Genomic DNA, 144179 nt, shown 5'->3' with positions numbered 1-144179 from the left:
GTTCAAAACATAGACAGTAAGAAGAGTCAGTCTTCTTGTACTTAAGTAGGCATTGTGCCTTTTGTAATTAATTCTGTTGCAATGTCATTGTTTCGTCGTCAATAATAACGTCCAAGGAATACAGTAAATCTGAAGTGAAGCATCGGAATCTAAAACCGGTCTCACAGAAAAGAGTTATTACATAGACAGTAAGAAGAGCCAGTCATCTTGTATTTGAGTCAGCATTGTGCTTTTTGTATTTATTTCCGATGCAATTTCTATGTTTAATCTTCAATAAGAAGGTCAGAGGGATTCAGTAATCCTGAAGGGAAGCATCGGAATCTATAACTAGTGTCACAGGAGTGGTTGAAATCATAGACAGTAAGAAGAGTCAGTTTTCTTGTAGTAAAGTTGGCATTGTGCCTTTCGTATTTAATTCCGATGCAAATTCTGTGTTTCATCGTCAAGAAGAAGGTCCACGGGATACAGTAAACCTGAAGTGAAGCATCGGGATCCATAACTAGTGTCACAGGAATGGTTCAAAACATATACAGTAAGAAGTGTCAGTCTTCTTGTACTTAAGTCGGCATTGTGCCTTTTGTATTAAATTCCGATGCAATTTCTATGTTTCATCTTAAATAAGAAGGTCAGAGGTATACAGTAAGCTTGAAGTGAAGTATCGGAACCTATAACTAGTGTCACTGGAATTGTTCAAGACAAAGACAGTAAGAAAAGTAAGTTTTCTTATACTTAAGTCGGCATTGTGCCCATTGTATTTAATTCCGATGCAATTCAGTGTTTCATCGTCAATAAGAAGGTCAGAGGATTACAGTAAGCCAGAAGTGAAGCATCGGAATCTATAACTAGTGTACACAGGAATTGTTCAAAACATAGACAGTAAGAAGAGTCAGTTTTCTTGTACTTAAGTCGGCATTGTGCCTTTTGTATTTAATTCCAATGCAATTTCTGTGTTTCGTCGTCAATAATAAGGTCCAAGGGATACAGTTAACCTGAAGTGAAGCATCGGAATCTAAAACCGGTCTCACAGGAAAGGTTCATAACATAGACAGTAAGAAGAGCCAGTCTTCTTGTATTTGAGTCGGCATTGTGCGTTTTGTATTTAATTCCGATGCAATTTCTGTGTTTCATCGTCAATAAGAAGGTCAGAGGGATACAGTAAACCTGAAGTGAAGCTTCGGAATCTATAACTAGTGTGCCTTTTGTATTTAATTCCAATGCAATTTCTGTGTTTCGTCGTCAATAATAAGGTCCAAGGGATACAGTTAACCTGAAGTGAAGCATCGGAATCTAAAACCGGTCTCACAGGAAAGGTTCATAACATAGACAGTAAGAAGAGCCAGTCTTCTTGTATTTGAGTCGGCATTGTGCGTTTTGTATTTAATTCCGATGCAATTTCTGTGTTTCATCGTCAATAAGAAGGTCAGAGGGATACAGTAAACCTGAAGTGAAGCTTCGGAATCTATAACTAGTGTCAGAGGAATGGTTCAAAACATAGATAGTAAGAAGAGTCAGTTTTCTTGTACTTAAGACGGCATTGTGCCTTTTGTATTTAATTCCGTTGCAATATCTGTGTTTCATCGTCAATAAGAAGGTCAGAGGGATGCAGTAAACCTGAAGTGAAGCATCGGAATCTATAACTAGTGTCACAGGAATGGTTCAAAACATAGACAGTAAGAACAGTCAGTTATCTTGTACTTAAGTAGGCATTGTGCCTTTTGTAATTAATTCCGATTCAATTTCTGTGTTTCTTCGTCAATAAGAAGGTCAGAGGGATACAGCAAACCTGAAGTGAAGGATCAGGATCCATAACTAGTGTCACAGGAATGGTTCAAAACATAGACAGTAAGAAGAGTCAGTCTTCTTGTACTTAAGTCGGCATTGTGCGTTTTGTATTAAATTCCGATGCAATTTCTGAGTTTCATCGTCAATAAGGAGGTCGGAGGGTTACAATAAACCTGAACTGAAGCATCGGAATCTATAACTAGTGTCACAGGAATGGTTCAACACATAGACAGTAAGAAGAGCCAGTCATCTTGTACTTGATCGGCATTGTACCTTTTGTATTTAATTCCGATGCAATTTCTGTGGTTCATCGTCAATAAGAATGTCAGAGGGATACAGTAAACCTAAAGTGAAGCATCGGGATCCATAACTAGTGTCACAGGAATGGTTCAAAACATAGACAGTAAGAAGAGTCAGTCTTCTTGTACTTAAGTAGGCATTGTGCCTTTTGTAATTAATTCCGATGCAATTTCTGTGTTTCTTCGTCAATAAGAACGTCAGAGGGATACAGCATACCTGAAGTAAAGCATCGGGATCCATAACTTGTGTCACAGGAATGGTTCAAAACATAGACAGTAAGAAAGGTCAGTCATCTTGTACATAAGTCCTCATTGTGCATTTTGTATTAAATTCCGATGCAATTTCTGTGTTTCATCGTCAATAAGAAGGTCAGAGGGATACACTAAACCTGAAGTGAAGCATCGGAATCTATAACTAGTGTAACGTGAATGGTTCAAAACATAGACAGTAAGAAGAGTCAGTTTTCTTGTACTTATGTCGGCATTGTCCCTTTTGTATTTAATTCCGATGCAATTTCTGTGGTTCATCGTCAATATAAGGTCAGAGGGATACAGTAACCCTGAAGTGAAGCATCGGAATCTATAACTAGTGTCACAGGAATGGTTCAAAGCAAAGACAGTAAGAAATGTAAGTTTTCTTATACTTAAGTCGGCATTGTGCCTCTTGTATTTAATTCATGTGCAATTTCTGTGTTTCATCGTCAATAAGAAGGTCAGAGGGATAAAGTAAACCTGAAGTGGAGCATCGGAATCTATAACTAGTGTTAAAAGAATAATTCAAAACATAGACAGTAAGATGATTCAGTTTCACTGTACTTAAGACGGCAATTGTGCCTTTTGTATTTAATTTCGATGCAATTTCTGTGTTTCATCGTCAATAAGAAGGTCAGAGGGATACACTAAACCTGAAGTGAAGCATCGGAATCTATAACTAGTGTAACGTGAATGGTTCAAAACATAGACAGTAAGAAGAGTCAGTTTTCTTGTACTTATGTCGGCATTGTCCCTTTTGTATTTAATTCCGATGCAATTTCTGTGGTTCATCGTCAATATAAGGTCAGAGGGATACAGTAACCCTGAAGTGAAGCATCGGAATCTATAACTAGTGTCACAGGAATGGTTCAAAACTTAGACAGTAAGAAGAGTCAGTGTTCTTGTACTTAAGTCGGCATTGTGCCTTTTGTATTTAATTCCGATGCAATTTCTGTGTTTCATCGTCCATAGGGAGGTCAGAGGGATATAGTAAACCTGAAGTGAAGCATCAGAATCTATAACTAGTGTCACAGGAATGGTTCAAAACATAGAAAGTAAGAAGAGTCAGTTTTATTTTACGTAAGTCGGCATTGTGCCTTTTGTATTTACTTCCGATGCAATTTCTGTGTTTCATCGTCAATAAGAAGGTCCACGGGATACAGTAAACCTGAAGTGACGCATCGGGATCCATAACTAGTGTCACAGGAATGGTTCAAAACATAGACAGTAAGAAGAGTCAGTCTTCTTGTACTTAAGGCGGCATTGTGCGTTTTGTATTAAATTCCGATGCAATTTCTGAGTTTCATCGTCAATAAGGAGGTCGGAGGGTTACAATAACCCTGAAGTGAAGCATCGGAATCTATAACTAGTGTCACAGGAATGGTTCAACACATAGACAGTAAGAAGAGCCAGTCATCTTGTACTTGATCGGCATTGTACCTTTTGTATTTAATTCCGATGCAATTTCTGTGGTTCATCGTCAATAAGAATGTCAGAGGGATACAGTAAACCTAAAGTGAAGCATCGGGATCCATAACTAGTGTCACAGGAATGGTTCAAAACATAGACAGTAAGAAGAGTCAGTCTTCTTGTACTTAAGTCGGCATTGTGCCTTTTGTATTAAAATCCGATGCAATTTCTATGCTTCATCTTAAATAAGAAGGTCAGAGGTATTCAGTAAGCTTGAAGTGAAGCATCGGAATCAATAACTAGTGTCACTGGAATGGTTCAAGGCAAAGACAGTAAGAAAAGTACGTTTTCTTATACTTAAGTCGCCATTGTGCCCTTTGTATTTAATTCCGATGCAATTTCAGTGTTTCATCGTCAATAAGAAGGTCAGAGGAATACAGTAAACCACAAGTGAAACATCGGAATCCATAACTAGTGACACAGGAAATGTTCAAAACATAGACAGTAAGAAGAGTCAGTTTTCTTGTACTTAAGTCGGCATTGTGCCTTTTGTATTTAATTCCAATGCAATATCTGTGATTCGTCGTCAATAATAAGGTTCAAGGGATACAGTAAACCTGAAGTAAAGCATCGGAATCTAAAACCGGTCTCACAGGAAACGTTCATAACATAGACAGTAAGAAGAGCCAGTCTTCTTGTACTTAAGTCGGCATTGCGCATTTTGTATTAAATTCCGATGCAATTTCTATGTTTCATCGTCAATACGAAGGTCAGAGGGATACAGTAATTCTGAAATGAAGCATCGGTATCTATAACTAGTGTCACAGGAATGGTGCAAAACATAGACAGTAAGAAGAGTCAGTTTTCTTGTACTTAAGTCGACATTGTGCCTTTTGTATTTAATTCCGATGCAATTTCTGAGTTACATCGTCAATCAGGAGGTCGGAGGGATACAGTAAACCTGATGTGAAGCATCGGAATCTATAACTAGTGTCACAGGAATGGTTCAACACATAGACAGTAAGAAGAGCCATTCATCTTGTACTTAGGTCGGCATAGTACCGTTTGTATTTAATTCCGATGCAATTTCTGTGTTTCATCGTCAATAAGAATGTCAGAGGGATACAGTAAACCTGAAGTAAAGCATAGGGATACATAACTAAGGTCACAGGAATGGTTCAAAACATAGACAGTAAGAAGAGTCAGTCTTCTTGTACTTAAGTCGGCATTGTGCTTTTTGTTTAAAATTCCGATGCAATTTCCATGTTTCATCTTCAATAAGAAGGTCAGAGGGATACAGTAAACCTGAAGTGAACCATCGGAAACTATAAGTAGTGTCACAGGAGTGGTTGAAATCAGAGACAGTAAGAAGAGTCAGTTTTCTTGTAGTTAAGTCGGCATTGTGCCTTTTGTATTTAATTCCGATGCAATTTCTGTGTTTCATCGTCAATAAGAAGGTCAGAGGGATACAGTAAAGCTGAAGTGAAGCATCGGAATCTATAACTAGTGTCACAGGAATGGTTCAAAACATAGAGAGTACGATGAGACAGTCTTCCTGTATTTAAGTCGGCATTGAGCCTTTTGTATTTAATTCCGATGCAATTTCTGTGTTTCATCGTCAATATAAGGCAGAGGGATACAATAAACCTGAAGTGAAGCATCGGAATCTATAACTAGTGTCACAGGAATGGTTCAAAGCATAGACAGTAAGAAGAGTCAGTTTTCCTGTCCATAAGTCGGCATTGTGCTTTTTGTATTTTATTCTGATACAATTTCTGTGTTTCAACGTCAATAAGGAGGTCGGAGGGATACAATAAATCTGAAGCGAAGCAACGGAATCTATAACTAGTGTCAAAGGAATGGTTCAACACATAGACAGTAAGAAGAGCCAGTCATCTTGTACTTGAGTCGGCATTGTGCTTTTTGTATTTAATTCCGATGCAATCTCTGTGTTTCATCGTCAATGAGAAGGTCAGAGGGATACAGTAAACCTGAAGTGAAGCATTGGGATCCATAACTAGTGTCACAGGAATGGTTCAAAACATAGACAGTAAGAAGAGTCAGTCTTCTTGTACTTAAGTCGGCATTGTGCCTTTTGTATTAAATTCCGATGCAATTTCTATGTTTCATCTTAAATAAGAAGGTCAGAGGGATACAGTAAACCTGAAGTGAAGTATCGGAAACTATAACTAGTGTCACAAGATGGTTGAAATCATAGACAAGTAGAAGAGACTGTTTTCTTGTACTTAAGTCGGCATTGTGCCTTTTGTTTTTAATTCGGGTGCAATTTCTATGTTTCATCTTAAATAAGAAGGTCAGAGGGATACAGTTAACCTGAAGTGATGCATCGGAATCTATAACTAGTGTCACAGGAATTGTTCGAAACATAGACAGTAAGAAGAGTCAGTTTTCTTGTACTTGAGTCGGCATTGTGCCTTTTGTATTTAATTCCGATGCAATTTCTGTGGTTTATCGTCAATATAAGGTCAGAGGGATACAGTAACCCTGAAGTGAAGCATCGGAATCTATAACTAGTGTCACAGGAATGGTTCAAAGCAAAGTCGGTAAGAAATGTAAGTTTTCTTGAACTTAAGTCGGCATTGTGCCTTTTGTATTTAATTCCGATGCAATTTTTGTGTTTCATCGTCAATAAGAAGGTCAGAGGGATACAGTAAACCTGAATTGAAGAATCGGAATCTATAACTAGTGTCACAGGAATGGTTTAAGGCATAGACAATAAGAAGAGCCAGTCTTCTTGTACTTGAGTCGGCATTGTGCCTTTTGTATTTAATTCCGATGCAATTTTTGTGTTTCATCTTAAAGTAAGAAGGTCAGAGGGATACAGCAAACCTGAATTGAAGAATCGGAATCTATAACTAGGGTCACAGGAATGGTTTAAGGCATAGACAATAAGAAGAGCCAGTCTTCTTGTACTTGAGTCGGCATTGTGCCTTTTGTATTTAATTCCGATGCAATGTCTGTGTTTCATCGTCCATAGGGAGGTCAGAGGGATACAGTAAATCTGAAGTGAAGCATCAGAATCTATAACTAGTGTCACAGGAATGGTTCAAAACATAGAAAGTAAGAAGAGTCAGTTTTCTTGTACGTAAGTCAGTATTGTGCCTTTTGTATTTAATTCCGATGTAATTTCTGTGTTTCGTCGTCAACAATAAGGTCCAAGGGATACAGTAAATCTGAAGGGAAGCATCGGAATCTAAATCCGGTTTAACAGGAAAGGGTTATAACATAGACAGTAAGAAGAGCCAGTCATCTTGTATTTGAGTCGGCATTGTGCTTTTTGTATTTAATTCCGATGCAATTTCTATGTTTCATCTTCAATAAGAAGGTCAGAGGGATACAGTAAACCTGAAGTGAAGCATCGGAATCTAAAACCGGTCTCACAGGAAAGGTTCATAACAAAGACAGTAAGAAGAGCCAGTCTTCTTGTATTTGAGTCGGCGTTGTGCCTTTTGTATTTACTTCCCATGCAATTTCTGTGTTTCATCGTCAATAAGAAGGTCAGCGGGATTCAGTAAACCTGAAGTGATGAATAGGAATCTATAACTAGTGTCACAGGAATGGTTCAAAACATAGACAGTAAGAAGGGTCAGTCTCCTTGTACTTAAGTCGGGTTTGTTTCTTTTGTATTTAATTCCGATGCAATTTCTGTGTTTAATCGTCAATAAGAAGGTCAGAGGGATACAGTAAGATTGAAGTGAAGCATCGGAATCTATAACTAGTGTCACGGGAATGGTTCAAAACAAAGACAGTAAGAAAAGTAAGTTTTCTTATACTTAAGTCGGCATTGTGCCCTTTCTATTTAATTCCGATGCAATTTCTGTGTTTCATCGTCCATAACAAGGTCAGAGGGATATAGTAAACCTGAAATGAAGCATCGGAATCTATAACTAGTGACACAGGAATGGTTCAAAACATAGACAGTAAGAGGAGTCAGTTTTCTTGTACTTAAGTAGGCATTGTACATTTTGTATTTAATTCCGATGCAATTTTTGTGATTCATCGTCAATAAGAAGGTCAGAGGGATACAGTAAACCTGAAGTGAAGCATCGGAATCTATAACTAGTGTCACAGGAATGGTTCAAAACATAGACAGTAAGAAGAGCCAGTCTTCTTGTACTTGAGTCGGAATTGTGCCATTTGTATTTAATTCCGATGCAATATCTGTGTTTCATCGTCAATAAGAAGTTCAGAGGGATACAGTGAAGCTGAAGTGAAGCATCGGAATCCATAACTAGTGTCACAGGAATGGTTCAAAACATAAAGAGTACGATGAGACAGTCTTCTTGTATTTAAGTCGGCACTGAGCTTTTTGTATTTAATTCCGATGCAATTTCTGTGTTTCATCGTCAATATAAGGTCAGAGGGATACAATAAACCTGAAGTGAAGCATCGGAATCTATAACTAGTGTCACAGGAATGGTTCAAAGCATAGACAGTAAGAAAAGTCAGTTTTCTTGTACATAAGTCGGCATTGTGCCTTTTGTATTTTATTCCGATACAATATCTGTGTTTCATCGTCAATAAGGAGGTCGGAGGGATACAATAAATCTGAAGCGAAGCAACGGAATCTATAACTAGAGTCACAGGAATGGTTCAACACATATACAGTAAGAAGAGCCAGTCATCTTGTACTTGAGTCGGCATTGTGCTTTTTGTATTTAATTCCGATGCAATTTCTGTGTTTCATCGTCAATAAGAAGGTCAGAGGGATACAGTAAACCTGAAGTGAAGCATTGGGATCCATAACTAGTGTCACAGGAATGGTTCAAAACATAGACAGTAAGAAGAGTCAGTCTTCTTGTACTTAAGTCGGCATTGTGCCTTTTGTATTAAATTCCGATGCAATTCTTTTGTTTCATCGTCAATAAGAGGGTCAGAGGGATACAGTAAACCTGAAGTGAAGCATCGGAAACTATAACTAGTGTCACAAGAGTGGTTGAAATCATAGACAGGTAGAAGAGACTGTTTTCTTGTACTTAAGTCGGCATTGTGCCTTTTGTATTTAATTGCGATGCAATTTCTATGTTTCATCTTAAATAAGAAGGTCAGAGGGATACAGTAAACCTGAAGTGATGCATCGGAATCTGTAACTAGTGTCACAGGAATTGTTCGAAACATAGACAGTGAGAAGAGTCAGTTTTCTTGTACTTGAGTCGGCATTGTGCCTTTTCTATTTAATTCCGATGCAATTACTGTGTTTCATCGTCAATAATGAGGTCAGAGGGATACAGTAAACCTGATGTCGAGCATCCGAATCCTTAACTAGTGTCACAGGAATGGTTCTAAACATAGACAGTAAGAAGAGTCAGTTTTCTTGTACATAAGTCGGCATTGTGCCTTTTGTATTTAATTCCGATGCAATTTCTATGCATCATCGTCAATAAGAAGGTCAGAGGGAGACACTAAACCTGAAGTGAAGCATCGGAATCTATAACTAGTGTCACGGGAATGGTTCAAAACATAGACAGTAGGAAGAGTCAGTTTACTTGTACTTAAGTTGGCAATGTGCCTTTTGTATTTAATTCCGATGCAATTTCTGTGGTTCATCGTCAATATAAGGTCAGAGGGATACAGTAACCCTGAAGTGAAGCATCGGAATCTATAACTAGTGTCACAGGAATGGTTCAAAGCAAAGTCAGTAAGAAATGTAAGTTTTCTTGTACTTAAGTCGGCATTGTGCCTTTTGTATTTAATTCCGATGCAATTTCTGTGTTTCATCGTCCATAGGGAGGTCAGAGGGACACAGTAAACCTGAAGTGAAGCTTCAGAATCTATAACTAGTGTCACAGGAATGGTTCAAAACATAGAAAGTAAGAAGAGTCCGTTTTCTTGTACGTAAGTCAGTATTGTGCCTTTTGTATTTAATTCCGATGCAATTTCTGTGTTTCGTCGTCAATAATAAGGTCCAAGGGATACAGTAAATCTGAAGGGAAGCATCGGAATCTAAAACCGGTCTCACAGGAAAGGTTCATAACATAGACAGTAAGATGAGCCAGTCTTCTTGTATTTGAGTCGGCATTGTGCCTTTTGTATTTAATTCCGATGCAATTTCTGTGTTTCATCGTCAATAAGAAGGTCAGAGGGATACAGTAAACCTGAAGTGAAGCTTCGGAATCTATAACTAGTGTCAGAGGAATGGTTCAAAACATAGATAGTAAGAAGAGTCAGTTTTCTTGTACTTAAGACGGCATTGTGCCTTTTGTATTTAATTCCGTTGCAATATCTGTGTTTCATCGTCAATAAGAAGGTCAGAGGGATGCAGTAAACCTGAAGTGAAGCATCGGAATCTATAACTAGTGTCACAGGAATGGTTCAAAACATAGACAGTAAGAACAGTCAGTTATCTTGTACTTAAGTAGGCATTGTGCCTTTTGTAATTAATTCCGATGCAATTTCTGTGTTTCTTCGTCAATAAGAAGGTCCGAGGGATACAGCAAACCTGAAGTGAAGCATCAGGATCCATAACTAGTGTCACAGGAATGGTTCAAAACATAGACAGTAAGAAGAGTCAGTCTTCTTGTACTTAAGTCGGCATTGTGCGTTTTGTATTAAATTCCGATGCAATTTCTGAGTTTCATCGTCAATAAGGAGGTCGGAGGGTTACAATAAACCTGAAGTGAAGCTTCGGAATCTATAACTAGTGTCACAGGAATGGTTCAACACATAGACAGTAAGAAGAGACAGTCATCTTGTACTTGATCGGCATTGTACCTTTTGTATTTAATTTCGATGCCATTTCTGTGGTTCATCGTCAATAAGAATGTCAGAGGGATACAGTAAACCTAAAGTGAAGCATCGGGATCCATAACTAGTGTCACAGGAATGGTTCAAAACATAGACAGTAAGAAGAGTCAGTCTTCTTGTACTTAAGTCGGCATTGTGCCTTTTGTATTAAAATCCGATGCAATTTCTATGTTTCATCTTAAATAAGAAGGTCAGAGGTATTCAGTAAGCTTGAAGTGAAGCATCGGAATCAATAACTAGTGTCACTGGAATGGTTCAAGGCAAAGACAGTAAGAAAAGTACGTTTTCTTATACTTAAGTCGGCATTGTGCCCTTTGTATTTAATTCCGATGCAATTTCTGTGTTTCATCGTCAATATAAGGTCAGAAGGATACAATAAACCTGAAGTGAAGCATCGGAATCTATAACTAGTGTCACAGGAATGGTTCAAAGCATAGACAGTAAGAAGAGTCAGTTTTCCTGTACATAAGTCGGCATTGTGCCTTTTGTATTTTATTCCGATACAATTTCTGTGTTTCAACGTCAATAAGGAGGTCGGAGGGATACAATAAATCTGAAGCGAAGCAACGGAATCTATAACTAGTGTCACAGGAATGGATCAACACATAGACAGTAAGAAGAGCCAGTCATCTTGTACTTGAGTCGGCATTGTGCTTTTTGTATTTAATTCCGATGCAATTTCTGTGTTTCATCGTCAATGAGAAGGTCAGAGGGATACAGTAAACCTGAAGTGAAGCATTCGGATCCATAACTAGTGTCACAGGAATGGTTCAAAACATAGACAGTAAGAAGAGTCAGTCTTCTTGTACTTAAGTCGGCATTGTGCCTTTTGTATTAAATTCCGATGCAATTTCTATGTTTCATCTTAAATATAAAGGTCAGAGGGATACAGTAAACCTGAAGTGAAGTATCGGAAACTATAACTAGTGTCACAAGAGTGGTTGAAATCATAGACAAGTAGAAGAGACTGTTTTCTTGTACTTAAGTCGGTATTGTGCCTTTTGTATTTAATTCGGATGCAATATCTATGTTTCATCTTAAATAAGAAGGTCAGAGGGATACAGTAAACCTGAAGTGATGCATCGGAATCTATAACTAGTGTCACAGGAATTGTTCGAAACATAGACAGTAAGAAGAGTCAGTTTTCTTGTACTTGAGTCGGCATTGTGCCTTTTGTATTTAATTCCGATGCAATTACTGTGTTTCATCGTCAATAATGAGGTCAGTGGGATACAGTAAACCTGAAGTCGAGCATCCGAATCCATAACTAGTGTCACAGGAATGGTTCTAAACATAGACAGTAAGAAGAGTCAGTTTTCTTGTACATAAGTCGGCACTGTGCCTTTTGTATTTAATTCCGATGCAATTTCTATGTTTCATCGTCAATAAGAAGGTCAGAGGGATACACTAAACCAGAAGTGAAGCATCGGAATCTATAACTAGTGTCACGGGAATGGTTCAAAACATAGACAGTAAGAAGAGTCCGTTTTCTTGTACTTAAGTCGGCAATGTGCCTTTTGTATTTAATTCCGATGCAATTTCTGTGGTTTATCGTCAATATAAGGTCAGAGGTATACAGTAACCCTGAAGTGAAGCATCGGAATCTATAACTAGTGTCACAGGAATGGTTCAAAGCAAAGTCGGTAAGAAATGTAAGTTTTCTTGTACTTAAGTCGGCATTGTGCCTTTTGTATTTAATTCCGATGCAATTTTTGTGTTTCATCGTCAATAAGAAGGTCAGAGGGATACAGTAAACCTGAATTGAAGAATCGGAATCTATAACTAGTGTCACAGGAATGGTTTAAGGCATAGACAATAAGAAGAGCCAGTCTTCTTGTACTTTTGTCGGCATTGTGCCTTTTGTATTTAATTCCGATGCAATTTCTGTGTTTCATCGTCTGTAGGGAGGTCAGAGGGATACAGTAAATCTGAAGTGAAGCATCAGAATCTATAACTAGTGTCACAGGAATGGTTCAAAACATAGAAAGTAAGAAGAGTCAGTTTTCTTGTACGTAAGTCAGTATTGTGCCTTTTGTATTTAACTCCGATGCAATTTCTGTGTTTCGTCGTCAACAATAAGGTCCAAGGGATACAGTAAATCTGAAGGGAAGCATCGGAATCTAAATCCGGTTTAACAGGAAAGGGTTATAACATAGACAGTAAGAAGAGCCAGTCATCTTGTATTTGAGTCGGCATTGTGCTTTTTGTATTTAATTCCGATGCAATTTCTATGTTTCATCTTCAATAAGAAGGTCAGAGGGATACAGTAAACCTGAAGTGAAGCATCGGAATCTAAAACCGGTCTCACAGGAAAGGTTCATAACAAAGACAGTAAGAAGAGCCAGTCTTCTTGTATTTGAGTCGGCGTTGTGCCTTTTGTATTTACTTCCCATGCAATTTCTGTGTTTCATCGTCAATAAGAAGGTCAGCGGGATTCAGTAAACCTGAAGTGATGAATAGGAATCTATAACTAGTGTCACAGGAATGGTTCAAAACATAGACAGTAAGAAGGGTCAGTCTTCTTGTACTTAAGTCGGGTTTGTTTCTTTTGTATTTAATTCCGATGCAATTTCTGTGTTTAATCGTCAATAAGAAGGTCAGAGGGATACAGTAAGAATGAAGTGAAGCATCGGAATCTATAACTAGTGTCACGGGAATGGTTCAAAACAAAGACAGTAAGAAAAGTAAGTTTTCTTATACTTGAGTCGGCATTGTGCCCTTTCTATTTAATTCCGATGCAATTTCTGTGTTTCATCGTCCATAACAAGGTCAGAGGGATATAGTAAACCTGAAATGAAGCATCGGAATCTATAACTAGTGACACAGGAATTGTTCAAAACATAGACAGTAAGAGGAGTCAGTTTTCTTGTACTTAAGTAGGCATTGTGCCTTTTGTATTTAATTCCGATGCATCGGAATCTATAACTAGTGTCACAGGAATGGTTCAAAACATAGACAGTAAGAAGAGCCAGTCTTCTTGTACTTGAGTCGGAATTGTGCCATTTGTATTTAATTCCGATGCAATTTCTGTGTTTCATCGTCAATAAGAAGGTCAGAGGGATACAGTGAAGCTGAAGTGAAGCATCGGAATCCATAACTAGTGTCACAGGAATGGTTCAAAACATAAAGAGTACGATGAGACAGTCTTCTTGTATTTAAGTCGGCATTGAGCTTTTTGTATTTAATTCCGATGCAATTTCTGTGTTTCATCGTCAATATAAGGTCAGAGGGATACAATAAACCTGAAGGCATCTATAACTAATGTCACAGGAATGGTTCAAAGCATAGACAGTAAGAAAAGTCAGTTTTCTTGTACATAAGTCGGAATTGTGCCTTTTGTATTTTATTCCGATACAATTTCTGTGTTTCATGGTTTAAGGCATAGACAATAAGAAGAGCCAGTCTTCTTGTACTTGAGTCGGCATTGTGCCTTTTCTATTTAATTCCGATGCAATTACTGTGTTTCATCGTCAATAATGAGGTCAGAGGGAGACAGTAAACCTGATGTCGAGCAAATCCTTAACTAGTGTCACAGGAATGGTTCTAAACATAGACAGTAAGAAGAGTCAGTTTTCTTGTACATAAGTCGGCATTGTGCCTTTTGTATTTAATTCCGATGCAATTTCTATGCATCATCGTCAATAAGAAGGTCAGAGGGAGACACTAAACCTGAAGTGAAGCATCGGAATCTATAACTAGTGTCACGGGAATGGTTCAAAACATAGACAGTAGGAAGAGTCAGTATTCTTGTACTTAAGTCGGCAATGTGCCTTTTGTATTTAATTCCGATGCAATTTCTGTGGTTCATCGACAATATAAGGTCAGAGGGATACAGTAACCCTGAAGTGAAGCATCGGAATCTATAACTAGTGTCACAGGAATGGTTCAAAGCAAAGTCAGTAAGAAATGTAAGTTTTCTTGCACTTAAGTCGGCATTGTGCCTTTTGTATTTAATTCCGATGCAATTTTTTGTTTCATCGTCAATAAGAAGGTCAGAGTGATACAGTAAACCATAATTGAGGAATCGGAATCTATAACTAGTGTCACAGGAATGGTTTAAGGCATAGACAATAAGAAGAGCCAGTCTTCTTGTACTTGAGTCGGCATTGTGCCTTTTGTATTTAATTCCGATGCAATTTTTGTGTTTCGTCGTCAGTAAGAAGGTCAGAGGGATACAGTAAACCTGAATTGAAGAATCGGAATCTATAACTAGTGTCACAGGAATGGTTTAAGGCATAGACAATAAGAAGAGCCAGTCTTCTTGTACTTGAGTGGGCATTGTGCCTTTTGTATTTAATTCCGATGCAATTTCTGTGTTTCATCGTCCATAGGGAGGTCAGAGGGATACAGTAAACCTGAAGTGAAGCATCAGAATCTATAACTAGTGTCACAGGAATGGTTCAAAACATAGAAAGTAAGAAGAGTCCGTTTTTCTTGTACGTAAGTCAGTATTGTGCCTTTTGTATTTAATTCCGATGCAATTTCTGTGTTTCGTCGTCAATAATAAGGTCCAAGGGATACAGTAAATCTGAAGGGAAGCATCAGAATCTAAAACCGGTCTCACAGGAAAGGGTTATAACATAGACAGTAAGAAGAGCCAGTCATCTTGTATTTGAGTAGGCATTGTGCATTTTGTATTTAATTCCGATGCAATTTCTATGTTTCTTCTTCAATAAGAAGGTCAGAGGGATACAGTAAACCTGAAGGGAAGCATCGGAATCTATAACTAGTGTCACAGGAGTGGTTGAAATCATAGACAGTAAGAAGAGTCAGTTTTCTTGTAGATAAGTCGGCATTGTGCCTTTTGTATTTAATTCCGATGCAATTTCTGTGTTTCATCGTCAATAAGAAGGTCCACGGGATACAGTAAACCTGAAGTGAAGCATCGGAATCTAAAACCGGTCTCACATTAAAGGTTCATAACATAGACAGTAAGTAGAGCCAGTCTTCTTGTATTTGAGTTGGCGTTGTGCCTTTTGTATTTACTTCCGATGCAATTTCTGTGTTTCATCGTCAATAAGAGGGTCAGCGGGATTCAGTAAACCTGAAGTGATGAATAGGAATCTATAACTAGTGTCACAGGAATGGTTCAAAACATAGACAGTAAGAAGAGTCAGTCTTCTTGTACTTATGTCGGCATTGAGTTTTTTGTATTTAATTCTGATGCAATTTCTGTGTTTCATCGTCAATAAGAAGGTCTGAGGGATACAGTAAACCTGTAGTGAAGCATCGGACTCTATAACTAGTGTCACAGGAATGGTTCAAAACATAGACAGTAAGAACAGTATGTTAACTTGTACTTAACTAGGCATTGTGCCTTTTGTAATTAATTCCAATGCAATTTCTGTGTTTCATCGTCAATAAGAAGGTTAGAGGGATACAGTAAACCTGAAAAGAAGCATCGGAATCTATAACTAGTGTCACAGGAATGGTTCAAAGCATAGTAAGAAGAGTCAGTTTTTTTGTACTTAAGTCGGCATAGTGCCTTTTGTATATAATTCCGATGCAATTTCTGTGTTTCATCGTCAATAAGAAGGTCAGAGGGATACAGTAAACCTGAAGTGAAGCATCGGAAACTATAACTAGTGTCACAAGAGTGGTTCAACACATAGAAAGTAAGAAGAGCCAGTCTTCTTGTACTTTTGTCGGCATTGTGCCTTTTGTATTTAATTCTGATGCAATTTCTGTGTTTCATCGTCAATAAGACGGTCAGAGGGATACAGTAAACCTGAAGTGAAGCATCGGGATCCATAACTAGTGTCACAGGAATGGTTCAAAACATAGACAGTAAGATGAGTCAGTCTTCTTGTACTTAAGTCGGCATTGTGCCTTTTGTATTAAATTGCGATGCAATTTCTATGTTTAATCGCCAATAAGAAGGTCAGAGGGATACAGTAAACCTGAAGTGAAGCATCGGAAACTATAACTAGTGTCACAGGAGAGGTTCAAATCATAGACAGTAAGAAGAGTCAGTTTTCTTGTACTTAAGTCGGCATTATGCCTTTTGTATTTATTTCCGATGCATTTTCTGTGTTTCATCGTCAATAAGAAGGTCAGAGGGACACAGTAAATCTGAAGTGAAGCATCGGAATCCATAACTAGTGTCACAGCAATGGTTCAAAGCATAGAGAGTAAGATGAGACAGTCTTCTTGTACTTAAGTCGGCACTGAGCCTTTTGTATTTGATTCCGATGCAATTTCTGTGTTTCATCGTTAATATAAGGTCAGAGGGATACAGTAGACCTGAAGGGATGCATCAGAATCTATAACTAGTGTCACAGGAATGGTTCAAAACATAGACAGTAAGAAGAGTCAGTTTTCTTGTACAAAAGTCGGCATTGTGCCTTTTGTATTTAATTCCGATGCAATTTCTGTGTTTCATCGTCAATAAGAAGGTCAGAGGGATACAGCTAACCTGAAGTGAAGCATAGGAATCTATAACTAGAGTCACAGGTACGGTTCAAAACATATACTGTAAGAAGAGTCAGTTTTCATGTACTTAAGTCTTCATTGTGCCTTTGTACTTAACTCCGATGCAATTTCTGTGTGTCATCGTCAATAAGAAGGTCAGAGGGAAACAGTAAACGTGAAGTGAAGCATCGGAATCTATAACTAGTGTCACAAAAATGGTTCAAAACATATACAGTAAGAAAAGTCAGTTTTCTTGTACTTTAGTCGGCATTGTGCATTTTCTATTTAATTCCGATGCAAATTCTGTGTATCGTCGTCAATAAGAAGGTCCGCGGGATACAGTAAACCAGAAGTGAATCATCGGAATCTAAAACCGGTCTCACAGGAAAGATTCATAACATAGACAGTAAGAGGAGCCAGTCATCTTGAATTTGAGTCGGCGTTGTGCCCTTTGTATTTGATTCCGATGCAATTTCTGTGTTTCATCGTCAATAAGAAGGTCAGCGGGATTCAGTAAACCTGAAGAGAAGAATAGGAATCTATAACTAGTGTCACAGGAATGGTTCAAAACATAGACAGTAAGAAGAGTCAGTCTTCTTGTACTTAAGTCTGTATTGTGCCTTTTGTATTTAATTACGATGCAATTTCTGTGTTTCATCGTCAATAAGAAGGTCAGAGGTATACAGTAAACCTGAAGTGAAGCATCTGAATCCATAACTAGTGTCACAGGAATGGTTGAAAACATAGACAGTAAGAAGAGCCAGTCTTCTTGTACTTGAGTCGGCATTGTGCCTTTTGTATTTAATTACGATGCAATATCTGTGTTACAACGTCAATAAGCAGGTCAGAGGGATACAGTAATACTGAAGTGAAGCATCGGAATCTATAACTAGTGTCACAGGAGTGGTTCAAATCATAGACAGTAAGAAGAGCCAGTCTTCTTGTACTTTTGTCGGCATTGTGCCTTTTGTATTTAATTCCGATGCAATTTCTGTGTTTCATCGTCAATAAGACGGTCAGAGGGATACAGTAAACCTGAAGTGAAGCATCGGGATCCATAACTAGTGTCACAGGAATGGTTCAAAACATAGACAGTAAGATGAGTCAGTCTTCTTGTACTTAAGTCGGCATTGTGCCTTTTGTATTAAATTCCGATGCAATTTCTATGTTTAATCGCCAATAAGAAGGTCAGAGGGATACAGTAAACCTGAAGTGAAGCATCGGAAACTATAACTAGTGTCACAGGAGAGGTTCAAATCATAGACAGTAAGAAGAGTCAGTTTTCTTGTACTTGAGTCGTCATTGTGCTTTTGAATTTAATTCCGATGCAATTTCTGTGTTTCATCGTCAATAAAGAGGTCAGAGGGATACAACAAACCTGAAGTCGAGCATCCGAATCCATAACTAGTGTCACAGGAATGGTTTAAAACATAGACAGTAAGAAGAGCCAGTCTTCTTGTACTTGAGTCGGCATTGTGCCTTTTGTATTTAAATCCGATGCAATTTCGGTGTTTCATCGACAATAAGGAGGTCAGAGGGATACAGTAAACCTGAAGTGAAGCATCGGAATCTATAACTAGTGTCACAGAAATGGTTCAAAACATAGACAGTAAGAAGAGGCAGCCTTCTTGTACTTGAGTCGGAATTGTGCCTTTTGTATTTAATTCCGATGCAATTTTTGTGTTTCATCGTCAATAAGAAGGTCAGAGCGATACAGTTAATCTGAAGTGAAGCATCGGAATCTATAACTAGTGTCACAGCAATGGTTCAAAGCATAGAGAGTAAGATGAGACAGTCTTCTTGTACTTAAGTCGGCACTGAGCCTTTTGTATTTGATTCCGATGCAATTTCTGTGTTTCATCGTCAATATAAGGTCAGAGGGATACAGTAGACCTGAAGGGATGCATCAGAATCTATAACTAGTGTCACAGGAATGGTTCAAAACATAGACAGTAAGAAGAGTCAGTTTTCTTGTACAAAAGTCGGCATTGTGCCTTTTGTATTTAATTCCGATGCAATTTCTGTGTTTCATCGTCAATAAGAAGGTCAGAGGGATACAGCTAACCTGAAGTGAAACATAGGAATCTATAACCAGAGTCACAGGTACGGTTCAAAACATATACTGTAAGAAGAGTCAGTTTTCATGTACTTAAGTCTTCATTGTGCCTTTGTACTTAACTCCGATGCAATTTCTGTGTTTCATCGTCAATAAGAAGGTCAGAGGGATACAGTAAACGTGAAGTGAAGCATCGGAATCTATAACTAGTGTCACAAAAATGGTTCAATACATATACAGTAAGAAAAGTCAGTTTTCTTGTACTTTAGTCGGCATTGTGCATTTTCTATTTAATTCCGATGCAAATTCTGTGTATCGTCGTCAATAAGAAGGTCCGCGGGATACAGTAAACCAGAAGTGAAGCATCGGAATCTAAAACCGGTCTCACAGGAGAGATTCATAACATAGACAGTAAGAGGAGCAAGTCATCTTGAATTTGAGTCGGCGTTGTGCCCTTTGTATTTGATTCCGATGCAATTTCTGTGTTTCATCGTCAATAAGAAGGTCAGAGGTATACAGTAAACCTGAAGTGAAGCATCGGAATCCATAACTAGTGTCACAGGAATGGTTGAAAACATAGACAGTAAGAAGAGCCAGTCTTCTTGTACTTGAGTCGGCATTGTGCCTTTTGTATTTAATTACGGAGCAATATCTGTGTTACAACGTCAATAAGCAGGTCAGAGGGATACAGTAATACTGAAGTGAAGCATCGGAATCTATAACTAGTGTCACAGGAGTGGTTCAAATCATAGACAGTAAGAAGAGTAAGTTTTCTTGTACTTAAGTCGGCATAGTGCCTTTTGTATATAATTCCCATGCAATTTCTGTGTTTCATCGTCAATAAGAAGGTCAGAGGGATACAGTAAACCTGAAGTGAAGCATCAGAATCTATAACTAGCGTCACAGGAATGGTTCAGAACATAGACAGTAAGAAGAGTCAGTTTTCTTGTACTTGAGTCGGCATTGTGCCTTTTGGATTTAATTCCGATGCAATTTCTGTGTTTCATCGTCAATAAGAAGGTCAAGGGATACAGTAAACCTGAAGTGAAGCATCGAAATCTATAACTAGTGTCACAGGAAATGTGAAAAGCATAGTCAGTAAGAAGACTCAGTTTTTTTGTACTTAAATCGGCATTGTGCCTTTGTATTCAATTCCGATGCAATTTCTGTGTTACATCGTCAATAAGAAGGTCAGAGGGATACAGTAAACCTGAAGTCGAGCATCCGAATCCATAACTAGTGTCACAGGAATGGTTCAAAACATAGACAGTAAGAAGAGCCAGTCTTCTTGTACTTGAGTCGGCATTGTGCCTTTTGTATTTAATTCCCATGCAATTTCTGTGTTTCATCGACAATAAGGTGGTCAGAGGGATACAGTACACCTGAAGTGAAGCATCGGAATCTATAACTAGTGTCACAGGAATGATTCAAAACATAGACAGTAAGAAGAGCCAGTCTTCTTGTACTTGAGTCGGAATTGTACCTTTTGTATTTAATTATGATGCAATTTCTGTGTTTCATCGTCAATAAGAGGGTCAGAGGGATACAGTAAACCCGAAGTGAAGCATCGGAATCTATAACTAGTGTCATAGGAATGGTTCAAAACATTGTGAGTAAAATGAGACACTCTTCTTGTACTTATGTCGGAATTGAGCCTTTTGTATTTAATTCCGATGGAATTTCTTGATTTTATCGTCAATAAGAAGGTCAGAGGGATACAGTAAACCTGAAGTGAAGCATCGGAATCTATAACTAGTGTCACAGGAATGGTTCAAAACATAGACAGTAAGAAGAGTCAGTTTTCTTGTTCATAAGTCGGCATTGTGCCTTTTGTAGTTAATTCCGAAGCAGTTTCTGTGTTTCAACGTCAATAAGAAGGTCGGAGGGATACAGTAAACCGGAAGTGAAGCATCGGAATCTATATCTAGTGTCACAGGAATGGTTCAAAACATAGACAGTAAGTAGAGTCAGTTTTCTTGTACTTAAGTTGGCATTGTGCCTTTTCTATTTAATTCCGATGCAATTTCTGTGTTTAGTCGTCAATAAGAAAGTCCATGGGATACAGTAAACCTGAAGTGAAGCATCGGAATCTAAAACCGGTCACACAGGAAATGTTCAAAACATAGACAGTATGAAGAGCCAGCCTTCTTGTACTTGAGTCGGCATTGTGCCTTTTGTATTTAATTCCGAAGCAATTTCTGTGTTTCATCGTCAATAAGAAGGTCAGAGGGATACAGTAAACCTGAAGTGAAGCATCGGAATCCATATCTAGTATAACAGGAATGGTTCAAAACATAGACAGTAAGTAGAGTCAGTTTTCTTGTACTTAAGTTGGCATTGTGCCTTTTGTATTTAATTCCGATGCAAATTCTGTGTTTCGTCGTCAATAAGAAGGTCCAAGGGATTCAGTAAACCTGAAGTGAAGCATCGGAATCTATAACTAGTGTCACATGAATGGTTCAAAACATAGACAGTAAGAAGAGTCAGTTTTCTTGTACTTAAGTTGGCATTGTCCCTTTTGTATTTAATTCCGATGCAATTTCTGTGTTTCATTGTCAATTAGAAGGTCAGAGGGTACAGTAAACCTGAAGTGAAGCATCGGAATCTATAACTAGTGTCACAGGAATGGTACAAATCATAGACAGTAATAAGAGTGAGATTTCTTGTACTTAAGTCGGCATTGTGCCTTCTGTATATAATTCCGATGCAATTTCTGTGTTTCGTCGTCAATAAGAAGGTCCATGGGATACAGTAAACCTGAAGTGAGGCATCGGAATCTATAACCGGTCTCACAGGAAAGGTTCAAAACATAGAAAGTATGAAGAGCCAGCCTTCTGGTACTTGAGTCGGCATTTTGCCTCTTGTATTTAATTCCGGTGCAATTTCTGTGTTTCATCGTCAATAAGAAGGTCAGAGGGATACAGTAAACCTGAAGTGAAGCAACGGAATCTATAACTAGTGTCAAAGATATGGTTCAAAACATAGTCAGTAAGAAGAGACAGTTTTATTGTACTTAATTCAGCATTGTGCATTTTGTATTTCATTCCGAAGTTATTTCTGTGTTTCATCGTCAATAAGGAGGTCAGAGGGATACAGTAAACCTGAAGTGAAGCATCGGAATCTATAGCTAGTGTCACAGGAATGGTTCAAAATATAGACAGTAAGAAGAGTCAGTGTTCTTGTACTTAAGTCGGAATTGTGCCCTTAGTATTTAATTCCGATGCAATTTCTGTGTTTCATCGTCAATAAGAAGGTCAGAGGGATACAGTAAACCTGAAGTGAAGCATCGGAATCTATAACTAGAGTGTCACATGAATGGTTCAAAACTTAGACAGTAAGAAGGGTCAGTTATCTTTTACTTAAGTCGGCATTGTGCCTTTTCTATTTAATTCCGATGCAATTTCTGTGTTTCATCGTAAATAAGAAGGTCAGAGTGATACAGTAAGCCTGAAGTGAAGCATCGGAATCTATAACTAGTGTTACAGGAATGGTCCAAAACATAGACAGTAAGAAGAGTCAGTTTTCTTGTACTTAAGTCGGCATTGTGCCTTTTGTATTTAATTCCGATGCAATATCTGTGTTTCATCGTCAATAAGAAGGTCAGAGGGATACAGTAAATCTCAAGTGAAGCATCGGAATCTATAACTAGTGTCACAGGAATGGGTCAAAACTTAGACAGTAAGAAGAGTCAGTTTTCTTGTACTTAAGTCGGCATTGTGTCTTTTGTATTTAATTCCGATGCAGGTTCTGTGTTTCATCGTCAATAAGAAGGTCAGAGGGATACAGTAAACTTGAGGTGAAGCATCGGAATCTATAACTAGTGTCACAGGAATGGTTCAAAACATAGACAGTAAGAAGTGTGAGGTTTCTTGTACTGAAGTCGGCATTGTGCCTTCTGTATATAATTCCGATGCAATTTCTGTGTTTCGTCGTCAATAAGAAGGTCCATGGGATACAGTAAACCTGAAGTGAGGCATCGGAATCTATAACCGGTCTCACAGGAAAGGTTCAAAAAAAAAAAGTATGAAGAGCCAGCCTTCTTGTACTTGAGTCGGCATTTTGCCTCTTGTATTTAATTCCGGTGCAATTTCTGTGTTTCATCGTCAATAAGAAGGTCAGAGGGATACAGTAAACCAGAAGTGAAGCAACAGAATCTATAACTAGTGTCAAAGAAATGGTTCAAAAATAGTCAGTAAGAAGAGACAGTTTTATTGTACTTAATTCAGCATTGTGCATTTTGTATTTAATTCCGATGTTATTTCTGTGTTTCATCGTCAATAAGGAGGTCAGAGGGATACAGTAAACCTGAAGTGAAGCATCGGAATCTATAGCTAGTGTCACAGGAATGGTTCAAAATATTGACAGTAAGAAGAGTCAGTGTTCTTGTACTTAAGTCGGAATTGTGCCCTTAGTATTTCATTCCGATGCAATTTCTGTGTTTCATCGTCAATAAGAAGCTCAGAGGGATGCAGTAAACCTGAAGTGAAGCACCGGGATCTATAAGTAGAGTGTCACATGAATGGTTCAAAACATAGACAGTAAGAAGAGTCAGTTATCTTTTACTTAAGTCGGCATTGTGCCTTTTCTATTTAATTCCGATGCAGTTTCTGTGTTTCATCGTAAATAAAAAAGTCAGAGGGATACAGTAAGATAGAAGTGAAGTATCGGAATCTATAACTAGTGTTACAGGAATGGTCCAAAACATAGACAGTAAGAAGAGTCAGTTTTCTTGTACTTAAGTCGGCATTGTGCCTTCTGTATTTAATTCTGAAGCAATATCTGTGTTTCATCGTCAATAAGAAGGTCAGAGGGATACAGTAAATCTCAAGTGAAGCATCGGAATCTATAACTAGTGTCACAGGAATGGTTCAAAACTTAGACAGTAAGAAGAGTCAGTTTTCTTGTACTTAAGTTGGCATTGTCCCTTTTGTATTTAATTCCGATGCAATTTCTGTGTTTCATTGTCAACAAGAAGGTCATAGGGTACAGTAAACCTGAGGTGAAGCATCGGAACCTATAACTAGTGTCACAGGAATGGTTCAAAACATAGACAGTAAGAAGAGTCAGGTTTCTTGTACTTAAGTCAGCATTGTGCCTTCTGTATATAATTCCGATGCAATTTCTGTGTTTCATCGTCAATAAGGAGGTCAGAGGGATTCAGTAAACCTGAAGTGAAGCATCGGAATCTATAGCTAGTGTCACAAGAATGGTTCAAAATATAGACAGTAAGAAGAGTCAGTGTTCTTGTACTTAAGTCGGAATTGTGCCTTTAGTATTTAATTCCGATGCTATTTCTGTGTTTCATCGTCAATAAGAGGGTCAGAGGGATACAGTAAACTTCAGGTGAAGCATCGGAATCTATAACTAGTGTCACAGGAATGGTTCAAAACATAGACAGTAAGAAGAGTGAGGTTTCTTGTACTTAAGTCGGCATTGTGCCTTCTGTATATAATTACGATGCAATTTCTGTGTTTCGTCGTCAATAAGAAGGTCCATGTGATACAGTAAACCTGAAGTGAGGCATCGGAATCTATAACCGGTCTCACAGGAAAGGTTCAAACATAGAAAGTATGAAGAGCCAGCCTTCTTGTACTTGAGTCGGCATTGTGCCTCTTGTATTTAATTCCGGTGCAATTTCTGTGTTTCGTTGTCAATAAGAAGGACAGAGGGATACAGTAAACCTGAAGTGAAGCATCGGAATCTATAACTAGTGTCAAAGAAATGGTTCAAAACATAGACAGTAAGAAGAGCCAGCCTTCTTGTACTTGAGTCGGCATTGTGCCTTTTGTATTTAATTCCGAAGCAATTTCTGTGTTTCATCGTCAATAAGAAGGTCAGAGGGATACAGTAAACCTGAAGTGAAGCATCGGAATCTATATCTAGTATAACAGGAATGGTTCAAAACATAGACAATAAGTAGAGTCAGTTTTCTTGTACTTAAGTTGGCATTGTGCCTTTTGTATTTAATTCCGATGCAAATTCTGTGTTTCGTCGTCAATAAGAAGGTCCAAGGGATTCAGTAAACCTGAAGTGAAGCATCGGAATCTATAACTAGTGTCACATGAATGGTTCAAAACATAGACAGTAAGAAGAGTCAGTTTTCTTGTACTTAAGTTGGCATTGTCCCTTTTGTATTTAATTCCGATGCAATTTCTGTGTTTCATTGTCAATTAGAAGGTCAGAGGGTACAGTAAACCTGAAGTGAAGCATCGGAATCTATAACTAGTGTCACAGGAATGGTACAAATCATAGACAGTAATAAGAGTGAGATTTCTTGTAGTTAAGTCGGCATTGTGCCTTCTGTATATAATTCCGATGCAATTTCTGTGTTTCGTCGTCAATAAGAAGGTCCATGGGATACAGTAAACCTGAAGTGAGGCATCGGAATCTATAACCGGTCTCACAGGAAAGGTTCAAAACATAGAAAGTATGAAGAGCCAGCCTTCTTGTACTTGAGTCGGCATTTTGCCTCTTGTATTTAATTCCGGTGCAATTTCTGTGTTTCATCGTCAGTAAGAAGGTCAGAGGGATACAGTAAACCTGAAGTGAAGCAACGGAATCTATAACTAGTGTCAAAGATATGGTTCAAAACATAGTCAGTAAGAAGAGACAGTTTTATTGTACTTAATTCAGCATTGTGCATTTTGTATTTCATTCCGAAGTTATTTCTGTGTTTCATCGTCAATAAGGAGGTCAGAGGGATACAGTAAACCTGAAGTGAAGCATCGGAATCTATAGCTAGTGTCACAGGAATGGTTCAAAATATAGACAGTAAGAAGAGTCAGTGTTCTTGTACTTAAGTCGGAATTGTGCCCTTAGTATTTAATTCCGATGCAATTTCTGTGTTTCATCGTCAATAAGAAGGTCAGAGGGATACAGTAAACCTGAAGTGAAGCATCGGAATCTATAACTAGAGTGTCACATGAATGGTTCAAAACTTAGACAGTAAGAAGGGTCAGTTATCTTTTACTTATGTCGGCATTGTGCCTTTTCTATTTAATTCCGATGCAATTTCTGTGTTTCATCGTAAATAAGAAGGTCAGAGTGATACAGTAAGCCTGAAGTGAAGCATCGGAATCTATAACTAGTGTTACAGGAATGGTCCAAAACATAGACAGTAAGAAGAGTCAGTTTTCTTGTACTTAAGTCGGCATTGTGCCTTTTGTATTTAATTCCGATGCAATATCTGTGTTTCATCGTCAATAAGAAGGTCAGAGGGATACAGTAAATCTCAAGTGAAGCATCGGAATCTATAACTAGTGTCACAGGAATGGTTCAAAACTTAGACAGTAAGAAGAGTCAGTTTTCTTGTACTTAAGTCGGCATTGTGTCTTTTGTATTTAATTCCGATGCAGGTTCTGTGTTTCATCGTCAATAAGAAGGTCAGAGGGATACAGTAAACTTGAGGTGAAGCATCGGAATCTATTACTAGTGTCACAGGAATGGTTCAAAACATAGACAGTAAGAAGTGTGAGGTTTCTTGTACTGAAGTCGGCATTGTGCCTTCTGTATATAATTCCGATGCAATTTCTGTGTTTCGTCGTCAATAAGAAGGTCCATGGGATACAGTAAACCTGAAGTGAGGCATCGGAATCTATAACCGGTCTCACAGGAAAGGTTCAAAACATAGAAAGTATGAAGAGCCAGCCTTCTTGTACTTGAGTCGGCATTTTGCCTCTTGTATTTAATTCCGGTGCAATTTCTGTGTTTCATCGTCAATAAGAAGGTCAGAGGGATACAGTAAACCTGAAGTGAAGCAACGGAATCTATAACTAGTGTCAAAGAAATGGTTCAAAACATAGTCAGTAAGAAGAGACAGTTTTATTGTACTTAATTCAGCATTGTGCATTTTGTATTTAATTCCGATGTTATTTCTGTGTTTCATCGTCAATAAGGAGGTCAGAGGGATACAGTAAACCTGAAGTGAAGCATCGGAATCTATAGCTAGTGTCACAGGAATGGTTCAAAATATTGACAGTAAGAAGAGTCAGTGTTCTTGTACTTAAGTCGGAATTGTGCCCTTAGTATTTAATTCCGATGCAATTTCTGTGTTTCATCGTCAATAAGAAGCTCAGAGGGATGCAGTAAACCTGAAGTGAAGCATCGGGATCTATAAGTAGAGTGTCACATGAATGGTTCAAAACATAGACAGTAAGAAGAGTCAGTTATCTTTTACTTAAGTCGGCATTGTGCCTTTTCTATTTAATTCCGATGCAGTTTCTGTGTTTCATCGTAAATAAAAAAGTCAGAGGGATACAGTAAGATAGAAGTGAAGCATCGGAATCTATAACTAGTGTTACAGGAATGGTCCAAAACATAGACAGTAAGAAGAGTCAGTTTTCTTGTACTTAAGTCGGCATAGTGCCTTCTGTATTTAATTCTGAAGCAATATCTGTGTTTCATCGTCAATAAGAAGGTCAGAGGGATACAGTAAATCTCAAGTGAAGCATCGGAATCTATAACTAGTGTCACAGGAATGGTTCAAAACTTAGACAGTAAGAAGAGTCAGTTTTCTTGTACTTAAGTTGGCATTGTCCCTTTTGTATTTAATTCCGATGCAATTTCTGTGTTTCATTGTCAACAAGAAGGTCATAGGGTACAGTAAACCTGAAGTGAAGCATCGGAACCTATAACTAGTGTCACAGGAATGGTTCAAAACATAGACAGTAAGAAGAGTCAGGTTTCTTGTACTTAAGTCGGCATTGTGCCTTCTGTATATAATTCCGATGCAATTTCTGTGTTTCATCGTCAATAAGGAGGTCAGAGGGATTCAGTAAACCTGAAGTGAAGCATCGGAATCTATAGCTAGTGTCACAAGAATGGTTCAAAATATAGACAGTAAGAAGAGTCAGTGTTCTTGTACTTAAGTCGGAATTGTGCCTTTAGTATTTAATTCCGATGCTATTTCTGTGTTTCATCGTCAATAAGAAGTTCAGAGGGATACAGTAAACTTCAGGTGAAGCATCGGAATCTATAACTAGTGTCACAGGAATGGTTCAAAACATAGACAGTAAGAAGAGTGAGGTTTCTTGTACTTAAGTCGGAATTGTGCCTTCTGTATATAATTACGATGCAATTTCTGTGTTTCGTCGTCAATAAGAAGGTCCATGTGATACAGTAAACCTGAAGTGAGGCATCGGAATCTATAACCGGTCTCACAGGAAAGGTTCAAACATAGAAAGTATGAAGAGCCAGCCTTCTTGTACTTGAGTCGGCATTGTGCCTCTTGTATTTAATTCCGGTGCAATTTCTGTGTTTCGTTGTCAATAAGAAGGACTGAGGGATACAGTAAACCTGAAGTGAAGCATCGGAATCTATAACTAGTGTCAAAGAAATGGTTCAAAACATAGACAGTAAGAAGAGTCAGTGTTCTTGTACTTAAGTCGGAATTGTGCCTTTAGTATTTAATTCCGATGCAATTTCTGTGTTTCATCGTCAATAAGAAGGTCAGAGGGATACAGTAAACCTGAAGTGAAGCATTGGAATCTATAACTAGAGTGTCACATGAATGGTTCAAAATATAGACAGTAAGAAGAGTCAGTTATCTTTTACTTAAGTCGGCATTGTGCCTTTTCTATTTAATTCCGATGCAATTTCTGTGTTTCATCGTAAATAAGCAGGTCAGAGGGATACAGTAAGCCTGAAGTGTAACATCGGAATCTATAACTAGTGTTACAGGAATGGTCCAAAACATAGACAGTTTGAAGAGTCAGTTTTCTTGTACTTAAGTCGGCATTGTGCCTTTTATATTTAATTACGATGCAATAACTGTGTTTCATCGTCAATAAGAAGGTCAGAGGGATACAGTAAACCTCAAGTGAAGCATCGGAATCTATAACTAGTGTCACAGGAATGGTTCAAATCTTAGACAGTAAGAAGAGTCAGTTTTCTTGTACTTAAGTCGGCATTGTGCCTTTTGTATTTAATTCCGATGCAATTTCTGTGTTTCAACGTCAATAAGAAGGTCAGAGGGATACACTAAACCTGAAGTGAAGCATCGAAATCTATAACTAGTGTTACAGGAATGGTTCAAAACATAGACAGTAAGAAGAGTCAGTTTTCTTGTACTTAAGTTGGCATTGTACCTTTTCTATTTAATTCCGATTCAATTTCTGTGTTTCGTCTTCAATAAGAAGGTCCATGAAATACAGTAAAATTGAAGTGAAGCATCGGAATCTATAACTAGTGTCACAGGTATGGTTCAAGACATAGACAGTGAGAAGAGTCAGGTTTCTTGTACTTAAGTCGGCATTGTGCCTTTTGTATATAATTCCGATGCAATATCTGTGTTTTGTCGTCAATAAGAAGGTCAATGGGATACAGTAAACCTGAAGTGAAGCATCGTAATCTAAAACCGGTCTCACAATAAAGGTTCAAATCATAGACTGTATGAAGAGCCAGCCTTCTTGTACTTGAGTCGGTATTGTGCCTCTTGTATTTAATTCCGGTGCAATTTCTGTGTTTCATCGTCAATAAGAAGGTCAGAGGTATACAGTAAACCTGAAGTGAAGCATCGGAATCTATAACTAGTGTTACAGGAATGGTTCAAAACATAGACAGTAAGAAGAGTAAGTTTACTTGTACTCAAGTCGGCATTTCGCCTTTTGTATTTCATTCCGTTGGAATTTCTGTGTTTCATCGTCAATAGGAAGGTCAGAGGGATACAGAAAACCTAAAGTGAAGCATCGGAATCTATAACTAGTGTCACAGGAATGGTTCAAAACATGGACAGTAAGAAGAGTCAGTTTTCTTGTACTTAAGTCGGTATTGTGCCTTTTGTATTTAATTCCTATGCAACTTCTGTGTTTCATCGTCAATAACAAGGTCAGAGGGATACAGTAAACCTGAAGTGAAGCATCGGAATCTATAACTAGTGTCACAGGAATGGTTCAAAACATAGACAGTAAGAAGAGTAGTTTTCTTGTACTTAAGTCGGCATTGTGACTTTTGTATTTAATTCCGATGCAATTTCTGTGTTTCATCAACAATAACAAGGTCAGAGGGATGCAGTAAACTTGTAGGGAAGCATCGGAATATATCACTCGTGTCACAGGAATGGTTCAAAACATAGACAGTAAGAAGGGTCAGTTTTCTTGTACTTAAGTCGGCATTGTGTATTTTGTATTTAATTCCGAAGCAATTTCTGTGTTTCCTCGTCAATAAGAAGGTCAGAGGGATACAGTAAAGCTGAAGTGAAGCATCGGAAACTATATTTAGTGTCACAGGAATGGTTCAAAACATAGACAGTAAGAAGAGTCAGTTTTCTTGTACTTAACTCAGCATTGTGCTTTTTGTATTTAATTCCGATGCAAATTCTGTGTTTCGTCGTCAATAAGAAGGTCCAAGGGATTCAGTAAACCTGAAGTGAAGCATCGGAATATATAACTAGTGTCACATGAATGGTTCAAAACATAGACAGTAAGAAGAGTCAGTTTTCTTGTACTTAAGTTGGCATTGTACCTTTTCAATTTAATTCCGATTCAATTTCTGTGTTTCATCGTCAATAAGAAGGTCAGAGGGTACAGTAACCCTGAAGTGAAGCATCGGAATCTGTAACTAGTGTCACAGGTATGGTTCAAAACAAAGACAGTAAGAAGAGTCAGGTTTCTTGTACTTAAGACTGCATTGTGCCTTTTGTATATAATTCCGATGCAATTTCTGTGTTTCGTCGTCAATAAGAAGGTCCATGGGATACAGTAAACCTGAAGTGAAGCATCGCAATCTAAAACCGGTCTCACAAAAAAGGTTCAAATCATAGACAGTATGAAGAGCCTGCCTTCTTGTACTTGAGTCGGCATTCTGCCACTTGTATTTAAATCCGGTGCAATTTCTGTGTTTCATCGTCAATAAGAAGGTCAGAGGGATACAGTAAACCTGAACTGAAGCATCGGAATCTATTACTAGTGTCAAAGGAATGGTTCAAAACATAGACAGTAAGAAGAGTCAGTTTTCTTGTACTTAAGTCGGCATTGTGCCCTTTGTATTTAATTCCGATGCAATTTCTGTGCTTCATCGTCAATACGAAGGTCAGAGGGATACAGTAAACCTGAAGTGAAGCATCGGAATCTACAGCTAGTGCAACAGGATTGGTTCAAAACATAGACAGTAACAAGAGTCAGTTTTTTTGTACTTAAGTCGGCATTGTGCCTTTAGTATTTAATTCCGATGCAATTTCTGTGTTTCATCGTCAATAAGAAGGTCTGAGGGATACAGTAAACCTGAAGTGAAGCATCGGAATCCATAACTAGTGTCACATGAATGGTTCAAAACATAGACAGTAAGAAGAATCAGTTATCTTTTACTTAAGTCGGAATTGTGACTTTTCTATTTAATTGCGATGTAATTTCTGTGTTTCATCGTCAATAAGAAGGTCAGAGGGATACAGTAAGCCGGAAGTGAAGCATCAGAATCTATAACTAGTGTCACAGGAATGGTTCAAAACATAGACAGTAAGAAGTGTCAGTTTACTTGGACTTAAGTCGGCATTGTGCCTTTTGTATTTAATTCCGATGCAATTTCTGTGTTTCAACGTCAATAAGAAGGTCAGAGGGATACACTAAACCTGAAGTGAAGCATCGAAATCTATAACTAGTGTTACAGGAATGGTTCAAAACATAGACAGTAAGAAGAGTCAGTTTTCTTGTACTTAAGTCGGCATTGAGCCTTTTGTATTTAATTCCGATGCAATTTCTGTGTTTCAACGTCAATAAGAAGGTCAGAGGGATACAGTAAACCTGAAGTGAAGCATCGGTATCTATAACAAGTGTCACAGGACTGGTTCAAAACTTAGACAGTAAGAAGAGTCAGTTTTCTTGTACTTAAGTCGGCATTGTGCCTTTTGTATTTAATTCCGATGCAATTTCTATGTTTCGTCGTCAATAAGAAGGTCCATGGGATACAGTAAACCTGAAGTGAGGGATCGGAATCTAAAACCGGTCTCACAGGAAAGGTTCAACACATAGACAGTATGAAGGGCCAGCCTTCTTGTACTTGAGTCGGCATTTTGCCTCTTGTATTTAATTCCGGTGCAATTTCTGTGTTTCATCGTCAATAAGAAGGTCAGAGGGATACAGTAAACCGTAAGTGAAGCATCGGAATCTATAACTAGTGTCAAAGAAATGGTTCAAAACATAGACAGTAAGAAGAGTCAGTTTTCTTGTACTTAAGTCGGCATTTTGCATTTTGTATTTAATTCCTATGTAATTTCTGTGTTTCATCGTCAATAAGGAGGTCAGAGGGATACAGTAAACCTGAAGTGAAGCATCGGAATCTATAACTAGAGTGTCACATGAATGGTTCAAGATATAGACAGTAAGAAGTGTCAGTTATCTTTTACTTAAGTCGGCATTGTGCCTTTTCTATTTAATTCCAATGCAATTTCTGTGTTTCATCGTAAATAAGAAGGTCAGAGGGATACAGTAAGCCTGAAGTGAAGAATCGGAATCTATTACTAGTGTTACAGGAATGGTCCAAAACATAGACAGTAAGATGAGTCAGTTTTCTTGTACTTAAGTCGGCATTGTGCCTTTTGTATTTAATTCCGATGCAATATCTGTGTTTTATCGTCAATAAGAAGGTCAGAGAGATACAGTAAACCTCAAGTGAAGCATCGGAATCTATAACTAGTGTCACAGGAATGGTTCAATACATGGACAGTAAGAAGAGTCAGTTTTCTTGTACTTAAGTCTGCGTTGTACCTTTTGAATTTTAATGAGATGCAATTTCTGTGTTTCATCGTCAATAAGAAGGTCAGAGGGATATAGTAAACCTGAAGTGAGGCATCGGAATCTATAACTAGTGTCACAGGAATGGTTCAAAACATAGACAGTAAGAAGAGTCAGTTTTCTTGTACTTATGTCGGCATTGTGCAGTTTGTATTTAATTCCGAAGCAATTTCTGTGTTTCATCGTCAATAAGAAGGTCAGAGGGATACAGTAAACCTGAAGTGAAGCATCGGAATCTATATCAAGTGTCACAGGAATGGTTCAAATCATAGACAGTAAGAAGAGTCAGTTTTCTTGTACTTAAGTCAGCATTGTGCCTTTTGTATTTAATTCCGATGCAAATTCTGTGTTTCGTCGTCAATAAGAAGGTCCAAGGGATTCAGTAAACATGAAGTGAAGCATCGGAATATATAACAAGTGTTACATGAATGGTTCAAACATAGACAGTAAGAAGAGTCAGTTTTCTTGTACTTAAGTTGGCATTGTACCTTTTCTATTTAATTCCGATTCAATTTCTGTGTTTCGTCTTCAATAAGAAGGTCCATGAAATACAGTAAAATTGAAGTGAAACATCGGAATCTATAACTAGTGTCACAGGTATGGTTCAAAACATAGACAGTAAGAAGAGTCAGGTTTCTTGTACTTAAGTCACCATTGTGCCTTTTGTATATAATTCCGATGCAATTTCTGTGTTTCGTCGTCAATAAGAAGGTTCATGGGATACAGTAAACCTGAAGTGAAACATCGCAATCTAAAACCGGTCTCACAATAAAGGTTCAAATCATAGACAGTATGAAGAGCCAGCCGTCTTGTACTTGAGTCCGTATTGTGCTTCTTGTATATAATTCCGGTGCAATTTCTGTGTTTCATCGTCAATAAGAAGGTGAGAGGGACACAGTAAACCTGAAGTGAAGCATCGGAATCCATAACTAGTGTCACATGAATGGTTCAAAACATAGACAGTAAGAAGAGTCAGTTATCTTTTACATAAGTCGGCATTGTGCCTTTTCTATTTAAGTCCAATGCAATGTCTGTGTTTCATCGTCAATAAGAAGGTCAGAGGTATACAGTAAACCTGAAGTGAAGCATCGGAATCTATAACTAGTGTTACAGGAATGGTTCAAAACATAGACAGTAAGAAGAGTAAGTTTTCTTGTACTTAAGTCGGCATTTCGCCTTTTGTATTTCATTCCGTTGCAATTTCTGTGTTCCATCGTCAACAGGAAGGTCAGAGGGATACAGAAAACCTAAAGTGAAGCATCGGAGTCAATAACTAGTGTCACAGGAATGGTTCAAAACATAGACAGTAAGAAGAGTCAGTTTTCTAGTACTTAAGTCGGTATTGTGCCTTTTGTATTTAATTCCTATGCAACTTCTGTGTTTCATCGTCAATAACAAGGTCAGAGGGATACAGAAAACCTGAAGTGAAGCATCGGAATCTATAACTAGTGTCACAGGAATGGTTCAAAACATAGACAGTAAGAAGAGTCAGTTTTCTTGTACTTAAGTCGGCATTGTGCCTTTTGTATTTAATTCCGATGCAATTTCTGTGTTTCATCAACAATAAGAAGGTCAGAGGGATACAGTAAACCTGAAGGGAAGCATCGGAATCTATAACTAGTGTCACAGGAATGGTTCAAAACATAGACAGTAAGAAGAGTCAGTTTTCTTGTACTTAAGTCGGCATTGTGTATTTTGTATTTAATTCCGAAGCAATTTCTGTGTTTCATCGTCAATAAGAAGGTCAGAGGGATACAGTAAAGCTGAAGTGAAGCATCGGAAACTATATCTTGTGTCACAGGAATGGTTCAAAACATAGACAGTAAGAAGAGTCAGTTTTCTTGTACTTAAGTCGGCATTGTGCCTTTTGTATTTAATTCCGATGCAATTTCTGTGTTTCATCAACAATAAGAAGGTCAGAGGGTTACAGTAAACCTGAAGGGAAGCATCGGAATCTATAACTAGTGTCACAGGAATGGTTCAAAACATAGACAGTAAGAAGAGTCAGTTTTCTTGTACTTAAGTCGGTATTGTGCCTTTTGTATTTAATTCCGATGCAAATTCTGTGTTTCGTCGTCAATAAGAAGGTCCAAGGGATTCAGTAAACCTGAAGTGAAGCATCGGAATATATAACTAGTGTCACATGAATGGTTCAAAACATAGACAGTAAGAAGAGTCAGTTTTCTTGTACTTAAGTTGGCATTGTACCTTTTCAATTTAATTCCGATTCAATTTTGTGTGTTTCATCGTCAATAAGAAGGTCAGAGGGTACAGTAAACCTGAAGTGAAGCATCGGAATCTATAACTAGTGTCACAGGTATGGTTCAAAACAAAGACAGTAAGAAGAGTCAGGTTTCTTGTACTTAAGACTGCATTGTGCCTTTTGTATATAATTCCGATGCAATTTCTGTGTTTCGTCGTCAATAAGAATGTCCATGGGATACAGTAACCTTGAAGTGAAGCATCGCAATCTAAAACCGGTCTCACAAAAAAGGTTCAAATCATAGACAGTATGAAGAGCCAGCCTTCTTGTATTTGAGTCGGCATTCTGCCACTTGTATTTAATTCCAGTGCAATTTCTGTGTTTCATCGTCAATAAGAAGGTCAGAGGGATACAGTAACCCTGAACTGAAGCATCGGAATCTATAACTAGTGTCAAAGGAATGGTTCAAAACATAGACAGTAAGAAGAGTCAGTTTTCTTGTACTTAAGTCGGCATTGTGCCCTTTGTATTTAATTCCGATGCAATTTCTGTGCTTCATCGTCAATAAGAAGGTCAGAGGGATACAGTAAACCTGAAGTGAAGCATCGGAATCTACAGCTAGTGCAACAGGATTGGTTCAAAACATAGACAGTAACAAGAGTCAGTTTTTCTGTACTTAAGTCGGCATTGTGCCTTTAGTATTTAATTCCGATGCAATTTCTGTGTTTCATCGTCAATAAGAAGGTCTGAGGGATACAGTAAACCTGAAGTGAAGCATCGGAATCCATAACTAGTGTCACATGAATGGTTCAAAACATAGACAGTAAGAAGAATCAGTTATCTTTTACTTAAGTCGGAATTGTGCCTTTTCTATTTAATTCCCATGTAATTTCTGTGTTTCATCGTCAATAAGAAGGTCAGAGGGATACAGTAAGCCGGAAGTGAAGCATCAGAATCTATAACTAGTGTCACAGGAATGGTTCAAAACATAGACAGTAAGAAGTGTCAGTTTACTTGAACTTAAGTCGGCATTGTGCCTTTTGTATATAATTCCGATGCAATTTCTGTGTTTCATCGTCAATAAGAAGGTCATAGGGATACAGTAAACCTCAAGTGAAGCATCGGAATCTATAACTAGCGTCACAGGAATGGTTCAAAACTTAGACAGTAAGAAGAGTCAGTTTTCTTGTACTTAAGTCGGCATTGTGCCTTTTGTATTTAATTCCGATGCAACTTCTCTGTTTCATCGTCAATAACAAGGTCAGAGGGATGCAGTAAACCTGAAGTGAAGCATCGGAATCTATGACTAGTGTCACAGGAACGGTTCAAAACATAGACAGTAAGAAGAGTCAGTTTTCTTTTACTTAAGTCGACATTGTGCATTTTGTATGTAATTCCGAAGCAATTTCTGTGTTTCATCGTCAATAAGAAGGTCAGAGGGATACAGTAGACCTGAAGTGAATCATCGGAACCTATAACTAGTGTCACATGATTGGTTCAAAACATAGACACTAAGAAGAGTCAGTTTTCTTGTACTTAAGTCGGCATTGTGCCTTTTGTATTTAATTCCGATGCAATTTCAGTGTTTCATCAACATTAAGTAGGTCAGAGGGATACACTAAACCTGAAGAGAAGCATCGGAATTTATAACTAGTGTCTCAGGAATGGTTCAAATCATAGACGGTAAGAAGAGTCAGTTTTCTTGTACTTATGTCGGCATTGTGACTTTTGTATTTAATTCCGATGCAATTTCTGTGTTTCATCAACAATAAAAAGGTCAGAGGGATACAGTAAACCTGAAGTGATGCATCGGAATCTATAACTAGTGTCACAGGAATGGTTCAGAACTTAGACAGTAAGAAGATCAGTTTTCTTGTACTTAGGTCGGCATTGTGCGTTTTGTATTGAATTCCGAAGCAATTTCTGTGTTTCATCGTCAATAAGAAGGTCAGAGGGATACAGTAAGCCTGAAGTGAAGCAATGGAAACAATAACAAGTGTCACATGAATGGTTCAAAACATAGACAGTTAGAGGAGTCAGTTTTCTTGTACTTAAGTCGGCATTGTGCTTTTTGTATTTAATTCCGATGCAATTTCTGTTTCATCGTCGATAAGAAGGTCAGAGGAATACAGTAAACCTGAAGTGAAGCATCGGAATCTATATTTAGTGTCACAGGAGTGGTTCAAATATAGGCAGTAAGAAAAGTCATTTTACTTGTACTTAAGTCGGCATTGTGCCTTTTCTATTTAATTCCGATGCAATTTCTGTGTTTCGTCGTCAATAAGAAGGTCCATGGGATACAGTAAACGTGAAGTGAAGCATCGGAATCCAAAACCGGTCTCACAGGAAAGGTTCAAAACATAGACAGTATGAAGAGCCAGCCTTCTAGTACTTGAGTCGGCATTGTGCCTTTTGTATTTAATTCCGAAGCAATTTCTGTGTTTCGTCGTCAATAAGAAGGTCCATGAAATACAGTAAACCTGAAGTGAAGCATCGGAATCTAAAACCGGTCTCACAGGAAAGGTTCAAATCATGGACAGTATGAAGAGCCAGCCTTCTTGTACTTGAGTCGTCATTGTGCCTCTTGTATTTAATTCTACATCTACATCTACATCTATACTCCGCGAGCCACCTTACGGTGTGTGGCGGAGGGTACTTATTGTACCACTATCTGATCCCCCCTTCCCTGTTCCATTCACGAATTGTGCGTGGAAAGAACGACTGCTTGTAAGTCTCAGTATTTGCTCTAATTTCTCGGATCTTTTCGTTGTGATCATTACGCGAGATATATGTGGGCGGTAGTAATATGTTGCCCATCTCTTCCCGGAATGTGCTCTCTCGTAATTTCGATAATAAACCTCTCCGTATTGCGTAACGCCTTTCTTGAAGTGTCCGCCACTGGAGCTTGTTCAGCATCTCCGTAACGCTCTCGCGCTGAATAAATGTCCCCATGACGAATCGCGCTGCTTTTCGCTGGATCATGTCTATCTCTTCTATTAATCCAACCTGGTAAGGGTCCCATACTGATGAGCAATACTCAAGAATCGGACGAACAAGCGTTTTGTAAGCTACTTCTTTCGTCGATGAGTCACATTTTCTTAGAATTCTTCCTATGAATCTCAACCTGGCGACTGCTTTTCCCACTATTTGTTTTATGTGATCATTCCACTTCAGATCGCTCCGGATAGTAACTCCTAAGTATTTTACGGTCGTTACCACTTCCAATGATTTACCACCTATGGCATAATCGTACTGGAATGGATTTCTGCCCCTATGTATGCGCATTATATTACATTTATCTACGTTTAGGGAAAGCTGCCAGCTGTCGCACCATGCATTAATCCTCTGCAGGTCCTCCTGGAGTACGTACGAGTCTTCTGATGTTGCTACTTTCTTGTAGACAACCGTGTCATCTGCAAATAGCCTCACGGAGCTACCGATGTTGTCAACTAAGTCATTTATGTATATTGTAAACAATAAAGGTCCTATCACGCTTCCCTGCGGTACTCCCGAAATTACCTCTACATCTGCAGATTTTGAACCGTTAAGAATGACATGTTGTGTTCTTTCTTCTAGGAAATCCTGAATCTAATCACAAACCTGGTCCGATATTCCGCAAGCACGTATTTTTTTCACTAAACGTAAGTGCGGAACCGTATCAAATGCCTTCCTGAAGTCCAGGAATACGGCATCAATCTGCTCGCCAGTGTCTACGGCACTGTGAATTTCTTGGGCAAATAGGGCGAGCTGAGTTTCACATGATCTCTGTTTGCGGAATCCATGTTGGTTATGATGAAGGAGATTTGTATTATCTAAGAACGTGCAATTTCTCTGTTTCATCGTCAATAAGAAGGTCGGAGGGATACAGTAAACCTGAAGTGAAGCATCGGAATCTATAACTAGTGTCACATGAATGGTTCACAACATAGACAGTAAGAAGAGTCAGTTTTCTTGTACTTAAGTTGGCATTGTGCCCTTTGTATTTAATTCCGATGCAATTACTGTGTTTCATCGTCAATAAGAAGGTCAGAGGGATACAGTAAACCTGAAGTGAAGCATCGGAATCTATAGCTAGTGTCACAGGAATGGTTCAAAACATAGACAGTAAGAAGAGTCAGTTTTCTTGTACTAAAGTCGGCATTGTGCCTTTAGGATTTAATTCCGATGCAATTTCTGTGTTTCATCGTCAATAAGAAGGTCAGAGGGATACAGAAAACCTGAAGTGAAGCATCGGAATCTATAACTACTGTCACAGGAATGGTTCACAACTTAGACAGTAAGAAGAGTCAGTTATCTTGTACTTAAGTCGGCATTCTGCCTTTTGTATTTAATTCCGATGCAATTTCTGTGTTTCATCGTATATAAGAAGGTCAGAGGGATACAGTAAACCTGAAGTGAAGCATCGGAATCTATAACTAGTGTCACAGGAATGGTTCAAAACATAGACAGTAAGAAGTGTCAGTTTTCATGTACTTAAGTCGGCATTTCGCCTTTTGTATTTAATTCCGTTGCAATTTCTGTGTTTCATCGTCAATAAGAAGGTCAGAGGGATACAGTTAACCTGAGGTGAAACATCGGAATCTATAACTAGTGTCACAGGAATGGTTCAAAACATAGACAGTAAGAAGAGTCAGTTTTCGTGTACTTAAGTCGGCATTGTGCCTTTTCTATTTAATTCCGATGCAATTTCTGGGTTTCATCGTCAATAAGAAGGTCAGAGGCATACAGTAAACCTGAAGTGAAGCATCGGAATCTATAACTAGTGTCACAGGAATGGTTCAAAACATAGACAGTAAGAAGAGTCAGTTTTCTTGTACTTAAGTCGGCGTTGTACCAATTGTATTTAATTCCGACGCAATTTCTGTGTTTCATCGTCAATAAGAAGGTCAGAGGGATACAGTAAACCTGAAGTGAAGCATCAGATACTATAACTAGTGTCACAGGAATGGTTCAAAACATAGACAGTAAGAAGAGTCAGTTATCTAGTACTTAAGTCGGCATTGTACATTTTGTATTTAATTCCGAAGCAATTTCTGTGTTTCATCGTCAATAACAAGGTCAGAGGGATACAATAAACCTGAAGTGAATCATCGGAATCTATAAGTAGTGTCACATGATTGGTTCAAAACATAGACAGTAAGAAGAGTCAGTTTTCTTCTACTTAAGTCGGCATTCTGCCTTTTGTATTTAATTCCGATGCAATTTCAGTGTTTCATCGTCAATAAGAAGGTCATAGGGTACAGTAAACCTGAAGTGAAGCATAGGAATCTATAACTAGTGTCACAGGAAGGGTTCTAAACATAGACAGTAAGAAGAGTCAGGTTTCTTGTACTTAAGTCGGCATTGTGACTTTTGTATATAATTCCGATGCAATTTCTGTGTTTCGTCGTCAATAAGAAGGTCCATGAAATACAGTAAAATTGAAGTGAAGCATCGGAATCTAAAACCGGTCTCACAGGAAAGGTTCAAATCATAGACAGTATGAAGAGCCAGCCTTCTTGTACTTGAGTCGGCATTGTGCCTCTTGTATTTAATTCCGGTGGAATTTCTCTGTTTCATCGTCAATAAGAAGGTCAGAGCGATACAGTAAACCTGAAGTGAAGCATCGGAATCTATAACTAGTGTCAAAGGAATGGTTCAAATCATAGACAGTAAGAAGAGTGAGTTTTCTTGTACTTAAGTCGACGTTGTACCTTTTGTATTTAATTCCGATGCAATTTCTGTGTTTCATCGTCAATAAGAAGGTCAGAGGGATACAGTAAACCTGAAGTGAAGCATCGGAATCTAAACCCGGTCTCACAGGAAAGGTTCAAAACATAGACAGTAAGAAGAGTCAGTTTTCTTGTACTTAAGTCGGCATTGTGCCTGTTATATTTAATTCCGAAGCAATTTCTGTGTTTCATCGTCAATAAGAAGGTCAGAGGGATACAGTAAACCTGAAGTGAAGCATCGGAATCTATATCTAGTGTCACAGGAATGGTTCAAAACATAGACAGTAAGAAGAGTGAGTTTTCTTGTACTTAAGTCGACGTTGTACCTTTTGTATTTAATTCCGATGCAATTTCTGTGTTTCATCGTCAATAAGAAGGTCAGAGGGTACAGTAAACATGAAGTGAAGCATCGGAATTTATAACTAGTGTCACTGGAAGGGTTCTAAACATAGACAGTAAGAAGAGTCAGGTTTCTTGTACTTAAGTCGGCATTGTGCCTTTTGTATATAATTCCGATGCAATTTCTGTGTTTCGTCGTCAATAAGAAGGTCCATGATATACAGTAAACCTGAAGTGAAGCATCGGAATCTAAAACCGGTCTCACAGGAAAGGTTCAAAACATAGACAGTATGAAGAGCCAGCCTTCTAGTACTTGAGTCGGCATTGTGCCTTTTGTATTTAATTCCGATGCAAATTCTGTGTTTCGTCGTCAATAAGAAGGTCCAAGGGATTCAGTAAACCTGAAGTGAAGCATCGAAATCTATAACTAGTGTCACATGAAAGGTTCAAAACATAGACAGTGAGAAGTGTCAGTTTTCTTGTACTTAAGTCGGCATTTCGCCTTTTGTATTTAATTCCGTTGCAATTTATGTGTTTCATCGTCAACAAGAAGGTCAGAGGGATACAGTAAACCTGAGGTGAAGCATCGGAATCTATAACTAGTGTCACAGGAATGGTTCAAAACATAGACCGTAAGAAGAGTCAGTTTTTGTGTACTTAAATCGGCATTGTGCCTTTTCTATTTAATTCCGATGGAATTTCTGGGTTTCATCGTCAATAAGAAGGTCAGAGGGATACAGTAAACCTGAAGTGAAGCCTCGGAATCTATAACTAGTGTCACAGGAATGGTTCAGATCTTAGACAGTAAGAAGATCAGTTTTCTTGTACTTAGGTCGGCATTGTGCATTTTGTATTTAATTCCGAAGCAATTTCTGTGTTTCATCGTCAATAAGAAGGTCAGAGGGATACAGTAAGCCTGAAGTGAAGCATCGGAAACTAAAACCGGTCTCTCAGGAAAGGTTCAAAACATAGACAGTATGAAGAGCCAGCCTTCTAGTACTTGAGTCGGCATTGTGCCTTTTGTATTTAATTCCGAAGCAATTTCTGTGTTTCATCGTCAATAAGAAGGTCAGAGGGATACTGTAAACCTGAAGTGAAGCATCGGAATCTATATCTAGTGTCACAGGAATGATTCAAACCATAGACAGTAAGAAGAGTCAGTTTTCCTGTACTTAAGTCGGCATTGTGCCTTTTGTATTTAATTCCGATGCAAATTCTGTGTTTCGTCGTCAATAAGAAGGTCCAAGGGATTCAGTAAACCTGAAGTGAAGCATCGAAATCTATAACAAGTGTCACGTGAATGGTTCAAAACATAGACAGTAACAAGAGTCAGTTTTCCTGTACTTAAGTTGGCATTGTCCCTTTTGTATTTAATTCCGATGCAATTTCTGTGTTTCATCGTCAATAAGAAGGTTAGAGGGTACAGTAAACCTGAAGTGAAGCATCGGAATCTATAACTAGTGACACAGGAAGGGTTCTAAACATAGACAGTAAGAAGAGTCAGGTTTATTGTACTTAAGTCGGCATTGTGCCTTTTGTATATAATTCCGATGCAATTTCTGTGTTTCGTCGTCAATAAGAAGGTCCACGAAATACAGTAAACCTGAAGTGAAGCATCGGAATCTAAAACCGGTCTCACAGGAAAGGTTCAAAACATAGACAGTATGAAGAGCCAGCCTTCTTGTACTTGAGTCGGCATTGTGCCTTTTGTATTTAATTCCGGTGCAATTACTGTGTATCATCGTCAATAAGAAGGTCAGAGGGATACAGTAAACCTGAAGTATCGGAATCTATAACTAGTGTCACATGAATGGTTCAAAACATAGACAGTAAGAAGAGTCAGTTATCTTTTACTTATGTCGGCACTGTGCCTCTTCTATTTAATTCCGATTCAATTTCTGTGTTTCATCGTCAATAAGAAGGTCAGAGGGATACAGTAAACTTGAAGTGAAGCATCAGATACTATAACTAGTGTCACAGGAATGGTTCAAAACATAGACAGTAAGAAGAGTCAGTTATCTAGTACTTAAGTCGGCATTGTACATTTTGTATTTAATTCCGAAGCAATTTCTGTGTTTCATCGTCAATAACAAGGTCAGAGGGATACAATAAACCTGAAGTGAATCATCGGAATCTATAAGTAGTGTCACATGATTGGTTCAAAACATAGACAGTAAGAAGAGTCAGTTTTCTTCTACTTAAGTCGGCATTCTGCCTTTTGTATTTAATTCCGATACAATTTCAGTGTTTCATCGTCAATAAGAAGGTCAGAGGGTACAGTAAACCTGAAGTGAAGCATAGGAATCTATAACTAGTGTCACAGGAAGGGTTCTAAACATAGACAGTAAGAAGAGTCAGGTTTCTTGTACTTAAGTCGGCATTGTGACTTTTGTATATAATTCCGATGCAATTTCTGTGTTTCGTCGTCAATAAGAAGGTCCATGAAATACAGTAAAATTGAAGTGAAGCATCGGAATCTAAAACCGGTCTCACAGGAAAGGTTCAAATCATAGACAGTATGAAGAGCCAGCCTTCTTGTACTTGAGTCGGCATTGTGCCTCTTGTATTTAATTCCGGTGGAATTTCTCTGTTTCATCGTCAATAAGAAGGTCAGAGCGATACAGTAAACCAGAAGTGAAGCATCGGAATCTATAACTAGTGTCAAAGGAATGGTTCAAATCATAGACAGTAAGAAGAGTGAGTTTTCTTGTACTTAAGTCGACGTTGTACCTTTTGTATTTAATTCCGATGCAATTTCTGTGTTTCATCGTCAATAAGAAGGTCAGAGGGATACAGTAAACCTGAAGTGAAGCATCGGAATCTAAACCCGGTCTCACAGGAAAGGTTCAAAACATAGACAGTAAGAAGAGTCAGTTTTCTTGTACTTAAGTCGGCATTGTGCCTGTTATATTTAATTCCGAAGCAATTTCTGTGTTTCATCGTCAATAAGAAGGTCAGAGGGATACAGTAAACCTGAAGTGAAGCATCGGAATCTATATCTAGTGTCACAGGAATGGTTCAAAACATAGACAGTAGGAAGAGTCAGTTTTCTTGTACTTAAGTCGGCATTGTGCCTTTTGTATTTAATTCCGATGCAAATTCTGTGTTTCGTGCTCAATAAGAAGGTCCAAGGGATTCAGTAAACCTGAAGTGAATCATCGAAATCTATAACTAGTGTCACATGAATGGTTCAAAACATAGACAGTAAGAAGAGTCAGTTTTCTTGTACATAAGTTGGCATTGTCCCTTTTGTATTTAATTCCGATGCAATTTCTGTGTTTCATCGTCAATAAGAAGGTCAGAGGGTACAGTAAACATGAAGTGAAGCATCGGAATTTATAACTAGTGTCACTGGAAGGGTTCTAAACATAGACAGTAAGAAGAGTCAGGTTTCTTGTACTTAAGTCGGCATTGTGCCTTTTGTATATAATTCCGATGCAATTTCTGTGTTTCGTCGTCAATAAGAAGGTCCATGATATACAGTAAACCTGAAGTGAAGCATCGGAATCTAAAACCGGTCTCACAGGAAAGGTTCAAAACATAGACAGTATGAAGAGCCAGCCTTCTAGTACTTGAGTCGGCATTGTGCCTTTTGTATTTAATTCCGATGCAAATTCTGTGTTTCGTCGTCAATAAGAAGGTCCAAGGGATTCAGTAAACCTGAAGTGAAGCATCGGAATCTATAACTAGTGTCACATGAAAGGTTCGAAACATAGACAGTGAGAAGTGTCAGTTTTCTTGTACTTAAGTCGGCATTTCGCCTTTTGTATTTAATTCCGTTGCAATTTATGTGTTTCATCGTCAACAAGAAGGTCAGAGGGATACAGTAAACCTGAGGTGAAGCATCGGAATCTATAACTAGTGTCACAGGAATGGTTCAAAACATAGACAGTAAGAAGAGTCAGTTTTAGTGTACTTAAATCGGCATTGTGCCTTTTCTATTTAATTCCGATGGAATTTCTGGGTTTCATCGTCAATAAGAAGGTCAGAGGGATACAGTAAACCTGAAGTGAAGCCTCGGAATCTATAACTAGTGTCACAGGAATGGTTCAGATCTTAGACAGTAAGAAGATCAGTTTTCTTGTACTTAGGTCGGCATTGTGCATTTTGTATTTAATTCCGAAGCAATTTCTGTGTTTCATCGTCAATAAGAAGGTCAGAGGGATACAGTAAGCCTGAAGTGAAGCATCGGAAACTAAAACCGGTCTCTCAGGAAAGGTTCAAAACATAGACAGTATGAAGAGCCAGCCTTCTAGTACTTGAGTCGGCATTGTGCCTTTTGTATTTAATTCCGAAGCAATTTCTGTGTTTCATCGTCAATAAGAAGGTCAGAGGGATACTGTAAACCTGAAGTGAAGCATCGGAATCTATATCTAGTGTCACAGGAATGATTCAAAACATAGACAGTAAGAAGAGTCAGTTTTCCTGTACTTAAGTCGGCATTGTGCCTTTTGTATTTAATTCCGATGCAAATTATGTGTTTCGTCGTCAATAAGAAGGTCCAAGGGATTCAGTAAACCTGAAGTGAAGCATCGAAATCTATAACTAGTGTCACATGAATGGTTCAAAACATAGACAGTAACAAGAGTCAGTTTTCCTGTACTTAAGTTGGCATTGTCCCTTTTGTATTTAATTCCGATGCAATTTCTGTGTTTCATCGTCAATAAGAAGGTTAGAGGGTACAGTAAACCTGAAGTGAAGCATCGGAATCTATAACTAGTGACACAGGAAGGGTTCTAAACATAGACAGTAAGAAGAGTCAGGTTTATTGTACTTAAGTCGGCATTGTGCCTTTTGTATATAATTCCGATGCAATTTCTGTGTTTCGTCGTCAATAAGAAGGTCCACGAAATACAGTAAACCTGAAGTGAAGCATCGGAATCTAAAACCGGTCTCACAGGAAAGGTTCAAAACATAGACAGTATGAAGAGCCAGCCTTCTTCTACTTGAGTCGGCATTGTGCCTTTTGTATTTAATTCCGGTGCAATTACTGTGTTTCATAGTCAATAAGAAGGTCAGAGGGATACAGTAAACCTGAAGTAAAGCATCGGAATCTATAGCTAGTGTCACAGGGATGGTTCAAACATAGACAGTAAGAAGAGTTAGTTTTCTTGTACTTAAGTCGGCATTGTGCCTTTAGTATTTAATACCGATGCAATTTCTGTGTATCATCGTCAATAAGAAGGTCAGAGGGATACAGTAAACCTGAAGTATCGGAATCTATAACTAGTGTCACATGAATGGTTCAAAACATAGACAGTAAGAAGAGTCAGTTATCTTTTACTTATGTCGGCACTGTGCCTCTTCTATTTAATTCCGATTCAATTTCTGTGTTTCATCGTCAATAAGAAGGTCAGAGGGATACAGTAAGCCTGAAGTGAAGCATCGAAATCTATATCTAGTGTCACAGGAATGGTTCTAAACATAGACAGTAAGAAGAGTCAGTTTTCTTGTACTTAAGTCGGCATTGTGCTTTTTGTATTTAATTCCGAAACAATATCTGTGTTTCATCGTCAATAAGAAGGTCAGAGGGATACAGTAAACCTGAAGTGAATCATCGGAATCTATAAGTAGTGTCACATGATTGGTTCAAAACATAGACAGTAAGAAGAGTCAGTTTTCTTCTACTTAAGTCGGCATTGTGCCTTTTGTATTTAATTCCGATGCAATTTCAGTGTATCATCGTCAATAAGAAGGTCAGAGGGTACAGTAAATCTGAAGTGAAGCATCGGAATCTATAACTAGTGTCACAGGAAGGGTTCTAAACATAGACAGAAAGAAGAGTCAGGTTTCTTGTACTTAAGTAGGCATTGTGCCTTTTGTATATAATTCCGATGCAATATCTGTGTTTCGTCGTCAATAAGAAGGTCCATGAAATACAGTAAACCTGAAGTGAAGCATCGGAATCTAAAACCGGTCTCACAGGAAAGGTTCAAAACATAGACAGTATGAAGAGCCAGCCTTCTTGTACTTGAGTCGGTATTTTGCCTCTTGTATTTAATTCCGGTGCAATTTCTCTGTTTCATCGTCAATAAGAAGGTCAGAGGGATACAGTAAACCTGAACTGAAGCATCGCAATCTATAACTAGTGTCACAGGAAGGGTTCTAAACATAGACAGTAAGAAGAGTTAGGTTTCTTGTACTTAAGTCGGCATTGTGCCTTTTGTATATAATTCCGATGCAATTACTGTGTTTCATCGTCAATAAGAAGGTCAGAGGGATACAGTAACCCTGAAGTGAAGCATCGGAATCTATAACTAGTGTCACAGGAATGGTTCAAAACATAGACAGTAAGAATAGTCAGTTTTCTTGTACTTAAGTTTCGTGTACTTAAGTTTCGTCGTCAATAAGAAGGTCCATGAAATACAGTAAACCTGAAGTGAAGCATCGGAATCTAAAACCGGTCTCACAGGAAAGGTTCAAAACATAGACAGTATGAAGAGCCAGCCTTCTTGTACTTGAGTCGGCATTGTGCCTCTTGTATTTAATTCCGGTGCAATTTCTCTGTTTCATCGTCAATACGAAGGTCAGAGGGATACAGTAAACAAACGTCTCAAAAATGAGATTGACAGGAAGTGCAAAATGGCTAAGCAGGGATGGCTAGAGGTCAAATGTAAGGATGTAGAGGCCTATCTCACTAGGGGTAAGATAGATACCGCCTACAGGAAAATTAAAGAGACCTTTGGAGATAAGAGAATGACTTGTATGAATATCAAGAGCTCATATGGAAACCCAGTTCTAAGGAAAGAAGGGAAAGCAGAAAGGTGAAAGGAGTATATAGAGGGTCTATACAAGGGCGATGTACTTGAGGACAATATTATGGAAATGGAAGACTTTGTAGATGAAGATGAAATGGGAGATATGATACTGCGTGAAGAGTTTGACAGAGCACTGAGAGACCTGAGTCGAAACAAAGCCCCCGGAGTAGACAATATTCCATTGGAACTACTGACGGCCTTGGGAGAGCCAGTCCTGACAAAACTCTACCATCTGGTGAGCAAGATGTATGAAACAGGCGAAATACCCTCAGACTTCAAGAAGAATATAATAATTCCAATCCCAAAGAAAGCAGGTGTTGACAGATGTGAAAATTACTGAACTATCAGCTTAATAAGTCACAGCTGCAAAATACTAACACGAATTCTTTACAGACGAATGGAAAAACTAGTAGAAGCCAACCTCGGGGAAGATCAGTTTGGATTCCGTAGAAACACTGGAACACGTGAGGCAATACTGACCTTACGACTTATCTTAGAAGAAAGATTAAGGAAAGGCAAACCTACGTTTCTAGCATTTGTAGACTTAGAGAAAGCTTTTGACAATGGTGACTGGAATAGTCTCTTTCAAATTCTAAAGGTGGCAGGGGTAAAATACAGGGAGCGAAAGGCTATTTACAATTTGTACAGAAACCAGATGGCAGTTATAAGAGTCGAGGGACATGAAAGGGAAGCAGTGGTTGGGAAGGGAGTAAGACAGGGTTGTAGCCTCTCCCTGATGTTGTTCAATCTGTATATTGAGCAAGCAGTAAAGGAAACAAAAGAAAAACTAGGAGTAGGTATTAAAACTCATGGAGAAGAAATAAAAACTTTGAGGTTCGCCGATGACATTGTAATTCTGTCAGAGACAGCAAAGGACTTGGAAGAGCAGTTGAATGGAATGGACAGTGTCTTGAAAGGAGGATATAAGATGAACATCAACAAAAGCAAGACAAGGATAATGGAGTGTAATCTAATTAAGTCGGTTGATGCTGAGGGAATTAGATTAGGAAATGAGGCACTTGAAGTAGTAAAGGAGTTTTGCTATTTGGGGAGCAAAATAACTGATGATGGTCGAAGTAGAGAGGATATAAAATGTAGGCTGGCAATGGCAAGGAAAGCGTTTCTGAAGAAGAGAAATTTGTTAACATCCAGTATTGATTTAAGTGTCAGGAAGTCATTTCTGAAAGTATTCGTATGGAGTGTAGCCATGTATGGAAGTGAAACATGGACGATAAATAGTTTGGACAAGAAGAGAATAGAAGCTTTTGAAATGTGGTGCTACAGAAGAATGCTGAAGATTAGATGGGTAGATCACATAACTAATGAGGAAGTATTGAATAGGATTGGGGAGAAGAGAAGTTGGTGGCACAACTTGACCAGAAGAAGGGATCGGTTGGTAGGACATGTTCTGAGGCATCAAGGTATCACCAATTTAGTATTGGAGGGCAGCGTGGAGGGTAAAAATCGTAGAGGGAGACCAAGAGATGAATACACTAAGCAGATTCAGAAGGATGTAGGTTGCAGTAGGTACTGGGAGATGAAAAAGCTTGCACAGGATAGAGTAGCATGGAGAGCTGCATCAAACCAGTCTCGGGACTGAGGACGACAACAACAACAAGTCGGCGTTGTACCTTTTGTATTTAATTCCGATGCAATTTCTGTGTTTCATCGTCAATAAGAAGGTCGGAGGGATACAGTAAACCTGAAGAGAAGGATCGGAATCTAAAACCGGTCTCACAGGAAAGGTTAAAACATAGACAGTATGAAGAGCCAGCCTTCTAGTACTTGAGTCGGCATTGTGCCTTTTGTATTTAATTTTGAAGCAATTTCTGTGTTTCATCGTCAATAAGAAGGTCAGAGGGATACAGTAAACCTGAAGTGAAGCATCGGAATCTATATCTAGTGTCACAGGAATGGTTCAAAACATAAACAGTAAGAAGAGTCAGTTTTCTTGTACTTAAGTCGGCATTGTGCCTTTTGTATTTAATTCCGATGCAAATTCTGTGTTTCCTCGTCAATAAGAAGGTCCTAGGGATTCAGTAAACCTGAAGTGGAGCATCGAAATCTATAACTAGTGTCACATGAATGGTTCAAAACATAGACAGTAAGAAGAGTCAGTTTTCTTGTACTTAAGTTGTCATTGTCCCTTTTGTATTTAATTCCGATGCAATTTCTGTGTTTCATCGTCAATAAGAAGGTCAGAGGGTACAGTAAACCTGATGTGAAGCATCGGAATCTATAACTAGTGTCACAGGAAGGGTTCTAAACATAGACAGTAAGAAGAGTCAGGTTTCTTGTACTTAAGTCGGCATTGTGCCTTTTGTATATAATTCCGATGCAATTTCTGTGTTTCGTCGTCAATAAGAAGGTCCATGAAATACAGTAAACCTGAAGTGAAGCATCGGAATCTAAAACCGGTCTCACAGGAAAGGTTCAAAACATAGACAGTATGAAGAGCCAGCCTTCTTGTACTTGAGTCGGCATTGTGCCTCTTGTATTTAATTCCGGTGCAATTTCTCTGTTTCATCGTCAATAAGAAGGTCAGGGGGATACAGTAAACCTGAAGTGAAGCATCGGAATCTATAACTAGTGTCACAGGAATGGTTCAAAACATAGACAGTAAGAAGAGTCAGTTTTCTTGTACTTAAGTCGGCATTGTGCCTTTGGTATTTAATTCCGATGCAATTTTTGTGTTTCATCGTCAATAAGAAGGTCAGAGGGATACAGTAAACCTGAAGTGAAGCATCGGAATCTATAACTAGTGTCACATGAATGGTTCAAAACATAGACAGTAAGAAGAGTCAGTTATCTTTTACTTAAGTCCGCATTGTGCCTTTTCTATTTAATTCCGATGCAATTTCTGTGTTTCATCGTCAATAAGAAGGTTAGAGGGATACAGTAAGCCTGAAGTGAAGTATCGGAATCTATAACTAGTGTCACAGGAATGGTTCAAAACATAGACAGTAAGAAGAGTCAGTTTTCTTGTACTTAAGTCGGCATTGTGCCTTTTGTATTTAATTCCGATGCAAATTCTGTGTTTCGTCGTCAATAAGAAGGTCCAAGGGATTCAGTAAACCTGAAGTGAAGCATCGAAATCTATAACAAGTGTCACGTGAATGGTTCAAAACATAGACAGTAACAAGAGTCAGTTTTCCTGTACTTAAGTTGGCATTGTCCCTTTTGTATTTAATTCCGATGCAATTTCTGTGTTTCATCGTCAATAAGAAGGTTAGAGGGTACAGTAAACCTGAAGTGAAGCATCGGAATCTATAACTAGTGACACAGGAAGGGTTCTAAACATAGACAGTAAGAAGAGTCAGGTTTATTGTACTTAAGTCGGCATTGTGCCTTTTGTATATAATTCCGATGCAATTTCTGTGTTTCGTCGTCAATAAGAAGGTCCACGAAATACAGTAAACCTGAAGTGAAGCATCGGAATCTAAAACCGGTCTCACAGGAAAGGTTCAAAACATAGACAGTATGAAGAGCCAGCCTTCTTGTACTTGAGTCGGCATTGTGCCTTTTGTATTTAATTCCGGTGCAATTACTGTGTATCATCGTCAATAAGAAGGTCAGAGGGATACAGTAAACCTGAAGTATCGGAATCTATAACTAGTGTCACATGAATGGTTCAAAACATAGACAGTAAGAAGAGTCAGTTATCTTTTACTTATGTCGGCACTGTGCCTCTTCTATTTAATTCCGATTCAATTTCTGTGTTTCATCGTCAATAAGAAGGTCAGAGGGATACAGTAAACTTGAAGTGAAGCATCAGATACTATAACTAGTGTCACAGGAATGGTTCAAAACATAGACAGTAAGAAGAGTCAGTTATCTAGTACTTAAGTCGGCATTGTACATTTTGTATTTAATTCCGAAGCAATTTCTGTGTTTCATCGTCAATAACAAGGTCAGAGGGATACAATAAACCTGAAGTGAATCATCGGAATCTATAAGTAGTGTCACATGATTGGTTCAAAACATAGACAGTAAGAAGAGTCAGTTTTCTTCTACTTAAGTCGGCATTCTGCCTTTTGTATTTAATTCCGATACAATTTCAGTGTTTCATCGTCAATAAGAAGGTCAGAGGGTACAGTGAACCTGAAGTGAAGCATAGGAATCTATAACTAGTGTCACAGGAAGGGTTCTAAACATAGACAGTAAGAAGAGTCAGGTTTCTTGTACTTAAGTCGGCATTGTGACTTTTGTATATAATTCCGATGCAATTTCTGTGTTTCGTCGTCAATAAGAAGGTCCATGAAATACAGTAAAATTGAAGTGAAGCATCGGAATCTAAAACCGGTCTCACAGGAAAGGTTCAAATCATAGACAGTATGAAGAGCCAGCCTTCTTGTACTTGAGTCGGCATTGTGCCTCTTGTATTTAATTCCGGTGGAATTTCTCTGTTTCATCGTCAATAAGAAGGTCAGAGCGATACAGTAAACCAGAAGTGAAGCATCGGAATCTATAACTAGTGTCAAAGGAATGGTTCAAATCATAGACAGTAAGAAGAGTGAGTTTTCTTGTACTTAAGTCGACGTTGTACCTTTTGTATTTAATTCCGATGCAATTTCTGTGTTTCATCGTCAATAAGAAGGTCAGAGGGATACAGTAAACCTGAAGTGAAGCATCGGAATCTAAACCCGGTCTCACAGGAAAGGTTCAAAACATAGACAGTAAGAAGAGTCAGTTTTCTTGTACTTAAGTCGGCATTGTGCCTGTTATATTTAATTCCGAAGCAATTTCTGTGTTTCATCGTCAATAAGAAGGTCAGAGGGATACAGTAAACCTGAAGTGAAGCATCGGAATCTATATCTAGTGTCACAGGAATGGTTCAAAACATAGACAGTAGGAAGAGTCAGTTTTCTTGTACTTAAGTCGGCATTGTGCCTTTTGTATTTAATTCCGATGCAAATTCTGTGTTTCGTGCTCAATAAGAAGGTCCAAGGGATTCAGTAAACCTGAAGTGAATCATCGAAATCTATAACTAGTGTCACATGAATGGTTCAAAACATAGACAGTAAGAAGAGTCAGTTTTCTTGTACATAAGTTGGCATTGTCCCTTTTGTATTTAATTCCGATGCAATTTCTGTGTTTCATCGTCAATAAGAAGGTCAGAGGGTACAGTAAACATGAAGTGAAGCATCGGAATTTATAACTAGTGTCACTGGAAGGGTTCTAAACATAGACAGTAAGAAGAGTCAGGTTTCTTGTACTTAAGTCGGCATTGTGCCTTTTGTATATAATTCCGATGCAATTTCTGTGTTTCGTCGTCAATAAGAAGGTCCATGATATACAGTAAACCTGAAGTGAAGCATCGGAATCTAAAACCGGTCTCACAGGAAAGGTTCAAAACATAGACAGTATGAAGAGCCAGCCTTCTAGTACTTGAGTCGGCATTGTGCCTTTTGTATTTAATTCCGATGCAAATTCTGTGTTTCGTCGTCAATAAGAAGGTCCAAGGGATTCAGTAAACCTGAAGTGAAGCATCGGAATCTATAACTAGTGTCACATGAAAGGTTCGAAACATAGACAGTGAGAAGTGTCAGTTTTCTTGTACTTAAGTCGGCATTTCGCCTTTTGTATTTAATTCCGTTGCAATTTATGTGTTTCATCGTCAACAAGAAGGTCAGAGGGATACAGTAAACCTGAGGTGAAGCATCGGAATCTATAACTAGTGTCACAGGAATGGTTCAAAACATAGACAGTAAGAAGAGTCAGTTTTAGTGTACTTAAATCGGCATTGTGCCTTTTCTATTTAATTCCGATGGAATTTCTGGGTTTCATCGTCAATAAGAAGGTCAGAGGGATACAGTAAACCTGAAGTGAAGCCTCGGAATCTATAACTAGTGTCACAGGAATGGTTCAGATCTTAGACAGTAAGAAGATCAGTTTTCTTGTACTTAGGTCGGCATTGTGCATTTTGTATTTAATTCCGAAGCAATTTCTGTGTTTCATCGTCAATAAGAAGGTCAGAGGGATACAGTAAGCCTGAAGTGAAGCATCGGAAACTCAAACCGGTCTCTCAGGAAAGGTTCAAAACATAGACAGTATGAAGAGCCAGCCTTCTAGTACTTGAGTCGGCATTGTGCCTTTTGTATTTAATTCCGAAGCAATTTCTGTGTTTCATCGTCAATAAGAAGGTCAGAGGGATACTGTAAACCTGAAGTGAAGCATCGGAATCTATATCTAGTGTCACAGGAATGATTCAAAACATAGACAGTAAGAAGAGTCAGTTTTCCTGTACTTAAGTCGGCATTGTGCCTTTTGTATTTAATTCCGATGCAAATTATGTGTTTCGTCGTCAATAAGAAGGTCCAAGGGATTCAGTAAACCTGAAGTGAAGCATCGAAATCTATAACTAGTGTCACATGAATGGTTCAAAACATAGACAGTAACAAGAGTCAGTTTTCCTGTACTTAAGTTGGCATTGTCCCTTTTGTATTTAATTCCGATGCAATTTCTGTGTTTCATCGTCAATAAGAAGGTTAGAGGGTACAGTAAACCTGAAGTGAAGCATCGGAATCTATAACTAGTGACACAGGAAGGGTTCTAAACATAGACAGTAAGAAGAGTCAGGTTTATTGTACTTAAGTCGGCATTGTGCCTTTTGTATATAATTCCGATGCAATTTCTGTGTTTCGTCGTCAATAAGAAGGTCCACGAAATACAGTAAACCTGAAGTGAAGCATCGGAATCTAAAACCGGTCTCACAGGAAAGGTTCAAAACATAGACAGTATGAAGAGCCAGCCTTCTTCTACTTGAGTCGGCATTGTGCCTTTTGTATTTAATTCCGGTGCAATTACTGTGTTTCATAGTCAATAAGAAGGTCAGAGGGATACAGTAAACCTGAAGTAAAGCATCGGAATCTATAGCTAGTGTCACAGGGATGGTTCAAACATAGACAGTAAGAAGAGTTAGTTTTCTTGTACTTAAGTCGGCATTGTGCCTTTAGTATTTAATACCGATGCAATTTCTGTGTATCATCGTCAATAAGAAGGTCAGAGGGATACAGTAAACCTGAAGTATCGGAATCTATAACTAGTGTCACATGAATGGTTCAAAACATAGACAGTAAGAAGAGTCAGTTATCTTTTACTTATGTCGGCACTGTGCCTCTTCTATTTAATTCCGATTCAATTTCTGTGTTTCATCGTCAATAAGAAGGTCAGAGGGATACAGTAAGCCTGAAGTGAAGCATCGAAATCTATAACTAGTGTCACAGGAATGGTTCTAAACATAGACAGTAAGAAGAGTCAGTTTTCTTGTACTTAAGTCGGCATTGTGCTTTTTGTATTTAATTCCGAAACAATATCTGTGTTTCATCGTCAATAAGAAGGTCAGAGGGATACAGTAAACCTGAAGTGAATCATCGGAATCTATAAGTAGTGTCACATGATTGGTTCAAAACATAGACAGTAAGAAGAGTCAGTTTTCTTCTACTTAAGTCGGCATTGTGCCTTTTGTATTTAATTCCGATGCAATTTCAGTGTATCATCGTCAATAAGAAGGTCAGAGGGTACAGTAAATCTGAAGTGAAGCATCGGAATCTATAACTAGTGTCACAGGAAGGGTTCTAAACATAGACAGAAAGAAGAGTCAGGTTTCTTGTACTTAAGTAGGCATTGTGCCTTTTGTATATAATTCCGATGCAATATCTGTGTTTCGTCGTCAATAAGAAGGTCCATGAAATACAGTAAACCTGAAGTGAAGCATCGGAATCTAAAACCGGTCTCACAGGAAAGGTTCAAAACATAGACAGTATGAAGAGCCAGCCTTCTTGTACTTGAGTCGGTATTTTGCCTCTTGTATTTAATTCCGGTGCAATTTCTCTGTTTCATCGTCAATAAGAAGGTCAGAGGGATACAGTAAACCTGAACTGAAGCATCGCAATCTATAACTAGTGTCACAGGAAGGGTTCTAAACATAGACAGTAAGAAGAGTTAGGTTTCTTGTACTTAAGTCGGCATTGTGCCTTTTGTATATAATTCCGATGCAATTACTGTGTTTCATCGTCAATAAGAAGGTCAGAGGGATACAGTAACCCTGAAGTGAAGCATCGGAATCTATAACTAGTGTCACAGGAATGGTTCAAAACATAGACAGTAAGAATAGTCAGTTTTCTTGTACTTAAGTTTCGTGTACTTAAGTTTCGTCGTCAATAAGAAGGTCCATGAAATACAGTAAACCTGAAGTGAAGCATCGGAATCTAAAACCGGTCTCACAGGAAAGGTTCAAAACATAGACAGTATGAAGAGCCAGCCTTCTTGTACTTGAGTCGGCATTGTGCCTCTTGTATTTAATTCCGGTGCAATTTCTCTGTTTCATCGTCAATACGAAGGTCAGAGGGATACAGTAAACAAACGTCTCAAAAATGAGATTGACAGGAAGTGCAAAATGGCTAAGCAGGGATGGCTAGAGGTCAAATGTAAGGATGTAGAGGCCTATCTCACTAGGGGTAAGATAGATACCGCCTACAGGAAAATTAAAGAGACCTTTGGAGATAAGAGAATGACTTGTATGAATATCAAGAGCTCATATGGAAACCCAGTTCTAAGGAAAGAAGGGAAAGCAGAAAGGTGAAAGGAGTATATAGAGGGTCTATACAAGGGCGATGTACTTGAGGACAATATTATGGAAATGGAAGACTTTGTAGATGAAGATGAAATGGGAGATATGATACTGCGTGAAGAGTTTGACAGAGCACTGAGAGACCTGAGTCGAAACAAAGCCCCCGGAGTAGACAATATTCCATTGGAACTACTGACGGCCTTGGGAGAGCCAGTCCTGACAAAACTCTACCATCTGGTGAGCAAGATGTATGAAACAGGCGAAATACCCTCAGACTTCAAGAAGAATATAATAATTCCAATCCCAAAGAAAGCAGGTGTTGACAGATGTGAAAATTACTGAACTATCAGCTTAATAAGTCACAGCTGCAAAATACTAACACGAATTCTTTACAGACGAATGGAAAAACTAGTAGAAGCCAACCTCGGGGAAGATCAGTTTGGATTCCGTAGAAACACTGGAACACGTGAGGCAATACTGACCTTACGACTTATCTTAGAAGAAAGATTAAGGAAAGGCAAACCTACGTTTCTAGCATTTGTAGACTTAGAGAAAGCTTTTGACAATGGTGACTGGAATAGTCTCTTTCAAATTCTAAAGGTGGCAGGGGTAAAATACAGGGAGCGAAAGGCTATTTACAATTTGTACAGAAACCAGATGGCAGTTATAAGAGTCGAGGGACATGAAAGGGAAGCAGTGGTTGGGAAGGGAGTAAGACAGGGTTGTAGCCTCTCCCTGATGTTGTTCAATCTGTATATTGAGCAAGCAGTAAAGGAAACAAAAGAAAAACTAGGAGTAGGTATTAAAACTCATGGAGAAGAAATAAAAACTTTGAGGTTCGCCGATGACATTGTAATTCTGTCAGAGACAGCAAAGGACTTGGAAGAGCAGTTGAATGGAATGGACAGTGTCTTGAAAGGAGGATATAAGATGAACATCAACAAAAGCAAGACAAGGATAATGGAGTGTAATCTAATTAAGTCGGTTGATGCTGAGGGAATTAGATTAGGAAATGAGGCACTTGAAGTAGTAAAGGAGTTTTGCTATTTGGGGAGCAAAATAACTGATGATGGTCGAAGTAGAGAGGATATAAAATGTAGGCTGGCAATGGCAAGGAAAGCGTTTCTGAAGAAGAGAAATTTGTTAACATCCAGTATTGATTTAAGTGTCAGGAAGTCATTTCTGAAAGTATTCGTATGGAGTGTAGCCATGTATGGAAGTGAAACATGGACGATAAATAGTTTGGACAAGAAGAGAATAGAAGCTTTTGAAATGTGGTGCTACAGAAGAATGCTGAAGATTAGATGGGTAGATCACATAACTAATGAGGAAGTATTGAATAGGATTGGGGAGAAGAGAAGTTGGTGGCACAACTTGACCAGAAGAAGGGATCGGTTGGTAGGACATGTTCTGAGGCATCAAGGTATCACCAATTTAGTATTGGAGGGCAGCGTGGAGGGTAAAAATCGTAGAGGGAGACCAAGAGATGAATACACTAAGCAGATTCAGAAGGATGTAGGTTGCAGTAGGTACTGGGAGATGAAAAAGCTTGCACAGGATAGAGTAGCATGGAGAGCTGCATCAAACCAGTCTCGGGACTGAGGACGACAACAACAACAAGTCGGCGTTGTACCTTTTGTATTTAATTCCGATGCAATTTCTGTGTTTCATCGTCAATAAGAAGGTCGGAGGGATACAGTAAACCTGAAGAGAAGGATCGGAATCTAAAACCGGTCTCACAGGAAAGGTTAAAACATAGACAGTATGAAGAGCCAGCCTTCTAGTACTTGAGTCGGCATTGTGCCTTTTGTATTTAATTTTGAAGCAATTTCTGTGTTTCATCGTCAATAAGAAGGTCAGAGGGATACAGTAAACCTGAAGTGAAGCATCGGAATCTATATCTAGTGTCACAGGAATGGTTCAAAACATAAACAGTAAGAAGAGTCAGTTTTCTTGTACTTAAGTCGGCATTGTGCCTTTTGTATTTAATTCCGATGCAAATTCTGTGTTTCGTCGTCAATAAGAAGGTCCTAGGGATTCAGTAAACCTGAAGTGGAGCATCGAAATCTATAACTAGTGTCACATGAATGGTTCAAAACATAGACAGTAAGAAGAGTCAGTTTTCTTGTACTTAAGTTGTCATTGTCCCTTTTGTATTTAATTCCGATGCAATTTCTGTGTTTCATCGTCAATAAGAAGGTCAGAGGGTACAGTAAACCTGATGTGAAGCATCGGAATCTATAACTAGTGTCACAGGAAGGGTTCTAAACATAGACAGTAAGAAGAGTCAGGTTTCTTGTACTTAAGTCGGCATTGTGCCTTTTGTATATAATTCCGATGCAATTTCTGTGTTTCGTCGTCAATAAGAAGGTCCATGAAATACAGTAAACCTGAAGTGAAGCATCGGAATCTAAAACCGGTCTCACAGGAAAGGTTCAAAACATAGACAGTATGAAGAGCCAGCCTTCTTGTACTTGAGTCGGCATTGTGCCTCTTGTATTTAATTCCGGTGCAATTTCTCTGTTTCATCGTCAATAAGAAGGTCAGGGGGATACAGTAAACCTGAAGTGAAGCATCGGAATCTATAACTAGTGTCACAGGAATGGTTCAAAACATAGACAGTAAGAAGAGTCAGTTTTCTTGTACTTAAGTCGGCATTGTGCCTTTGGTATTTAATTCCGATGCAATTTTTGTGTTTCATCGTCAATAAGAAGGTCAGAGGGATACAGTAAACCTGAAGTGAAGCATCGGAATCTATAACTAGTGTCACATGAATGGTTCAAAACATAGACAGTAAGAAGAGTCAGTTATCTTTTACTTAAGTCCGCATTGTGCCTTTTCTATTTAATTCCGATGCAATTTCTGTGTTTCATCGTCAATAAGAAGGTTAGAGGGATACAGTAAGCCTGAAGTGAAGTATCGGAATCTATAACTAGTGTCACAGGAATGGTTCAAAACATAGACAGTAAGAAGAGTCAGTTTTCTTGTACTTAAGTCGGCATTGTGCCTTTTGTATTTAATTTCGATGCAATTTCGGTTTTTCATCGTCAATAAGAAGGTCAGAGGGATACAGTAAACCTCAAGTGAAGCATCGGAATCTATAACTAGTGTCACAGGAATGGTTCAAAACTTAGACAGCAAGAAGAGACAGTTTTCTTATACTTAAGTCGGCATTGTGCCGTTTGTAATTAATTCCGATGAAAATTCTGTGTTTCCTCATCAATAAGAAGGTCCTAGGGATTCAGTAAACCTGAAGTGGAGCATCGAAATCTATAACTAGTGTCACATGAATGGTTCAAAACATAGACAGTAAGAAGAGTCAGTTTTCTTGTACTTAAGTTGTCATTGTCCCTTTTGTATTTAATTCCGATGCAATTTCTGTGTTTCATCGTCAATAAGAAGTTCAGAGGGTACAGTAAACCTGATGTGAAGCATCGGAATCTATAACTAGTGTCACAGGAAGGGTTCTAAACATAGACAGTAAGAAGAGTCAGGTTTCTTGTACTTAAGTCGGCATTGTGCCTTTTGTATATAATTCCGATGCAATTTCTGTGTTTCGTCGTCAATAAGAAGGTCCATGAAATACAGTAAACCTGAAGTGAAGCATCGGAATCTAAAACCGGTCTCACAGGAAAGGTTCAAAACATAGACAGTATGAAGAGCCAGCCTTCTTGTACTTGAGTCGGCATTGTGCCTCTTGTATTTAATTCCGGTGCAATTTCTCTGTTTCATCGTCAATAAGAAGGTCAGGGGGATACAGTAAACCTGAAGTGAAGCATCGGAATCTATAACTAGTGTCACATGAATGGTTCAAACATAGACAGTAAGAAGAGTCAGTTTTCTTTTACTTAAGTCGGCATTGTGCCTTTTCTATTTAATTCCGATGCAATTTCTGTGTTTCATCGTCAATAAGAAGGTCAGAGGGATACAGTAAGCCTGAAGTGAGAAATCGGAATCTATAACTAGTGTCACAGGAATGGTTCAAAACATAGACAGTACGAAGAGTCAGTTTTCTTGTACTTAAGTCGGCATTGTGCCTTTTGTATTTAATTCCGATGAAATTTCTGTTTTTCATCGTCAATAAGAAGGTCAGAGGGATACATTAAACCTCAAGTGAAGCATCGGAATCTATAACTAGTGTCACAGGAATGGTTCAAAACTTAGACAGCAAGAAGAGTCAGTTTTCTTGTACTTAAGTCGGCATTGTGACTTTTGTATTTAATTCCGATGCAGTTTCTGGGTTTCATCGACAATAAGAAGGTCAGAGGGATACAGTAAACCTGAAGTGAAGCATCGGAATCCATAACTAGTGTCACAGGAATGGTTCAAAACATAGACAGTAAGAAGAGTCAGTTTTCTTGTACTTAAGTCGGCGTTGTACCTTTTGTATTTAATTCCGATGCAATTTCTGTGTTTCATCGTCACTAAGAAGGTCAGAGGGATACAGTAAACCTGAAGTGAAGCATCGGAATCTATAACTAGTGTCACAGGAATGGTTCAAAACATAGACAGTAAGAAGAGTCAGTTTTCTTGTACTTAAGTCGGTATTGTGCCTTTTGTATTTAATTCCGATGCAACTTCTGTGTTTAATCGTCAATAACAAGGTCAGAGAGATACAGTAAACCTGAAGTGAAGCATCGGAATCTATAACTAGTGTCACAGGAATGGTTCAAAACATAGGCAGTAAGAAGAGTCAGTTTTCTTGTACTTAAGTCGGCATTGTGCATTTTATATTTAATTCCGAAGCAATTTCTGTCTTTCATCGTCAATAAGAAGGTCAGAGGGATACAGTAAACCTGAAGTGAATCATCGGAATCTATAAGTAGTGTCACATGATTGGTTCTAAACATAGACAGTAAGAAAAGTCAGTATCCTTCTACTTAAGTCGGCATTGTGCCTTTTGTATTTAATTCCGATGCAATTTCAGTGTTTCATCGTCAATAAGAAGGTCAGAGGGATACAGTACACCTGAAGTGAAGCATCGGAATCTATAACTAGTGTCACAGGAATGGTTCAAAACATCGACAGTAAGAAGAGTCAGTTTCTAGTACTTAAGCCGGCATTGTGACTTTTGTATTTAATTCCGATGCAATTTCTGTGCTTCATCAACATTAAGTAGGTCAGAGGGATACAGTAAACCTGAAGTGAAGAATCGGAACCTATAACTAGAGTCTCAGGAATGGTTCAAAACATAGAAAGTAAGAAGAGTCATTTTTCTTGTACTTAAGTCGGCGTTGTTCCTTTTCTATTTAATTCCGAAGCAATTTCTATGTTTCATCGTCAATAAGACGGTCAGAGGGATACAGTAATCCTAAAGTGAAGCATCGGAATCTATAACTAGTGACACAGGAACGGTTCAAAACATAGACAGTAAGAAGAGTCAGTTTTCTTGTACTTAAGTCGGCATTGTGCCTTTTGTATTTAATTCCGATGCAATTTCTGTTTTTCATCGTCAATAAGAAGCTCAGAGGGATACAGTAAACCTCAAGTGAAGCATCGGAATCTATAACTAGTGTCACGGGAATGGTTCAAAACTTAGACAGTAAGAAGAGTCAGTTTTCTTGTACTTAAGTCGGCATTGTGCCTTTTATATTTAATTCCGATGCAATTTCTGTGTTTCATCGTCAATAAGAAGGTCAGTGGGATACAGGAAACCTGAAGTGAAGCATCGGAATCTATAACTAGTGTTACACGAATGGTTCAAAACATAGACAGTAAGAAGAGTCATTTTTCTTGTACTTAAGTCGGCGTTGTTCCTTTTCTATTTAATTCCGAAGCAATTTCTATGGTTCATCGTCAATAAGAAGGTCAGAGGGATACAGTAAACCTGAAGTGAAGCATCGGAATCTATAGCTAGTGTCACAGGAATGGTTCAAAACATAGACAGTAAGAAGAGTCAGATTTCTTGTACTAAAGTCGGCATTGTGCCTTTAGGATTTAATTCCGATGCAATTTCTGTGTTTCATCGTCAATAAGAAGGTCAGAGGGATACAGGAAACCTGAAGTGAAGCATCGGAATCTATAACTAGTGTCACAGGAATGGTTCACAACTTAGACAGTAAGAAGAGTCAGTTATCTTGTACTTAAGTCGGCATTGTGCCTTTTGTATTTAATTCCGATGCAATTTCTGTGTTTCATCGTCAATAAGAAGGTCAGAGGGATACAGTTAACCTGAGGTGAAACATCGGAATCTATAACTAGTGTCACAGGAATGGTTCAAAACATAGACAGTAAGAAGAGTCAGTTTTCGTGTACTTAAGTCGGCATTGTGCCTTATCTATTTAATTCCGATGCAATTTCTGGGTTTCATCGTCAATAAGAAGGTCAGAGGGATACAGTAAACCTGAAGTGAATCATCGGAATCTATAAGTAGTGTCACATGATTGGTTCAAAACATAGACAGTAAGAAGAGTCAGTTTTCTTCTACTTAAGTCGGCATTCTGCCTTTTGTATTTAATTCCGATGCAATTTCAGTGTTTCATCGTCAATAAGAAGGTCAGAGGGTACAGTAAACCTGAAGTGAAGCATAGGAATCTATAACTAGTGTCACAGGAAGGGTTCTAAACATAGACAGTAAGAAGAGTCAGGTTTCTTGTACTTAAGTCGGCATTGTGACTTTTGTATATAATTCCGATGCAATTTCTGTGTTTCGTCGTCAATAAGAAGGTCCATGAAATACAGTAAAATTGAAGTGAAGCATCGGAATCTAAAACCGGTCTCACAGGAAAGGTTCAAATCATAGACAGTATGAAGAGCCAGCCTTCTTGTACTTGAGTCGGCATTGTGCCTCTTGTATTTAATTCCGGTGGAATTTCTCTGTTCCATCGTCAATAAGAAGGTCAGAGCGATACAGTAAACCTGAAGTGAAGCATCGGAATCTATAACTAGTGTCAAAGGAATGGTTCAAATCATAGACAGTAAGAAGAGTGAGTTTTCTTGTACTTAAGTCGACATTGTACCTTTTGTATTTAATTCCGATGCAATTTCTGTGTTTCATCGTCAATAAGAAGCTCAGAGGGATACAGTAAACCTCAAGTGAAGCATCGGAATCTATAACTAGTGTCACGGGAATGGTTCAAAACTTAGACAGTAAGAAGAGTCAGTTTTCTTGTACTTAAGTCGGCATTGTGCCTTTTATATTTAATTCCGATGCAATTTCTGTGTTTCATCGTCAATAAGAAGGTCAGTGGGATACAGGAAACCTGAAGTGAAGCATCGGAATCTATAACTAGTGTTACACGAATGGTTCAAAACATAGACAGTAAGAAGAGTCATTTTTCTTGTACTTAAGTCGGCGTTGTTCCTTTTCTATTTAATTCCGAAGCAATTTCTATGGTTCATCGTCAATAAGAAGGTCAGAGGGATACAGTAAACCTGAAGTGAAGCATCGGAATCTATAGCTAGTGTCACAGGAATGGTTCAAAACATAGACAGTAAGAAGAGTCAGTTTTCTTGTACTAAAGTCGGCATTGTGCCTTTACGATTTAATTCCGATGCAATTTCTGTGTTTCATCGTCAATAAGAAGGTCAGAGGGATACAGGAAACCTGAAGTGAAGCAACGGAATCTATAACTAGTGTCACAGGAATGGTTCACAACTTAGACAGTAAGAAGAGTCAGTTATCTTGTACTTAAGTCGGCATTGTGCCTTTTGTATTTAATTCCGATGCAATTTCTGTGTTTCATCGTCAATAAGAAGGTCAGAGGGATACAGTTAACCTGAGGTGAAACATCGGAATCTATAACTAGTGTCACAGGAATGGTTCAAAACATAGACAGTAAGAAGAGTCAGTTTTCGTGTACTTAAGTCGGCATTGTGCCTTTTCTATTTAAATCCGATGCAATTTCTGGGTTTCATCGTCAATAAGAAGGTCAGAGGGATACAGTAAACCTGAAGTGAATCATCGGAATCTATAAGTAGTGTCACATGATTGGTTCAAAACATAGACAGTAAGAAGAGTCAGTTTTCTGCTACTTAAGTCGGCATTCTGCCTTTTGTATTTAATTCCCATGCAATTTCAGTGTTTCATCGTCAATAAGAAGGTCAGAGGGTACAGTAAACCTGAAGTGAAGCATAGGAATCTATAACTAGTGTCACAGGAAGGGTTCTAAACATAGACAGTAAGAAGAGTCAGGTTTCTTGTACTTAAGTCGGCATTGTGACTTTTGTATATAATTCCGATGCAATTTCTGTGTTTCGTCGTCAATAAGAAGGTCCATGAAATACAGTAAAATTGAAGTGAAGCATCGGAATCTAAAACCGGTCTCACAGGAAAGGTTCAAATCATAGACAGTATGAAGAGCCAGCCTTCTTGTACTTGAGTCGGCATTGTGCCTCTTGTATTTAATTCCGGTGGAATTTCTCTGTTCCATCGTCAATAAGAAGGTCAGAGCGATACAGTAAACCTGAAGTGAAGCATCGGAATCTATAACTAGTGTCAAAGGAATGGTTCAAATCATAGACAGTAAGAAGAGTGAGTTTTCTTGTACTTAAGTCGACATTGTACCTTTTGTATTTAATTCCGATGCAATTTCTGTGTTTCATCGTCAATAAGAAGGTCAGAGGGATACAGTAAACCTGAAGTGAAGCATCGGAATCTAAAACCGGTCTCACAGGAAAGGTTCAAAACATAGACAGTAAGAAGAGATAGTTTTCTTGTACTTAAGTCGGCATTGTGCCTTTTATATTTAATTCCGAAGCAATTTCTGTGTTTCATCGTCAATAAGAAGGTCAGAGGGATACACTAAACCTGAAGTGAATCATCGAAATCTATAACTAGTGTCACATGAATGGTTCAAAACATAGACAGTAAGAAGAGTCAGTTTTCTTGTACATAAGTTGGCATTGTCCCTTTTGTATTTAATTCCGATGCAATTTCTGTGTTTCATCGTCAATAAGAAGGTCAGAGGGTACAGTAAACCTGAAGTGAAGCATCGGAATTTATAACTAGTGTCACTGGAAGGGATCTAAACATAGACAGTAAGAAGAGTCAGGTTTCTTGTACTTAAGTCGGCATTGTGCCTTTTGTATATAATTCCGATGCAATTTCTGTGTTTCGTCGTCAATAAGAAGGTCCATGATATACAGTAAACCTGAAGTGAAGCATCGGAATCTAAAACCGGTCTCACAGGAAAGGTTCAAAACATAGACAGTATGAAGAGCCAGCCTTCTAGTACTTGAGTCGGCATTGTGCCTTTTGTATTTAATTCCGATGCAAATTCTGTGTTTCGTCGTCAATAAGAAGGTCCAAGGGATTCAGGAAACCTGAAGTGAAGCATCCAAATCTATAACTAGTGTCACATGAATGGTTCAAAACATAGACAGTGAGAAGTGTCAGTTTTCTTGTACTTAAGTCGGCATTTCGCCTTTTGTATTTAATTCCGTTGCAATTTATGTGTTTCATCGTCAACAAGAAGGTCAGAGGGATACAGTAAACCTGAGGTGAAGCATCGAAATCTATAACTAGTGTCACGGGAATGGTTCAAAACATAGACAGTAAGAAGAGTCAGTTTTTGTGTACTTAAATCGGCATTGTGCCTTTTCTATTTAATTCCGATGGAATTTCTGGGTTTCATCGTCAATAAGAAGGTCAGAGGGATACAGTAAACCTGAAGTGAAGCATCGGAATCTATAACTAGTGTCACAGGAATGGTTCAGATCTTAGACAGTAAGAAGATCAGTTTTCTTGTACTTAGGTCGGCATTGTGCATTTTGTATTTAATTCCGAAGCAATTTCTGTGTTTCATCGTCAATAAGAAGGTCAGAGGGATACAGTAAGGCTGAAGTGAAGCATCGGAAACTAAAACCGGTCTCTCAGGAAAGGTTCAAAACATAGACAGTATGAAGAGCCAGCCTTCTAGTACTTGAGTCGGCATTGTGCCTTTTGTATTTAATTCCGAAGCAATTTCTGTGTTTCATCGTCAATAAGAAGGTCAGAGGGATACTGTAAACCTGAAGTGAAGCATCGGAATCTATATCTAGTGTCACAGGAATGATTCAAAACATAGACAGTAAGAAGAGTCAGTTTTCCTGTACTTAAGTCGGCATTGTGCCTTTTGTATTTAATTCCGATGCAAATTCTGTGTTTCGTCGTCAATAAGAAGGTCCAAGGGATTCAGTAAACCTGAAGTGAAGCATCGAAATCTATAACTAGTGTCACATGAATGGTTCAAAACATAGACAGTAACAAGAGTCAGTTTTCTTGTACTTAAGTTGGCATTGTCCCTTTTGTATTTAATTCCGATGCAATTTCTGTGTTTCATCGTCAATAAGAAGGTTAGAGGGTACAGTAAACCTGAAGTGAAGCATCGGAATCTATGACTAGTGACACAGGAAGGGTTCTAAACATAGACAGTAAGAAGAGTCAGGTTTCTTGTACTTAAGTCGGCATTGTGCCTTTTGTATATAATTGCGATGCAATTTCTGTGTTTCGTCGTCAATAAGAAGGTCCACGAAATACAGTAAACCTGAAGTGAAGCATCGGAATCTAAAACCGGTCTCACAGGAAAGGTTCAAAACATAGACAGTATGAAGAGCCAGCCTTCTTGTACTTGAGTCGGCATTGTGCCTTTTGTATTTAATTCCGGTGCAATTTCTCTGTTTAATGGTTCAAATGGCTCTGAGCACTATGGGACTTAACATCTGTGGTCATCAGTCCCCTAGAACTTAGAACTACTTAAACCTAACTAACCTAAGGACATCACACACATCCATGCCCGAGGCAGGATTCGAACCTGCGACCGTAGCGGTCACGCGGTTCCAGACTGAAGCGCCTTTAACCGCACGGCCACACCATCCGGCTCTCTGTTTCATCGTCAATAAGAAAGTCAGAGGGATACCGTAAACCTGAAGTGAAGCATCGGAATCTATAACTAGTGTCAAAGGAGTGGTTCAAAACATAGACAGTAAGAAGAGTGAGTTTTCTTGTACATAAGTCGGCATTGTGCCCTTTGTATTTAATTCCGATGCAATTACTGTGTTTCATCGTCAATAAGAAGGTCAGAGGGATACAGTAAACCTGAAGTAAAGCATCGGAATCTATAGCTAGTGTCACAGGGATGGTTCAAACATAGACAGTAAGAAGAGGTAGTTTTCTTGTACTTAAGTCGGCATTGTGCCTTTAGTATTTAATTCCGATGCAATTTCTGTGTTTCATCGTCAATAAGAAGGTCAGAGGGATACAGTAAACCTGAAGTATCGGAATCTATAACTAGTGTCACATGAATGGTTCAAAACATAGACAGTAAGAAGAGTCAGTTATCTTTTACTTATGTCGGCACTGTGCCTCTTCTATTTAATTCCGATTCAATTTCTGTGTTTCATCGTCAATAAGAAGGTCAGAGGGATACAGTAAGCCTGAAGTGAAGCATCGCAATCTATAACTAGTGTCACAGGAATTTTTCAAAACATAGACAGTAAGAAGAGTCAGTTTTCTTGTACTTAAGTCGGCATTGTGCATTTTGTATTTAATTCCGAAACAATATCTGTGTTTCATCGTCAATAAGAAGGTCAGAGGGATACAGTAAACCTGAAGTGTATCATCGGAATCTATAAGTAGTGTCACATGATTGGTTCAAAACATAGACAGTAAGAAGAGTCAGTTTTCTTCTACTTAAGTCGGCATTGTGCCTTTTGTATTTAATTCCGATGCAATTTCAGTGTATCATCGTCAATAAGAAGGTCAGAGGGTACAGTAAATCTGAAGTGAAGCATCGGAATCTATAACTAGTGTCACAGGAAGGGTTCTAAACATAGACAGAAAGAAGAGTCAGGTTTCTTGTACTTAAGTAGGCATTGTGCCATTTGTATATAATTCCGATGCAATATCTGTGTTTCGTCGTCAATAAGAAGGTCCATGAAATACAGTAAACCTGAAGTGAAGCATCGGAATCTAAAACCGGTCTCACAGGAAAGGTTCAAAACATAGACAGTATGAAGAGCCAGCCTTCTTGTACTTGAGTCGGTATTTTGCCTCTTGTATTTAATTCCGGTGCAATTTCTCTGTTTCATCGTCAATAAGAAGGTCAGAGGGATACAGTAAACCTGAACTGAAGCATCGCAATCTATAACTAGTGTCACAGGAAGGGTTCTAAACATAGACAGTAAGAAGAGTCAGGTTTCTTGTACTTAAGTCGGCATTGTGCCTTTTGTATATAATTCCGATGCAATTACTGTGTTTCATCGTCAATAAGAAGGTCAGAGGGATACAGTAACCCTGAAGTGAAGCATCGGAATCTATAACTAGTGTCACAGGAAGGGTTCAAAACATAGACAGTAAGAATAGTCGGCTTTCTTGTACTTAAGTTTCGTGTACTTAAGTTTCGTCGTCAATAAGAAGGTCCATGAAATACAGTAAACCTGAAGTGAAGCATCGGAATCTAAAACCGGTCTCACAGGAAAGGTTCAAAACATAGACAGTATGAAGAGCCAGCCTTCTTGTACTTGAGTCGGCATTGTGCCTCTTGAATTTAATTCCGGTGCAATTTCTCTGTTTCATCGTCAATACGAAGGTCAGAGGGATACAGTAAACAAACGTCTCAAAAATGAGATTGACAGAAAGTGCAAAATGGATAAGCAGGGATGGCTAGAGGTCAAATGTAAGGATGTAGAGGCCTATCTCACTAGGGGTAAGATAGATACCGCCTACAGGAAAATTAAAGAGACCTTTGGAGATAAGAGAATGACTTGTATGAATATCAAGAGCTCATATGGAAACCCAGTTCTAAGGAAAGAAGGGAAAGCAGAAAGGTGGAAGGAGTATATAGAGGGTCTATACAAGGGCGATGTACTTGAGGACAATATTATGGAAATGGAAGACTTTGTAGATGAAGATGAAATGGGAGATATGATACTGCGTGAAGAGTTTGACAGAGCACTGAGAGACCTGAGTCGAAACAAAGCCCCCGGAGTAGACAATATTCCATTGGAACTACTGACGGCCTTGGGAGAGCCAGTCCTGACAAAACTCTACCATCTGGTGAGCAAGATGTATGAAACAGGCGAAATACCCTCAGACTTCAAGAAGAATATAATAATTCCAATCCCAAAGAAAGCAGGTGTTGACAGATGTGAAAATTACTGAACTATCAGCTTAATAAGTCACAGCTGCAAAATACTAACACGAATTCTTTACAGACGAATGGAAAAACTAGTAGAAGCCAACCTCGGGGAAGATCAGTTTGGATTCCGTAGAAACACTGGAACACGTGAGGCAATACTGACCTTACGACTTATCTTAGAAGAAAGATTAAGGAAAGGCAAACCTACGTTTCTAGCATTTGTAGACTTAGAGAAAGCTTTTGACAATGGTGACTGGAATAGTCTCTTTCAAATTCTAAAGGTGGCAGGGGTAAAATACAGGGAGCGAAAGGCTATTTACAATTTGTACAGAAACCAGATGGCAGTTATAAGAGTCGAGGGACATGAAAGGGAAGCAGTGGTTGGGAAGGGAGTAAGACAGGGTTGTAGCCTCTCCCTGATGTTGTTCAATCTGTATATTGAGCAAGCAGTAAAGGAAACAAAAGAAAAACTAGGAGTAGGTATTAAAACTCATGGAGAAGAAATAAAAACTTTGAGGTTCGCCGATGACATTGTAATTCTGTCAGAGACAGCAAAGGACTTGGAAGAGCAGTTGAATGGAATGGACAGTGTCTTGAAAGGAGGATATAAGATGAACATCAACAAAAGCAAGACAAGGATAATGGAGTGTAATCTAATTAAGTCGGTTGATGCTGAGGGAATTAGATTAGGAAATGAGGCACTTGAAGTAGTAAAGGAGTTTTGCTATTTGGGGAGCAAAATAACTGATGATGGTCGAAGTAGAGAGGATATAAAATGTAGGCTGGCAATGGCAAGGAAAGCGTTTCTGAAGAAGAGAAATTTGTTAACATCCAGTATTGATTTAAGTGTCAGGAAGTCATTTCTGAAAGTATTCGTATGGAGTGTAGCCATGTATGGAAGTGAAACATGGACGATAAATAGTTTGGACAAGAAGAGAATAGAAGCTTTCGAAATGTGGTGCTACAGAAGAATGCTGAAGATTAGATGGGTAGATCACATAACTAATGAGGAAGTATTGAATAGGATTGGGGAGAAGAGAAGTTGGTGGCACAACTTGACCAGAAGACGGGATCGGTTGGTAGGACATGTTCTGAGGCATCAAGGTATCACCAATTTAGTATTGGAGGGCAGCGTGGAGGGTAAAAATCGTAGAGGGAGACCATGAGATGAATACACTAAGCAGATTCAGAAGGATGTAGGTTGCAGTAGGTACTGGGAGATGAAAAAGCTTGCACAGGATAGAGTAGCATGGAGAGCTGCATCAAACCAGTCTCGGGACTGAGGACGACAACAACAACAAGTCGGCGTTGTACCTTTTGTATTTAATTCCGATGCAATTTCTGTGTTTCATCGTCAATAAGAAGGTCGGAGGGATACAGTAAACCTGAAGAGAAGGATCGGAATCTAAAACCGGTCTCACAGGAAAGGTTAAAACATAGACAGTATGAAGAGCCAGCCTTCTAGTACTTGAGTCGGCATTGTGCCTTTTGTATTTAATTTTGAAGCAATTTCTGTGTTTCATCGTCAATAAGAAGGTCAGAGGGATACAGTAAACCTGAAGTGAAGCATCGGAATCTATATCTAGTGTCACAGGAATGGTTCAAAACATAGACAGTAAGAAGAGTCATTTTTCTTGTACTTAAGTCGGCATTGTGCCTTTTGTATTTAATTCCGATGCAAATTCTGTGTTTCCTCGTCAATAAGAAGGTCCTAGGGATTCAGTAGACCTGAAGAGAAGCATCGAAATCTATAACTAGTGTCACATGAATGGTTCAAAACATAGACAGTAAGAAGAGTCAGTTTTCTTGTACTTAAGTTGGCATTGTCCCTTTTGTATTTAATTCCGATGCAATTTCTGTGTTTCATCGTCAATAAGACGTTCAGAGGGTACAGTAAACCTGAAGTGAAGCATCGGAATCTAAAACCGGTCTCACAGGAAAGGTTGAAAACATAGACAGTATGAAGAGCCAGCCTTCTTGTACTTGAGTCGGCATTGTGCCTCTTGTATTTAATTCCGGTGCAATTTCTCTGTTTCATCGTCAATAAGAAGGTCAGGGGGATACAGTAAACCTGAAGTGAAGCATCGGAATCTATAACTAGTGTCAAAGGAATGGTTCAAAACATAGACAGTAAGAAGAGTGAGTTTTCTTGTACTTAAGTCGGCATTGTGCCCTTTGTATTTAATTCCGATGCAATTACTGTGTTTCATCGTCAATAAGAAGGTCAGAGGGATACTGTAAACCTGAAGTGAAGCATCGGAATCTATAGCTAGTGTCACAGGAATGGTTCAAAACATAGACAGTAAGAAGAGTCAGTTTTCTTGTACTTAAGTCGGCATTGTGCCTTTGGTATTTAATTCCGATGCAATTTTTGTGTTTCATCGTCAATAAGAAGGTCAGAGGGATACAGTAAACCTGAAGTGAAGCATCGGAATCTATAACTAGTGTCACATGAATGGTTCAAAACATAGACAGTAAGAAGAGTCAGTTATCTTTTACTTAAGTCCGCATTGTGCCTTTTCTATTTAATTCCGATGCAATTTCTGTGTTTCATCGTCAATAAGAAGGTTAGAGGGATACAGTAAGCCTGAAGTGAAGTATCGGAATCTATAACTAGTGTCACAGAAATGGTTCAAAACATAGACAGTAAGAAGAGTCAGTTTTCTTGTACTTAAGTCGGCATTGTGCCTTTTGTATTTAATTCCGATGCAATTTCGGTTTTTCATCGTCAATAAGAAGGTCAGAGGGATACAGTAAACCTCAAGTGAAGCATCGGAATCTATAACTAGTGTCACAGGAATGGTTCAAAACTTAGACAGCAAGAAGAGACAGTTTTCTTATACTTAAGTCGGCATTGTGCCGTTTGTATTTAATTCCGATGCAAATTCTGTGTTTCCTCGTCAATAAGAAGGTCCTAGGGATTCAGTAAACCTGAAGTGAAGCATCGATATCTATAACTAGTGTCACATGAATGGTTCAAAACATAGACAGTAAGAAGAGTCAGTTTTCTTGTACTTAAGTTGTCATTGTCCCTTTTGTATTTAATTCCGATGCAATTTCTGTGTTTCATCGTCAATAAGAAGTTCAGAGGGTACAGTAAACCTGAAGTGAAGCATCGGAATCTATAACTAGTGTCACAGGAAGGGTTCTAAACATAGACAGTAAGAAGAGTCAGGTTTCTTGTACTTAAGTCGGCATTGTGCCTTTTGTATATAATTCCGATGCAATTTCTGTGTTTCGTCGTCAATATGAAGGTCCATGAAATACAGTAAACCTGAAGTGAAGCATCGGAATCTAAAACCGGTCTCACAGGAAAGGTTCAAAACATAGGCAGTATGAAGAGCCAGCCTTCTTGTACTTGAGTCGGCATTGTGCCTCTTGTATTTAATTCCGGTGCAATTTCTCTGTTTCATCGTCAATAAGAAGGTCAGGGGGATACAGTAAACCTGAAGTGAAGCATCGGAATCTATAACTAGTGTCACATGAATGGTTCAAACATAGACAGTAAGAAGAGTCAGTTTTCTTGTACTTAAGTTGTCATTGTCCCTTTTGTATTTAATTCCGATGCAATTTCTGTGTTTCATCGTCAATAAGAAGTTCAGAGGGTACAGTAAACCTGAAGTGAAGCATCGGAATCTATAACTAGTGTCACAGGAAGGGTTCTAAACATAGACAGTACGAAGAGTCAGTTTTCTTGTACTTAAGTCGGCATTGTGCCTTTTGTATTTAATTCCGATGAAATTTCTGTTTTTCATCGTCAATAAGAAGGTCAGAGGGACACAGTAAACCTCAAGTGAAGCATCGGAATCTATAACTAGTGTCACAAGAATGGTTCAAAACTTAGACAGCAAGAAGAGTCAGTTTTCTTGTACTTAAGTCGGCATTGTGACTTTTGTATTTAATTCCGATGCAGTTTCTGGGTTTCATCGACAATAAGAAGGTCAGAGGGATACAGTAAACCTGAAGTGAAGCATCGGAATCTATAACTAGTGTCACAGGAATGGTTCAAAACATAGACAGTAAGAAGAGTCAGTTTTCTTGTACTTAAGTAGGCGTTGTACCTTTTGTATTTAATTCCGATGCAATTTCTGTGTTTCATCGTCACTAAGAAGGTCAGAGGGATACAGTAAACCTGAAGTGAAGCATCGGAATCTATAACTAGTGTCACAGGAATGGTTCAAAACATAGACAGTAAGTAGAGTCAGTTTTCTTGTACTTAAGTCGGTATTGTGCCTTTTGTATTTAATTCCGATGCAACTTCTGTGTTTAATCGTCAATAACAAGGTCAGAGAGATACAGTAAACCTGAAGTGAAGCATCGGAATCTATAACTAGTGTCACAGGAATGGTTCAAAACATAGGCAGTAAGAAGAGTCAGTTTTCTTGTACTTAAGTCGGCATTGTGCATTTTATATTTAATTCCGAAGCAATTTCTGTGTTTCATCGTCAATATGAAGGTCAGAGGGATACAGTAAACCTGAAGTGAATCATCGGAATCTATAAGTAGTGTCACATGATTGGTTCTAAACATAGACAGTAAGAAAAGTCAGTATCCTTCTACTTAAGTCGGCATTGTGCCTTTTGTATTTAATTCCGATGCAATTTCAGTGTTTCTTCGTCAATAAGAAGGTCAGAGGGATACAGTAGACCTGAAGTGAAGCATCGGAATCTATAACTAGTGTCACAGGAATGGTTCAAAACATCGACAGTAAGAAGAGTCAGTTTCTTGTACTTAAGCCGGCATTGTGACTTTTGTATTTAATTCCGATGCAATTTCTTTGCTTCATCAACATTAAGTAGGTCACAGGGATACAGTAAACCTGAAGTGAAGCATCGGAACCTATAACTAGAGTCTCAGGAATGGTTCAAAACATAGACAGTAAGAAGAGTCATTTTACTTGTACTTAAGTCGGCGTTGTTCCTTTTCTATTTAATTACGAAGCAATTTCTATGTTTTATCGTCAATAAGACGATCAGAGGGATACAGTAATCCTAAAGTGAAGCATCGGAATCTATAACTAGTGTCACAGGAATGGTTCAAAACATAGACAGTAAGAAGAGTCAGTTTTCTTGTACTTAAGTCGGCATTGTGCCTTTTGTATTTAATTCCGATGCAATTTCTGTTTTTCATCGTCAACAAGAAGCTCAGAGGGATACAGTAAACCTCAAGTGAAGCATCGGAATCTATAACTAGTGTCACGGGAATGGTTCAAAACTTAGACAGTAAGAAGAGTCAGTTTTCTTGTACTTAAGTCGGCATTGTGCCTTTTATATTTAATTACGATGCAATTTCTGTGTTTCATCGTCAATAAGAAGGTCAGTGGGATACAGTAAACCTGAAGTGAAGCATCGGAATCTATAACTAGTGTTACACGAATGGTTCAAAACATAGACAGTAAGAAGAGTCATTTTTCTTGTACTGAAGTCGGCGTTGTTCCTTTTCTATTTAATTCCGAAGCAATTTCTATGGTTCATCGTCAATAAGAAGGTCAGAGGGATACAGACAACCTGAAGTGAAGCATCGGAATCTATAACTAGTGTCAAAGGAATGGTTCAAAACATAGACAGTAAGAAGAGTGAGTTTTCTTGTACTTATGTCGGCATTGTGCCTTTAGTATTTAATTCCGATGCAATTTCTGTGTTTAATCGTCAATAAGAAGGTCAGAGGGATACAGTATTCCTGAAGTGAAGCATCGGAATCTATAACTAGTGTCACATGAATGGTTCAAAACATAGACAGTAAGAAGAGTCAGTTATCTTTTACTTAAGTCGGCATTGTGCCTTTTCTATTTAATTCCGATGCAATTTCTGTGTTTCATCGTCAATAAGAAGGTCAGAGGGATACAGTGAGCCTGAAGTGAAGCATCGGAATCTATAACTAGTGTCACAGGAATGTTTCAAAGCATAGACAGTAAGAAGAGTCAGTTTTCTTGTACTTAAGTCGGCATTGTGCCTTTTGCATTTAATTCCGATGCAATTTCTGTGTTTCATCGTCAATAAGAAGGTCAGAGGGATACAGAAAAACCACAAGTAAAGCATCGGAATCTATAACTAGTGTCACAGGAATGGTTCAAAACTTAGACAGTAAGAAGAGTCAGTGTTCTTGTACTTAAGTTGGCATTGTTCCTTTTGTATTTAATTCCGATGCAATTTCTGTGTTTCATCGTCAATAAGAAGGTCAGAAAGATACAGTAAACCTGAAGTGTAGCATCGGAATCTATAACTGGTGTTACAGGAATGGTTCAAAACATAGACAGTAAGAAGTGTCAGTTTTCTTGTACTTAAGTCGGCATTTCGCCTTTTGTATTTAATTCCGTTGCAATTTCTGTGTTTCATCGTCAATAAGAAGGTCAGAGAGATACAGTAAACCTGAGGTGAAGCATCGGAATCTATAACTAGTGTCACAGGAATGGTTCAAAACATAGACAGTAAGAAGAGTCAGTTTTCGTGTACTTAAGACGGCATTGTGCCTTTTCAATTTAATTCCGATGCAGTTTCTGGGTTTCATCGCCAATAAGAAGGTCAGAGGGATACAGTAAACCTGAAGTGAAGCATCGGAATCTATAACTAGTGTCACAGGAATGGATCAAAACATAGACAGTAAGAAGAGTCAGTTTTCTTGTACTTAAGTCGGCGTTGTACATTTTGTATTTAATTCCGAAGCAATTTCTATGTTTCATCGTCAATAAGAAGGTCAGAGGGATACAGACAACCTGAAGTGAAGCATCGGAATCTATAACTAGTGTCAAAGGAATGGTTCAAAACATAGACAGTAAGAAGAGTGAGTTTTCTTGTACTTAAGTCGGCATTGTGCCCTTTGTATTTAATTCCGATGCAATTACTGTGTTTGATCGTCAATAAGAAGGTCAGAGGGATACAGTAAACCTGAAGTGAAGCATCGGAATCTATAGCTAGTGTCACAGGAATGGTTCATAACATAGACAGTACGAAGAGTCAGTTTTCTTGTACTTAAGTCGGCAATGTGCCTTTAGTATTTAATTCCGATGCAATTTCTGTGTTTAATCGTCAATAGGAAGGTCAGAGGGATACAGTATACCTGAAGTGAAGCATCGGAATCTATAACTAGTGTCACATGAATGGTTCAAAACAGAGACAGTAAGAAGAGTCAGTTATCTTTTACTTAAGTCGGCATTGTGCCTTTTCTATTTAATTCCGATGCAATTTTTGTGTTTCATCGTCAATAAGAAGGTCAGAGGGATACAGTAAGCCTGAAGTGAAGCATCGGAATCTATAACTAGTGTCACAGGAATGTTTCAAAGCATAGACAGTAAGAAGAGTCAGTTTTCTTGTACTTAAGTCGGCATTGTGCCTTTTGTATTTAATTCCGATGCAATTTCTGTGTTTCATCGTCAATAAGAAGGTCAGAGGAATACAGATAAACCACAAGTGAAGCATCGGAACCTATAACTAGTGTCACAGGAATGGTTCAAAACTTAGACAGTAAGAAGAGTCAGTGTTCTTGTACTTAAGTTGGCATTGTGCCTTTTGTATTTAATTCCGATGCAATTTCTGTGTTTCATCGTCAATAAGAAGGTCAGAAAGATACAGTAAACCTGAAGTGTAGCATCGGAATCTATAACTGCTGTTACAGGAATGGTTCAAAACATAGACAGTAAGAAGTGTCAGTTTTCTTGTACTTAAGTCGGCATTTCGCCTTTTGTATTTAATTCCGTTGCAATTTCTGTGTTTCATCGTCAATAAGAAGGTCAGAGAGATACAGTAAACCTGAGGTGAAGCATCGGAATCTATAACTAGTGTCACAGGAATGGTTCAAAACATAGACAGTTAGAAGAGTCAGTTTTCGTGTACTTAAGACGGCATTGTGCCTTTTCAATTTAATTCCGATGCAGTTTCTGGGTTTCATCGCCAATAAGAAGGTCAGAGGGATACAGTTAACCTGAAGTGAAGCATCGGAATCTATAACTAGTGTCACAGGAATGGATCAAAACATAGACAGTAAGAAGAGTCAGTTTTCTTGTACTTAAGTCTGCGTTGTACATTTTGTATTTAATTCCGAAGCAATTTCTATGTTTCATCGTCAATAAGAAGGTCAGAGGGATACAGACAACCTGAAGTGAAGCATCGGAATCTATAACTAGTGTCAAAGGAATGGTTCAAAACATAGACAGTAAGAAGAGTCAGTTTTCTTGTACTTAAGTCGGCATTGTGCCCTTTGTATTTAATTCCGATGCAATTACTGTGTTTGATCGTCAATAAGAAGGTCAGAGGGATACAGTAAACCTGAAGTGAAGCATCGGAATCTATAGCTAGTGTCACAGGAATGGTTCATAACATAGACAGTAAGAAGAGTCAGTTTTCTTGCACTTACGTCGGCAATGTGCCTTTAGTATTTAATTCCGATGCAATTTCTGTGTTTAATCGTCAATAGGAAGGTCAGAGGGATACAGTATACCTGAAGTGAAGCATCGGAATCTATAACTAGTGTCACATGAATGGTTCAAAACATAGACAGTAAGAAGAGTCAGTTATCTTTTACTTAAGTCGGCATTGTGCCTTTTCTATTTAATTCCGATGCAATTTCTGTTATTCATCGTCAATAAGAAAGTCAGAGGGATACAGTAAGCCTGAAGTGAAGCATCAGAATCTATAACTAGTGTCACAGGAATGTTTCAAAGCATAGACAGTAAGAAGAGTCAGTTTTCTTGTACTTAAGTCGGCATTGTGCCTTTTGTATTTAATTCCGATGCAATTTCTGTGTTTCATCGTCAATTAGAAGGTCAGAGGGATACAGAAAAACCACAAGTGAAGCATCAGAATCTATAACTAGTGTCACAGGAATGGTTCAAAACTTAGACAGTAAGAAGAGTCAGTGTTCTTGTACTTAAGTTGGCATTGTGCCTTTTGTATTTAATTCCGATGCAATTTCTGTGTTTCATCGTCAATAAGAAGGTCAGAAAGATACAGTAAACCTGAAGTGTAGCATCGGAATCTATAACTGGTGTTACAGGAATGGTTCAAAACATAGACAGTAAGAAGTGTCAGTTTTCTTGTACTTAAGTCGGCATTTCGCCTTTTGTATTTAATTCCGTTGCAATTTCTGTGTTTCATCGTCAATAAGAAGATCAGAGAGATACAGTAAACCTGAGGTGAAGCATCGGAATCTATAACTAGTGTCACAGGAATGGTTCAAAACATAGACAGTAAGAAGAGTCAGTTTTCGTGTACTTAAGACGGCATTGAGCCTTTTCAATTTAATTCCGATGCAGTTTCTGGGTTTCATCGCCAATAAGAAGGTCAGAGGGATACAGGAAACCTGAAGTGAAGCATCGGAATCTATAACTAGTGTCACAGGAATGGATCAAAACATAGACAGTAAGAAGAGTCAGTTTTCTTGTACTTAAGTCTGCGTTGTACATTTTGTATTTAATTCCGAAGCAATTTCTATGTTTCATCGTCAATAAGAAGGTCAGAGGGATACAGACAACCTGAAGTGAAGCATCGGAATCTATAACTAGTGTCAAAGGAATGGTTCAAAACATAGACAGTAAGAAGAGTGAGTTTTCTTGTACTTAAGTCGGCATTGTGCCCTTTGTATTTAATTCCGATGCAATTACTGTGTTTGATCGTCAATAAGAAGGTCAGAGGGATACAGTAAACCTGAAGTGAAGCATCGGAATCTATAGCTAGTGTCACAGGAATGGTTCATAACATAGACAGTAAGAAGAGTCAGTTTTCTTGCACTTAAGTCGGCAATGTGCCTTTAGTATTTAATTCCGATGCAATTTCTGTGTTTAATCGTCAATAGGAAGGTCAGAGGGATACAGTATACCTGAAGTGAAGCATCGGAATCTATAACTAGTGTCACATGAATGGTTCAAAACATAGACAGTAAGAAGAGTCAGTTACCTTTTACTTAAGTCGGCATTGTGCCTTTTCTATTTAATTCCGATGCAATTTCTGTGTTTCATCGTCAATAACAAGGTCAGAGGGATACAGTAAGCCTGAAGTGAAGCATCGGAATCTATAACTAGTGTCACAGGAATGTTTCAAAGCATAGACAGTAAGAAGAGTCAGTTTTCTTGTACCTAAGTCGGCATTGTGCCTTTTGTATTTAATTCCGATGCAATTTCTGTGTTTCATCGTCAATAAGAAGGTCAGAGGGATACAGAAAAACCACAAGTGAAGCATCAGAATCTATAACTAGTGTCACAGGAATGGTTCAAAACTTAGACAGTAAGAAGAGTCAGAGTTCTTGTACTTAAGTTGGCATTGTGCCTTTTGTATTTAATTCCGATGCAATTTCTGTGTTTCATCGTCAATAAGAAGGTCAGAAAGATACAGTAAACCTGAAGTGTAGCATCGGAATCTATAACTGGTGTTACTGGAATGGTTCAAAACATAGACAGTAAGAAGTGTCAGTTTTCTTATACTTAAGTCGGCATTTCGCGTTTTGTATTTAATTCCGTTGCAATTTCTGTGTTTCATCGTCAATAAGAAGGTCAGAGAGATACAGTAAACCTGAGGTGAAGCATCGGAATCTATAACTAGTGTCACAGGAATGGTTCAAAACATAGACAGTAAGAAGAGTCAGTTTTCGTGTACTTAAGACGGCATTGTGCCTTTTCAATTTAATTCCGATGCAGTTTCTGGGTTTCATCGCCAATAAGATGGTCAGAGGGATACAGGAAACCTGAAGTGAAGCATCGGAATCTATAACTAGTGTCACAGGAATGGATCAAAACATAGACAGTAAGAAGAGTCAGTTTTCTTGTACTTAAGTCGGCGTTGTACATTTTGTATTTAATTCCGAAGCAATTTCTATGTTTCATCGTCAATAAGAAGGTCAGAGGGAGACAGACAACCTGAAGTGAAGCATCGGAATCTATAACTAGTGTCAAAGGAATGGTTCAAAACATAGACAGTAAGAAGCGTGAGTTTTCTTGTACTTAAGTCGGCATTGTGCCCTTTGTATTTAATTCCGATGCAATTACTGTGTTTGATCGTCAATAAGAAGGTCAGAGGGATACAGTAAACCTGAAGTGAAGCATCGGAATCTATAGCTAGTGTCACAGGAATGGTTCATAACATAGACAGTAAGAAGAGTCAGTTTTCTTGTACATAAGTCGGTATTGTGCCTTTTGTATTTAATTCCGATGCAACTTCTGTGTTTCATCGTCAATAACAAGGTCAGAGGGATACAGTAAACCTGAAGTGAAGCATCGGAATCTACAACTAGTGTCACAGGAACGGTTCAAAACATAGACAGTAAAAAGAGTCAGCTTTCTTGTACTTAAGTCGGCGTTGTACCTTTTGTATTTAATTCCGATGCAATTTCTGTGTTTCATCGTCACTAAGAAGGTCAGAGGGATACAGTAAACCTGAAGTGAAGCATCGGAATCTATAACTAGTGTCACAGGAATGGTTCAAAACATAGACAGTAAGAAGAGTCAGTTTTCTTGTACTTAAGTCGATATTGTGCCTTTTGTATTTAATTCCGATGCCACTTCTGTGTTTCATCGTCAATAACAAGGTCAGAGGGATACAGTAAACATGAAGTGAAGCTTCGGAATCTATAACTTGTGTCACAGGAATGGTTCAAAACATAGACAGTAAGAAGAGTCAGTTTTCTTGTACTTAAGTCGGCATTGTGCATTTTGTATTTAATTCCGAAGCAATATCTGTGTTTCATCGTCAATAAGAAGGTCAGAGGGATACAGTAAACCTGAAGTGAATCATCGGAATCTATAAGTAGTGTCACATGATTGGTTCAAAACATAGACAGTAAGAAGAGTCAGTTTTCTTGTACTTAAGTCGGCATTGTGCCTTTTGTATTTAATTCCGATGCAAATTCTGTGTTTCCTCGTCAATAAGAAGGTCCTAGGGATTCAGTAAACCTGAAGTGAAGCATCGAAATCTATAACTAGTGTCACATGAATGGTTCAAAACATAGACAGTAAGAAGAGTCAGTTTTCTTGTACTTAAGTTGGCATTGTCCCTTTTGTATTTAATTCCGATGCAATTTCTGTGTTTCATCGTCAATAAGAAGTTCAGAGGGTACAGTAAACCTGAAGTGAAGCATCGGAATCTATAACTAGTGTCACAGGAAGGGTTCTAAACATAGACAGTAAGAAGAGTCAGGTTTCTTGTACTTAAATCGGCATTGTGCCTTTTGTATATAATTCCGATGCAATTTCTGTGTTTCGTCGTCAATAAGAAGGTCAATGAAATACAGTAAACCTGAAGTGAAGCATCGGACTCTCAAACCGGTCTCACAGGAAAGGTTCAAAACATAGACAGTATGAAGAGCCAGCCTTCTTGTACTTGAGTCGGCATTGTGCCTCTTGTATTTAATTCCGGTGCAATTTCTCTGTTTCATCGTCAATAAGAAGGTCAGGGGGATACAGTAAACCTGAAGTGAAGCATCGGAATCTATAACTAGTGTCAAAGGAATGGTTCAAAACATAGACAGTAAGAAGAGTGAGTTTTCTTCTACTTAAGTCGGCATTGTGCCCTTTGTATTTAATTCCGATGCAATTACTGTGTTTCATCGTCAATAAGAAGGTCAGAGGGATACTGTAAACCTGAAGTGAAGCATCGGAATCTATAGCTAGTGTCACAGGAATGGTTCAAAACATAGACAGTAAGAAGAGTCAGTTTTCATGTACTTAAGTCGGCATTGTGCCTTTGGTATTTAATTCCGATGCAATTTTTGTGTTTCATCGTCAATAAGAAGGTCAGAGGGATACAGTAAATCTGAAGTGAAGCATCGGAATCTATAACTAGTGTCACATGAATGGTTCAAAACATAGACAGTAAGAAGAGTCAGTTATCTTTTACTTAAGTCCGCATTGTGACTTTTCTATTTAATTCCGATGCAATTTCTGTGTTTCATCGTCAATAAGAAGGTTAGAGGGATACAGTAAGCCTGAAGTGAAGTATCGGAATCTATAACTAGTGTCACAGGAATGGTTCAAAACATAGACAGTAAGAAGAGTCAGTTTTCTTGTACTTAAGTCGGCATTGTGCCTTTTTGTATTTAATTCCGATGCAATTTCGGTTTTTCATCGTCAATAAGAAGGTCAGAGGGATACAGTAAACATCAAGTGAAGCATCGGAATCTATAACTAGTGTCACAGGAATGGTTCAAAACTTAGACAGCAAGAAGAGACAGTTTTCTTATACTTAAGTCGGCATTGTGCCGTTTGTATTTAATTCCGATGCAAATTCTGTGTTTCCTCGTCAATAAGAAGGTCCTAGGGATTCAGTAAACCTGAAGTGAAGCATCGAAATCTATAACTAGTGTCACATGAATGGTTCAAAACATAGACAGTAAGAGGAGTCAGTTTAATTGTACTTGTCATTGTCCCTTTTGTATTTAATTCCGATGCAATTTCTGTGTTTCATCGTCAATAAGAAGTTCACAGGGTACAGTAAACCTGAAGTGAAGCATCGGAATCTATAACTAGTGTCACAGGAAGGGTTCTAAACATAGACAGTAAGAAGAGTCAGGTTTCTTGTACTTAAGTCGGCATTGTGCCTTTTGTATATAATTCCGATGCAATTTCTGTGTTTCGTCGTCAATAAGAAGGTCCATGAAATACAGTAAACCTGAAGTGAAGCATCGGAATCTATAACTAGTGTCACAGGAATGGTTCAAAACTTACACAGCAAGAAGAGTCAGTTTTCTTGTACTTAAGTCGGCATTGTGACTTTTGTATTTAATTCCGATGCAGTTTCTGGGTTTCATCGTCAATAAGAAGGTCAGAGGGATACAGTAAACCTGAAGTGAAGCATCGGAATCTATAACTAGTGTCACAGGAATGGTTCAAAACATAGACAGTAAGAAGAGTCAGTTTTCTTGTACTTAAGTCGGCGTTGTACCTATTGTATTGAATTCCGATGCAATTTCTGTGTTTCATCGTCACTAAGAAGGTCAGAGGGATACAGTAAACCTGAAGTGAAGCATCGGAATCTATAACTAGTGTCACAGGAATGGTTCAAAACATAGACAGTAAGAAGAGTCAGTTTTCTTGTACTTAAGTCGGTATTGTGCCTTTTGTATTTAATTCCGATGCAACTTCTGTGTTTAATCGTCAATAACAAGGTCAGAGAGATACAGTAAACCTGAAGTGAAGCATCGGAATCTATAACTAGTGTCACAGGAATGGTTCAAAACATAGGCAGTAAGAAGAGTCAGTTTTCTTGTACTTAAGTCGGCATTGTGCATTTTATATTTAATTCCGAAGCAATTTCTGTGTTTCATCGTCAACAAGAAGGTCAGAGGGATACAGTAAACCTGAAGTGAATCATCGGAATCTATAAGTAGAGTCACATGATTGGTTCTAAACATAGACAGTAAGAAAAGTCAGTATCCTTCTACTTAAGTCGGCATTGTGCCTTTTGTATTTAATTCCGATGCAATTTCAGTGTTTCATCGTCAATAAGAAGGTCAGAGGGATACAGTAGACCTGAAGTGAAGCATCGGAATCTATAACTAGTGTCACAGGAATGGTTCAAAACATCGACAGTAAGAAGAGTCAGTTTCTTGTACTTAAGCCGGCATTGTGACTTTTGTATTTAATTCCGATTCAATTTCTGTGCTTCATCAACATTAAGTAGGTCAGAGGGATACAGTAAACCTGAAGTGAAGCATCGGAACCTATAACTAGAGTCTCAGGAATGGTTCAAAACATAGACAGTAAGAAGAGTCATTTTTCTTGTACTTAAGTCGGCGTTGTTCCTTTTCTATTTAATTCCGAAGCAATTTCTATGTTTCATCGTCAATAAGACGGTCAGAGGGATACAGTAATCCTAAAGTGAAGCATCGGAATCCATAACTAGTGACACAGGAATGGTTCAAAACATAGACAGTAAGAAGAGTCAGTTTTCTTGTACTTAAGTCGGCATTGTGCCTTTTGTATTTAATTCCGATGCAATTTCTGTTTTTCATCGTCAATAAGAAGCTCAGGGGGATACAGTAAACCTCAAGTGAAGCATCGGAATCTATAACTAGTGTCACGGGAATGGTTCAAAACTTAGACAGAAAGAAGAGTCAGTTTTCTTGTACTTAAGTCGGCATTGTGCCTTTTATATTTAATTCCGATGCAATTTCTGTGTTTCATCGTCAATAAGAAGGTCAGTGGGATACAGTAAACCTGAAGTGAAGCATCGGAATCTATAACTAGTGTTACACGAATGGTTCAAAACATAGACAGTAAGAAGAGTCATTTTTCTTGTACTTAAGTCGGCGTTGTTCCTTTTCTATTTAATTCCGAAGCAATTTCTATGGTTCATCGTCAATAAGAAGGTCAGAGGGATACAGACAACCTGAAGTGAAGCATCGGAATCTATAACTAGTGTCAAAGGAATGGTTCAAAACATAGACAGTAAGAAGAGTGAGTTTTCTTGTACTTAAGTCGGCATTGTGCCCTATGTATTTAATTCCGATGCAATTACTGTGTTTCATCGTCAATAAGAAGGTCAGAGGGATACCGTATACCTGAAGTGAAGCATCGGAATCTATAGCTAGTGTCACAGGAATGGTTCATAACATAGACAGTAAGAAGAGTCAGTTTTCTTGTACTTAAGTCGGCATTGTGCCTTTAGTATTTAATTCCGATGCAATTTCTGTGTTTAATCGTCAATAAGAAGGTCAGAGGGATACAGTATACCTGAAGTGAAGCATCGGAATCTATAACTAGTGTCACATGAATGGTTCAAAACATAGACAGTAAGAAGAGTCAGTTATCTTTTACTTAAGTCGGCATTGTGCTTTTCTATTTAATTCCGATGCAATTTCTGTGTTTCATCGTCAATAAGAAGGTCAGAGGTATACAGTAAGCCTGAAGTGAAGCATCGGAATCTATAACTAGTGTCACAGGAATGTTTCAAAGCATAGACAGTAAGAAGAGTCAGTTTTCTTGTACTTAAGTCGGCATTGTGCCTTTTGTATTTAATTCCGATGCAATTTCTGTGTTTCATCGTCAATAAGAAGGTCAGAGGGATACAGAAAAACCACAAGTGAAGCATCGGAATCTATAACTAGTGTCACAGGAATGGTTCAAAACTTAGACAGTAAGAAGAGTCAGTGTTCTTGTACTTAAGTTGGCATTGTGCCTTTTGTATTTAATTCCGATGCAATTTCTGTGTTTCATCGTCAATAAGAAGGTCAGAAAGATACAGTAAACCTTAAGTGTAGCATCGGAATCTATAACTGGTGTTACAGGAATGGTTCAAAACATAGACAGTAAGAAGTGTCAGTTTTCTTGTACTTAAGTCGGCATTTCGCCTTTTGTATTTAATTCCGTTGCAATTTCTGTGTTTCATCGTCAATAAGAAGGTCAGAGAGATACAGTAAACCTGAGGTGAAGCATCGGAATCTATAACTAGTGTCACAGGAATGGTTCAAGACGTAGACAGTAAGAAGAGTCAGTTTTCGTGTACTTAAGACGGCATTGTGCCTTTTCAATTTAATTCCGATGCAGTTTCTGGGTTTCATCGCCAATAAGAAGGTCAGAGGGATACAGTAAACATGAAGTGAAGCATCGGAATCTATAACTAGTGTCACAGGAATGGATCAAAACATAGACAGTAAGAAGAGTCAGTTTTCTTGTACTTAAGTCGGCGTTGTACACTTTGTATTTAATTCCGAAGCAATTTCTATGTTTCATCGTCAATAAGAAGGTCAGAGGGATACAGACAACCTGAAGTGAAGCATCGGAATCTATAACTAGTGTCAAAGGAATGGTTCAAAACATAGACAGTAAGAAGAGTGAGTTTTCTTGTACTTAAGTCGGCATTGTGCCCTTTGTATTTAATTCCGATGCAATTACTGTGTTTGATCGTCAATAAGAAGGTCAGAGGGATACAGTAAACCTGAAGTGAAGCATCGGAATCTATAGCTAGTGTCACAGGAATGGTTCATAACATAGACAGTAAGAAGAGTCAGTTTTCTTGTACTTAAGTCGGCAATGTGCCTTTAGTATTTAATTCCGATGCAATTTCTGTGTTTAATCGTCAATAGGAAGGTCAGAGGGATACAGTATACCTGAAGTGAAGCATCGGAATCTATAACTAGTGTCACATGAATGGTTCAAAACATAGACAGTAAGAAGAGTCAGTTATCTTTTACTTAAGTCGGCATTGTGCCTTTTCTATTTAATTCCGATGCAATTTCTGTGTTTCATCGTCAATAAGAAGGTCAGAGGGATACAGTAAGCCTGAAGTGAAGCATCGGAATCTATAACTAGTGTCACAGGAATGTTTCAAAGCATAGACAGTAAGAAGAGTCAGTTTTCTTGTACTTAAGTCGGCATTGTGCCTTTTGTATTTAATTCCGATGCAATTTCTGTGTTTCATCGTCAATAAGAAGGTCAGAGGGATACAGAAAAACCACAAGTGAAGCATCGGAATCTATAACTAGTGTCACAGGAATGGTTCAAAACTTAGACAGTAAGAAGAGTCAGTGTTCTTGTACTTATGTTGGCATTGTGCCTTTTGTATTTAATTCCGATGCAATTTCTGTGTTTCATCGTCAATAAGAAGGTCAGAAAGATACAGTAAACCTGAAGTGTAGCATCGGAATCTATAACTGGTGTTACAGGAATGGTTCAAAACATAGACAGTAAGAAGTGTCAGTTTTCTTGTACTTAAGTCGGCATTTCGCCTTTTGTATTTAATTCCGTTGCAATTTCTGTGTTTCATCGTCAATAAGAAGGTCAGAGAGATACAGTAAACCTGAGGTGAAGCATCGGAATCTATAACTAGTGTCACAGGACTGTTTCAAAACATAGACAGTAAGAAGAGTCAGTTTTCGTGTACTTAAGACGGCATTGTGCCTTTTCAATTTAATTCCGATGCAGTTTCTGGGTTTCATCGCCAATAAGAAGGTCAGAGGGATACAGTAAACCTGAAGTGAAGCATCGGAATCTATAACTAGTGTCACAGGAATGGATCAAAACATAGACAGTAAGAAGAGTCAGTTTTCTTGTACTTAAGTCGGCGTTGTACATTTTGTATTTAGTTCCGAAGCAATTTCTATGTTTCATCGTCAATAAGAAGGTCAGAGGGATACAGACAACCTGAAGTGAAACATCGGAATCTATAACTAGTGTCAAAGGAATGGTTCAAAACATAGACAGTAAGAAGAGTGAGTTTTCTTGTACTTAAGTCGGCCTTGTGCCCTTTGTTTTTAATTCCGATGCAATTACTGTGTTTGATCGTCAATAAGAAGGTCAGAGGGATACAGTAAACCTGAAGTGAAGCATCGGAATCTATAGCTAGTGTCACAGGAATGGTTAATAACATAGACAGTAAGAAGAGTCAGTTTTCTTGTACTTAAGTCGGCAATGTGCCTTTAGTATTTAATTCCGATGCAATTTCTGTGTTTAATCGTCAATAGGAAGGTCAGAGGGATACAGTATACCTGAAGTGAAGCTTCGGAATCTATAACTAGTGTCACATAAATGGTTCAAAACATAGACAGTAAGAAGAGTCAGTTATCTTTTACTTAAGTCGGCATTGTGCCTTTTCTATTTAATTCCGATGCAATTTCTGTGTTTCATCGTCAATAAGAAGGTCAGAGGGATACAGTAAGCCTGAAGTGAAGCATCGGAATCTATAACTAGTGTCACAGGAATGTTTCAAAGCATAGACAGTAAGAAGAGTCAGTTCTCTTGTACTTAAGTCGGCATTGTGCCTTTTGTATTTAATTCCGATGCAATTTCTGTGTTTCATCGTCAATAAGAAGGTCAGAGGGATACAGAAAAACCACAAGTGAAGCATCGGAATCTATAACTAGTGCCACAGGAATGGTTCAAAACTTAGACAGTAAGAAGAGTCAGTGTTCTTGTACTTAAGTTGGCATTGTGCCTTTATATTTAATTCCGTTTCAATTTCTGTGTTTCATTGTCAATAAGAAGGTCAGAAAGATACAGTAAACCTGAAGTGTAGCATCGGAAACTATAACTGGTGTTACAGGAATGGTTCAAAACATAGACAGTAAGAAGTGTCAGTTTTCTTGTACTTAAGTCGGCATTTCGCCTTTTGTATTTAATTCCGTTGCAATTTCTGTGTTTCATCGTCAATAAGAAGGTCAGAGAGATACAGTAAACCTGAGGTGAAGCATCGGAATCTATAACTAGTGTCACAGGAATGGTTCAAAACATAGACAGTAAGAAGAGTCAGTTTTCGTGTACTTAAGACGGCATTGTGCCCTTTCAATTTAATTCCGATGCAGTTTCTGGGTTTCATCGCCAATAAGAAGGTCAGAGGGATACAGTAAACCTGAAGTGAAGCATCGGAATCTATAACTAGTGTCACAGGAATGGATCAAAACATAGACAGTAAGAAGAGTCAGTTTTCTTGTACTTAAGTCGGCGTTGTACATTTTGTATTTAATTCCGAAGCAATTTCTATGTTTCATCGTCAATAAGAAGGTCAGAGGGATACAGACAACCTGAAGTGAAACATCGGAATCTATAACTAGTGTCAAAGGAATGGTTCAAAACATAGACAGTAAGAAGAGTGAGTTTTCTTGTACTTAAGTCGGCATTGTGCCCTTTGTATTTAATTCCGATGCAATTACTGTGTTTGATCGTCAATAAGAAGGTCAGAGGGATACAGTAAACCTGAAGTGAAGCATCGGAATCTATAGCTAGTGTCACAGGAATGGTTAATAACATAGACAGTAAGAAGAGTCAGTTTTCTTGTACTTAAGTCGGCAATGTGCCTTTAGTATTTAATTCCGATGCAATTTCTGTGTTTAATCGTCAATAGGAAGGTCAGAGGGATACAGTATACCTGAAGTGAAGCTTCGGAATCTATAACTAGTGTCACATGAATGGTTCAAAACATAGACAGTAAGAAGAGTCAGTTATCTTTTACTTAAGTCGGCATTGTGCCTTTTCTATTTAATTCCGATGCAATTTCTGTGTTTCATCGTCAATAAGAAGGTCAGAGGGATACAGTAAGCCTGAAGTGAAGCATCGGAATCTATAACTAGTGTCACAGGAATGTTTCAAAGCATAGACAGTAAGAAGAGTCAGTTTTCTTGTACTTAAGTCGGCATTGTGCCTTTTGTATTTAATTCCGATGCAATTTCTGTGTTTCATCGTCAATAAGAAGGTCAGAGGGATACAGAAAAACCACAAGTGAAGCATCGGAATCTATAACTAGTGTCACAGGAATGGTTCAAAACTTAGACAGTAAGAAGAGTCAGTGTTCTTGTACTTAAGTTGGCATTGTGCCTTTTGTATTTAATTCCGATGCAATTTCTGTGTTTCATCGTCAATAAGAAGGTCAGAATGATACAGTAAACCTGAAGTGTAGCATCGGAATCTATAACTGGTGTTACAGGAATGGTTCAAAACATAGACAGTAAGAAGTGTCAGTTTTCTTGTACTTAAGTCGGCATTTCGCCTTTTGTATTTAATTCCGTTGCAATTTCTGTGTTTCATCGTCAATAAGATGGTCAGAGGGATACAGTAAACCTGAGGTGAAGCATCGTAATCTATAACTAGTGTCACAGGAATGGTTCAAAACATAGACAGTAAGAAGAGTCAGTTTTCGTGTACTTAAGACGGCATTGTGCCTTTTCTATTTAATTCCGATGCAGTTTCTGGGTTTCATCGCCAATAAGAAGGTCAGAGGGATACAGTAAACCTGAAGTGAAGCATCGGAATCTATAACTAGTGTCACAGGAATGGATCAAAACATAGACAGTAAGAAGAGTCAGTTTTCTTGTACTTAAGTCGGCGTTGTACCTTTTGTATTTAATTCCGATGCAATTTCTGTGTTTCATCGTCACTAAGAAGGTCAGAGGGATACAGTAAACCTGAAGTGAAGCATCGGAATCTATAACTAGTGTCACAGGAATGGTTCAAAACATAGACAATAAGAAGAGTCAGTTTTCTTGTACTTAAGTCGTTATTGTGCCTTTTGTATTTAATTCCGATCCCACTTCTGTGTTTCATCGTCAATAACAAGGTCAGAGGGATACAGTAAACATGAAGTGAAGCTTCGGAATCTATAACTTGTGTCACAGGAATGGTTCAAAACATAGACAGTAAGAAGAGTCAGTTTTCTTGTACTTAAGTCGGCATTGTGCATTTTGTATTTAATTCCGAAGCAATTTCTGTGTTTCATCGTCAATAAGAAGGTCAGAGCGATACAGTAAACCTGAAGTGAATCATCGGAATCTATAAGTAGTGTCACATGATTGGTTCAAAACATAGACAGTAAGAAGAGTTAGTTTTCTTCTACTTAAGTCGGCATTGTGCCTTTTGTATTTAATTCCGATGCAATTTCTGTGTTTCATCAACATTAAGTAGGTCAGAGGGATACAGTAAACCTGAAGGGAAGCATCGGAATCTATAACTAGTGTCTCAGGAATGGTTCAAAACATAGACAGTAAGAAGAGTCAGTTTTCTTGTACTTAAGTCGGCATTGTTCCTTTTCTATTTAATTCCGAAGCAATTTGTATGTTTCATCGTCAATAAGGCGGTCAGAGGGAAACAGTAGACCTGAAGTGAAGCATCGGAATCTATAACTAGTGTCACAGGAATGGTTCAAAATATAGACAGTAAGAAGAGTCAGTTTTCTTGTACTTAAGTCGGCATTGTGCATTTTGTATTTAATTCCGAAGCAATTTCAGTGATTCATCGTCAATAAGAAGGTCAGAGGGATACAGTAGGCCTGAAGTGAAGCATCGGAATCTATAACTAGTGTCACAGGAATGGTTCAAAGCAATGACAGTAAGAAGAGTCAGTTTCCTTGTACTTAAGTCGGCATTGTGACTTTTGTATTTAATTCCGATGCAATTTCTGTGTTTCATCAACATTAAGTAGATCAGAGGGATACAGTAAACCTGAAGTGAAGCATCGGAATCTATAACTAGTGTCTCAGGAATGGTTCAAAACATAGACAGTAAGAAGAGTCAGTTTTCTTGTACTTAAGTCGGCATTGTTCCTTTTTTATTTAATTCCGAAGCAATTTCTATGTTTCATCGTCAATAAGGCGGTCAGGGGGAAACAGTAGACCTGAAGTGAAGCATCGGAATCTATAACTAGTGTCACAGGAATGGTTCATAACAATGACAGTAAGAAGAGTCAGTTTTCTTGTACTTATGTCGGCATTGTGACTTTTGTATTTAATTTTGATGCAATTTCTGTGTTTCATCAACAATACGAAGGTCAGATGGATAAAGTAAACCTGACGTGAAGCATCTGAATCTATAACTAGTGTCACAGGAATGGTTCAGAACTTAGACAGTAATAAGAGTCAGTTTTCTTGTACTTAAGTCTGCATTGTGCATTTTGTATTTAATTCCGACGCAATTTCTGTGTTTCATCGTCAATAAGAAGGTCAGAGGGATACAGTAAGCCTGAAGTGAAGCATCGGAATCAATAACTAGTGTCACATGAATGGATCAAAACATAGACACTAAGAGGAGTCAGTTTTCTTGTACTTAAGTCGGCATTGTGCTTTTTGTATTTAATTCCGATGCAATTTCTGTTTCATCGTCAATAAGAAGGTGAGAGGGATACAGTAAACCTGAAGTGAAGCATCGGAATCTATATTTAGTGTCACAGGAATGGTTCAAAACATAGGCAGTAAGAAGAGTCAGTTTACATGTACTTAAGACGGCATTGTGCTTTTTCTATTTAATTCCGATGCAATTTCTGTGTTTCGTCGTCAATAAGAAGGTCCATGGGATACAGTTAACCTGAAGTGAAGTATCGGAATCTAAAACCGGTCTCACAGGAAAGGTTCAAAACATAGGCAGTATGAAGAGCCAGCCTTCTAGTACTTGAGTCTGCATTGTGCCTTTTGTATTTAATTCCGAAGCAATTTCTGTGTTTCATCGTCAATACGAAGGTCAGAGGGATACAGTAAACCTGAAGTGAAGCCTCGGAATCTATAACTAGTGTTACAGGAATGGTTCAAAACATAGACAGTAAGAAGAGTCAGTTCTCTGGTACTTAAGTCGGCATTTCGCCTTTTGTAGTTAATTCCGATGCAATTTCTGTGTTTCAACGTCAATAAGAAGGTCAGAGGGATACAGTAAACCACAAGTGAAGAATCGGAATCTATAACTAGTGTCACAGGAATGGTTCAAAACATAGACATTAAGAAGATTCAGTTTTCGTGTACTTAAGTCGGCATTGTGCCTTTTCTATTTAATTCCGATGCAATTTCTGGGTTTCATCGCCAATAAGAAGGTCAGAGGGATACAGTAAACCTGAAGTGAAGCATCGGAATCTATAACTAGTGTCACAGGAATGGTTCAAAACATAGACAGTAAGAGGGGTCAGTTTACTTGTACTTAAGTCGGCGTTGTACCTTTTGTATTTAATTCCGATGCAATTTCTGTGTTTCATCGTCAATAAGAAGGTCAGAGGGATACAGTAAACCTGAGGTGAAGCATCGGAATCTACAACTAGTGTCACAGGAACGGTTCAAAACATAGACACTAAGAAGAGTCAGTTTTCTTGTACTTAAGTCGGCATTGTGCATTTTGTATTTAATTCCGAAGCAATTTCTGTGTTTCATCGTCAATAAGAAGGTCAGATGGATACAGTAAACCTGAAGTGAATCATCGGAATCTATAACTAGTGTCATATGATTGGTTCAAAACATAGACACTAAAGAAGAGTCAGTTTCCTTGTACTTAAGTCGGCATTGTGACTCTTGTATTTAATTGCGATGCAATTTCTGTGTTTCATCAACATTATGTAGGTCAGAGGGATACAGTAAACCTGAAGTGAAGCATCGGAATCTATAACTAGTGTATCAGGAATGGTTCAAAACATAGACAGTAAGAAGAGTCAGCTTTCTTGTACTTAAGTCGGCATTGTTCCTTTTATATTTAATTCCGAAGCAATTTCTATGTTTCATAGTCAATAAGACGGTCAGAGGGATACAGCAAACCTGAAGTAGAGCATCGGAATCTATAACTAGTGTCACAGGAATGGTTTGTAACATAGACAGTAAGAAGAGTCAGTTTTATAGTACTTATGTCGGCATTGGGACTTTTGTATTTAATTCCGATGCAATTTCTGTGTTTCATCAACAATAAGAAGGTCAGAGGGATACAGTAAACCTGAAGTGAAGCATCGGAATCTATAACTAGTGTCACAGGAATGGTTCAGAACTTAGACAGTAAGAAGAGTCAGTTTTCGTGTACTTAAGACGGCATTGTGCCTTTTCTATTTAATTCCGATGCAGTTTCTGGGTTTCATCGCCAATAAGAAGGTCAGAGGGATACAGTAAACCTGAAGTGAAGCATCGGAATCTATAACTAGTGTCACAGGAATGGATCAAAACATAGACAGTAAGAAGAGTCAGTTTTCTTGTACTTAAGTCGGCGTTGTACATTTTGTATTTAATTCCGATGCAATTTCTGTGTTTCATTGTCAATAAGAAGGTCACAGGGATACAGTAAACCTGAGGTGAAGCATCGGAATGTATAACTAGTGTCTCAGGAATGGTTCAAAACATAGACAGTAAGAAGAGTCAGTTTTCTTGTACTTAAGTCGGCATTGTTCCTTTTCTATTTAATTCCGAAGCAATTTCTATGTTTCATCGTCAATAAGACGGTCAGAGGGATACAGTATACCTGAAGTGAAGCATCGGAATCTATAACTAGCGTCACAGGAATGGTTCATAACATAGACAGTAAGAAGAGTCAGTTTTCTTGTACTTAAGTCGGCATTGTGCCTTTGTATTTAATTCCGATGCAATTACTGTGCTTCATCGTCAATAAGAAGGTCAGAGGGATACAGTAAACCTGAAGTGAAGCATCGGAATCTATAGCTAGTGTCACAGGAATGGTTCATAACATAGACAGTAAGAAGAGTCAGTTTTCTTGCCTTTAGTATTATATCCGATGCAATTTCTGTGTTTCATCGTCAATAATGTCAGAGGGATACAGTAAAGCTGAAGTGAAGCTTCGGAATCTATAACTAGTGTCACATGAATGGTTCAAAACATAGACAGTAAGAAGAGTCAGTTATCTTATACTTAAGTCGGCATTGTGCCTTTTCTATTTAATTCCGATGCAATTTCTGTGTTTCATCGTCAATAAGAAGGTCAGAGGGTTACAGTAAGCCTGAAGTGAAGCATCGGAATCTATAACTAGTGTCACAGGAATGGTTCAAAACATAGACAGTAAGAAGAGTCAGTTTTCTTGTACTTAAGTCGGCATTATGCCTTTTGTATTTAATTCCGATGCAATTTCTGTGTTTCAACGTCAATAAGAAGGTCAGAGGGATACAGTAAACCACAAGTGAAGTATCGGAATCTATAACTAGTGTCACAGGAATGGTTCAAAACATAGACATTAAGAAGATTCAGTTTTCGTGTACTTAAGTCGGCATTGTGCCTTTTCTATTTAATTCCGATGCAATTTCTGGGTTTCATCGCCAATAAGAAGGTCAGAGGGATACAGTAAACCTGAAGTGAAGCATCGGAATCTATAACTAGTGTCACCGGAATGGTTCAAAACATAGACAGTAAGAGGGGTCAGTTTACTTGTACTTAAGTCGGCGTTGTACCTTTTGTATTTAATTCCGATGCAATTTCTGTGTTTCATCGTCAATAAGAAGGTCAGAGGGATACAGTAAACCTGAGGTGAAGCATCGGAATCTACAACTAGTGTCACAGGAACGGTTCAAAACATAGACACTAAGAAGAGTCAGTTTTCTTGTACTTAAGTCGGAATTGTGCATTTTTTATTTAATTCCGAAGCAATTTCTGTGTTACATCGTCAATAAGAAGGTCAGATGGATACAGTAAACCTGAAGTGAATCATCGGAATCTATAACTAGTGTCATATGATTGGTTCAAAACATAGACACTAAAGAAGAGTCAGTTTCCTTGTTCTTAAGTCGGCATTGTGACTCTTGTATTTAATTGCGATGCAATTTCTGTGTTTCATCAACATTATGTAGGTCAGAGGGATACAGTAAACCTGAAGTGAAGCATCGGAATCTATAACTAGTGTATCAGGAATGGTTCAAAACATAGACAGTAAGAAGAGTCAGCTTTCTTGTACTTAAGTCGGCGTTGTACATTTTGTATTTAATTCCGATGCAATTTCTGTGTTTCATTGTCAATAAGAAGGTCAGAGGGATACAGTAAACCTGAAGTGAAGCATCGGAATCTATAACTAGTGTCACAGGAATGGTTCAAAACATAGACAGTAAGAAGAGTCAGTTTTCTTGTACTTCAGTCGTTATTGTGCCTTTTGTATTTAATTCCGATGCCACTTCTGTGTTTCATCGTCAATAACAAGGTCAGAGGGAGACAGTAAACCTGAAGTGAAGCTTCGGAATCTATAACTTGTGTCACAGGAATGGTTCAAAACATAGACAGTAAGAAGAGTCAGTTTTCTTGTACTTAAGTCGGCATTGTTAATTTTGTATTTAATTCCGAAGCAATTTCTGTGTTTCATCGTCAATAAGAAGGTCAGAGGGATACAGTAAACCTGAAGTGAATCATCGGAATCTATAAGTAGTGTCACATGATTGGTTCAAAACATAGACAGTAAGAAGAGTCAGTTTTCTTCTACTTAAGTCGGCATTGTGCCTTTTGAATTTAATTCCGATGCAATTTCTGTGTTTCATCAACATTAAGTAGGTCAGAGGGATACAGTAAACCTGAAGTGAAGCATCGGAATATATAACTAGTGTCTCAGGAATTGTTCAAAACATAGACAGTAAGAAGAGTCAGATTTCTTGTACTTAAGTCGGCATTGTTCCTTTTCTATTTAATTCCGAAGCAATTTCTATGTTTCATCGTCAATAAGGCGGTCAGAGGGAAACAGTAGACCTGAAGTGAAGCATCGGAATCTATAACTAGTGTCACAGGAATGGTTCAAAATATAGACAGTAAGAAGAGTCAGTTTTCTTGTACTTAAGTCGGCATTGTGCATTTTGTATTTAATTGCGATGCAATTTCTGTGTTTCATCAACATTAAGTAGATCAGAGGGATACAGTAAACCTGAAGTGAAGCATCGGAATCTATAACTAGTGTCTCAGGAATGGTTCAAAACATAGACAGTAAGAAGAGTCAGTTTTCTTGTACTTAAGTCGGCATTGTTCCTTTTTTATTTAATTCCCAAGCAATTACTATGTTTCATCGTCAATAAGGCGGTCAGAGGGAAACAGTAGACCTGAAGTGAAGCATCGGAATCTATAACTAGTGTCACAGGAATGGTTCATAACAAAGACAGTAAGAGGTGTCAGTTTTCTTGTACTTATGTCGGCAATGTGACTTTTGTATTTTATTTTGATGCAATTTCTGTGTTTCATCAATAATACGAAGGTCAGAGGGATACAGTAAACCTGACGTGAAGCATCTGAATCTATAACTAGTGTCACAGGAATGGTTCAGAACTTAGACAGTAATAAGAGTCAGTTTTCTTGTACTTAAGTCTGCATTGTGCATTTTGTATTTAATTCCGACGCAATTTCTGTGTTTCATCGTCAATAAGAAGGTCAGAGGGATACAGTAAGCCTGAAGTGAAGCATCGGAATCAATAAGTAGTGTCACATGAATGGATCAAAACATAGACACTAAGCGGAGTCAGTTTTCTTGTACTTAAGTCGGCATTGTGCTTTTTGTATTTAATTCCGATGCAATTTCTGTTTCATCGTCAATAAGAAGGTCAGAGGGGTACAGTAAACCTGAAGTGAAGCCTCGGAATCTATAACTAGTGTTACAGGAATGGTTCAAAACATAGACAGTAAGAAGAGTCAGTTCTCTTGTACTTAAGTCGGCATTTCGCCTTTTGTAGTTAATTCCGATGCAATTTCTGTGTTTCATCGTCAAAACGAAGGTCAGAGGGATACAGTAAACCTGAAGTGAAGCCTCGGAATCTATAACTAGTGTTACAGGAATGGTTCAAAACATAGACAGTAAGAAGAGTCAGTTCTCTTGTACTTAAGTCGGCATTTCGCCTTTTGTAGTTAATTCCGATGCAATTTCTGTGTTTCATCGTCAATAAGAAGGTCAGAGGGATACAGTAAACCTGAGGTGAAGCATCGGAATGTATAACTAGTGTCTCAGGAATGGTTCAAAACATAGACAGTAAGAAGAGTCAGTTTTCTTGTACTTAAGTCGGTATTGTTCCTTTTCTATTTAATTCCGAAGCAATTTCTATGTTTCATCGTCAATAAGACGGTCAGAGGGATACAGTATACCTGAAGTGAAGCATCGGAATCTATAACTAGCGTCACAGGAATGGTTCATAACATAGACCGTAAGAAGAGTCAGTTTTCTTGTACTTAAGTCGGCATTGTGCCTTTGTATTTAATTCCGATGCAATTACTGTGCTTCATCGTCAATAAGAAGGTCAGAGGGATACAGTAAACCTGAAGTGAAGCATCGGAATCTATAGCTAGTGTCACAGGAATGGTTCATAACATAGACAGTAAGAAGAGTCAGTTTTCTTGCCTTTAGTATTACATCCGATGCAATTTCTGTGTTTCATCGTCAATAATGTCAGAGGGATACAGTAAACCTGAAGTGAAGCTTCGGAATCTATAACTAGTGTCTCAGGAATGGTTCAAAACATAGACAGTAAGAAGAGTCAGTTTTCTTGTACTTAAGTCGGCATTGTGCCTTTTGTATTTAATTCCGATGCAATTTCTGTGTTTCAACGTCAATAAGAAGGTCAGAGGGATACAGTAAACCACAAGTGAAGTATCGGAATCTATAACTAGTGTCACAGGAATGGTTCAAAACTTAGACAGTAAGAAGAGTCAGTTTTCTTGTACTAAAGTCGGCATTGTGCCTTTTGTATTTAATTCCGATGCAATTTCTGTGTTTCATCGTCAATAAGAAGGTCAGAAAGATACAGTAAAGCTGAAGTGTAGCATCGGAATCTATAACTAGTGTTACAGGAATGGTTCAAAACATAGACAGTAAGAAGTGTCAGTTTTCTTGTACTTAAGTTGGCATTTCGCTTTTTGTATTTAATTCCGTTGCAATTTCTGTGTTTCATCGTCAATAAGAAGGTCAGAGGGATACAGTAAACCTGAGGTGAAGCATCGGAATCTATAACTAGTGTCACAGGAATGGTTCAAAACATAGACATTAAGAAGATTCAGTTTTCGTGTACTTAAGTCGGCATTGTGCTTTTTCTATTTAATTCCGATGCAATTTCTGGGTTTCATCGCCAATAAGAAGGTCAGAGGGATACAGTAAACCTGAGGTGAAGCATCGGAATCTACAACTAGTGTCACAGGAACGGTTCAAAACATAGACAGTAAGAAGAGTCAGTTTTCTTCTACTTAAGTCGGCATTGTGCCTTTTGTATTTAATTCCGATGCAATTTCTGTGTTTCATCAACATTAAGTAGGTCAGAGGGATACAGTAAACCTGAAGTGAAGCATCGGAATCTATAACTAGTGTCTCAGGAATTGTTCAAAACATAGACAGTAAGAAGAGTCAGTTTTCTTGTACTTAAGTCGGCATTGTTCCTTTTCTATTTAATTCCGAAGCAATTTCTATGTTTCATCGTCAATAAGACGGTCAGAGGGATACAGTATACCTGAAGTGAAGCATCGGAATCTATAACTAGCGTCACAGGAATGGTTCATAACATAGACCGTAACAAGAGTCAGTTTTCTTGTACTTAAGTCGGCATTGTGCCTTTGTATTTAATTCCGATGCAATTACTGTGCTTCATCGTCAATAAGAAGGTCAGAGGGATACAGTAAACCTGAAGTGAAGCATCGGAATCTATAGCTAGTGTCACAGGAATGGTTCATAACATAGACAGTAAGAAGAGTCAGTTTTCTTGCCTTTAGTATTACATCCGATGCAATTTCTGTGTTTCATCGTCAATAATATCAGAGGGATACAGTAAACCTGAAGTGAAGCTTCGGAATCTATTACTAGTGTCTCAGGAATGGTTCAAAACATAGACAGTAAGAAGAGTCAGTTTTCTTGTACTTAAGTCGGCATTGTGCCTTTTGTATTTAATTCCGATGCAATTTCTGTGTTTCAACGTCAATAAGAAGGTCAGAGGGATACAGTAAACCACAAGTGAAGTATCGGAATCTATAACTAGTGTCACAGGAATGGTTCAAAACTTAGACAGTAAGAAGAGTCAGTTTTCTTGTACTAAAGTCGGCATTGTGCCTTTTGTATTTAATTCCGATGCAATTTCTATGTTTCATCGTCAATAAGAAGGTCAGAAAGATACAGTAAAGCTGAAGTGTAGCATCGGAATCTATAACTAGTGTTACAGGAATGGTTCAAAACATAGACAGTAAGAAGAGTCAGATTTCTTGTACTTAAGTCGGCATTGTTCCATTTCTATTTAATTCCGAAGCTATTTCTATGTTTCATCGTTAATAATGCGGTCAGAGGGAAACAGTAGACCTGAAGTGAAGCATCGGAATCTATAACTAGTGTCACAGGAATGGTTCAAAATATAGACAGTAAGAAGAGTCAGTTTTCTTGTACTTAAGTCGGCATTGTGCATATTGTATTTAATTCCGAAGCAATTTCAGTGATTCATCGTCAATAAGTAGGTCAGAGGGATACAGTAGACCTGAAGTGAGGCATCGGAATCTATAACTAGTGTCACAGGAATGGTTCAAAGCAATGACAGTAAGAAGAGTCAGTTTCCTTGTACTTAAGTCGGCATTGTGACTTTTGTATTTAATTCCGATGCAATTTCTGTGTTTCATCAACATGAAGTAGATCAGAGGGATACAGTAAACCTGAAGTGAAGCATCGGAATCAACAACTAGTGTCTCAGGAATGGTTCAAAACATAGACAGTAAGAAGAGTCAGTTTTCTTGTACTTAAGTCGGCATTGTTCCTTTTTTATTTAATTCCCAAGCAATTTCTATGTTTCATCGTCAATAAGGCGGTCAGAGGGAAACAGTAGACCTGAAGTGAAGCATCGGAATCTATAACTAGTGTCACAGGAATGGTTCATAACAAAGACAGTAAGAAGAGTCAGTTTTCTTGTACTTATGTCGGCATTGTGACTTTTGTATTTAATTTTGATGCAATTTCTGTGTTTCATCAATAATACGAAGGTCAGAGGGATACAGTAAACCTGACGTGAAGCATCTGAATCTATAACTAGTGTCACAGGAATGGTTCAGAACTTAGACAGTAATAAGAGTCAGTTTTCTTGTACTTAAGTCTGCATTGTGCATTTTGTATTTAATTCCGACGCAATTTCTGTGTTTCATCGTCAATAAGAAGGTCAGAGGGATACAGTAAGCCTGAAGTGAAGCATCGGAATTTATAACTAGTGTCACATGAATGGATCAAATCATAGACACTAAGAGGAGTCAGTTTTCTTGTACTTAAGTCGGCATTGTGCTTTTTGTATTTAATTCCGATGCAATTTCTGTTTCATCGTCAATAAGAAGGTCAGAGGGATACAGTAAACCTGAAGTGAAGCCTCGGAATCTAAAACTAGTGTTACAGGAATGGTTCAAAACATAGACAGTAAGAAGAGTCAGTTCTCTTGTACTTAAGTCGGCATTTCGCCTTTTGTAGTTAATTCCGTGGCAATTTCTGTGTTTCATCGTCAATACGAAGGTCAGAGGGATACAGTAAACATGAAGTGAAGCCTCGGAATCTATAACTAGTGTTACAGGAATGGTTCAAAACATAGACAGTAAGAAGAGTCAGTTCTCTTGTACTTAAGTCGGCATTTCGCCTTTTGTAGTTAATTCCGATGCAATTTCTGTGTTTCATCGTCAATAAGAAGGTCAGAGGGATACAGTATACCTGAAGTGAAGCATCGGAATCTATAACTAGCGTCACAGGAATGGTTCATAACATAGACAGTAAGAAGAGTCAGTTTTCTTGTACTTAAGTCGGCATTGTGCCTTTGTATTTAATTCCGATGCAATTACTGTGCTTCATCGTCAATTAGTAGGTCAGAGGGATACAGTAAACCTGAAGTGAAGCATCGGAATCTATAGCTAGTGTCACAGGAATGGTTCATAACATAGTCAGTAAGAAGAGTCAGTTTTCTTGCCTTTAGTATTATATCCGATGCAATTTCTGTGTTTCATCGTCAATAATGTCAGAGGGATACAGTAAACCTGAAGGGAAGCTTCGGAATCTATAACTAGTGTCACATGAATGGTTCAAAACATAGACAGTAAGAAGAGTCAGTTATCTTATACTTAAGTCGGCATTGTGCCTTTTCTATTTAATTCCGATGCAATTTCTGTGTTTCATCGTCAATAAGAAGGTCAGAGGGTTACAGTAAGCCTGAAGTGAAGCATCGGAATCTATAACTAGTGTCACAGGAATGGTTCAAAACATAGACAGTAAGAAGAGTCAGTTTTCTTGTACTTAAGTCGGCATTGTGCCTTTTGTATTTAATTCCGATGCAATTTCTGTGTTTCATCGTCAATAAGAAGGTCAGAAAGATACAGTAAAGCTGAAGTATAGCATCGGAATCTATAACTAGTGTTACAGGAATGGTTCAAAACATAGACAGTAAGAAGTGTCAGTTTTCTTGTACTTAAGTTGGCATTTCGCTTTTTGTATTTAATTCCGTTGCAATTTCTGTGTTTCATCGTCAATAAGAAGGTCAGAGGGATACAGTAAACCTGAGGTGAAGCATCGGAATCTATAACTAGTGTCACAGGAATGGTTCAAAACATAGACAATAAGAAGATTCAGTTTTCGTGTACTTAAGTCGGCATTGTGCCTTTTCTATTTAATTCCGATGCAATTTCTGGGTTTCATCGCCAATAAGAAGGTCAGAGGGATACAGTAAACCTGAAGTGAAGCATCGGAAACTATAACTAGTGTCACAGGAATGGTTCAAAACATAGACAGTAAGAGAGGTCAGTTTACTTGTACTTAAGTCGGCGTTGTACCTTTTGTATTTAATTCCGATGCAATTTCTGTGTTTCATCGTCAATAAGAAGGTCAGAGGGATACAGTAAACCTGAGGTGAAGCGTCGGAATCTTCAACTAGTGTCACAGGAACGGTTCAAAACATAGACAGTAAGAAGAGTCAGTTTTCTTGTACTTAAGTCGGCATTGTGCATTTTGTATTTAATTCCGAAGCAATTTCTGTGTTTCATCGTCAATAAGAAGGTCAGATGGATACAGTAAACCTGAACTGAATCATCGGAATCTATAACTAGTGTCACATGATTGGTTCAAAACATAGACACTAAAGAAGAGTCAGTTTCCTTGTACTTAAGTCGGCAATGTGACTCTTGTATTTAATTGCGATGCAATTTCTGTGTTTCATCAACATTATGTAGGTCAGAGGGATACAGTAAACCTGAAGTGAAGCATCGTAATCTATAACTAGTGTATCAGGAATGGTTCAAAACATAGACAGTAAGAAGAGTCAGTTTTCTTGTACTTAAGTCGGCATTGTTCCTTTTATATTTAATTCCGAAGCAATTTCTATGTTTCATAGTCAATAAGACGGTCAGAGGGATACAGCAAACCTGAAGTAGAGCATCGGAATCTATAACTAGTGTCACAGGAATGGTTTGTAACATAGACAGTTAGAAGAGTCAGTTTTCTTGTACTTATGTCGGCATTGTGACTTTTGTATTTAAATCCGATGCAATTTCTGTGTTTCATCAACAATAAGAAGGTCAGAGGGATACAGTAAACCTCAAGTGAAGCATCGGAATCTATAACTAGTGTCACAGGAATGGTTCATAACAAAGACAGTAAGAAGAGTCAGTTTTCTTCTACTTAAGTCGGCATTGTGCCTTTTGTATTTAATTCCGATGCAATTTCAGTGTTTCATCGTCAATAAGAAGGTCAGAGGGATTCAGTAGACCTGAAGTGAAGCATCGGAATCTATAACTAGTGTCACAGGAATGGTTCAAAACATAGACAGTAAGAAGTGTTAGTTTCCTTGTACTTAAGTCGGCATTGTGACTTTTGTATTTAATTCCGATGCAATTTCTGTGTTTCATCAACATTAAGTAGGTCAGAGGGATTCAGTAAACCTGATGTGAAGCATCGGAATCTATAACTAGTGTCACAGGAATGGTTCATAACATAGACAGTAAGAAGAGTCAGTTTTCTTGTACTGAAGTCGGCATTGTGCCTTTAGTATTTAATTCCGATGCAATTTCTGTGTTTCATCGTCAATAAGGTCAGAGGGATACAGTAAACCTGAAGTGAAGCATCGGAATCTATAACTAGTGTCACAGGAATTGTTCATAACATAGACAGTAAGAAGAGTCAGTTTTCTTGTACTTAAGTCGGCATTGTGGTTTTTGTATTTAATTCCGATGCAATTTCTGTTTCATCGTCAATAAGAAGGTCAGAGGGATACAGTAAACCTGAAGTGAAGCATCGGAATCTATAACTAGTATCACAGGAATGGTTCAAACCATAGACAGTAAGAAGAGTCAGTTTTCTTGTACTTAAGTTGGCGTTGTACCTTTTGAATTTAATTCCGATGCAATTTCTGTGTTTCATCGTCAATAAGAAGGTCAGAGGGATGCAGTAAACATGAAGGGAAACATCGGAATCTATTACTAGTGTCACAGGAATGGTTCAAAACATAGACAGTAAGAAGAGTCAGTTTTTTTGTACTTAAGTCGGTATTGTGCCTTTGGTATTTAATTCCGATGCAACTTCTGTGTTTCATCGTCAATAACAAGGTCAGAGGGATACAGTAAACATGAAGTGAATCATCGGAATCTATAACTAGAGTCACATGATTGGTTCAAAACATAGACAGTAAGAAGAGTCAGTTTCCTTGAACTTAAGTCGGCATTGTGACTTTTGTATTTAATTCCGATGCAATTTCTGTGTTTCATCAACATTAAGTAGGTCAAAGGAATACAGTAAACCTGAAGTGAAGCATCGGAATCTATAACTAGTGTCTCAGGAATGGTACAAAACATAGACAGTAAGAAGAGTCAGTTTTCTTATACTTAAGTCGGCGTTGTTCCTTTTCTATTTAATTCCGAAGCAATTTTTATGTTTCATCTTCAATAAGACGGTCAGAGGGATACAGTAAACCTGAAGTGAAGCATCGGAATCTATAACTAGTGTCACAGTTATGGTTCATAACATAGACATTAAGAAGAGTCAGTTTTCTTGTACTTATGTCGGCATTGTGACTTTTGTATTCAATTCCGATGCAATTTCGGTGTTTCATCAACAATAAGAAGGTCAGAGGGATACAGTAAACCTGAAGTGAAGCATCGGAATCTATAACTATTGTCACAGGGATGGTTCAGAACTTAGACAGTAAGAAGAGTCAGTTTTCTTGTACTTAAGTCTGCATTGTGCATTTTGTATTTAATTCCGAAGCAATTTCTGTGTTTCATCGTCAATAAGAAGGTCAGAGGGATACAGTAAACCTGAAGTGAAGCATCGGAATCTATAACTAGTGTCACAGAAATGGTTCATAACATAGACAGTAAGAAGAGTCAGTTTTCTTGTACTTAAGTTGGCATTGTCCCTTTTGTATTTAATTCCGATGCAATTTCTGTGATTCATCGTCAATAAGAAGGTCAGAGGGTACAGTAAACCTGAAGTGAAGCATCGGAATCTATAACTAGTGTCACAGGAAGGGTTCTAAACATAGACAGTAAGAAGAGTCAGGTTACTTGTACTTAAGTCGGCAATGTGCCTTTTGTATATATTTCCGATGCAATTACTGTGTTTCGTCGTCATTAAGAAGGTCCATGAATATACAGTAAACCTGAAGTGAAGCATCGGAATCTAAAACCGCTCTCACAGGAAAGGTTCAAAACATAGACAGTATGAAGAGCCAGCCTTCTTGTTCTTGAGTCGGTATTGTGCCTCTTGTATTTAATTCCGGTGCAATTTCTCTGTTTCATCGTCAATAAGAAGGTCAGAGGGATACAGTAAACCTGAAGTGAAGCATTGGAATCCATAACTAGTGTCACAGGAATGGTTCAAAACATAGACAGTAAGAAGAGTCAGTTTTCTTGTACTTAAGTCGGCGTTGTACCTTTTGTATTTAATTCCGATGCACGTTCTGTGTTTCATCGTCAATAAGAAGGTCAGAGGGATACAGTAAACCTGAAGTGAAGCATCGGAATCTATAACTAGTGTCACAGGAATGGTTCAAAACATAGACAGTAAGAAGAGTCAGTTTTCTTGTACTTAAGTCGGTATTGTGCCTTTTGTATTTAATTCCGATGCAACTTCTATGTTTCATCGTCAATAACAAGGTCAGAGGGATACAGTAAACCTGAAGTGAAGCATCGGAACCTATAACTAGTGTCACAGGAACGGTTCAAAGCATAGACAGTTTGAAGAGTCAGTTTTCTTGTACTTAAGTCGGCATTGTGCATTTTGTATTTAATTCCGAAGCAATTTCTGTGTTTCATCGTCAATACGGAGGTCAGAGGGATACAGTAAACCTGAAGTAAAGCATCGGAATCTATAACTAGTGTCACAGGAACGGTTCAAAGCATAGACAGTAAGGAGAGTAAGTTTCCTCGTACTTAAGTCGGCATTGTGACTGTTGTATTTAATTCCGATGCAATTTCTGTGTTTCATCAACATTAAGTAGCTCAGAGGGATACAGTAAACCTGAAGTGAAGCATCGGAATCTATTACTAGTGTCTCAGGAATGGTTCAAAACATAGACAGTAAGAACAGTCAGTTTTCTTGTACTTCAGTCGGCATTGTTCCTTTTCTATTTATTTCCGAAGCAATTTCTATGTCTCATCGTCAGTAAGACGGTCAGAGGGATACAGTAAACCTGAAGTGAAGCATCGGAATCTATAACTAGTGTCACAGTTATGGTTCATAACATAGACGGTAAGAAGAGTCAGTTTTCTTGTACTTATGTCGGCATTGTGACTTTTGTATTTAATTCCGATGCAATTTCTGTGTTTCTTCAACAATAAGAAGGTCAGAGGGATACATTAAACCTGAAGTGAAGCATCGGAATCTATAACTAGTGTCACAGGAATGGTTCAGAACTTAGACAGTAAGAAGAGTCAGTTTTCTTGTACTTAAGTCTGCATTGTGCATTTTGTATTTAATTCCGAAGCAATTTCAGTGTTTCATCGTCAATTAGAAGGTCAGACGGATACAGTAAGCCTGAAGTGAAGCTTCGGAATCAATAACTAGTGTCACATGAATGGTTCAAAACATAGACAGTAAGAGGAGTCAGTTTTCTTGTACTTAAGTCGGCATTGTGCTTTTTGTATTTAATTCCGATGCAATTTCTGTTTCATCGTCAATAAGAAGGTCAGTGGGATACAGTAAACCTGAAGTGAAGCATCGGAATCTATATTTAGTGTCACAGGAATGGTTCAAAACATAGACAGTAAGAAGAGTCAGTTTACTTGTACTTATGTCGGCATTGTGCCTTTTCTATTTAATTCCGATGCAATTTCTGTGTTTCGTCGTCAATATGAAGGTCCATGGGATACAGTAAACCTGAAGTGAAGCATCGGAATCTATAACTAGTGTCACAGGAATGGTTCAGAACTTAGACAGTAAGAAGAGTCAGTTTTCTTGTACTTAAGTCTTCATTCTGCATTTTGTATTTAATTCCGAAGCAATTTCTGTGTTTCATCGTCAATAAGAAGGTCAGAGGGATACAGTAAACCGGAAGTGAAGCATCGGAATCTATAGCAAGTGTCACAGGAATGGTTCCTAACATAGACAGTAAGAAGAGTCAGATTTCTTGTACTGAAGTCGGCATTGTGCCTTTAGTATTTAATTCCGATGCAATTTCTGTGTTTCATCGTCAATAAGGTCAGAGGGATACAGTAAACCTGAAGTGAAGCATCGGAATCTATAACTAGTGTCACAGGAATGGTTCATAACATAGACAGTAAGAAGAGTCAGTTTTTTTGTACTGAAGTCGGCATTGTGCCTTTAGTATTTAATTCCGATGCAATTTCTGTGTTTCATCGTCAATAAGGTCAGAGGGATACAGTAAACCTGAAGTGAAGCATCGGAATCTATAACTAGTGTCTCAGGAATGGTTCAAAACATAGACATTAAGAAGAGTCAGTTTTCTTGTACTTATGTCGGCATTGTGCCTTTTCTATTTAATTCCGATGCAATTTCTGTGTTTCGTCGTCAATATGAAGGTCCATGGGATACAGTAAACCTGAAGTGAAGCATCGGAATCTATAACTAGTGTCACAGGAATGGTTCAGAACTTAGACAGTAAGAAGAGTCACATATCTTGTACTTAAGTCTTCATTCTGCATTTTGTATTTAATTCCGAAGCAATTTCTGTGTTTCACCGTCAATAAGAAGGTCAGAGGGATACAGTAAACCTGAAGTGAAGCATCGGAATCTATAGCAAGTGTCACAGGTATGGTTCCTAACATAGACAGTAAGAAGAGTCAGATTTCTTGTACTGAAGTCGGCATTGTGCCTTTAGTATTTAATTCCGATGCAATTTCTGTGTTTCATCGTCAATAAGGTCAGAGGGATACAGTAAACCTGAAGTGAAGCATCGGAATCTATAACTAGTGTCACTGGAATGGTTCATAACATAGACAGTAAGAAGAGTCAGTTTTTTTGTACTGAAGTCGGCATTGTGCCTTTAGTATTTAATTCCGATGCAATTTCTGTGTTTCATCGTCAATAAGGTCAGAGGGATACAGTAAACCTGAAGTGAAGCATCGGAATCTATAACTAGTGTCTCAGGAATGGTTCAAAACATAGACATTAAGAAGAGTCAGTTTTCTTGTACTTATGTCGGCATTGTGACTTTTGTATTTAATTCCGATGCAATTTCTGTGTTTCATCAACAATTAGAAGGTCAGAGGGATACAGTAAACCTCAAGTGAAGCATCGGAATCTATAACTAGTGTCACAGGAATGGTTCAAAACTTAGACAGTAAGAAGAGTCAGTTTTCTTGTACTTAAGTCGGCATTGTTCCTTTTCTATTTAATTCCGAAGGATTTTCTATGTTTCATCGTCAGTAAGACGGTGAGAGGGATACAGTAAACCTGAAGTGAAGCATCGGAATCTATAACTAGTGTCACAGTTATGGTTCATAACATAGACGGTAAGAAGAGTAAGTTTTCTTGTACTTATGTCGGCATTGTGACTTTTCTATTTAATTCCGATGCAATTACTGTGTTTCATCAACAATAAGAAGGTCAGAGGGATACAGTAAACCTGATGTGAAGCATCGGAATCTATAACTAGTGTCACAGGAATGGTTCAGAACTTAGACAGTAAGAAGAGTCAATTTTCTTGTACTTAAGTCTGCATTGTGCATTTTGCATTTAATTCCGAAGCAATTTCTGTGTTTCATCGTCAATTAGAAGGTCAGACGGATAAAGTGAGCCTGAAGTGAAGCATCGGAATCAATAACTAGTGTCACATGAATGGTTCAAAACATAGACAGTAAGAGGTGTCAGTTTTCTTGTACTTAAGTCGGCATTGTGGTTTTTGTATTTAATTCCGATGCAATTTCTGTGTTTCATCAACAATAAGAAGGTCAGAGGGATACAGAAAAACCTGAAGTGAAGCATCGGAATCTATAACTAGTGTCACAGGAATGGTTCGTAACATAGACAGTAAGAAGAGTCAGTTTGCTTGTACTTATGTCGGCATTGTGACTTTTGTATTTAATTCCGATGCAATTTCTGTGGTTCATCAACAATAAGAAGGTCAGAGGGATACAGTTAACCTGAAGTGAAGCATCGGAATCTATAACTAGTGTCACAGGAATGGTTCAGAACTTAGACAGTAAGAAGAGTCAGTTTTCTTGTACTTACGTCTGCATTGTGCATTTTGTATTTAATTCCAAGGCAATTTCTGTGTTTCATCGTCAATAAGAAGGTCAGAGGGATACAGTAAGCCTGAAGTGAAGCATCGGAATCAATAACTAGTGTCACATGAATGGTTCAAAACATAGACAGTAAGAGGTGTCAGTTTTCTTGTACTTAAGTCGGCATTGTGGTTTTTGTATTTAATTCCGATGCAATTTCTGTTTCATCGTCAATAAGAAGGTCAGAGGGATACAGTAAACCTGAAGTGAAGCATCGGAATCCATAACTAGTGTCACAGGAACGGTTCAAAACATAGACAGTAAGAAGAGTCAGTTTTCTTGTACTTTAGTCGGCGTTGTACCTTTTGTATTTAATTCCGAAGCAATTTCTGTGTTTCATCGTCAATAAGAAGGTCAGAGGGATACAGTAAACATGAAGGGAAGCATCGGAATCTATTACTAGTGTCACAGGAATGGTTCAAAATATAGACAGTAAGTAGAGTCAGTTTTTTTGTACTTAAGTCGGTATTGTGCCTTTTGTATTTAATTCCGATGCAACTTCTGTGTTTCATCGTCAATAACAAGGTCAGAGGGATACAGTTAACCTGAAGTGAAGCATCGGAATCTATAACTAGTGTCACAGGAACGGTTCAAAACATAGACAGTAAGAAGAGTCAGTTTTCTTGTACTTAAGTCGGCATTGTGCATTTTGTATTTATTTCCGAAGGAATTTCTGTGTTTCATCGTCAATAAGAAGGTCAGAGGGATACAGTAAACCTGAAGTGAATCATCGGAATCTATAACTAGTGTCACATGATTGGTTCAAAACATAGACAGTAAGAAGAGTCAGTTTCCTTGTACTTAAGTCGGCATTGTGACTTTCGTATTTAATTCCGATGCAATTTCTGTGTTTCATCAACATTAAGTAGGTCAGAGGGATACAGTAAACCTGAAGTGAAGCATCGGAATCTATAACTAGTGTCTCAGGAATGGTTCAAAACATAGACATTAAGAAGAGACAGTTTTCTTGTACTTATGTCGGCATTGTGACTTTTGTATTTAATTCCGATGCAATTTCTGTGTTTCATCAACAATAAGAAGGTCAGAGGGATACAGTAAACCTGAAGTGAAGCATCGGAATCTATTACTAGTGTCACAGGAATGGTTCAGAACTTAGACAGTAAGAAGAGTCAGTATTCTTGTACTTAAGTCTGCATTGTGCATTTTCTATTTAATTCCGTAGCAATTTCTGTGTTTCATCGTCAATAAGAAGGTCAGAGGGATACAGTAAACCTGAAGTGAAGCATCGGAATCTATAACTAGTGTCACAGGAATGGTTCAAAACATAGACAGTAAGAAGAGTCAGTTTTCTTGTACTTAAGTTGGCATTGTCCCTTTTGTATTTAATTCCGATGCAATTTCTGTGTTTCATCGTCAATAAGAAGGTCAGAGGGAACAGTAAAACTGAAGTGAAGCATCGGAATCTATAACTAGTGTCACAGGAACGGATCTAAACATAGACAGTAAGAAGAGTCAGGTTTCTTGTACTTAAGTCGGCAATGTGCCTTTTGTTTATATTTCCGATGCAATTACTGTGTTTCGTCGTCATTAAGAAGGTCCATGAAATACAGTAAACCTGAAAAGAAGCATCGGAATCTAAAACCGGTCTCACAGGAAAGGTTCAAAACATAGACAGTATGAAGAGCCAGCCTTCTTGTTCTTGAGTCGGCATTGTGCCTCTTGTATTTAATTCCGGTGCAATTTCTCTGTTTCATCGTCAATAAGAAGGTCAGAGGGATACAGTAAACCTGAAGTGAAACATCGGAATCTATAACTAGTGTCACAGGAATGGTTCAAAACATAGACAGTAAGAAGAGTCAGTTTTCTTGTACTTAAGTCGGCGTGGTACCTTTTGTATTTAATTCCGATGCAATTTCTGTGTTTCATCGTCAATAAGAAGGTCAGAGGGATACAGTAAACCTGAAGTGAAGCATCGGAAACTATAACTAGTGTCACAGGAATGGTTCAAAACATAGACAGTAAGAAGAGTCAGTTTTCTTGTACTTAAGTCAGCATTGTTCCTTTTCTATTTAATTCCGAAGCAATTTCTATGTTTCATCGTCAGTAAGACGGTCAGAGGGATACAGTAAACCTGAAGTGAAGCATCGGAATCTATAACTAGTGTCACAGTTATGGTTCATAACATAGACGGTAAGAAGGGTCAGTTTTCTTGTACTTATGTCGGCATTGTGACTTTTCTATTTAATTCCGATGCAATTACTGTGTTTCATCAACAGAAAGAAGGTCAGAGGGATACAGTAAACCTGAAGTGAAGCATCGGAATCTATAACTAGTGTCACAGGAATGGTTCAGAACTTAGACAGTAAGAAGAGTCAATTTTCTTGTACTTAAGTCTGCATTGTGCATTTTGCATTTAATTCCGAAGCAATTTCTGTGTTTCATCGTCAATTAGAAGGTCAGACGGATACAGTGAGCCTGAAGTGAAGCATCGGAATCAATTACTAGTGTCACATGAATGGTTCAAAACATAGACAGTAAGAGGAGTCAGTTTTCTTGTACTTAAGTCGGCATTGTGCTTTTTGTATTTAATTCCGATGCAATTTCTGTTTCATCGTCAATAAGAAGGTCAGAGGGATACAGTAAACCTGAAGTGAAGCATCGGAATCTATATTTAGTGTCACAGGAATGGTTTAAAACATAGGAAGTAGGAAGAGTCTGTTTACTTGTAGTTATGTCGGCATTGTGCCTTTTCTATTTAATTCCGATGCAATTTCAGTGTTTCGTCGTCAATAAGAAGGTCCATGGGATTCAGTAAACCTGAAGTGAGCATCGGAATCTAAAACCGGTCTCACAGGAAAGGTTCAAAACATAGACAGTATGAAGAGCCAGCCTTCTAGTACTTGAGTCGGAATAGTGCCTTTTGTATTTAATTGCGAAGCAATTTCTGTGTTTCATCAACATTAAGTAGGTCAGAGGGATACAGAAAAACCTGAAGTGAAGCATCGGAATCTATAACTAGTGTCTCAGGTATGGTTCAAAACATAGACAGTAAGAAGAGTCAGTTTTCTTGTACTTAAGTCGGCATTGTTCCTTTTCTATTTAATTCCTAAGCAATTTCTATGTTTCATCGTCAATAAGACGGTCAGAGGGATACAGTATACCTGAAGTGAAGCATCGGAATCTATAACTAGTGTCACAGGAATGGTTCATAACATAGACAGTAAAAAGAGTCAGTTTGCTTGTACTTATGTCGGCATTGTGACTTTTGTATTTAATTCCGATGCAATTTCTGTGTTTCATCAACAATAAGAAGGTCAGAGGGATACAGTAAACCTGAAGTGAAGCATCGGAATCTATAACTAGTGGCACAGGAATGGTTCAGAACTTAGACAGTAAGAAGAGTCAGTTTTCTTGTACTTAAGTCTTCATTCTGCATTTTGTATTTAAATCCGAAGCAATTTCTGTGTTTCATCGTCAATAAGAAGGTCAGAGGGATACAGTAAGCCTGAAGTGAAGCATCGGGATCAATAACAAGTGTCACATGAATGGTTCAAAACATAGGCAGTAAGAGGAGTCAGTTTTCTTGTACATAAGTCGGCATTGTGCTCTCTGTATTTAATTCCGATGCACTTTCTGTTTCATCGTCAATAAGATAGTCAGAGGGATACAGTAAACCTGAAGTGAAGCATCGGAATCTATATTTAGTGTCACAGGAATGGTTCAAAACATAGGCAGTAAGAAGAGTCAGTTTACTTGTACTTAAGTCGGCATTGTGCCTTTTCTATTTAATTCCGATGCAATTTCTGTGTTTAGTCGTCAATAAGAAGGTCCATGGGATACAGTAAACCTGAAGTGAAGCATCGGAATCTAAAACCGGTCTCACAGGATAGGTTCAAAACATTGACAGTATGAAGAGCCAGCCTTCTAGTACTTGAGTCGGCATAGTGCTTTTTGTATTTAATTCCGAAGCAATTTCTGTGTTTCATCGTCAATAAGAAGGTCAGAGGGATACAGTAAACCTGAAGTGAAGCATCGGAATCTATAACTAGTGTTACAGGAATGGTTCAAAACATAGACAGTAAGAAGAGTCAGTTCTCTTGTACTTAAGTCGGCATTTCGCCTTTTGTATTTAATTCCGTTGCAATTTCTGTGTTTCATCGTCAATAAGAAGGTCAGAGGGATACAGTAAACCTGAGGTAAAGCATCGGAATCTATAACTAGTGTCACAGGAAGGGTTCTAAACATAGACAGTAAGAAGAGTCAGGTTTCTTGTACTTAAGTCGGCATTGTGCCTTTTGTATATATTTCCGATGCAATATCTGTGTTTCGTCGTCACTAAGAAGGTCCATGAAATACAGTAAACCTGAAGTGAAGCATCGGAATCTAAAACCGGTCTCATAGGAAAGGTTCAAAACATAGACAGTATGAAGAGCCAGCCTTCTTGTACTTGAGTCGGCATTGTGTCTCTTGTATTTAATTCCGGTGCAATTTCTCTGTTTCATCGTCAATAAGAAGGTCAGAGGGATGCAGTAAACCTGAAGTGAATCATCGGAATCAATAACTAGTGTCACATAATTGGTTCAAAACATAGACAGTAAGAAGAGTCAGATTTCTTCTACTTAAATCGGCATTGTGCCTTTTGTATTTAATTCCGATGCAATTTATGTGTTTCATCGTCAATAAGAAGGTCAGAGGGATACAGTAGACCTGAAGTGAAGCATCGGAATCTATAACTAGTGTCACAGGAATGGTTCAAAACATAGACAGTAAGAAGAGTCAGCTTCCTTGTACTTAAGTCGGCATTGTGACTTTTGTATTTAATTCCGATGCAATTTCTGTGTTTCATCGTCAATAAGAAGGTCAGGGGGATACAGTAAGCCTGAAGTGCAGCATCGGAATCTATAAGTAGTGTCACAGGAATGGTTCAAAACATAGGCAGTAAGAAGAGTCAGTTTTCTTGTACTTAAGTCGGCATTGTGCCTTTTGTATTTAATTCCGATGCAATTTCTGTTTTTCATCGTCAATAAGAAGGTCAGAGGGATACAGTAAACCTCAAGTGAAGCATCGGAATCTATAACTAGTGTCACAGGAATGGTTCAAAACTTAGACAGTAAGAAGAGTCAGTTTTCTTGTACTTAAGTCGGCATTGTTCCTTTTCTATTTAATTCCGAAGCATTTTCTATGTTTCATCGTCAGTAAGACGGTCAGAGGGATACAGTAAACCTGAAGTGAAGCATCGGAATCTATAACTAGTGTCACAGTTATGGTTCATAACATAGACGGTAAGAAGAGTAAGTTTTCTTGTACTTATGTCGGCATTGTGACTTTTCTATTTAATTCCGATGCAATTACTGTGTTTCATCAACAATAAGAAGGTCAGAGGGATACAGTAAACCTGAAGTGAAGCATCGGAATCTATAACTAGTGTCACAGGAATGGTTCAGAACTTAGACAGTAAGAAGAGTCAATTTTCTTGTACTTAAGTCTGCATTGTGCATTTTGCATTTAATTCCGAAGCAATTTCTGTGTTTCATCGTCAATTAGAAGGTCAGACGGATACAGTGAGCCTGAAGTGAAGCATCGGAATCAATAACTAGTGTCACATGAATGGTTCAAAACATAGACAGTAAGAGGAGTCAGATTTCTAGTACTTAAGTCGGCATTGTGCTTTTTGTATTTAATTCCGATGCAATTTCTGTTTCATCGTCAATAAGAAGGTCAGAGGGATACAGTAAACCTGAAGTGAAGCATCGGAATCTATATTTAGTGTCACAGGAATGGTTCAAAACATAGGAAGTAGGAAGAGTCAGTTTACTTGTACTTATGTCGGCATTGTGCCTTTTCTATTTAATTCCGATGCAATTTCAGTGTTTCGTCGTCAATAAGAAGGTCCATGGGATACAGTAAACCTGAAGTGAGCATCGGAATCTAAAACCGGTCTCACTGGAAAGGTTCAAAACATAGACAGTATGAAGAGCCAGCCTTCTAGTACTTGAGTCGGAATAGTGCCTTTTGTATTTAATTGCGAAGCAATTTCTGTGTTTCATCAACATTAAGTAGGTCAGAGGGATACAGAAAAACCTGAAGTGAAGCATCGGAATCTATAACTAGTGTCTCAGGTATGGTTCAAAACATAGACAGTAAGAAGAGTCAGTTTTCTTGTACTTAAGTCGGCATTGTTCCTTTTCTATTTAATTCCTAAGCAATTTCTATGTTTCATCGTCAATAAGACGGTCAGAGGGATACAGTATACCTGAAGTGAATATCGGAATCTATAACTAGTGTCACAGGAATGGTTCATAACATAGACAGTAAGAAGAGTCAGTTTGCTTGTACTTATGTCGGCATTGTGACTTTTGTATTTAATTCCGATGCAATTTCTGTGTTTCATCAACAACAAGAAGGTCAGAGGGATACAGTAAACCTGAAGTGAAGCATCGGAATCTATAACTAGTCGCACAGGAATGGTTCAGAACTTAGACAGTAAGAAGAGTCAGTTTTCTTGTACTTAAGCCTTCATTCTGAATTTTGTGTTTAATTCCGAAGCAATTTCTGTGTTTCATCGTCAATAAGAAGGTCAGAGGGATACAGTAAGCCTGAAGTGAAGCATCGGAATCAATAACTAGTGTCACATGAATGGTTCAAAACATAGGCAGTAAGAGGAGTCAGTTTTCTTGTACATAAGTCGGCATTGTGCTTTCTGTATTTAATTCCGATGCACTTTCTGTTTCATCGTCAATAAGAAAGTCAGAGGGATACAGTAAACCTGAAGTGAAGCATCGGAATCTATATTTAGTGTCACAGGAATGGTTCAAAACATAGGCAGTAAGAAGAGTCAGTTTACTTGTACTTAAGTCGGCATTGTGCCTTTTCTATTTAATTCCGATGCATTTTCTGTGTTTAGTCGTCAATAAGAAGGTCCATGGGATACAGTAAACCTGAAGTGAAGCATCGGAATCTAAAAACGGTCTCACAGGAAAGGTTCAAAACATTGACAGTATGAAGAGCCAGCCTTCTAGTACTTGAGTCGGCATAGTGCCTTTTGTATTTAATTCCGAAGCAATTTCTGTGTTTCATCGTCAATAAGAAGGTCAGAGGGATACAGTAAACCTGAAGTGAAGCATCGGAATCTATAACTAGTGTTACAGGAATGGTTCAAAACATAGACAGTAAGAAGAGTCAGTTCTCTTGTACTTAAGTCGGCATTTCGCCTTTTGTATTTAATTCCGTTGCAATTTCTGAGTTTCATCGTCAATAAGAAGGTCAGAGGGATACAGTAAACCTGAGGTAAAGCATCGGAATCTATAACTAGTGTCACAGGAAGGGTTCTAAACATAGACAGTAAGAAGAGTCAGGTTTCTTGTACTTAAGTCGGCATTGTGCCTTTTGTATATTTTTCCGATGCAATATCTGTGTTTCGTCGTCATTAAGAAGGTCCATGAAATACAGTAAACCTGAAGTGAAGCATCGGAATCTAAAACCGGTCTCATAGGAAAGGTTCAAAACATAGACAGTATGAAGAGCCAGCCTTCTTGTACTTGAGTCGGCATTGTGTCTCTTGTATTTAATTCCGGTGCAATTTCTCTGTTTCATCGTCAATAAGAAGGTCAGAGGGATGCAGTAAACCTGAAGTGAATCATCGGAATCAATAACTAGTGTCACATAATTGGTTCAAAACATAGACAGTAAGAAGAGTCAGATTTCTTCTACTTAAGTCGGCATTGTGCCTTTTGTATTTAATTCCGATGCAATTTATGTGTTTCATCGTCAATAAGAAGGTCAGAGGGATACAGTAGACCTGAAGTGAAGCATCGGAATCTATAACTAGTGTCACAGGAATGGTTCAAAACATAGACAGTAAGAAGAGTCAGCTTCCTTGTACTTAAGTCGGCATTGTGACTTTTGTATTTAATTCCGATGCAATTTCTGTGTTTCATCGTCAATAAGAAGGTCAGAGGGATACAGTAAGCCTGAAGTGCAGCATCGGAATCTATAAGTAGTGTCACAGGAATGGTTCAAAACATAGGCAGTAAGAAGAGTCAGTTTTCTTGTACTTAAGTCGGCATTGTGCCTTTTGTATTTAATTCCGATGCAATTTCTGTGTTTCATCGTCAATAAGAAGGTCAGAGGGATACAGTAAACCTCAAGTGAAGCATCGGAATCTATAACTAGTGTCACAGGAATGGTTCAAAACTTAGACAGTAAGAAGAGTCAGTTTTCTTGTACTTAAGTCTGCATTGTGCCTTTTGTATTTAATTCCGATGCAATTTCTGTGTTTCATCGTCAATAAGAAGGTCAGAAAGATACAGTAAACCTGAAGTGAAGCATCGGAATCTATAACTAGTGTTACAGGAATGGTTCAAAGCATAGACAGTAAGAAGTGTCAGTTTTCTTGTACTTATGTCGGCATTTCGCCATTTGTATTTAATACCGTTACAATTTCTGTGTTTCATCGTCAATAAGAAGGTCAGAGGGATACAGTAAACCTGAGGTGAAGCATCGGAATCTATAACTAGTGTCACAGGGAGGGTTCAAAACATAGACAGTGAGAAGAGTCAGTGTTCGTGTACTTAAGTCGGCATTGTGCCTTTTCTATTTAATTCAGATGCAACTTCTGGGTTTCATCGCCAACAAGAAGGTCAGAGGGATACAGTAAACCTGAAGTGAAGCATCGGAATCTATAACTAGTGTCACAGGAATGGTTCAAAACATAGACAGTAAGAAGAGTCAGTTTTCTTGTACTTAAGTCGGTATCGTGCCTTTTGTATTTAATTCCGAAGCAACTTCTGTCTTTCATCGTCAATAACAAGGTCAGTTGGATACAGTAAACCTGAAGTGAAGCATCGGAATCTACAACTAGTGTCACTGGAACGGGTCAAAACATAGACAGTAAGAAGAGTCAGTTTTCTTGTACTTAAGTCGGCATTGTGCATTTTGTATTTAATTCCGAAGCAATTTCTGTGTTTCATCGTCAATAAGAAGGTCAGAGGGATACAGTAGACCTGAAGTGAAGCATCGGAATCTATAACTAGTGTCACAGGAATGGTTCAAAACACAGACAGTAAGAAGAGTCAGTTTTCTTGTACTTAAGTCGGCATTGTTTCTTTTCTATTTAATTCCGAAGCAATTTCTATGTTTCATCGTCAATAAGACGGTCAGAGGGATACAGTAAACCTGAAGTAAAGCATCGGAATCTATAACTAGTGTCACAGGAATGGTTCATAACATAGACAGTAAGAAGAGTCGGTTTTCTTGTACTTATGTCGGCATTGTGACTTTAGTATTTAATTATGATGCAATTACTGTGTTTCATCAACAATAAGAAGGTCAGAGGGATACAGTAAACCTGAAGTGAAGCATTGGAATCTATAACTAGTGTCAGAGGAATGGTTCAGAACTTAGACAGTAAGAAGAGTCAGTTTTCTTGTACTTAAGTCTGCATTGTGCATTTTGTATTTAATTCCGAAGCAATTTCTGTGTTTCATCGTCAATAAGAAGGTCAGAGGGATACAGTAAACCTGAAGTGAAGCATCGGAATCAATAACTAGTGTCACATGAATGGTTCAGAGTAAGAGGAGTCAGTTTTCTTGTACCTAAGTCGGCATTGTGCTTTTTGTATTTAATTCCGATGCAATTTCTGTTTCATCGTCAATAAGAAGGTCAGAGGGATACAGTAAACCTGAAGTGAGGCATGGGAATCTATATTTAGTGTCGCAGGAATGGTTCAAAACATAGACAGTATGAAGAGTCAGTTTACTTGTACTTAAGTCGGCATTGTGCCTTTTCTATTTATTTCCGATGCAATTTCGGTGTTTCGTCGTCAATAAGAAGGTCCATGGGATACAGTAAACCTGAAGTGAAGCATCGGAATCTAAATCCGGTCTCACAGGAAAGGTTCAAAACATAGACAGTGTGAAGAGCCAGCCTCCTTGTACTTGAGTTTTCATTGTGCCTCTTGTATTTAATTCCGGTGCAATTTCTGCGTTTCATCGTCAATAAGAAGGTCAGAGGGATACAGTAAACCTGAAGTGAAGCATCGGAATCAATAACTAGTGACAAAGGAATGGTTCAAAACATAGACAGTAAGAAGAGTGAGTATTCGTGTACATAAGTCGTCATTGTGCCTTTTCTATTTAATTCCGATGCAATTTCTGGGTTTCATCGTCAATAAGCAGGTCAGAGGGATACAGTAAACCTGAAGTGAAGCATCGGAATCTATAACCAGTGTCACAGGAATGGTTCAAATTATAGACAGTAAGATGAGTCAGTTTTCTTGTACTTAAGTCGGTATTGTGCCTTTTGTATTTAATTCCGATGCAACTTCTGTGTTTCATCGTCAATAACAAGGTCAGAGGGATACAGTAAACCTGAAGTGAAGCATCGGAATCTATAGCGAGTGTCACAGGAATGGTTCAAAACATAGAAAATAAGATGAGTCAGTCTTTTTGTACGTAAGTCGGCATTGTGCATTTTGTATTTAATTCCGAAGCAATTTCTGTGTTTCATCGTCAATAAGAAGGTCAGAGGGATACAGTAAACCAGAAGTGAATCATCGGAATCTATAACTAGTGTCACATGATTGGTTCAAAACATAGACAGTAAGAAGAGTCAGTTTTCTTGTACTTAAGTCGGCATTGTGCCTTTTGTATTTAATTCCGATGCAATTTCAGTGTTTCATCGTCAATAAGAAGGTCAGAGGGATACAGTAGACCTGAAGTGAAGCATCGGAATCTATAACTAGTGTCACAGGAATAGTTCAAAACATAGACAGTAAAAAGAGTCAGTTTCCTTGTACTTAAGTCGGCATTGTGACTTTTGTATTTAATTCCGATGCAATTTCTGTGTTTCATAAACATTAAGTAGGTCAGAGGGATACAGTAAACCTGAAATGAAGCATCGGAATCTATAACTAGTGTCTCAGGAATGGTTCAAAACATAGACAGTAAGAAGAGTCAGTTTTCTTGTACTTAAGTCGGCATTGTTCCTTTTCTATTTAATTCCGAAGCAATTTCTATGTTTCATCGTCAATAAGACGGTCAGAGGGATACAGTAAACCTGAAGTGAAGCATCGGAATCTATAACTAGTGTCACAGGAATGGTTCATAACATAGACAGTAAGAAGAGTCCGTTTTCTTGTACTTATGTCGCCATTGTGACTTTTGTATTTAATTCCGATGCAATTTCTGTGTTTCATCAACAATAAGAAGGTCAGAGGGATACAGTAAACCTGAAGTGAAGCATCGGAATCTATAACTAGTGTCACAGGAATGGTTCAGAACTTAGACAGTAAGAAGAGTCAGTTTTCTTCTACTTAAGTCTTCATTGTGCATTTTGTATTTAATTCCGAAGCAATTTCTGTGTTTCATCGTCAATAAGAAGGTCAGAGGGATACAGTAAGCCTGAAGTGAAGCATCGGAATCAATAACTAGTGTCACATGATGGTTCAAAACATAGACAGTAAGAGGAGTCAGTTTTCTTGTACTTAAGTCGGCATTGTGCTTTCTGTATTTAATTCCGATGCACTTTCTGTTTCATTGTCAATAAGAAGGTCAGAGGGATACAGTACACCTGAAGTGAAGCATCGGAATCTGTAACTATTGTCACAGGAATGGTTCAAAGCATAGTTAGTAAGAAGAGTCAGTTTTCTTGTACTTAAGTCTTCATTGTGCATTTTGTATTTAATTCCGAAGCAATTTCTGTGTTTCATCGTCAATTAGATGGTCAGAGGGATACAGTAAACCTGAAGTGAAGCATCGGAATCTATAACTAGTGTTACAGGAATGGTTCAAAACATAGGCAGTAAGAAGAGTCAGTTCTCTTGTACTTAAGTCGGCATTTCGCCTTTTGTATTTAATTCCGTTGCAATTTCTGTGTTTCATCGTCAATAAGAAGGTCAGAGGGATACAGTAAACATGTGGTGAAGCATCGGAATCTATAACTAGTGTCACAGGAAGGGTTCTAAACATAGACAGTAAGAAGAGTCAGCTTTCTTGTACTTAAGTCGGCATTGTGCCTTTTGTATATATTTCCGATGCAATTTCTGTGTTTCGTCGACATTGAGAAGGTCCATGAAATACAGTAATCCTGAAGTGAAGCATCGGAATCTAAAACCGGTCTCACAGGAAAGGTTCAAAACATAGACAGTATGAAGAGCCAGCCTTCTTGTACTTGAGTCGGCATTGTGTCTCTTGTATTTAATTCCGGTGCAATTTCTCTGTTTCATCGTCAATAAGAAGGTCAGAGGGATACAGTAAACCTAAAGTGAAGCATCGGAATCTAGAACTAGTGTCAAAGGAATGGTTCAAAACGTAGACAGTAAGAAGAGTGAGTTTTCTTGTACTTAAGTCGGCCTTGTGCCCTTTGTATTTAATTCCGATGCAATTACTGTGTTTCATCGTCAATAAGAAGGTCAGAGGGATACAGTAAACCTGAAGTGAAGCATCGGAATCTATAGCTAGTGTCACAGGAATGGTTCATAACATAGACAGTAAGAAGAGTCAGTTTTCTTGTACTTAAGTCGGCATTGTGCCTTTTGTATTTAATTCCGATGCAACTTCTGTGTTTCATCGTCAATAACAGGGTCAGAGGGATACAGTAAACCTGAAGTGAAGCATCCGAATCTGTAACTAGTGTCACAGGAACGGTTCAAAACATGGACAGTAAGAAGAATCAGTTTTCTTGTACTTAAGTCGGCATTGTGCATTTTGTATTTAATTCCGAAGCAATTTCTGTGTTTCATCGTCAATAAGAAGGTCAGAGGAATACAATAAACTGGAAGTGAATCATCGGAATCAATAACTAGTGTCACATGATTGGTTCAAAACATAGACAGTAAGAAGAGTCAGATTTCTTCTACTTAAGTCGGCATTGTGCCTTTTGTATTTAATTCCGATGCAATTTCAGTGATTCAACGTCAATAAGAAGGTCAGAGGGATACAGTAGACCTGAAGTGAAGCATCGGAATCTATAACTAGTGTTACAGGAATGGTTCAAAACATAGACAGTAAGAAGAGTCAGCTTCCTTGTACTTAAGTCGGCATTGTGGCTTTTGTATTTAATTCCGATGCAATTTCTGTGTTTCATCGTCAATAAGAAGTTCAGAGGGATACAGTAAGCCTGAAGTGAAGCATCGGAATCTATAACTAGTGTCACAGGAATGGTTCAAAACATAGGCAGTAGGAAGAGTCAGTTTTCTTGTACTTAAGTCGGCATTATGCCTTTTGTATTTAATTCCGATGCAATTTCTGTGTTTCATCGTCAATAAGAAGGTCAGAGGGATACAGTAAACCTCAAGTGAAGCTTCGGAATCTATAACTAGTGTCACAGGAATGGTTCAAAACTTAGACAGTAAGAAGAGTCAGTTTTCTTGTACTTAAGTCGGCATTGTGCCATTTGTATTTAATTCCGATGCAATTTTTGTGTTTCATCGTCAATAAGAAGGTCAGAAAGATACAGTAAACCTGAAGTGAAGCATCGGAATCTATAACTAGTGTTACAGGAATGGTTCAAAACATAGACAGTAAGAAGTGTCAGTTTTCTTGTACTTAAGTCGGCATTTCGCCATTTGTATTTAATTCCGTTGCAATTTCTGTGTTTCATCGTCAATAAGAAGGTCGGAGGGATAAAGTAAACCTGAGGTGAAGCATCGGAATCTATAACTAGTGTCACAGGAATGGTTCAAAACGTAGACAGTAAGAAGAGTCAGAGTTCGTGTACATATGTCGGCATTGTGCCTTTTCTCTTTAATTCAGATACAATTTCTGGGTTTCATCGCCAACAAGAAGGTCAGAGGGATACAGTAAACCTGAAATGAATCATCGGAATCTATAACTAGTGTCACATGATTGGTTTAAAACATAGACAGTAAGAAGAGTCAGTTTTCTTCTACTCAAGTTGGCATTGTGCCTTTTGTATTTAATTCCGATGCATTTTCAGTGTTTCATCGTCAATAAGAAGGTCAGAGGGATACTGTAGACCTGAAGTGAAGCATCGGAATCTATAACTAGTGTCACAGGAATGGTTCAAAACATAGACAGTAAGAAGAGTCAGTTTCCTTGTACTTAAGTCGGCATTGTGACTTTTGTATTTAATTTCGATGCAATTTCTGTGTTTCATCAACATTAAGTATGTCAGAGGGATACAGTAAACCTGAAGTGAAGCATCGGAATCTATAACTAGTGTCTCAGGAATGGTTCAAACCATAGACAGTAAGAAGAGTCAGTTTTCTTGTACTTAAGTCGGCATTGTTCCTTTTCTATTTAATTCCGAAGCAATTTCTAAGTTTCATCGTCAATAAGACGGTCAGAGGGATACAGTAAACCTGAAGTGAAGCATCGGAATCAATAACTAGTGTCACATGAATGGTTCAAAGTAAGAGGAGTCAGTTTTCTTGTACCTAAGTCGGCATTGTGCTTTTTGTATTTAATTCCGATGCAATTTCTGTTTCATCGTCAATAAGAAGGTCAGAGGGATACAGTAAACCTGAAGTGAGGCATGGGAATCTATAACTAGTGTCACAGGAATGGTTCAAAACATAGACAGTAAGAAGAGTCAGTTTACTTGTACTTAAGTCGGCATTGTGCCTTTTCTATTTAATTCCGATGCAATTTCGGTGTTTCGTCGTCAATAAGAAGGTCCATGGGATACAGTAAACCTGAAGTGAAGCATCGGAATCTAAAACCGGTCTCACAGGAAAGGTTCAAAACATAGACAGTATGAAGAGCCAGCCTTCTAGTACTTGAGTCGGCTTTGTGCCATTTGTATTTAATTCCGAAGCAATTTCTGTGTTTCATCGTCAATAAGAAGGTCAGAGGAATACAGTAAACCTGAAGTGAAGCATCGGAATCTATATCTAGTGTCACAGGAATGTTTAAAAACATAGACAGTAAGAAGAGTCAGTTTTCTTGTACTTAAGTCGGCATTGTGCCTTTTGTATTTAATTCCGATGCAAATTGTGTGTTTCGTCGTCAATAAGAAGGTCCAAGGGATTCAGTATACCTGAAGTGAAACATCGAAATCTATAACTAGTGTCACATGAATGGCTCAAAACATAGAGAGTCAGAAGTGTCACTTTTCTTGTACTTAAGTTGGCATTGTCCCTTTTGTATTTAATTCCGATGCAATTTCTGTGTTTCATCGTCAATAAGAAGGTCAGAGGGTACAGTAAACCTGAAGTGAAGCATCGGAATCTGTAACTAGTGTCACAGGAAGGGTTCTAAACATAGACAGTAAGAAGAGTCAGGTTTCTTGTACTTAAGTCGGCATTGTGCCTTTTGTATATAATTCCGATGCTATTTCTGTGTTTCGTCGTCAATAAGAAGGTCCATGAAATACAGTAAACCTAAAGTGATGCATAGGTATCTAAAACCGGTCTCACAGGAAAGGTTCAAAACATAGACAGTATGAAGAGCCAGCCTTCTTGTACTTGAGTCGGCATTGTGCCTCTTGTATTTAATTCCGGTGCTATTTCTGTGTTTCATCGTCAATAAGAAGGTCAGAGGGATACAGTAAACCTGAAGTGAAGCATCGGAATCTATAACTAGTGTTACAGGAATGGTTCAAGACATAGACTGTAAGAAGTGTCAGTTTTCTAATCCTTAGTCGGCATTTCGCCTTTTGTATTTAATTCCGTTTCAATTTCTGTGTTTCATCGTCAATAAGAAGGTCAGAGGGATACAGTAAACCTGAGGTGAAGCATCGGAATCTATAACTAGTGTTACAGGAATGGTTAAAGACATAGACAGTAAGAAGTGTCAGTTTTCTTGTACTTAAGTCGGCATTTCGCCTTTTGTATTTAATTCCGTTGCAATTTCTGTGTTTCATCGTCAATAAGAAGGTCAGAGGGATACAGTAAACCTGAGGTGAAGCATCGGAATCTATAACTAGTGTCACAGGAATGGTTCAAAACATAGACAGTAAGAAGAGTGAGTATTCGTGTACATAAGTCGTCATTGTGGTTTTTCTATTTAATTCCGATGCAATTTCTGGGTTTCATCGTCAATAAGCAGGTCAGAGGGATACAGTAAACCTGAAGTGAAGCATCGGAATCTATAACCAGTGTCACAGGAATGGTTCAAATTATAGACAGTAAGAAGAGTCTGTTTTCTTGTACTTAAGTCGGCGTTGTACCTTTTGTATTTAATTCCGATGCAATTTCTGTGTTTCAACGTCAATAAGAAGGTCAGAGGGATACAGTAAATCTGAAGTGAAGCATCGGAATCTATTACTAGTGTCACAGGAATGGCTCAAAACATAGACAGTAAGATGAGTCAGTTTTCTTGTACTTAAGTCGGTATTGTGCCTTTTGTATTTAATTCCGATGCAACTTCTGTGTTTCATCGTCAATAACAAGGTCAGAGGGATACAGTAAACCTGAAGTGAAGCATCGGACTTTGTAACTAGTGTCACAGGAACGGTTCAAAACAAAGACAGTAAGAAGAGTCAGTTTTCTTGTACTTAAGTCGTCATTGTGCATTTTGTATTTAATTCCGAAGCAATTTCTGTGTTTCATCGTCAATAAGAAGGTCAGAGGGATACAGTAGACCAGAAGTGAATCATCGGAATCTATAACTAGTGTCACATGATTGGTTCAAAACATAGACAGTAAGAAGAGTCAGTTTTCTTGTACTTAAGTCGGCATTGTGCCTTTTGTATTTAATTCCGATTCAATTTCAGTGTTTCATCGTCAATAAGAAGGTCAGAGGGATACAGTAGACCTGAAGTGAAGCATCGGAATCTATAACTAGTGTCACAGGAATGGTTCAAAACATAGACAGTAAGAAGAGTCAGTTTCCTTGTACTTAAGTCGGCATTGTGACTTTTGTATTTAATTCCGATGCTATTTCTGTGTTTCATCAACATTACGTAGGTCAGAGGGATACAGTAAACCTGAAATGAAGCATCGGAATCTATAACTAGTGTCTCAGGAATGGTTCAAAACATAGACAATAAGAAGAGTCAGTTTTCTTGTACTTAAGTCGGCATTGTTCCTTTTCTATTTAATTCCGAAGCAATTTCTATGTTTCATCGTCAATAAGACGGTCAGAGGGATACAGTAAACCTGAAGTGAAGCATCGGAATCTAAAACTAGTGTCACAGGAATGGTTCATAACATAGACAGTAAGAAGAGTCCGTTTTCTTGTACTTATGTCGGCATTGTGACTTTTGTATTTAATTCCGATACAATTTCTGTGTTTCATCAACAATAAGAAGGTAGAGGGATACAGTAAACCTGAAGTGAAGCATCGGAATCTATAACTAGTGTCACAGGAATGGTTCAGAACTTAGACAGTAAGAAGAGTCAGTTTTCTTGAACTTAAGTCTTCATTGTGCATTTGTATTTAATTCCAAAGCAATTTCTGTGTTTCATCGTCAATAAGTAGGTCAGAGGGATACAGTAAACCTGAAGTGAAGCATCGGAATCTATATTTAGTGTCACAGGAATGGTTCAAAACATAGGCAGTAAGATGAGTCAGTTTACTTGTACTTAAAATGGCATTGTGCCTTTTCTATTTAATTCCGATGCAATTTCAGTGTTTAGTCGTCAATAAGAAGGTCAGAGGGATACAGTAATCCTGAAGTGAAGCATCGGAATCTATAACTAGTGTCACAGGAATGGTTCAAAACATAGGCAGTAGGAAGAGTCAGTTTTCTTGTACTTAAGTCGGCATTCTGCCTTTTGTATTTCATTCCGATGCAATTTCTGTGTCTCATCGTCAATAAGAAGGTCAGAGGGATACAGTAAACCTCAAGTCAAGCATCGGAATCTATAACTAGTGTCACAGGAATGGTTCAAAACTTAGACAGTAAGAAGAGTCAGTTTTCTTGTACTTAAGTGGGCATTGTGCCTTTTGTATTTAATTCCGATGCAATTTCTGTGTTTCATGGTCAATAAGAAGGTCAGAGAGACACAGTAAACCTGAAGTGAAGCATCGGAATCCGTAACTAGTGTTACAGGAATGGTTCAAAACATAGACAGCAAGAAGTGTCAGTTTTCTTGTACTTAAGTCGGCATTTCGCCATTTGTATTTAATTCCGTTGCAATTTCTGTGTTTCATCGTCAATAAGAAGGTCAGAGGGATATAGTAAACCTGAGGTGAAGCATCGGAATCTATAACTAGTGTCACAGGAATGGTTCAAAACATAGACAGTAAGAAGAGTCAGTTTTCTTGTACTTAAGTCGGCATTGTTCCTTTTCTATCTAATTCCGAAGCAATTTCTATGTTTCATCGTCAATAAGACGGTCAGAGGGATACAGTAAACCTGAAGTGAAGCATCGGAATCAATAACTAGTGTCACATGAATGGTTCAAAGTAAGAGGAGTCAGTTTTCTTGTACCTAAGTCGGCATTGTGCTTTTTGTATTTAATTCCGATGCAATTTCTGTTTCATCGTCAATAAGAAGGTCAGAGGGATACAGTAAACCTGAAGTGAGGCATGGGAATCTATAACTAGTGTCACAGGAATGGTTCAAAACATAGACAGTAAGAAGAGTCAGTTTACTTGTACTTAAGTCGGCATTGTGCCTTTTCTATTTAATTCCGATGCAATTTCGGTGTTTCGTCGTCAATAAGAAGGTCCATGGGATACAGTAAACCTGAAGTGAAGCATCGGAATCTAAAACCGGTCTCACAGGAAAGGTTCAAAACATAGACAGTATGAAGAGCCAGCCTTCTAGTACTTGAGTCGGCTTTGTGCCATTTGTATTTAATTCCGAAGCAATTTCTGTGTTTCATCGTCAATAAGAAGGTAAGAGGGATACAGTAAACCAGAAGTGAAGCATCGGAATCTATATCTAGTGTCACAGGAATGTTTCAAAACATAGACAGTAAGAAGAGTCAGTTTTCTTGTACTTAAGTCGGCATTGTGCCTTTTGTATTTAATTCCGATGCAAATTGTGTGTTTCGTCGTCAATAAGAAGGTCCAAGGGATTCAGTATACCTGAAGTGAAACATCGAAATCTATAACTAGTGTCACATGATTGGCTCAAAACATAGAGAATCAGAAGTGTCACTTTTCTTGTACTTAAGTTGGCATTGTCCCTTTTGTATTTAATTCCGATGCAATTTCTGTGTTTCATCGTCAATAAGAAGGTCAGAGGGTACTGTAAACCTGAAGTGAAGCATCGGAATCTGTAACTAGTGTCACAGGAAGGGTTCTAAACATAGACAGTAAGAAGAGTCAGGTTTCTTGTACTTAAGTCGGCATTGTGCCTTTTGTATATAATTCCGATGCTATTTCTGTGTTTCGTCGTCAATAAGAAGGTCCATGAAATACAGTAAACCTAAAGTGATGCATAGGTATCTAAAACCGGTCTCACAGGAAAGGTTCAAAACATAGACAGTATGAAGAGCCAGCCTTCTTGTACTTGAGTCGGCATTGTGCCTCTTGTATTTAATTCCGGTGCAATTTCTGTGTTTCATCGTCAATAAGAAGGTCAGAGGGATACAGTAAACCTGAAGTGAAGCATCGGAATCTATAACTAGTGTTACAGGAATGGTTCAAGACATAGACTGTAAGAAGTGTCAGTTTTCTTGTACTTAAGTCGGCATTTCGCCTTTTGTATTTAATTCCGTTTCAATTTCTGTGTTTCATCGTCAATAAGAAGGTCAGAGGGATACAGTAAACCTGAGGTGAAGCATCGGAATCTATAACTAGTGTTACAGGAATGGTTCAAGACAAAGACAGTAAGAAGTGTCAGTTTTCTTGTACTTAAGTCGGCATTTCACCTTTTGTATTTAATTCCGTTGCAATTTCTGTGTTTCATCGTCAATAAGAAGGTCAGAGGGATACAGTAAACCTGAGGTGAAGCATCGGAATCTATAACTAGTGTCACAGGAATGGTTCAAAACATAGACAGTAAGAAGAGTGAGTATTCGTGTACATAAGTCGTCATTGTGCTTTTTCTATTTAATTCCGATGCAATTTCTGGGTTTCATCGTCAATAAGCAGGTCAGAGGGATACAGTAAACCTGAAGTGAAGCATCGGAATCTATAACCAGTGTCACAGGAATGGTTCAAATTATAGACAGTAAGAAGAGTCTGTTTTCTTGTACTTAAGTCGGCGTTGTACCTTTTGTATTTAATTCCGATGCAATTTCTGTGTTTCAACGTCAATAAGAAGGTCAGAGGGATACAGTAAATCTGAAGTGAAGCATCGGAATCTATTACTAGTGTCACAGGAATGGCTCAAAACATAGACAGTAAGATGAGTCAGTTTTCTTGTACTTAAGTCGGTATTGTGCCTTTTGTATTTAATTCCGATGCAACTTCTGTGTTTCATCGTCAATAACAAGGTCAGAGGGATACAGTAAACCTGAAGTGAAGCATCGGAATTTGTAACTAGTGTCACAGGAACGGTTCAAAACAAAGACAGTAAGAAGAGTCAGTTTTCTTGTACTTAAGTCGTCATTGTGCATTTTGTATTTAATTCCGAAGCAATTTCTGTGTTTCATCGTCAATAAGAAGGTCAGAGGGATACAGTAGACCAGAAGTGAATCATCGGAATCTATAACTAGTGTCACATGATTGGTTCAAAACATAGACAGTAAGAAGAGTCAGTTTTCTTGTACTTAAGTCGGCATTGTGCCTTTTGTATTTAATTCCGATGCAATTTCCGTGTTTCATCGTCAATAAGAAGGTCAGAGGGATACAGTAGACCTGAAGTGAAGCATCGGAATCTATAACTAGTGTCACAGGAATGGTTCAAAACATAGACAGTAAGAAGAGTCAGTTTCCTTGTACTTAAGTCGGCATTGTGACTTTTGTATTTAATTCCGATGCAATTTCTGTGTTTCATCAACATTACGTAGGTCAGAGGGATACAGTAAACCTGAAATGAAGCATCGGAATCTATAACTAGTGTCTCAGGAATGGTTCAAAACATAGACAATAAGAAGAGTCAGTTTTCTTGTACTTAAGTCGGCATTGTTCCTTTTCTATTTAATTCCGAAGCAATTTCTATGTTTCATCGTCAATAAGACGGTCAGAGGGATACAGTAAACCTGAAGTGAAGCATCGGAATCTATAACTAGTGTCACAGGAATGGTTCATAACATAGACAGTAAGAAGAGTCAGTTTTCTTCTACTTAAGTCGGCATTGTGCCTTTTGTATTTAATTCCGATGCATTTTCAGTGTTTCATCGTCAATAAGAAGGTCAGAGGGATACAGTAGACCTGAAGTGAAGCATCGGAATCTATAACTAGTGTCACAGGAATAGTTCAAAACATAGACAGTAAGAAGAGTCAGTTTCCTTGTACTTAAGTCGGCATTGTGACTTTTGTATTTAATTTCGATGCAATTTCTGTGTTTCATCAACAATAAGTAGGTCAGAGGGATACAGTAAACCTGAAGTGAAGCATCGGAATCTATAACTAGTGTCTCAGGAATGGTTCGAAACATAGACAGTAAGAAGAGTCAGTTTTCTTGTACTTAAGTCGGCATTGTGTTTTTTTCTATTTAATTCCGAAGCAATTTCTATGTTTCATCGTCAATAAGACGGTCAGAGGGATACAGTAAACCTGAAGTAAAGCATCGGAATCTATAACTAGTGTCACAGGAATGGTTCATAACATAGACAGTAAGAAGAGTCGGTTTTCTTGTACTTATGTCGGCATTGTGACTTTTGTATTTAATTATGATGCAATTTCTGCGTTTCATCAACAATACGAAGGTCAGAGGGATACAGTAACCCTGAAGTGAAGCATTGGAATCTATAACTAGAGTCAGAGGAATGATTCAGAACGTAGACAGTAAAATGAGTCAGTTTTCTTGTACTTAAGTCTGCATTGTGCATTTTGTATTTAATTCCGAAGCAATTTCTGTGTTTCATCGTCAATAAGAAGGTCAGAGGGATACAGTAAGCCTGAAGTGAAGCATCGGAATCAATAACTAGTGTCACATGAATGGTTCAAAGTAAGAGGAGTCAGTTTTCTTGTACCTAAGTCGGCATTGTGCTTTTTGTATTTAATTCCGATGCAATTTCTGTTTCATCGTCAATAAGAAGGTCAGAGGGATACAGTAAACCTGAAGTGAGGCATTGGAATCTATAACTAGTGTCACAGGAATGGTTCAAAACATAGACAGTAAGAAGAGTCAGGTCTCTTGTACTTAAGTCGGCATTTCGCCTTTTGTATTTAATTCCGTTGAAATTTCTGTGTTTCATCGTCAATAAGAAGGTCAGAGGGATACAGTAAACCTGAGGTGAAGCATCGGAATCTATAACTAGTGTCACAGGAAGGGTTCTAAACATAGACAGTAAGAAGAGTCAGTTTTCTTGTACTTAAGTCGGCATTGTGCCTTTTGTATTTAATTCCGATGCAATTTCTGTGTTTCATCGTCAATAAGAAGGTCAGAAAGATACAGTAAACCTGAAGTGAAGCATCGGAATCTATAACTAGTGTTACAGGAATGGTTCAAAACATAGACAGTAAGAAGTGTCAGTTTTCTTGTACTTAAGTCGGCATTTCGCCATTTGTATTTAATTCCGTTGCAATTTCTTTGTTTCATCGTCAATAAGAAGGTCAGAGGGATACAGTAAACCTGAAGTGAGGCATGGGAATCTATAACTAGTGTCACAGGATTGGTTCATAACATAGTCAGTAAGAAGAGTCGGTTTTCTTGTACTTATGTCGGCATTGTGACTTTTGTATTTAATTTCGATGCAATTTCTGTGTTTCATCAACATTAAGTATGTCAGAGGGATACAGTAAACCTGAAGTGAAGCATCGGAATCTATAACTAGTGTCTCAGGAATGGCTCAAAACATAGACAGTAAGAAGAGTCAGTTTTCTTGTACTTAAGTCGGCATTGTTCCTTTTCTATTTAATTCCGAAGCAATTTCTATGTTTCATCGTCAATAAGACGGTCAGAGGGATACAGTAAACCTGAAGTGAAGCATCGGAATCAATAACTAGTGTCACATGAATGGTTCAAAGTAAGAGGAGTCAGTTTTCTTGTACCTAAGTCGGCATTGTGCTTTTTGTATTTAATTCCGATGCAATTTCTGTTTCATCGTCAATAAGAAGGTCAGAGGGATACAGTAAACCTGAAGTGAGGCATGGGAATCTATAACTAGTGTCGCAGGAATGGTTCAAAACATAGACAGTAAGAAGAGTCAGTTTACTTGTACTTAAGTCGGCATTGTGCCTTTTCTATTTAATTCCGATGCAATTTCGGTGTTTCGTCGTCAATAAGAAGGTCCATGGGATACAGTAAACCTGAAGTGAAGCATCGGAATCTAAAACCGGTCTCACAGGAAAGGTTCAAAACATAGACAGTATGAAGAGCCAGCCTTCTAGTACTAGAGTCGGCTTTGTGCCATTTGTATTTAATTCCGAAGCAATTTCTGTGTTTCATCGTCAATAAGAAGGTCAGAGGGATACAGTAAACCTGAAGTGAAGCATCGGAATCTATATCTAGTGTCACAGGAATGTTTCAAAACATAGACAGTAAGAAGAGTCAGTTTTCTTGTACTTAAGTCTGCATTGTGCCTTTTGTATTTAATTCCGATGCAAATTCTGTGTTTCGTCGTCAATAAGAAGGTCCAAGGGATTCAGTATACCTGAAGTGAAACATCGAAATCTATAACTAGTGTCACATGAATGGCTCAAAACATAGAGAGTCAGAAGAGTTACTTTTCTTGTACTTAAGGTGGCATTGTCCCTTTTGTATTTAATTCCGATGCAATTTCTGTGTTTCATCGTCAATAAGAAGGTCAGAGGGTACAGTAAACCTGAAGTGAAGCATCGGAATCTATAACTAGTGTTACAGGAATGGTTCAAAACATAGACAGTAAGAAGTGTCAGTTATCTTGTACTTAAGTCGGCATTTCGCCATTTGTATTTAATTCCGTTGCAATTTCTTTGTTTCATCGTCAATAAGAAGGTCAGAGGGATACAGTAAACCTGAAGTGAGGCATGGGAATCTATAACTAGTGTCACAGGAATGGTTCATAACATAGTCAGTAAGAAGAGTCGGTTTTCTTGTACTTATGTCGGCATTGTGACTATTGTATTTAATTTCGATGCAATTTCTGTGTTTCATCAACATTAAGTATGTCAGAGGGATACAGTAAACCTGAAGTGAAGCATCGGAATCTATAACTAGTGTCTCAGGAATGGCTCAAAACATAGACAGTAAGAAGAGTCAGTTTTCTTGTACTTAAGTCGGCATTGTTCCTTTTCTATTTAATTCCGATGCAATTTCTGGGTTTCATCGTCAATAAGCAGGTCAGAGGGATACAGTAAACCTGAAGTGAAGCATCGGAATCAATAACTAGCGTCACATGAATGGTTCAAAACATAGACAGTAAGAGGAGTCAGTTTTCTTGTACTTAAGTCGGCATTGTTCCTTTTCTATTTAATTCCGAAGCAATTTCTATGTTTCATCGTCAATAAGACGGTCAGAGGGATACAGTAAACCTGAAGTGAAGCATCGGAATCAATAACTAGTGTCACATGAATGGTTCAAAGTAAGAGGAGTCAGTTTTCTTGTACCTAAGTCGGCATTGTGCTTTTTGTATTTAATTCCGATGCAATTTCTGTTTCATCGTCAATAAGAAGGTCAGAGGGATACAGTAAACCTGAAGTTAGGCATGGGAATCTATAACTAGTGTCACAGGAATGGTTCAAAACATAGACAGTAAGAAGAGTCAGTTTACTTGTACTTAAGTCGGCATTGTGCCTTTTCTATTTAATTCCGATGCAATTTCGGTATTTCGTCGTCAATAAGAAGGTCCATGGGATACAGTAAACCTGAAGTGAAGCATCGGAATCTAAAACCGGTCTCACAGGAAAGGTTCAAAACATAGACAGTATGAAGAGCCAGCCTTCTAGTACTAGAGTCGGCTTTGTGCCATTTGTATTTAATTCCGAAGCAATTTCTGTTTTTCATCGTCAATAAGAAGGTCAGAGGGATACAGTAAACCTGAAGTGAAGCATCGGAATCTATATCTAGTGTCACAGGAATGTTTCAATACATAGACAGTAAGAAGAGTCAGTTTTCTTGTACTTAAGTCGGCATTGTGCCTTTTGTATTTAATTCCGATGCAAATTCTGTGTTTCGTCGTCAATAAGAAGGTCCAAGGGATTCTGTATACCTGAAGTGAAAAATCGAAATCTATAACTAGTGTCACATGAATGGCTCAAAACATAGAGAGTCAGAAGAGTCACTTTTCTTGTACTTAAGTTGGCATTGTCCCTTTTGTATTTAATTCCGATGCAATTTCTGTGTTTCATCGTCAATAAGAAGGGCAGAGGGTACAGTAAACCTGAAGTGAAGCATCGGAATCTGTAACTAGTGTCACAGGAAGGGTTCTAAACATAGACAGTAAGAAGAGTCAGGTTTCTTGTACTTAAGTCGGCATTGTGCCTTTTGTATATAATTCCGATGCCATTTCTGTGTTTCGTCGTCAATACGAAGGTCCATGAAATACAGTAAACCTGAAGTGATGCATAGGTATCTAAAACCGGTCTCACAGGAAAGGTTCAAAACATAGACAGTATGAAGAGCCAGCCTTCTTGTAATTGAGTCGGCATTGTGCCTCTTGTATTTAATTCCGGTGCAATTTCTGTGTTTCATCGTCAATAAGAAGGTCAGAGGGATACAGTAAACCTGAAGTGAAGCATCGGAATCTATAACCAGTGTTACAGGAATGGTTCAAGACATAGACTGTAAGAAGTGTCAGTTTTCTTGTACTTAAGTCGGCATTTCGCCTTTTGTATTTAATTCCGTTGCAATTTCTGTGTTTCATCGTCAATAAGAAGGTCAGAGGGATTCAGTAAACCTGAGAAGAAGCATCGGAATCTATAACTAGTGTCACAGGAATGGTTCAAAACATAGACAGTAAGAAGAGTCAGTTTTCGTGTACATAAGTCGGCAATGTGCCTTTTCTATTTAATTCCGATGCAATTTCTGGGTTTCATCGTCAATAAGCAGGTCAGAGGGATACAGTAAACCTGAAGTGAAGCATCGGAATCAATAACTAGCGTCACATGAATGGTTCAAAACATAGACAGTAAGAGGAGTCAGTTTTCTTGTACTTAAGTCGGCATTGTTCCTTTTCTATTTAATTCCGAAGCAATTTCTATGTTTCATCGTCAATAAGACGGTCAGAGGGATACAGTAAACCTGAAGTGAAGCATCGGAATCTATAACTAGTGTCACAGAAGTGGTTCATATCATAGACAGTAAGAAGAGTCAGTTTTCTTCTACTTAAGTCGGCATTGTGCCTTTTGTATTTAATTCCTATGCATTTTCAGTGTTTCATCGTCAATAAGAAGGTCAGAGGGATACAGTAGACCTGAAGTGAAGCATCGGAATCTATAACTAGTGTCACAGGAATGGTTCAAAACATAGACAGTAAGAAGAGTCAGTTTCCTTGTACTTAAGTCGGCATTGTGACTTTTGTATTTTATTTCGATACAATTTCTGTGTTTCATCAACATTAAGTAGGTCAGAGGGATACAGTAAACCTGAAGTGAAGCATCGGAATCTATAACTAGTGTCTCAGGAATGGTTCGAAACATAGACAGTAAGACGAGTCAGTTTTCTTGTACTTAAGTCAGCATTGTTCCTTTTCTATTGAATTCCGAAGCAATTTCTATGTTTCATCCTCAACAAGACGGTCAGAGGGATACAGTAAACCTGAAGTAAAGCATCGGAATCTATAACTAGTGTCACAGGAATGGTTCATAACATAGACAGTAAGAAGAGTCGGTTTTCTTGTACTTATGTCGGCATTGTGACTTTTGTATTTAATTATGATGCAATTTCTGCGTCTCATCAACAATAAGAAGGTCAGAGGGATACAGTAACCCTGAAGTGAAGCATTGGAATCTATAACTAGAGTCAGAGGAATGGTTCAGAACTTAGACAGTAAAAAGAGTCAGTTTTCTTGTACTTAAGTCTGCATTGTGCTTTTTGTATTTAATTCCGAAGCAATTTCTGTGTTTCATCGTCAATAAGAAGGTCAGAGGGATACAGTAAGCCTGAAGTGAAGCATCGGAATCAATAACTAGTGTCACATGAATGGTTCAAAGTAAGAGGAGTCAGTTTTCTTGTACCTAAGTCGGCATTGTGTTTTTTGTATTTAATTCCGATGCAATTTCTGTTTCATCGTCAATAAGAAGGTCAGAGGGATACAGTAAACCTGAAGTGAGGCATGGGAATCTATAACTAGTGTCACAGGAATGGTTCAAAACATAGACAGTAAGAAGAGTCAGTTTACTTGTACTTAAGTCGGCATTGTGCCTTTTCTATTTAATTCCGATGCAATTTCGGTGTTTCGTCGTCAATAAGAAGGTCCATGGGATACAGTAAACCTGAAGTGAAGCATCGGAATCTAAAACCGGTCTCACAGGAAAGGTTCAAAACATAGACAGTATGAAGAGCCAGCCTTCTAGTACTTGAGTCGGCATTGTGCCTTTTGCATTTAATTCCGAAGCAATTTCTGTGTTTCATCGTCAATAAGAAGGGCAGAGGGATACAGTAAACCTGAAGTGAAGCATCGGAATCTATAACCAGTGTCACAGGAATGGTTCAAATTATAGACAGTAAGAAGTGTCTGTTGTCTTGTACTTAAGTCGGCGTTGTACCTTTTGTATTTAATTCCGATGCAATTTCTGTGTTTCATCGTCAATAAGAAGGTCAGAGGGATACAGTAATCCTGAGGTGAAGCATCGGAATCTAAAACTAGTGTCACAGGAAGGGTTCAAAACATAGACAGTAAGAAGAGTCAGGTTTTTTGTACTTAAGTCGGCATTGTGTCTTTTGTATATGTTTCCGATGCAATTTCTGTGTTTCGTCGTCATTAAGAAGGTCCATGAAATACAGTAAACCTGAAGTGAAGCATCGGAATCTAAATCCGGTCTCACAGGAAAGGTTCAAATCATAGACAGTATGAAGAACCAGCCTTCTTGTACTTGAGTCGGCATTGTGCCTCTTGTATTTAATTCCGGTGCAATTTCTCTGTTTCATCGTCAATAAGAAGGTCAGAGGGATACAGTAAACCTGAAGTGAAGCATCGGAATCTATAAATAGTGTCAAAGGAATGGTTAAAACATAGACAGTAAGAAGAGTGAGTTTTCTTGTACTTAAGTAGGCATTGTGCACTTTGTATTTAATTCCGATGCAATTCCTGTGTTTCGTCGTCAATACGAAGGTCAGAGGGATACAGTAAACCTGAAGTGAAGCATCGGAATCGGTAGCTAGTGTCACAGGAATGGTTCATAACATAGACAGTAAGAAGAGTCAGTTTTCTTGTACTTAAGTCGGCATTGTGCCTTTTGTATTTAATTCCGATGCATTTTCTGTGTTTCATCGTCAATAACAGGGTCAGAGGAATACAGTAAACCTGAAGTGAAGCATCCGAATCTGTAACTAGTGTCACAGGAACGGTTCAAAACATAGACAGTAAGAAGAGTCAGTTTTCTTGTACTTAAGTCGGCATTGTGCATTTTGTATTTAATTCGGAGGCAATTTCTGTGTTTCATCGTCAATATGAAGGACAGAGGAATACAGTAAACCGGAAGTGAATCATCGGAATCTATAACTAGTGTCACATGATTGGTTCAAAACATAGACAGTAAGAAGAGTCAGTTTTCTTCTACTTAAGTCGGCATTGTGCCTTTTGTATTTAATTCCGATGCAATTTCAGTGTTTCATCGTCAATAAGAAGGTCAGAGGGATACAGTAGACCTGAAGTGAACCATCCTAATCTATAGCTAGTGTCACAGGAATGGTTCATAACATAGACAGTAAGAAGAGTCAGTTTTCTTGTACTTAAGTCGGCATTGTGCCTTTTGTATTTAATTCCGATGCATTTTCTGTGTTTCATCGTCAATAACAGGGTCAGAGGAATACAGTAAACCTGAAGTGAAGCATCCGAATCTGTAACTAGTGTCACAGGAACGGTTCAAAACATAGACAGTAAGAAGAGTCAGTTTTCTTGTACTTAAGTCGGCATTGTGCATTTTGTATTTAATTCCGAAGCAATTTCTGTGTTTCATCGTCAATAAGACGGTCAGAGGGATACAGTATACCTGAAGTGAAGCATCGGAATCTATAACTAGTGTCACAGGAATGGTTCATAACATAGACAGTAAGAAGAGTCAGTTTTCTTGTACTTATGTCGGCATTGTCCCTTTTCTATTTAATTCCGAAGCAATTTCTATGTTTCATCGTCAATAAGACGGTCAGAGGGATACAGTATACCTGAAGTGAAGCATCGGAATCTATAACTAGTGTCACAGGAATGGTTCATAACATAGACAGTAAGAAGAGTCAGTTTTCTTGTACTTATGTCGGCATTGTGAATTTTGTATTTAATTCCGATGCAATTTCGTTGTTTCATCAACAATAAGAAGGTCAGAGGGATACAGTAAACCTGAAGTGAAGCATCGGAATCTATAAATAGTGTCACAGGAATGGTTCAGAACTGAGACAGTAAGATTAGTCAGTTTTCTTGTACTTAAGTCGGCATTGTGCTTTTTGTATTTAATTCCGATGCACTTTCTGTTTCTTCGTCAATACGATGGTCAGAGGGATACAGTAAACCTGAAGTGAAGCATCGGAAACTATATTTAGTGTCACAGGAATGGTTCAAAACATAGGCAGTTAGAAGTGTCAGTTTACTTGTACTTAAGTCGGCATTGTGCCTTTTCTATTTAATTCCGATGCAATTTCTGTGTTTCGTCGTCAATAAGAAGGTCCATGGGATACAGTAAACCTGAAGTGAAGCATCGGAATCTAAAACCGGTCTCACAGGAAAGGTTCAAAAAATAGACAGTATGAAGAGCCAGCCTTCTAGTACTTGAGTCGGCATAGTGCCTTTTGTATTTAATTCCGAAGCAATTTCTGTGTTTCATGGTCAATAAGAAGGTCAGAGGGATACAGTAAACCTGAGGTGATGCATCGGAATCTATAACTAGTGTCACAGGAAGGGTTCTAAACATAGACAGTAAGAAGAGTCAGGTTTCTTGTACTTAAGTCGGCATTGTGCCTTTTGTATATATTTCCGATGCAATTTCGGTGTTTCGTCGTCAATAAGAAGGTCCATGGGATACAGTAAACCTGAAGTGAAGCATCGGAATCTAAAACCGGTCTCACAGGAAAGGTTCAAAACATAGACAGTATGAAGAGCCAGCCTTCTAGTACTTGAGTCGGCATTGTGCCTATTGTATTTAATTCCGAAGCAATTTCTGTGTTTCATCGACAATAAGAAGGGCAGAGGGATACAGTAAACCTGAAGTGAAGCATCGGCATCTATAACCAGTGTCACAGGAATGGTTCAAATTATAGACAGTAAGAAGTGTCTGTTTTCTTGTACTTAAGTCGGCGTTGTACCTGTTGTATTTAATTCCGATGCAATTTCTGTGTTTCATCGTCAATAAGAAGGTCAGAGGGATACAGTAATCCTGAGGTGAAGCATCGGAATCTATAACTAGTGTCACAGGAAGGGTTCAAAACATAGACAGTAAGAAGAGTCAGGTTTTTTGTACTTAAGTCGGCATTGTGCCTTTTTATATGTTTCCGATGCAATTTCTGTGTTTCGTCGTCATTAAGAAGGTCCATGAAATACAGTAAACCTGAAGTGAAGCATCGGAATCTAAATCCGGTCTCACAGGAAAGGTTCAAATCATAGACAGTATGAAGAACCAGCCTTCTTGTACTTGAGTCGGCATTGTGCCTCTTGTATTTAATTCCGGTGCAATTTCTCTGTTTCATCGTCAATAAGAAGGTCAGAGGGATACAGTAAACCTGAAGTGAAGCATCGGAATCTATAAATAGTGTCAAAGGAATGGTTAAAACATAGACAGTAAGAAGAGTGAGTTTTCTTGTACTTAAGTAGGCATTGTGCACTTTGTATTTAATTCCGATGCAATTCCTGTGTTTCATCGTCAATACGAAGGTCAGAGGGATACAGTAAACCTGAAGTGAAGCATCGGAATCGGTAGCTAGTGTCACAGGAATGGTTCATAACATAGACAGTAAGAAGAGTCAGTTTTCTTGTACTTAAGTCGGCATTGTGCCTTTTGTATTTAATTCCGATGCATTTTCTGTGTTTCATCGTCAATAACAGGGTCAGAGGAATACAGTAAACCTGAAGTGAAGCATCCGAATCTGTAACTAGTGTCACAGGAACGGTTCAAAACATAGTCAGTAAGAAGAGTCAGTTTTCTTGTACTTAAGTCGGCATTGTGCATTTTGTATTTAATTCGGAGGCAATTTCTGTGTTTCATCGTCAATATGAAGGACAGAGGGATACAGTAAACCGGAAGTGAATCATCGGAATCTATAACTAGTGTCACATGATTGGTTCAAAACATAGACAGTAAGAAGAGTCAGTTTTCTTCTACTTAAGTCGGCATTGTGCCTTTTGTATTTAATTCCGATGCAATTTCAGTGTTTCATCATCAATAAGAAGGTCAGAGGGATACAGTAGACCTGAAGTGAACCATCCTAATCTATAGCTACTGTCACAGGAATGGTTCATAACATAGACAGTAAGAAGAGTCAGTTTTCTTGTACTTAAGTCGGCATTGTGCATTTTGTATTTAATTCCGAAGCAATTTCTGTGTTTCATCGTCAATAAGACGGTCAGAGGGATACAGTATACCTGAAGTGAAGCATCGGAATCTATAACTAGTGTCACAGGAATGGTTCATAACATAGACAGTAAGAGGAGTCAGTTTTCTTGTACTTATGTCGGCATTGTCCCTTTTCTATTTAATTCCGAAGCAATTTCTATGTTTCATCGTCAATAAGACGGTCAGAGGGATACAGTATACCTGAAGTGAAGCATCGGAATCTATAACTAGTGTCACAGGAATGGTTCATAACATAGACAGTAAGAAGAGTCAGTTTTCTTGTACTTATGTCGGCATTGTGAATTTTGTATTTAATTCCGATGCAATTTCGTTGTTTCATCAACAATAAGAAGGTCAGAGGGATACAGTAAACCTGAAGTGAAGCATCGGAATCTATAACTAGTGTCACAGGAATGGTTCAGAACTGAGACAGTAAGAAGAGTCAATTTTCTTGTACTTAAGTCTGCATTGTGCATTTTGTATTTAATTCCGAAGCAATTTCTGCGTTTCATCGTCAATAAGAAGGTCAGAGGGATACAGTAAGCCTGAAGTGAAGCATCGGAATCAATAACTAGTGTCACATGAATGGTTCAAAACATAGACAGTAAGATCTGTCAGTTTTCTTGTACTTAAGTCGGCATTGTGCTTTTTGTATTTAATTCCGATGCACGTTCTGTTTCTTCGTCAATACGATGGTCAGAGGGATACAGTAAACCTGAAGTGAAGCATCGGAATCTATATTTAGTGTCACAGGAATGGTTCAAAACATAGGCAGTTAGAAGTGTCAGTTTACTTGTACTTAAGTCGGCATTGTGCCTTTTCTATTTAATTCCGATGCAATTTCTGTGTTTCGTCGTCAATAAGAAGGTCCATGGGATACAGTAAACCTGAAGTGAAGCATCGGAATCTAAAACCGGTCTCACAGGAAAGGTTCAAAACATAGACAGTATGAAGAGCCAGCCTTCTAGTACTTGAGTCGGCATAGTGCCTTTTGTATTTAATTCCGAAGCAATTTCTGTGTTTCATGGTCAATAAGAAGGTCAGAGGGATACAGTAAACCTGAGGTGATGCATCGGAATCTATAACTAGTGTCACAGGAAGGGTTCTAAACATAGACAGTAAAAAGAGTCAGGTTTCTTGTACTTAAGTCGGCATTGTGCCTTTTGTATATATTTCCGATGCAATTTCTGTGTTTCGTCGTCATTAAGAAGGTCCATGACATACAGTAAAACTGAAGTGAAGCATCGGAATCTAAAACCAGTCTCACAGGAAAGGTTCAAAACATAGACAGTATGAAGAGCCAGCCTTCTTGTACTTGAGTCGGCATTGTGTCTCTTGTATTTAAATCCGGTGCAATTTCTCTGTTTCATCGTCAATAAGAAGGTCAGAGGGATACAGTAAACCTGAAGTGAAGCATCGGAATCTATAACTAGTGTCTCAAGAATGGTTCAAAACATAGACAGTAAGAAGAGTCAGTTTTCTTGTACTTAAGTCGGCATTGTTCTTTTTCTATTTAATTCCGAAGCAAGTTCTATGTTTCATCGTCAATAAGACGGTCAGAGGGATACAGTATACCTGAAGTGAAGCATCGGAATCTATAACTAGTGTCACAGAAATGGTTCATAACATAGACAGTAAGAAGAGTCAGTTTTCTTGTACTTATGTCGGCATTGTGACTTTTGTATTTAATGCCGATGCAATTTCTGTGTTTCATCAACAATAAGAAGGTCAGAGGGATACAGTAAACCTGAAGTGAAGCATCGGAATCTATAACTAGTGTCAGAGGAATGGTTCAGAACTTATACAGTAAGAAGAGTCAGTTTTCTTGTACTTAAGTCTTAATTGTGCATTTTGTATTTAATTCCGAAGCAATTTCTGTGTTTCATCGTCAATAAGAAGGTCAGAGGGATACATTAAGCCTGAAGTGAAGCATCGGTATCAATAACTAGTGTCACATGAATGGTTCAAAACATAGACAGTAAGAGTAGTCAGTTTTCTTGTACTTAAGTCGGCATTGTGCTTTTTGTATTTAATTCCGATGCACTTTCTGTATCATCGTCAATAAGAATTTCAGTGGGATACAGCAAACCTGAAGTGAAGCATCGGAATCTATATTTAGTGTCACAGGAATGGTTCAAAACATAGGTAGTAAGAAGAGTCAGTTCTCTTGTACTTAAGTCGGCATTTCGCCTTTTGTATTTAATTCCGCTGCAATTTCTGTGTTTCATCGTCAATAAGAAGGTCAGAGGGATACAGTAAACCTGAGGTGAAGCATCGGAATCTATAACTAGTGTCACAGGAAGGGTTCTAAACATAGACAGTAAGAAGAGTCAGGTTTCTTGTACTTATGTCGGCATTGTGCCTTTTCTATATATTTCCGAAGCAATTTCTGTGTTTCGTCGTCATTAAGAAGGTCCATGAAATACAGTAAACCTGAAGTGAAGCATCCGAATCGAAAACCGGTCTCATAGGAAAGTTTCAAAACATAGACAGTATGAAGAGCCAGCCTTCTTGTACTTGAGTCGGCATTGTGTCTCTTGTATTTAATTCCGGTGCAATGTCTCTGTTTCATCGTCAATAAGAAGGTCAGAGGGATACAGTAAACCTGAAGTGAAGCATCGGAATCTACAACTAGTGTCAAAGGAATGGTTCAAAACATAGACAGTAAGAAGAGTGAGTTTTCTTGTACTTAAGTCGGCATTGTGCCCTTTGTATTTAATTCCGATGCAATTACTGTGTTTCATCGTCAATAAGAAGGTCAGAGGGATACAGTAAACCTGAAGTGAAGCATCGGAATCTATAGCTAGTGTCACAGGAATGGTTCATAACATAGACAGTAAGAAGAGTCAGTTTTCTTGTACTTAAGTCGGCATTGTGCTTTTAGTATTTCATTCCGATGCAATATCTGTGTCTCATCGTCAATAAGAAGGTCAGAGGGATACAGTAAACCCGAAATGAATCATCGGAATCTATAACTAGTGTCACATGATTGGTTCAAAACATAGACAGTAAGAAGAGTCAGTTTTCTTCTACTTAAGTCGGCATTGTGCCTTTTCTATTTAATTCCAATGCAATTTCTTTGTTTCATCGTCAATAAGAAGGTCAGAGCCTGAAGTGAAGCATCGAAATCTATAACTAGTGTCACAGGAATGGTTCAAAACATAGACAGTAAGAAGAGTCAGTTTTCTTGTACTTAAGTCGGCATTGTGCCTTTTGTATTTAATTCCGATGTAATTTCTGTGTTTCATCGTCAATAAGAAGGTCAGAGGGATACAGTAAACCTCAAGTGAAGCATCGGAATCTATAACTAGTGTCACAGGAATGGTTCAAAACTTAAACAGTAAGAAGAGTCAGTTTTCTTGTACTTAAGTCGGCATTGTGCCTTTTGTATTTAATTCCGATGCAATCTCTGTGTTTCATCGTCAATAAGAAGGTCAGAGGGATACAGTAAACCCGAAATGAATCATCGGAATCTATAACTAGTGTCACATGATTGGTTCAAAACATAGACAGTAAGAAGAGTCAGTTTTCTTC

The sequence above is a fragment of the Schistocerca serialis genome, chromosome 3 (genome assembly GCF_023864345.2).
Source record: "Schistocerca serialis cubense isolate TAMUIC-IGC-003099 chromosome 3, iqSchSeri2.2, whole genome shotgun sequence".
NCBI lineage: Eukaryota > Metazoa > Arthropoda > Insecta > Orthoptera > Acrididae > Schistocerca > Schistocerca serialis.
The sequence above is the reverse complement of the archived record's forward strand: the minus strand, read 5'-3'. Positions refer to the sequence as shown.